The sequence below is a fragment of the Sphaeramia orbicularis genome, chromosome 16, assembly GCF_902148855.1.
Source record: "Sphaeramia orbicularis chromosome 16, fSphaOr1.1, whole genome shotgun sequence".
Taxonomy (NCBI): domain Eukaryota; kingdom Metazoa; phylum Chordata; class Actinopteri; order Kurtiformes; family Apogonidae; genus Sphaeramia; species Sphaeramia orbicularis.
Window position 1 is genome coordinate 11,738,176 of NC_043972.1, and position 123,765 is coordinate 11,861,940.

The window sequence follows — 123,765 nt, forward strand, 5'->3', positions numbered from 1 at the left end:
TTTTTTTTTTTTCATGCAGCTCTTTTTTTTGCACTAATTGTTTTTGCTGTTAAACAAATTTTCATTGTTCCTGTTACAGTGACAATAAAGATTTATTCTATTCTATTCTATTCTATTCTATATAATGTGAAATCATGATCGTTCACGTTCACATGCTATCAGGGAAACTGAATGTTTATTATGACTCTTTTTAATCCTGTCTGAGTAAAAGTATCATAGATGCAGAACAGCACCCTCTTCCTGTTTGGAAATGAAAAAAAAAAAACATGAAGTCTAAATGTGAGACACAAAACTGCATCATGAAGGCTGTTTGTGATTTATTTGTCTTTAATTATCATTTAATAAATCCTCTTTAAATGTATTTAATCCATTAACTGGTGAAACTATGAGGCTTATATTTCATAAACTTTAGCCAGAAGAGGTTTTTTTTTTTTTTTTTTTTTTTTTTTTTTTTTTTTTTTTTTTTTTTTTACAGTTTGACTCAGTCCTTTTTCTTTTTTTTTTTTTTTTTTAAACCAGGGGTTGTTTCTTGTAAGTGTTTCTATATTAAATCTGAGCCTCATGTCTCGGATCCTGGTCTTAGATAATAAATAAAGAAACAAAGAACGGAAGGAACAGTGAGAGGCTTTAAAGGCTCAGGAAGTCGTTGTGCTTTAATGGAAGCTGCTGATATGACAGAAAACACACATTAATGCTGTTAGGGCTGCACCACTGCCGCCGCCACCATGCATCTGAATCTCTGTGTGTTTGTGATGGATGTGTTTTCATGTTTCGTGCATCTGGATCCAACTGTAGCCTTTGAACAGGAACAGAATCTGCCAAAGAAATGACAGGAATGGAACCGAACTGTCAGAGAATTAGAGTCAGGTTCATTAAAACATGAAGGAGGAAGATGAAAGGCTGTAGGAGGAGCGTTGGTGGAGTTCCGCAGGGGTCGGTGCCAGTGTCAGGTGTGTTCTACTCAGGTCTATGTGGGAAAATCTAAGCCCAGTTTAACTTTCCCACAGTCGGACTGAAGCCGTTTCTAAAGACTGAACAGCAGTAAAACTAGAGAAGATCAGACAGGAAGTGAGTCATTTATCTGAGTTTATTTATTTCAGCGTCTTTATCAGAAAGATTTCAAAAGTCAACAAATGAGTCAGGATTTGATAACTGGAATATTTAACTGCATTTAAATGAGACCACACAGGGACGCCTTAGTCACTTCAGCAACTGTCAGTTAGTTTCAAATGTTAGCGATTTATTTGACATGATTTAATCACATTTCGGCTGTATTCACACCTACTACGTATGGTTCATTTAAAACAGACCAGAGTTTGTTTCCCTGGAGAGTCTGGACTTTTTTTAGGTGTAAATACAAACATCACTGGTTTGAATCAAACTAGTGGCCCCAGACCACCTCTTCTAGGTGGTCTGGGTCCACTTCCACTTGGGTTCCGGTACTAGTGTGAATATAACCATCCTCAAGCCCAAACAAACCAAAGAACCATGAGCCTTTTTGTGCTTGACGAGCCACCGTAGCTTCTGGAAGTAGTCGAGCCTCATGGGTGGTCAGAGCTAACAGCAGCAGCCATGAGCCGAGGACAGACGTGGACCAATGAGGACACTGAATGTCTCGTGGACATTTGGTCAGACGTCCATTTTACCAAACTTACTCTGAATGAGCTGTTCTGGACAGTTAATATTATTTAACATTATTTCATAAATTTGTGTCTGTAAAGATAGAATACATATTCCGAAAAACAATAACTGCACATAGGACCTCCACGTTTGTTTTTATCAACACACGCTGTCTGTGACTGACTCCACCCCCGATTTTTCTGTCCAATGCCAGTGCAGTTCGTCACATATGTGCTTCTGTTTACAAAGTTTTGTATTTTTTCAAATGTTCAATATATATGAATAAGATATGGAAAAACTATTTAAAACTAATTATTGAATTCACTGATCATGTAGATCACGACTCTCAAACTCATGTTCTTTCAGGTTCCACATTCAGCCTGATTTGATCTCCAGTGGGTCAGACCAATCAAATAATAACATAATAACCTATAAATAATGACAACTGCAAATTTTTGTCTGTGTTTTAGTACAAAAAAACCCCATTAAATTATGAAAATACTTACTTTTATAAACTATCCAAATAAAAAAAATGTGAATGACCTGAAAAAAACAATTTCTTAAGAAAAATAAGTGCAGTTCTAACAATATTATTCCTCAACTTATCATTTCTACATGTGCATTATGGATCAGATCTGCACTAAAGACACTAAACACTGAGGAACAGGCAGAAAATAGTTCAAATTGTGCTTAGTTTTCTTTAGACATTTCAGGTTGTTCATATTTGTTCAGGTTATTCATGTTTTATTGTAACAGGATAGTTTGTAAATGTAAATATTTTCATAATTTAATGTTATTTTTTGCATTAAAACAAAAATTTGAAGTTGTCATTATTTATAGGCATAATGTAATATTATTTTTTTCACATCAAACCGAGAAGAAAATCTGGAGTCATTCTTTTTTGTCGGTTATTCTGCTGTTATTATTTGACTGTTAATCATATTGGTCTGTACATGGAACCTGAACTAAAATGAGTTCCACAGCCTTGACTGTGGAATTTTTGGACTTTGTAAATTCATCCCACAGGCCAGATTGGAACCTTTGGTGGCCTGCATTTGGCCCCTGGGACACATGTTTGAGACCCCTGATGTAGATATTTATATAAGTTTAGAGTAAATTCAAAAGTTATTATATCAGAAACAGAGAAACTGAAGAAAAAGTGACTTTTTTTTTTTTAGCAAAATATACTGTACATAAACCAAGTGTGTCCATTCACTGTCATTGATCAGATTAATGAAGCAGTGTGGTCATGAACCTTCAGTAGGAATGGGAGGACAGCATTATTATTATTTTGATGATGATTGTGATGGTCATGTGGCCTCTGTGTGGTCTGGTATGTGTGGTTTATTTGAGGAGAAGTCATGATAATGGATCATGTGACTCCTTTTAGCTCCTCCGTCTTTTCCTGTGTTTTTGTTGGATCTGAATTCCACCAAATTCCTTCAGTGGTTCTTCTTGTTACAACAATCCTCCCTCACTAATTCTGTAAATAAACCTCATATTCCTCAGTTTTTATAATTAGTGAAAGTCACAGATTGGCTCTTTTCCTTTTAAGGTCGTTCTTCCCATCATACGTCTTAGCGTCTGGTTTCACATTCACAATCCCTCCAGCGATCTGTGTACAATTCAGGACATTCCTGTAACATCGTTAACCCTGTATCCCTGTGAGGAAATGCATCATGGGTAGTTTCCCCTTACTGTTGTTGAGCTATTTTGGTAGCAGAGAGGCCCGAGGGGAAGACCTCAGAGTGGACGGGGATTATCTGTCCACAGCTGGGACGTGAGGAAGGGTCTCCCTCATGGGAAATGTGAACGGACCAGTCGGGGGCGGGGGGGGTGTACTGGGAAGACTCTGGTGATACGATCTTAATCACAATACTAGGATCATGATACGATATATTGCGATATATCACGATATTGGTCACAAGGCGATATTTTTATTTGTAATTCAGCATCCACCGTCATTCAGATTAATAGGGGTGTGTATTGGCAAGAATCTGGCAATATGATATAGATCACAATACGATATATCGTGATATATCACAATACTGGTAATGAGGCGATATGTTTTGTTTGTAATTTAGCATCCACCGTCATTCAGATTAATAGGGGTGTGTATTAGCAAGGATCTGGGAATATGATATAAATCACAATACGATATATCGCAATATATCACAATAACAGTAACAAGGCAATATGTTTTGTTTGTAATTTAGCATACACTATCATTAAAATTAATAGGGGTGTGTATTAGCACGAACCTGGCAATACGATATAAATCACAATAGTATGATACTAGGATGTAATAAAATTTAGCACATCACATTAAATCAAAGTCAGTGGTTTGTTTTTTTTTTTGTTTTTGTTTTTTGCAGTGGCACTGAGAATTCAGCGGTGCCAATGTATGTAGGCAGAACCCTGGTAAGGACCAATGTGTCTGAAAACGAGTCAGATATTTATAATACAAGCATTTATTATATGTCACTTATTTTATGTACAGAATATTACTTATAGAATAGGATAAGAGAAGTTTAGAAGGTTCTCTTTTTTTTTTTTTTACTTTATTTTTATTGTTTATTTTCTGTACATTATAAAACAAGACAAACGGGACATTTGGGATACACTGACTACAATGAACCTTGTGACTAACAATTTTTTTTCGTAGTGTGACGTTGAAATAAAAATAGTCCATTTCTTATCATTAATCATGACTCTGTTCTTCTTCAGTCCTCAGTCTATGCGTCAGAATCTCCATCTCAAATATTCCAATCACAGGTTGTATCCAGTCGTTAGTTACGTCCGCCAAGGAGGTTATGTTTTTGCCAGGGTTTGTTTGTATGTTTGTCTGTTTGTCTGTCCATTAGTGTGCAACATAACTCAAAAAGTTATGGACAGATTTGGATGAAATTTTCAGGGTTTGTTGGAAATGGGATAAGGAAGAAATGATTAAATTTTGGTGGTGATCAGGGGTGGGGGGGCCCACGGGGGGGGTGCAGACCACAAAATTTCATCAAAATCTGTCCATAACTTTTTGAGTTATGTTGCACACTAACGGACAGACAAACAGACAGACAAACAAACAAACAAACCCTGGCAAAAACATAACCTCCTTGGCGTGGGGGGGCCCACGGGGGGGAGGCACTGATCAGCCTTGGCGGAGGTCTGCGCTCTCCGAGTGCTTCTAGTTGTAGATGGTTCTAATCTGCACCATTTTTTTGGTACTAGCCTTTTTACAGGCTGCTAATAGTATTTTAAACAAATATCTATCATTTTTTCTTACATTATTACCAATAATACATCCAAAATACATCACCATACATGTTTTAGGAATTGCATAACCCAATATCTGAACAATTGTTGAATATACATTATGTTTAAATGTTTCTCATAGATGTGTGTGTTACCTTGACCGGACCCAAATATAAACATTTTATTATTTTGTTTGACTTTTTTTTTTACACTAAAACAGAAAAGTGTTTGTATTTGTCAGTATTTCTAGGTTACTCTGTTCGTATTGTACTGGTTCTGATCCACTTTAGCTCATACTGGTGTGAATGTGGAACCTGAACTGAACTGACTTTGACCTTCATATTCTCATATAAATCCTTAAACTGAGCCTTGGTTCCTGCTGTTCTTTATCTGCAGGTTGAGTTAATGTGTGCGCTGCTGTTCTGCCTTTAAGAATCAGTGTTAATCATTAACTCTTTACACACACACACACCTTCAGTTTAACACCTGCATGGATACAGGATCTGATCCGTGGAACTGGTCGCACCTTTAATGCTCCGTAACATGAGCAGCTTTAACATTAAGGCTGTTCGTTCATACTTTTAATCCTTTTATTTTAACTCAGTCTCATATTTAATAAATAACTGAGTCTTAACCTCGTTCTTTACAGCGTTATCTAATGTTTCTGTCTGAATGTGGAGGTGTTGGCTCCAAGCCGAGACTCTGAGGCTTCAGTAATGTGGCTCTGGTCCAGTGTGTGTGAACACGGTAGGACCCCCCACCCCCCAAGGCCTCAGTAACCCTGTACTGTTGTGGTTTCTTTGATCACAGACGACCTCATACTGATTATCACCAAACAGCTACAGGGCATAGAACAGAACAGAACAGAACAGAACAGAACAGAACAGAACAGAACAGAACAGAACAGAATAGAATAGAATAGAATAGAATAGAATAGAATAGAATAGAATAGAATAGCCTGTTGTCATTGTGTGTATAATGAAATTAGGAGTGCTACAGTTTTTTGTTTGTTTTGTTTATTTATTTATTTATCCAGGGAAAAAAGACATCCACACCAAAAACATACATAAAAGTACTGCAGTTGGTGCAAACAATATTAATAAAAAATAAATTTTAGAAAATAAGAATAGAGTGAATATAAAATTACAAAAACGAAAAGTAACACAAGCAAATTGATTATAAAATTTTAAAGTAAGAAGTAAGAATAGAGCTAAAAGTAAAATACAAATTTAAAAAATAGACATAAAATATGAATAAACACAACATTAACAATATTAACAGTATGTATGTCTACGAACTCAGGTCTTTAAAAAAAATAGCACATTTATATTTGGATAAATATTGAATAAATTACAAAAAAATAAAATTAGAAAATAGAAAATTTAAAATTTAATATAAAATTTGACCAAAGTAAAATAAAAATAGAGCTAAAAGTACAATAAAAATAGTCATAAAACATGAATAGACACAATAATTATAACAGTATATTTATCTATGAAGTCAAGTCTATATAAAAATAGTGCATTTATATTTGGATAAATATTGAATAAATTACAAAAAAACAATGAGATTAGAAAATAGGATATTAAATGTTACCAAAGAAAATTAAGAATAGAGCTAAAAATAGAATAAAAATAAAAAATAGACATAACATATGAATATTTACAATATTAACAGTATGCACATCTATGTCTATATAAAAATATTGCATTTATATTTGGATAAATATTAAATAAATTCCAAAAAAAAATAATAAGATTATAAAAAAGGATATTAAATGTTACCAAAGTAAAATAAGAACAGAGCTAAAAGTAGAATAAAAATAAAAAATAGACACAACATATGAATATTTACAGTATTAACAGTATGTATATCAATGAACACAAGTCTATATAAAAATAGCAATATTTGGATAAATATTGCATAAGTATTACATTACAATATTGCATAAGTATTACATTATTATTGCAGAACAAAAGATTATTGAATAGAGTTTTAGTTCCGAATGTTATGGTGATACGTCAGATCATAAAAACATCTTCATGCTTCATTGTTTCAGTCAAACCCATGATAGTTTGAGTCGTATTGATATGAAAACTAACTCCTGACTGTAATTACTGATGTATATAAATATAAATATAAATCTGTGCAGGAACGCTGAGTGTTCCTCTGAGGGTGAATGTGATCCTTTCACTTGTGTTCTTTGGTCCTTTTAGACTTTACACCTTTGTTTCTTTGTTGCCGCTGTGAAATTTTAGCCCTTTTTCAAACACTTCAGCACTATACACACACACACACACACACACACACACACACACACACACACACACACACACACACACAGAGGTATTATTATGGAGGGAGGGCGGCTCTGACCTGTGGAGGGGGGGCAAGGCTCCATTCTGTGGATCTACCCACTGTGACGTGTTGGAGCAGCGACAGGACAGAGGTAGTGAAAGGAAGTCAAAGGTTCTGCAGGACCCAGTAGGACCAGAGCGGAGCGGTGGACGGGGTTCTGTGGAGCAGAGGGTGTAAAGGTTTAAACATGGAGTCGTTTTACAGGAGCAAAGGTAAGAACGGAGCAGGAACGCAGGTGACAGGACGGAACAGAGGACGAGAACCCGGCCAGGGGGAGGAGGGAGGAGGGTTTGGGTTCTGTGGGCGGGGCCAGAACCACAACACAACAGCATGATGGCCTGGGTCTGGGTCTGGGTCTGGGTCTGGGTCTGGGTCTGTGGACCGGGTTAACCTGGACCAAAGTGCACCAGATGAATGAGTCAGTGTGTGTTTGTTCATAAACTACAGCAGCGGTGTCAAAGTCAGGTGAGTTCAGGTTCTGCATTCAGACCAGTATGAGCTAAAGTGGATCAGAACCAGTACAATAAGAACACAATAAACTATAAATGATGACAAATACAAATGTTTCTCTGTGTTTCTGAGTGAAAAAAGTTAAATTACATTTAGGACAATGTTTACGTCTCAAACTTTACTTTAGAAAATGTGAATAACATGAACAACCATGAACCTGAAATTGGAATTTTAGTGTAATTTTAATAATATTCTACCTCAGTTTACGATTTACAATTTATAATGTACATGTGGAAATGATAAACTGAGACAGAGTATTATTAAAATTGCACTTATTTTTCTTAAGAAATTGTTGTTGTTCATGTTATTCACTTTTTTTTGATAGTTTGTACATTTTCCTTAATTTCCTTAATGCAATTAAATTTTTGTCACTCTTAAACATGAAAACAGTTTGTATTTGTCATTATTTATAGGTTATTTAAAACCGAACTGTTCAGTTTGTTCACATTATTCACATTTTTTTGGACAGTTTGTATATTTTCCTTATTTTCCTTAATATAATTTAATTTTTTTCACTCTTAAGCATGACAAAAGTTTGTATTTGTCATTATTTATAGGTTATTTAAAACCAAACCGTTCAGTTTGTTCATGTTGTTCACATTTTTAATAGATGTAAAACAAAAATCATAATATAATTTTCCATTTTCACTATTATTTTTGTCCTGGTTCGTCCTGGTGGGGCTGAATGTGGAACCTGAATGGAACAGTGAGTGTTTATATCCTGAGGGGATGCATTGGAACGTTCTGCTTTTCTATGTAGAACAACTGAAAACTACAGGGACTCCAGAAATAACTGCTCTTGAAGCTACTGAATTCAGTGGGCATTTGCAGACGTATGTGTGAGTGTTGGTCAGATCAGGTCTGAGCTCAAACATGTGGAATCTCAGCTTCTTCTGTTTGCTGTGATGATGTTTACATCCTGTTTGTCTGTCTGAAGGAACGTGGGGAGAACATGCCTGAAACCTGGTAATGACCATGTGCCGGGTTTATCGTCCTCATACCGTGAAACATCCAAAACATGTCATTATCTGACAGTTGGTCCATTTTTACCTCCTGTTTCCAAAAGTAATAACAGTGAATATGGAGCAACCTTCGACCATAAGAAAATAAAACATACAGAACTAGGGGTGTAACGATATCAAAATTTCCTATCACGGTTATTGTGACCAAAATTATCACGGTTATCATTATTATCGTGGTATTGTTGAAATTTTGCTCAAAATGTTCAAAAAGTACTAATACACACAGTGAAAGTATTTAACCAAATTGTATTTAAAAAAACAACAACAACAAAAAACAAATAAAATAAATGGCACAATGTACCTTCTGTTGCAGAAACATTCAAATATTAACCCTTAGTGGTCTGAGCCTATTTTGTCCGTTTTTCAGTCCTTTTGATTTTGCCTTTATATACTATATAAACAAATGTTTACTATACCCATGTTTGGGGTATGTTTTTTTTCCAGCATAACTTCATCTATCTCATCTGCCTATTATTTTTTTCACTTTAACCTACTATAAAAACATAAAAGGACAGAAAACACAAAAAATACAAAATCCGATTTGAAAAATGTATATAATTTCTTGCATAAATAACACACAGATGCTTAACGAACCTTTTCAAAGACTTTAAAAGTGAATATTGGTTCCAAATATTAGGTATATGAAATTAAAATGGTAATAAATTAAAACTACACTCAAATATTTGAAATAAAATCAGATCTCTACATAAACGTTTTCTCTGGAAAAGTGCGGTAATCAAACACGGTTATCATGATAATTAGAATTTAAACGGTATTACTAACCGTCTGCAATTTTACTGTGGTTTATCATTATACCGGTAATCGTTACATCCCTTTACAGAACATACAGTCGTGGTAAAAATTCTTCACCCACCCTTTGTTTTCTTCAATTTCTTGTTCATTTTAATGCCTGGTCCAACTAAAGGTCCATTTGTTTGCATATGTATATTTTTAGTGTGGATGTAATGTGTATTCTAAAATACATGTTCCTTTCAAGGTTATAATAGTTTTGGATTTTTCATTATAGTTTAGTTTTATTTAGTGTTGACTTTTTTTTTCTCTAATTCAGTTATTTTAAATTAGTTTTTAGAGCAGGTTTGGTCGTTTTTATTAGTTTTCATTATTTTCTAAATGCTTAGTTTTAGTTTAGTTTCAGTTTTTTTATATCTTTTATCTTCTTCTCGAATTCAAATAAATCCCAGACAGGACTCTTCTCTTTTCTCCATGTTTCCAGGTAGAGTGGAGATGAAAAGCTGACTCTAAACAACAAGTGACGAGAAGTGACGGACCGTTAAATATTGTATGGTGCCGGTAGCTAAAATTGCTTGAGTGAAATAAATCCCTGTCGTATCAGTCCGACATGGACAAAGATGAAAACGAAGGGAATTTTATCCTTAATTTTTATACGTTTTAGTTAGTTTTGTAAACACACAATACAGTTTCAGTTAGTTATTGATTTTAAAATCTTCTGTGTCTTTTAAAACTTCTGTGTAATTTTTGCATTTCACAAATTCATCCCACCAGCTGGACTGGATACTCTGATGGGCTGGTTTTTGCCCCCGGGCCGTATGTTTGACACCTGTGGCCTAAAGCGTCCCTGTGTGGTCTCATTTAAATGCAGTTAAATATTCCAGTTATCAAATCCTTACTCATTTGTTGACTGACATGATCCACACAGGAGTCTGTACTTGATTATATAACCATTGTTTTTGATGACTTTTGATGGTCTGATCATTTTTTTCACGACTGTATATCATAATACTGGATGGTTTCACAGCGTCTGTCTGTCTGTGTATCTGTGGTTCTGACAAATTGAGACATTTTTAAGTGGCCAATTTGGTACCTGCAGTTGAAGAATAGTCAAGAATTTGACGATATGATACAAATCACAATACTAGGATCATGATGCAATATGTCACGATATATCATGATACTGTTAAAAAGGCAATTTTTTTGTTTGTCTCTTTTTTTAAATGATTATTTCTTTGAAGAATTGAATTACACCAGAAATATGCACAAATACTAAACACATTTTTATTTGATCACAACAGGATCTAATGCTATATCGCAAAATGTTTCTGTGTTAAAACTGAAATTAAATTTTACAGACATTACAGTTTAAGATCCTGTTCAAGTGTTCATATTGTATTAGTTCAGAACTAACATCAGAAAACTATTTTTGTGCAATCCCAACAAAGGAACTAACATTATTTAATAAAAGAGTGTTAAATAATAATAAATAAAACATAAACAAAAAATAAAAATGAACCTCCACAATATCTGCATTTGAATAAATACTTAAAAATACTACAATTCTATACTTTTTAATATCAGTACACTATTGTGAAATAAAACATCACAATATTTTGCAGAACCGATATTTTCTTACACCCGCAGAGCTGATGGACAGCCTTACTGGGAACTGGATCCGAGGTCCGGTTAAGGGTGTTTTCACACTGGGTATCTGGATCCGTACCGTACCTGGATGCGCTCACACCTTTCCCACAGATGTTGCATTCACAAGCACGCTCTGCGACCGGTGCCTGAGTATGAGTGGGTGTTACAGGGCTGAAACAGTAGGTGGCAGTGTGGAAGGAATTCTGTCACTATCCAACAAACGCAGGAGTCAGAAGAAGACAAACCCTTATGTCATCAACCGAGCGACTGTTCTGTTCATTTGTCTGCAATGATGACAGGACTAAATATAACATGAAAAACACTAGGGCAGGGCTGACTGCAGTTAGAAAAGAAACACCTGAATTCAACGTGTCCACATACTTTTGGACAAATAATGTGTGTGTGTGTGTGTGTGTGTTATGTAATGATGCAAGGAGGCTAACACTGTGTTCATTTACGGTACCTCCACTGGACAGTCAGAGTTTAAAGCAGGGGTGTCAAACTCATTTTAGTTCAGTTCCACATTCAGCCCAGTTGGATCTCCAGTGGGCCGAACCAGTAAAATAATAACAGCGAAAAAAGTAAAATTATATTATGATCAGGTTTACATCAACATAGCTTCCTTAAAAATCTGAATAACATGAACAACTTGAATTGTCTTGAGAAAAACAAGTGCAATTTTAACAATATTCTGCCTCGGTTTATCAGTTTATCATGTACACATGTGTGTTACAATTGCACAAAACATTTAGTAACAGGCAGAATATTGGTAAAATTGCATTTACTTTTCTTAAGACATTTCTGTTTGTTCATATTTGTTCAGGTTATTCACGTTTTTTGTAAAAGTATAGTTTGGTAATGTAAACATTTTCATGTAATTTTACTTTTTTTACACCAAAAAGCACAAAGAGAATTTGGGGTTGTCATTATTTATAGGTTATTATGATAATATTTTACTGGTTCTGACCCACTTGAAATCTAATTGGACTGTATGTGTCTGTATGCGGAACCTGAATTAAAATGATTTTGACACCATTGATTGATATCTTCAGTGTAATTTTTGCATTTCACAAATTCATCCTGCGGGTCGGATTGGACCCTTTGGCGGGCTGAATTTGGCCCCCAGGCCACATGTTTGACACCTGTGGTTTAAAGGGTTAACTCTATACTAAACTGACGCTGATAGGGTCGTGTGTCCTTTACAGATTTACCGTCTTTTCATCAGTAGATCCTTCGTTTTCCAGTTTATGTCCCTGTTTCAGCAGCCGGTGCAGTTTATTACCCCCCTGAACTCTGCTGAGTCCACGGGGGGGGGGGGGTCAGAGGGAGTGTGGGGGGGTGTGGGTGTATGTGTGCTGTCCCGTTGTGTGGGATTACTGAGGGAATGGTTCCCGCTGAGCTCCCATCAGGCCTTGCTGTGATCCTCAGACCTCCCACAGTGTCTGATGAACGGCTCTACTGTTGGTTCTGAGTGTTTGGACGTGAGCGGAGTTTCCAACGCAGCCTTGGTCTGGACCAAGGTTATTATCGTTAACGAAAACTAACAAAATGATTAAAACTAGATCTGTAAAAGCATTTTCGTTAACTGACATAAATAAAAACTAGAAGTAAAAGAATAAAACCATAACTAACTGAAACTGTATTGTGTGCTTACAAAACTAACTAAAACGGATAAAAAATTATGGATAAAATTCCCTTCGTTTTAGTTTTTGTCAATGTTGGACTGATACGACAGCGATTTCTTTCTCTCAAACAATTTTATCTGCTGTCACCATGCGACACTTCACGGTCCGTCACTTCTCGTCATTTGTGGTTTCCAGTCGTCTTCTGGTCCCCACTCTACCTGGAAACATGGAGACTAAAGTTGGGAGAAAGCAGCAGAGTCCTGTCTGGGATTTATTTGAATACGACGGAGAAGAAGAGAAAAGATATAAAGAAACTGAAACTAAACTTAAACTAAGCATGTAGAAAATAATGAAAACTAATAACAACTAGCAAACCTGCTCTAAAAACAAATTAAAACTAACTGAATTAGAGAAAAAAAGTCCAAATTAAATAAAACTAAACTAAAATTAAAAATCCCAAACTATTAGAACCTTGGTCTGGACGTCGGTCTGGACGCAGGGTCAGCCTGGGTCTGTCTGACGGTCAGAGCATCAGTGTCCGTATTCATCTCCATCAGATCAGTTTGTGGTCTGAGAACAGGCCCCAGTTATGATCACATGTCAGTTAGTGTCAGAGCCCGTTAAGGACCGTTGGACTGTGGGAAAAAAACAGTGGAAATGACCAGAAAACCAGTATAAGACAGTACATGACAGAGGACTTCTGTGTAAGTGAGTCCATTCTGTTTGACTGTTTAGGAAAGATTATTACCTTCGCCAAGGAGCGTATGTTTTTGTCGGCGTTGGTTTGTTTATTTGTCTCTGTCTGTCTGTCTGTCTGTGTGTCTGTTTGTCTGTCTGTCTGTCTGTTTGTCTGTCTGTGTGTCTGTTTGTCTGTCTGTCTGTCTGTTTGTCTGTCTGTCTGTGTCTGTCTGTCTGTGTGTCTGTCTGTCTGTCTGTGTGTCTGTTTGTCTGTCTGTCTGTCTGTCTGTCTGTCTGTCTGTGTGTCTGTGTCTGTCTGTCTGTCTGTCTGTGTGTCTGTCTGTCTGTTTGTCTGTCTGTGTCTGTCTGTCTGTTTGTCTGTCTGTCTGTGTCTGTCTGTCTGTCTGTCTGTCTGTGTGTCTGTCTGTCTGTTTGTCTGTCTGTGTCTGTCTGTCTGTTTGTCTGTGTGTCTGTTTGTCTGTCTGTCTGTCTGTTTGTCTGTCTGTCTGTGTCTGTCTGTTTGTACGTCTGTCTGTCTGTGTGTCTGTCTGTCTGTCTGTCTGTGTGTCTGTCTGTCTGTCTGTCTGTCTGTCTGTCTGTCTGTGTGCAAAATAACTCAAAAAGTTATGAACGGATTTGGATGAAATTTTCAGGAAATGTTGATACTGGCACAAGGAACAAATGATTAAATTTTTGTGGTGATCGGGGTGGGGAGGTGGGGGGGGCTCTCCGAGTTCTTTTCTAGTTACTGGTATAAACCTCACTAACCTAATGCCATAAATCTCATATTAAAGACATGTTCTAAATACAAATGGAGGTCCCATAAATACAACCACTGTGCTTTATAGAAGCTGTTTAGAACCTGGAACTGTAGTTTGTGCTGCTGTTCATCCTTCACGTATATCAGATTGGATCTAAATACAAACACAAATACATATGTGTGGACATTAGAACTAGAGTAAACTGACCCAGGACGTTCACACAGAACTGGACATGGATGTGATTTACACCTGGAGGCAGATTTTGACTCTGTTTTTGACTCGTACTTGTCATAAATCTGAAGAGATGGGTCAAAACCCACCCAACCAGGTCACGGTTTTCCTCTGAGGGGCTTCTGGGATATTTAAAACTGAATGATAAACCCATGGATCAGCTGGATCTGGGTCAATGGGGGGGTGGGGGGGGCTCTGTATATTTTCTGATTTCATTTATATTGATCATATGTCTGAAATCAAGAGGCACAAAGGTAGATTATTATTCATAAGTAAGAGTCAAGCTCTAAAAAACATCACATAGATATACAGTATTTTTAATAGAATAGAATAGAATAGAATAGAATAGAATAATATAGAATAGAATAAAATAAAATAATATAGAATAGAATGATATAGAACAGAATTGAGTAGAATCATATAGAATAGAATAGAATAGAATAGAATAGAATAGAATAGAATAGAATGTGTACATTGTGTGTACAGTGACATTAGTCGTGCGACTCCAGTCGGTGCAACAATTTTAACTAGTGGTACCCGGCTCAACAAGCCCCGCCCCTCGCACATATTTGGCCCATTATAGGTAAATGTGAAGATTTTTTTAAAAATTCATTAAAAATTTGAACTTTGACCTACTGTTCCCAAAATGTAATTAGATCCATTCTGGGTCACTGGCAATATATGAAGTTAATTTAGTATGAGTTCAACCAATAGTTTTGCTGCTGAAGTGTTAACAAACAAACCGAACCAAAAATAATTCCTCTTGCCTCTCCTTTGGGGGGTGGGGTAATTAAAAAAAAACAATATGTTAGAAAATAAGAATATTAATCTAAAATTATGGAATATTATATATACATGAGATTACATAAACTAAGAATAAGAAAATGGAATATAAAATTTGACCAAAGTAAATAAAAATAGACATAAAATATGAATAGACACAATATTAACAGTATGTATATCTATGAATGCAAGTCTATATAAAAAGAGTGCATTTATGTTTGGATAAATATTGATTAAATATTGTTATTGCAAGAACTTTGAGCCAGGACATAATTTTCTGTCGATATGATTGAAGTGTGGATTTTCAGCTTTAATTCAAGGGGTTTAATAATAATAATAATAATAATAATAATAATAATAATAATAATAATAATAATAATAATAATAATAATATTGCATCAACCATTTATGAATGAATGAATATTTTTATTTCTATTATTTCTTTATTTTATTTTTATTTTATTTTTTTTATTTTATTTATTTGTTTGTTTGTTATATTTGAATTTTATGTACAAAACACATACATATAAAGAACATACAGTTGACATATTTAGTAACAGAAAAAGGCAGAGTCCAGAGGTGTTTGTCTTTCTGCTTCTTCTGCTCCATCCTTTGAATGACCTGAAATTACAGCAAATAAAACATTAACACAAATTAATCCACATTCAGTTTCTTAAATCACTTAGACAATATTTGACCTTTAAAGCCCTGGAGAATTTGACAAATTAAAACTATTTTGAAACTCAACAACGAGCTAAACAATTTTCTTTCATCATTCAGCTGATTCCATAATTTGACCCCAATAACAGAAAAACAGTCATATTTAACATTTATTCTGATTTTACGTGTTTCAAACATAAACAACCCTTTTAAATTATAATTCCCTTCTCTTAAATAAAAAAAAAAAAAAATAATAATAATACAAACAGGAAGACTTCTGTTCTTAACAGTAAAACTAGTTATAATTTAGGTAGGAATTCTAATGGTTTTTCCTCTGATTTCCTTTTAGACGTGTAAATTTAACAACCAGACCAATAAACAGGTTGTTTTCGTAACATAATTATTAATTTCCTGCCAACTCTTGCCCGTAAATATTGTCCGTAAACAGCTGCTGAAGTCGCATCTATTCTGGGAGGGACATTCCACAGGTCACTGATGTCAGAAGGTGATGATTTAACACGATGTCGGTGACACATGAGAGATCAGAGCCAGGCCGATACTTTATACGAAACCAGGAAAGAGGCGGAGCTAACGTCGGCCACAGTGCGACGTGGGTGGTACGAGTCATAGGTCGGAGGTCGGAGGTCAGAGGGCGTCGACCTCCATAGAAAGAGCAGCTGCAAAACCTCAGTCATGGAACGAATAGAGTTAATAACGTCTGTTCATGTAAAGACACTTTCACTGGATTTATTAGTACGTTTTAGTTCAAAGTCATTTATGTTTAGGTTCCACATTCAGACCAGTATGATCTAAAATGGATCAGAACCAGTAAAATAATAGCAGAATAACCTGTAAATAATGACAAATACAAACTTTTATCATGTTTAAGAGTGAAAAAAGTTAAATTACATTAAGGAAATGTGCAAACTATCCTAAAAAAATGTGAATAACGTGAACAACCATGAACCTGAAATTGGAACTGAAGTGTAATTTTAATAATATTCTGCCTCAGTTTATCATTTGCACATGTACATTATAACTTACAACAACATTAATCAGACCAATATGATCTAAAGTGGATCACAACCAGTAAAATAACAACATAATAATCTATAAATAATGACAAATACAAATTGTTATCATGTTTAACGGTGAAAATTTTTTAATTACATTAATGAAATGTAAGAAAATGTGCAAACTATCTTAAAAAAAAATAGTGAATAACATGAACAACTTGCAGTTTCTTAAGATAAATAAGTGCAATTTAAATAATATTCTGCTTCAGTTTATTATTTACACAAGTTTAGGTTCCACATACAAACTAATATGAGCTAAAGTGGATCAGAACCAGTAAAATAATAACAGAACAACCTATAATTAATGACAACTACTAACTGTTATCATGTTTAAGAGTGAAAAATATTAAAATTACATTAAAGAATAAAGGAAAATATACAAACTATCCTACAAAAAGAGTGAATAACATAAATAATATGAAATTTCTTAGGACAAATCAGTGCAATTTTGATAATATTCTGCTTCAGTTTATTATTTACACAAGTTCAGGTTCTACATTCAGACCAATATGATCTAAAGTGGATCAGAACTAGTAAAATAATAAAATAATAACCTATAAATAATGACAACTACGAACTGTTATCATGTTTAAGAGTGAAACAAATTAAATTACATTAAGGAAATTTAAGAAAATGTACAAACTATCTTAAAAAAATGTGAAAAACATAAATAACCTGAAATTTCATAAGACAAATCAGTGTAGTTTTAATAATATTCTGCCTTAGTTTCTTATTTACACAAGTCTAGGTTCCACATATAGACCAATATGATCTAAAATGGATCAGAACCAGTAAAACAATAACAGAATAACCAGTACATAATGACAAATACAAACTGTTATCATGTTTAAGAGAAACAAAAATTTAACTTACATTAAGAAAATTTAAGAAAATGTGCAAACTATCTTTAAAAAGAAAAAAAAAAAGAAAAAAAAAAGTGAATAACATGAACAACCCGAAACAAATAGGTACAATTTTAACAATATTCTGTCTCAGTTTATTATTTACACATTTACAGATCACTGTGGATCTACAAATACACAAAACATTTAATAATAGGCAGAATATTGATAAAGAATACACTGATTTATATTAAGACATTTCATTTTTGTTCATATTTTTTCAGGTTATTCACATTTTTTTATTAAAGGATAGTTTGTAAATGTAAACATTGTCATATAATTTAACATTTTTACACTAAAACAAAAACAAATATTTGCATTTGTCTGTATTTATAGGTTATTCTGTAATTATTTAACCAGTTTGATCCACTTTAGATCATATTGTTTTGAATGTGGAACCTGAACTAAAATATCTACAGTGCAATTTTTGCTTTTTCCACATTCAGCCCACTGGACCGGACCGGACTGGATCGGACCGGACCCTTTGGTGGCCAGTTTTGGTCCATGGGCCATATGTTTAACACCCCTGTTTATGTTGATGGTCTAGAAGTGAGCACAGACCATTTAATGGGATTGTTTAATAGTTTACATCATAGAAACTGAACCTGACACTGAGATCACGCGACTGTGGTTTGAAACCCAAACCTGCTGTTCCGTCTTTTGTCCAGTAGATGGTGGTATTTATCCTTTAGTCCAGTAGGTGGTGGCATTTACCCAGTTAGTCCTGAAGATAAGGCTCATTCTCGGTGAATTCTCCTCCATAACCCTCTGTGTGTCAGGGATTAGAAGATGATTCATGTCCAAATAAAAGGCAGATCCTTAAATGTGTGTGTGTGTAGATTGAACTCAGCTGACTTTTACAGTTTAACGATAAACATTTACTGGTTTATTGAACTCATGTGTTTGTCCTTCGTGCTCTGCAGTTGCATCATAAATGGACTCATGTTTCTTTTCTGATCAGAGGTTTTTAGATTCTGATTCTTTTAGACCAGTGGTGTCAAACATACAGAATATTATTAAAATGACACCTTTTTTTTCTTTTGAAATTTCAGGTTGTTCAGATTATTCCCATTTTTTGTATAAGGATAGTTAAAATTAAGTAAAATTACATGAAAATATTGACATTAATAAACTGTACTTTGACAAAAATGGGACTAAACCTGAACAAATATGAACATGAATATATACATATAGTGTAAAATGATCTAAAGTGGGTCAGACTAGTAAAATACCAAATATAATAGCCTATAAATAATGAAAATCCAAACTTTTGTCTTTGTTTTAGTATTAATAAATAAATAAATGAATGAATGAATGAATGAATGAATGAATGAATGAATGAGTGAATAAATAAAAGTTACCTTAAAAATGTTTACATTTGCAAAATGTGCTTTTACAAAAAATGTGAATAACCTGAACAAATACGAGCACTATGAAATGTCCTAAGAAAAATAAGTGTTTTTGTTTTTTTTTTTACCAACATTCTACCTGTTGTTAAAAGGTTTGTGAATTTGTACATGTGTAAATGATAAACTGAAACAGAATACTGTTAAAATTTCACTTATTTTTCTTAAAAAATATCAGGTTGTTCTTATTTGTTCAGTTTATTCCCATTTTTTTAAGGATATTTTGTAAATGTAAACATTTTCATACAGTAATTGGACTTTTTTCACTAAAAGAGAAACATTTGTTGTTATCATTAGTAGTAGTAGTAGTGAGTTATTATACCATTATTTTACAGTTCAGATCATTTTGGGCTGAATGTTGAACTTGAACTAAAATGACTTCCACATGTTTTTTACACACACACACACACACACACACACACACACACACACACACACATATGTATATATATATATATATATATATATATATATATATGTTTGTAATGTTACAGATGTATTTGTTCCTGTTTTAATTCCTCCAGTGTATTTTCCTGCTCTGAATGTGCTACTTTACATATATTTTTATTTGCAAATGTTGGTCTTATTGTACTAATACTTCCTCTGTCTGTGTGTTTCAGGTGAGTTCTTCATTTTCCTTCTGGTCGTTGGATCCTAAACATCTGAACCAATAAGTATTAATGTCATTTATCTGATTTAAACCAGACACACAGGAGGGTGTGAAGGTACGACAGCACATTAGGGCCACGGAAGAAAATAAAAAATACTGTCACTGTGAGAATAAAGGAGAAAATATCAAGATAAAACCTTTAATTTTATGAGTATAAAGTCAAATACAAAAAGAGTCTGAATTTTCCTACAATAAAGTCAAAATATTTTGAGAATAAAGTCATAGATTAAAAAAATCCTAAATTTAACGAAAATAATTTCGTAGTTTTATGAGATTAAAGTTGTAATATTTTAAAACTAAATTTGCAATAGAAATAGTGCGATAAAAAGCCCTCATTTATAAGTCCTAAACTTTAATCCTGGTCGATGACAGAGTTTCCAGTTACAGCAAACACAACAAGTGAAGCAACAACTTTCACTTCTGTTGGAGCGGACGACTAATGCTAATGTGTTGATGGTGGGCGGGGCTAATAGGCTCAGTATTTGGTGGGCGGGGCTAATAGGCTTAGTATTTGGCCTTTGTCCGTAAACCTCAAATGAAAGAACCTCACAGAATGTTCCCAGTTCTGCATTACGAGACGAGTGGGTACGGCTGTATTCTGTAAATTATGATGTTTTTCTGCCTGTTTTTAAATTAGACATTATTCTCGTAATGTTATGGCTTTAATCTCATAAAAATACATTATTTTTGTTAAATAAGGAGTTTTTTTTAAATCTACAACTTTATTCTCTTAATATTACGACTTTATTCTCATAAAATTAGTTGATTTATCTTGATATTTTACAACATTATTCTTGTAAATTATGATATTTTTCCCACCTGTTTTAAATTTTGACATTATTCTCGTAATATTATGGCTTTATACTTGAAATACAATAACATTATTCACATGAAAGTTCGACTTTATTCTCGCAAAATTCTGACTCTTTTTGTATTCGAGTTTATTCTGATAAAATTACGGGTTTTATCTGGATATTTTAAGCCTTTATTCTGGTAGTAGCAGTGTGTTTATTTCCTTACGTGGCCCTAATACTCTGTCGTATGTAGGAGGCGGGTGTTTGTCATAACTCTGTTGATTGATTGACAGATTGAACCCACCTTATCGTTTACATGTGTGTTAATGACATGCTTTGGTCTGATTTACACCATGGGGCTGGTTTTACTCCGGCTGGAGTTGCAGTTGTCATAAATCTGAAGGGTTGGGTCAGTATCTGCAGGACCAGGTCATGGGGGGTATTTGACACCCACCTGGGTCTGGGTCTGGGGGGGGTCAACCTGTGGCTCTGGGACTAGATGAGGCCCGTCTGGTGGATCCATGTGGTTTTGTCTGAGTACATGTGTGCAAATCAGATGGTTTGAATTCACTGTAATGATGAAGATGAAACAGAAGTGAACGTGACCCGAACAAATCAGATTCAGCTTAAACTTAGACTTGAAGAAAATTTTTAACCCTTTTTAGTCGATCGTGTCACCGGTGCGACATTTCTGCATACGCCATCATTGAAAAGTTTGGGTTCTTTCTATTGGTCTATAACACATTAGGGTTGAGGTCTGCATAGGCTGAGGGGGAGGGGTGCAAGTGGGCGGAGCTTAGAGCAACAGAGTGCAGTCGGTGAGAGAGAGATGGAAGATTTTTATTACTTATAGCAGCGTTTTAGTGAAGTTTTAGCAGTGTTTTTGCTTGGATTTTTGTAAATGATTGTATATAACAGTGATAGTGCTGTTTTGGAGTGTTCTACTAGTGTGTTTTAGTGTGATTTTGTTAAGTTTTGCTGTTTTTTCACTGTTTTTATCTGTATTTTTGCACTTTGTATAGTTCATTGATGGTTGTATTTGATCTGTAAATATTCTACAAATGTCTGTATATTTGTATATATATATGTGTAAATCTCTATGCAGATCTATTCAGGGTATACACAGATGCAGTGTGTGTATTTGAATCAGATGATGGATGTTTTTGTCAGTGAAATGAGGGGCTCTGAAATGAGTTGGAGACCCCTGATCTAGACGGTCTGTTATAATGGGAGTCCTTAAAGGGTTAATGAGACCAGAGTCCACAAACACTGACATGTTCAGTCTGTTCAGTACCGACAGGTTGAACCGTTCACCCATGAAATGATGCATCATTTATCATCTGTTTCCAACATTTAACGGGTTCAAATATTTCTGAGGCTCCAGACTCATGTTCTTGTCTTTTTCTGAGCTGACGGTAAAGGCTGACGACCTCTGACCTTTGGGAACTGGGTTAGTTTTGTGCTTTACTTTAGTCACAGTTTTGTTTTTTTTATATTTTCTGCAGTAAATCAGACGAGTTGATAAGAGGACAGGTATGGAAGCAAATATGTCTCATCAGATTTTGAATTTTTTGCATCTGGAAGACAAAAATTCAGATACATACTTTCAGTGCAAAAAATCAGATACTTAATTTCAGCGCAAAATAAAAAAAAATAAAAAATTTCAGATACTTAATTTCAGTGCAAAAAAAAAAAAAAAATCAGATGCTTAATTTCAGTGCAAAAAATTTTCTTTAAACAGTTCAGATACTTAATTTCAGTGCAAAAAATTTTTTAAAAATTCAGATACTTACTTTCAGTGCAAAAAAACAAAATTCGGATACTTAATTTCAGTGCAAAATTTAAAAAAAAAAATCAGATACTTACTTTCAGTGCAAAAAAAATTCAGATCCTTAATTTCAGTGCAAAAATTAAAAAAAAAAAAAATTCAGATGCTTAATTTCAGTGCCAAAAAATCCAAATACTTAATTTCAATGCAAAAAAAAAAAAAAAAAAATCCAGATACTTAATTTCAGTGCAAAAAGAAGTCCGTGGTAGAAATTCAGTGGCTTTTATAATTCAAAATCTGATGAGACAGTTTTGCTTCCATAGACGAGCGTATGTTGACATGAGGGCGTGTGATTATAGGAAGGGCGGGGCCAAACAATGCTCGTACAGTTTCTCTGAACTTTACGCACAAAGTAAAAATGTCAAGAATGTTTGTGTGTGTGTGTGTGTGTGTGTGTGTGTGTGTGGGGTTAGTGTCAGTGCACTTGTACTGACTTTTATGGGCCCTAACAGTGCACAGATCTGCACCGTGCCTGTTTCTGACGAACACCGGCTCACATTTCTAAACCTGAAGGCGAGTAATGGAACACACCTGCCATCAGTTTTACAAAGACAATTAGATCATTGGAGCGACTGTACAACGATATGACATGAACCTGATCCTCTATTATATCAAAGTCCCCTGAGGTCCATGGAGTTTATACAACATTTAAAGGACACATACAGATTTACCACAGGAATGCATACGTTTATGACGTTTATGTAGGATAGATAGAGAGACGAATGAAAGGACGGACGGACAAAAAAAATGGCAGATCGATCAAAAAAGTTAAGATAAAGGGGGAAAATTACAAATATAAGCATCAAAATGAGTAAAAACAAAAAATAAGATGCAAGATTAGTGAATAAAATTAGACAAAATGAATAAAAAACAATTTAAAAATAGGCAAGAAAATAGACATAAGCTGCACAATGAACAAAAAATAGATAAGTAATGGTAGATGAATAAAAAGAGTTGACAAAATAAGGGGGAAAAATGGACAAATATAAGCATCAAAATGAGTAAAAACAAAAAATAAGATGCAAGATTAGTGAATAAAATGAAACATAATGAATAAAAAACAAGAAAAATAGGCAAGAAAAGTTGACATAAGCAAGCACAATGAACAAAAAATAGATAAATAATGGTTAGATGGATTAAAAAAGTTAACAAAATAAAGGGGAAAAATTGAAAAAAAAAGGACAAACGTAAGCATCAAAATGAGTAAAATAAGCTGCAACATTAGTGAATAAGATGGCACAAAATTAATTAAAAAAAACGATTAAAAAAAAGGCAGAAAATGGACATAAGTAGCACAATGGACCAAAAATAGATAAATAATGGCAAATGGATTAAAAAAGTGAACAAAATAAGGGGGAAAATGGATAAAAATTGACAAACATAAGCATCAAAATGAGTAAAAACAAAAAATAAGATGCAAGATTAGTGAATAAAATGTGATAAAATTAATAGTGGCACAATGAAAATAAATAAATAAATAATACATGGTAGGTTAAAAAAGTAAGCATCAAAATGAGTAAAGATAAAAAAAAAGGTACAAATTCAGTGAAAAAATGAACAAAATGAATAAAAACTGAACAAAATAGCTGAGAAAATTGCCAAAAATAAACATAAATAAGCAACACAATGAGCAAAAAGAATAGAAAACCTGGATGATTAACTTTCATTTGGCAAAATTAACTGTAATGTTCAGTATGAGAAGGTGCAAAATGATATTTAAGTGCAAATAGGTTTATATTTATGTGAAGGTGAAACTCTCCTTAAGTTTCTCTGGTTGTGGTTTGGTCTAATTCCTGGGCTGCAGAGGCTTGTTTTCAGAGGTTCGGTCTAATTCCTGGGCTGCAGAGGAATGTTTTCAGAGGTTCGGTCTAATTCCTGGGCTGCAGAGGCTTGTTTTCAGAGGTTCGGTCTAATTCCTGGACTGCAGAGGCATGTTTTCAGAGAAGTGGAGGGTGAAACCTGAGAATCTGTAGAAACTGAATTCTGAGAACTGAGAACATGTTCCTCTTACAATCCCCTTGGACCCCCTCAGATCCCCTCAGACCCCTTCGGACTCCCTCAGACCCCCTTGGACCCCCTAGGACCTCCTACGACCCCCTCGGACCCTCCTATAGTAGCTCCACGTGTCCAGATGAACCCACGGTTCCTTTCAGGAGCTGCTCCACGCTGGTTTTTCTTAGGTTGAGGGAAGGGAAGCTGCCCATTGTTTGTTCTGTTATTCTGTCTTTGAGGCAGGACTCTGTATCATAGTGGAAAACAGGATATGGACACGAGTTTACAGCACTGATAAGAACAAGTAAAGAGGGAAGTAAATGCCATCCTGCAGCAGCTGGAGGTGGGGTTCGGACCCGGCCAGGGGAAAGCCCACAGGGGGGTTTTAAACTGTTTATTTATTTATTTATTTAACCTTTATTTAACCTGGTTGGTCCCATTGAGATGGAGGGTGGCAGCGATACGGTCCCATCATTAATTAGAGTTTTACAATAATAAAAGCATTTGCAAACACAGAAAATATGTATAAAAGCAGTGGAAACATTTCCAAACCAAGGTTATCATAGTTTTGGATTTTTCATTATAGTTTAGTTTTATTTAGTTTTGACTTTTTTTTCTCTAATTCAGTTAGCTTTAATTCGTTTTTAGAGGAGGTTTGCTAGTTTTTATTAGTTTTCATTCTAAATGCTTAGTTTTAGTTTAGTTCTGGTATTAATTTTAGTTTTTTCGTATTTTTTCTCTTCTCTGTCGTATTCAAATAAATCCCAGACAGGACTCTGCTGTTTTCTCCCAACTTTATTCTCCATGTTTCCAAGTAGAGTGAGGACGAAAAGACGACTGTAAACCACAAGTGATGGACCGTGAAGTACCGTATGGTGCTGCTAGCTAAAATTGCTAGAGCGAAATAAATCGATTTCGTATCAATCCGATGTTGACAAAGACAAAAACAAAGGGAATTTTATCCATAGTTTTTATACGTTTTAGTTAGTTTTGTAAACACACAATATAGTTTCAGTTAGTTATTGTTTTTTTATCTTAATTGTAGTTTTTATTTATTTCAATTAACGAAAATGTTTTTTCAATTCTAGTTTTCGTCATTTCGTTAGTTTTTGTTAACGATAATAACCTTGTTCCAGACAAACAGCTTTGATTCCACAGTTTTAACACTGTCTTTAAAACCATAATGATCCAATGCTACTTTAAATAGTTTTTAGCTTTTCTCACCATTATCACCATTTATTGTTTGTTTGTTTGTTTGTTTGTTTGTTTATTTTGAATTTTGAATAAAAGGGGGCACTATTTAGCATTTAGCATGAGCCACATTAGCTGAAGGCCTTAAAATTTTTCAGCCTATGCTTTTATTTTTTTCTGGTGGACTTAATTTTAAAACAAGAGATCATTCGGGTAAATTGAACTTAATTGAAAAGGTGGATGATGTTTTTTTTTTCTTTCTTTCTTTGTTTTTTTTTGGGGGGGGGGGTGAGCCTTATTTAATGACATGAAGGGTTTTTTTTTAGGCTTATAAAGTTTTATATTTTCAAACACTTTTTTTGATAAATGTCTAATTTTTGATGTTGCTCAATTTTATTTTGAGACACTTTTTTGTGGAAGTGTATTTTATTTGAGGAGATTATTTTATATAAAAAAAACATACAAGTTTATTTTATTTATTTGTACAAATTTATTTTTTAATAAAATTTTTTTTTTAGGAGATACTTTTTTTCATGCAAGTGTATTTTTTTTATTTAAGGGGTACATTTATTTTTTCAGATACTTCTTTTTAAATAAATCACAATCTCCTTTTTTTGTCTTATAGTGGATAATTTTTTAGGCTGTTGCATCTGTGGGCCACCGTACTTGTCTGATAAAGGGTTAAAAGATGACTCCAGCTCTATTTGACATCCAGTTTTTGTTTGTTTCATACACACATATGACCAGACCTGATGTTCTGTGGCTCTGGGTGTGGTTTCATTTCTCAGTGTAAATTACATCTTGGATTCTTTCCAGAACCACAGATAATGTACTGAAAAATACCATCTACAGGCATAATTGGAATGAGGTACTTTTCCAAAATACTAACCTGTGACATGTTGATGCCCAGTGGGTGAAACTCTGCACTAAAGTCATAAATCACCTGCTGTTTCTCAGACATCAGAAACATCTTCCAGTTAAATGGACATTCTTTTCTCATGTAAGGATCTGATTTATCTTTTTCTCACTCATATTTGTGCATGAAAGGACACGTTAGGTACGTTTCAGTGCCGTCATTACACAACCAGAGTGTCCCTGAAGGTCGTTAAATACTGGAAAATGTGTCTGAAAAAAACCCATAAATGACTGATGGGTTTTGACTGGTATTTCTGCAGATTAGTTTTATGTTCTGTTAGTTTGTCTGTGCAGAGGCTGAAGTCTTTAACATTCAAATTAAAATATATGTGTGTGAGAGCTTTTGGGCGGTGCCCCCCCACCCCCCCACCCCAGTGCTGGAATGACAGGATTTAAGGAAGTAAAGCAGATTCCTTCATGTCACATTCAGAACCACAGACTGACTTTGTCTCTAAAAGGTGATGATACAGGGTGGGGAAGCAAAATTTACAATATTTTGAGGCAGGGATTGAAAGACAGTGTATGACCAATTAGTTTATTGAAAGTCATGAGAATTTATTTGCCACAAGAAAATTTACATAATAGAAAATGTTTTTATTCTATGTGTCCTCCTTCTTTCTCAATAACTGCCTTCACACGCCTCCTGAAACTTGCGCAGGTGTTCCTCAAATATTCGGGTGACAACTTCTCCCATTCTTCTTTAATAGTATCTTCCAGACTTTCTCGTAATAGTTTTGCTCATAGTCATTCTCTTCTTTCCATTATAAATAGTCTTTATGGACACTCCAACTATTTTTGAAATCTCCTTTGGTGTGACGAGTGCATTCAGCAAATCACACACTCTTTGACGTTTGCTTTCCTGATTACTCATATGGGCAAAAGTTTCTGAAAAGGTATGGATAATAGTGTTAGGTATGATTATGACATCAATATATGTTTGGTTTCAAAACAATTGACGTAGTGCCTGCTGAGAAAAAACAACTAAATTTTCATTGTAAATTTTGCTTCCCCACCCTGTACACCACGAAATGTACTGTTATTTTACAACAGGTTCCACATTCAGACCAGTTCAGGCTCAGAAAAATAAAATACTATCAGAATAATCTATAACCAATGTCAAATCCAAACTTTTATCTGTGTTTTAGCAGATTGATCTTATGCAATCGTGTTGTATGTGACGCCAGTTTATTGCATTTGGCATGATACGTACACATTTTCATCCTTTCACGTGTTATTTAATGCCATTTGATGGAGTGTCAACGCGCTAGCTGCTAATCGCTAACACCAAAACCTAAAGCTAACGCTAATTGTGCTAGCCGCTAATGCCACTAATTGGTAATCACGCTAATTGCTAACTGCTAACCCTAACCCCTAACCGCTAATCAAAATAATGGTGTGTTATTATACGCAGCATAAATATACACGCCTAGCCCTAACCCTAATCCTAACCCTATTCCTAAACCTAACCGTAACCACTGATCGTGCTAGCTGCTAATGGCACAATTCGGTAATCGCACTAATTGCTTACCGCTAACCCTAAACCTATCCTTACCCCTAACTGCTAATCGAAATAATGGTGTGTTATTTTACACGGTGTAAATATACACGCCTATCCCTAACCCTAATCCAAACCCTAAACCTTACCCCAAACCTAACCCTAACCACTAATCGTGCTAGCCGCTAATGGCACTAATCGGTAATTGCGCTAATTGCTAACCGCTAACCCTAAAACTAACCCTAACCACTAATCGCACTAATGGCGTGTTATTTCACACGGCGTTAATATAAACGCCTAACCCTAAACCTAACTCTAAACGCTAATTGCGCTAACCGCTAATGAAACTAATCGGTAATTGTGCTAATTGCTAACCGCTAACCCTAAACCTAACCCTTAACTGCTTATCACGCTAATGGTGTATTATTTTATGCAGCATTAATATACACACCTAACCCTAAACCTAACCCTAAACCTAAGCCTAACCCTAACCCTAACCGCTAATCGCGTTAATGGCGTGTTATTTTTTAAATATACACGCTGAAAACTTATAATGCGTACAGATAACACGCCACTTAAAAGTGCGTGTTATCTGTACGCAATTCATGATATCACATTGGTTTTAGAGTGACAAAAAAAGTTAAATTACACAATGAAAACGCTTACATCGACAAACTACCCTTTAAAAATGTGAATGTGCTCAACCATGAACAACCTGAAATGTCTTAAGAAAATAATAAAAATAACAATAATAGTAATAATATTAAAAAATAATAATAATTTTACTATTATACCTCAACTTCATTTATATATGTGCATTACACAAACACTTGGTAAAGGGCAGAATATTGTTAAGGCTTTTCTATTATGTCACATCTCAGCTTATTATTAACACAACACACAGATCACAGTGGATCTACAAATACACAAAATATTTAATAACAGGCAGAATGCTGGTACAATTACACTGATTCATATGAAGACATTTCATGCTCATATTTGTTCAGGTTTTTCACATTTTTTGTGAAAGGATAGGCTATAAATGTAAACAAGTTCATATAATTTTACTTTTTTTAACTAAAATAAAGAGGAAAATTGTATATTTATCATTATTTCTAGGTTATTATGGTAGTATTGAACTGGTCTGATCCACTTTAGATCATATTTAGTTGAATGTGGAACCTGAACTAAACCAGTTTTTACACCTGGACTGTTATTATCTAATACTAAATCATCCCAGAGGCTGGATGGGACCTGTTGGTGGCAGAGGTTGGGTTAGACAGTTTTATTGTCTGTCCTTTTGACAGACAGGGTTGTAAAAATTCCATCATAACACATTATTATTATCTGTCATTCCAAATTCATTCAAGACAGTGTATGTGTATGTGACAGTGTATCATTATTTAATGATAATGAGACATATTTAGTAGTATTTAATGTCCAAAAACATCTCAATGATGCAGCAGCTGTAGTTGCTGTTGGCTGATAAACCAACGTGACATCATGACTCACATAAATACAACACTTTTAATTAGTGTGCTATCTGTATCTGTGACTGAAGTTGACTAAAGTTGATTGAAATTGATTGAAGCCGATTGGAGTTGACTGAAGTTGATTGAAGTTGACTAAAGTTAACTGAAGTTGATTGAAGTTGACTGAAGTTGATTGAAGTTGACTGAAGTTGACTGAAGTTGACTGAAGTTGATTGAAGTTGACTGAAGTTGATTGAAGTTGATTGAATTTACTGAAGTTGATAGGAGTTGATTGAAGTTGACTGAAGTGACTGAAGTTGACTGAAGTGACTGAAGTTGACTGAAGTTACTGAAGTTGATTGAATTTACTGAAGTTGATGGGAGTTGATTGAAGTTGACTGAAGTTGACTAAAGTTAACTGAAGTTACTGAAGTTGACTGAAGTTGACTGTCCTGAACAAAATTGCTCATACATTCATTTTTTTCTTTCCACTCTGAGTAAAGAATGTGACTGATTCACTGTGTCCAGATGGGGGGTGTTGTTGTGTGTGTGTGTGTGTGTGTGTGTGTGTGTGTGTGTGGGGGGGGGGGGGGTTATGGCGCTCATAAATCTCCTGGTTGTGCGTGTGTGCGTGTGGGCGGAGCCACCTGCATTGTGTTGCTGTGTGTGTGCTTCAGCAGATGTTGATTATCTATAAATAAAACTCTTCAGGTTTCAGTTCAGATCGAAGGCTGCCATCCGGATCCTGTGTCAGGTTTTGTTGTTTGGTGGCCGGTTGCCATGGCAACGGCGAGGCCACGTCGGAGCGCGTGGACCGTGGACGGCGCATGGTATTTGCCTAACCTGTGGGCGGTGTTGCTATGGCAACCAGAGCCCAGCCTGGCCACACCCCTGCATGGATTTGTAGGCGCTGACTCATGTTGGAAATATTCAGTCTTCTGTGTGTCCTTGGAAATGAAACTAAGAGTTTTTGGGACATTTTAGCTCATACATCCTTCCTGTTCTTTAGTGTCATTTCAGTATTTGTTTTTTTTTAACTTCTGTGTAGATAATAACCCCCACCCCCACCCCCCGTCCTGGCAGATGAACAGGCTGGCACACCCTCCTGCCATTTCATCCGTCCACAGCACCAGACACCAGCTCCATTTCATGAGTTCACTTTCATTTTACAGTATTTTACAGCATTGTGTAAAAAAAGAAACTAAGAAAAAACCCTTTGCTCTTGTGGTTTAACAGGCATTTAAAATGTTTAGACCAGATTTAATGCTGCACATGAAGTAAGTCAAGTAAAATAAACTTTGTTGTCCCCTGGGGGCACAGTGCTACATATCATTGCTTCACAAGATAAAAAACATCATCACATGAACACATTCTTTTAGTCCACAGGTGTCAAACATGTGGCCCGGGGGCCAAAACCGGCCCGCCAAAGGGTCCACTCCGGCCCCTGGAATGAATTTGTGAAATGCAAAAATTACACTGAAGACATTAAAAATCAAGGATATTAAAATAATTTTAGGTAAATTCAATCTAAAATGGGTCAGACCTGTAAAATACTATCATAATAACCTATAAACTGCAAATTTTCCTCTGCTTCAGTTTTAAAAAAGTTAAAATTACACAAAAATGTTTACATTTACAGACTAGCCTTTTACATAAAATGGGAACAACCTTAAATGTCTTAACAGTACTCTAATTTTCCCAATATTCTGCCTGTTACTAGATCCACTGTGATCTGTAAATTATAATGCACATGTATAAATTATAAACTAAGGTGTAATATTGTTAAAATGGCACTTTTTTTTTTTTTTTTTTTTTAAGAATTTGCAGGTTGTTCATATTTGATGATGTTATGTTCCAGTACTGTTTGTAGATGTGAACATTTTCATAATGGAATTTGACTTTTTTTTCACTCAAAAACATAGAAAAAACTTTGGAGTTGACATTATTCATAAGTTGTTATCCTATTATTTATATTATTTTACTGGTCCAGCCCACTTTATAAAATATTAGGCTGTATGTGGCCCCTGAACTGAAATGAGTTTGACCCCCCTGTTTTGGTCTGTCATATAAAACAGACATGGACTACATTTGACAATCACAACACAGAACATATAGAGACACCTAAAGTGCAGGGGGAAAAAAAAATAGAGTGCTAAGTGCTAAAGTGCTGTGTGTTTTAGGGTGACCAGGTGCTTATGAGCCACATATGGGACAAGGAGTGTGTTTGTGTGGGACAATGTGGGACAAGTAACTGTAATGCTGGAACAAAGTCTAGATTTTTAAACAATGTACATCTTATTGTCGAGCTTAAAATTAAGAATAACAACAGTGTGATTTGGTTGCACACAGTATGCATGTTTCTGCACTGGGCATTTATTTTTTGCTTTTTTTGCACAGATTTCAGCAACTTTTTTTGCTTGTACAAACAAAACAAAAAAAAAATCTACTTTCAAAAACTCAAAAAAGAAACCTCAAGTTTCAAATATTGTAATTAAATACTTTTAGAAAATCAGCTTTTTTTTTTTTTTTTTTTTTTTTTTTGAGTACATGTTCTCAACCCTCAAAGGTAATCTATGTGCAATAAAACAAAAAGGCAGAACTGACAACATTAGAACAGCTGTTTCCACCTCCAGTCAAACTGAAATTACCTGGACCTACAACCTTTGTGCATCCATAAACAGAACAGTCAAACATTTAGCATTCTAACACAGTAACAAAAACAGAATAAGATAAAGTAAATATCCTGTGGAATTTTGTCAGAAAATAAATATCCAAATACTTAAGAAAAGCGTATTTTGTCGCCTCAAGTCTCTCAGTTCAAACTCCAAACTTAAAAAATAGTTAAAGGGAATCTGGATCAAATCTGACCAAACATCACATACATACAGTGTCATACTCGCCTCTATGCATGATGGAGAAATAAGTTGGACATAGTTCGCAGAATACCCTCTGTCAATCATCCCCCCCCCCGCTTTCACCCATAAACATTTTCCCATTCTTTTCTGTAGTTGCATTTTCTTTTTTTGCGCGAAGTTTCAATGATTTCCGCCAATATTTGCATGTCGGTGTCTGAGGCTTTTTTCTGTTTTCTGTGTCAGTGGGCGGAGCTCAGGAGGACACAGGTGACAGGCTGATGGACTCCTGACCCCACATGTATGTTAGTTGATTGACAGCAGACACAGCCAATGGCGATTGCACTGTCTCCATTATAAAATGAAAGTCATGTTTGGAGAAAGACGACTGTCCTGCACTTTGGAGAGCCAGTCAATCAAATGTGGGACATCATCTAAATTTGCGGGACGTGTAAAAAATGGTCATAATGCTGTGCAGTCCCACACAAAGCAGAACACCTGGTCACCCTAGTGTGTTTGTTGCACGTTGCTCTATTACTCTAGTTTTTAACATCATTGTTCAGCAGCTTAATGGACGTTGGGACAAATGCTAGTTTGAGGCTAGTTTTGCGCTTTGGTATACGAAATCTTCTTCCTGATGGAAGAAGTTCGTATTTGGATAACAGTGGATGAGTCGGGTCTGAAGAGAGTTTTGTTGCTTGTTTCATGACTGACTGGTTATACAGATTAGTTGTAAACCGTTTTCTCTTTATCCCCTTGTCATTTCATCAGTCTCAGACCAGTCTGAATCTGTTTTATGCCTCAGGGGTTCATTATTTTCAACTGGTGCTCGTCTGAAACCTGTTGAGTCTCTTAAACCATGGCATCATAACGTGGCCTGTGGCACATGAAAAGAAGATTTGCATAGGTTTTTCTCTTTGAGCTGTTTTTCTGCTGATTTTCTTATAACCGTCTGACTGGGAGGTTAACTCGCTGCTTTTTAACTTCGTACAAAAGCTTTAATTACTGCCAATAAACTGAGGAACAGGACACAGTTGTTCAGTTCAGTGTGTTCGGTGCCTTCTGCAGACTCTTTTAGTCTGGACGTCTTTGTTTTCTGCCTTTCACCATCAGTTTTTTTGTCCTCCCTCCTTTGTGTTCACCCTTCTCTCTAATCGTTGGGTCTGTAATTTGCGAGTTTTCCCGAACAAGGCGTCCTGTGTGCATTCCCTCATTGGTCGAGGCAGGAATAAAGCGTGGGTTTTTGTAGATGTTGTTCCTTAACCCTTAGATGTAGAAGTGGATTAAAATGACCCACTGTTTTCTTCCAATATCTGTGTAATGAAAAGTTATTATTATTTCATATTCCAGGTATTCCTCAAAAAGATGTTATTGACATCATGACATTTAAAATTTTTAATTGTCTTTTATAGATTTTCTATAATTGTAGTTTTTGTATAACTATCCCAAACTTCCACAGGTGGGTCAGAATGACCCATATTCATTTTCAGTGGAATTTCTCCCACCCTTATTGTTGTTTACAGTCATAATGTATGTTTATAGGTATATTCTAGTTTCTATTTTTACATTTTCTACTCTGTTCCTTGTTGCACCGTGGGCCTTAGGGGTTCTGTCATTTCAGTTTTCTGAAATGAAGCCGACGTCAACTTTACCAAATTTCATCTGAATCTTTGATTCATTTGACATTGTTCTCTTTAGAACACCATCACTTCTTCTGTCCTTCCTCCTTTGTGTTCACCCTTCTTTCTAATCTTTGTGCCTATAATTTGTGAGTTTTTCCTAACAAGGTGTCCTGTGTGCGTCCCCTCATTGGTCGAGGCAGGAATAAAGCATGGACTCTTGTAGATGTTGTTCCTTAACCCTTAGATATAGAAGTGGATCAAAATGACCCACTGTTTTCTTCCAATATTTTTGTAATGAAAAGTTATTATAACATATTTCAGGTGTTCCTCAAAAATCATGTTATTGACATCATGACATTTACATTTTTTAATTACCATAGGCAGATCAAAATGACCCATATTCTATTTTCTTTTTTTCTTTTTCTTTTTTTTTCTTTTTCTACTCTGTTCCTTGTAGCACTGTGTGCCTTAGAGGTTTCATCACTTCAGTTTTCTGAAATAAAACCGACTTTGACTTTGTCAAATTTCATCTGAACCTTTGATTCGTTCTACTTTCATGGACGTGGACAGTGTTCTCTTCAGAACACCATAACTTTTTCTGTCCTTCCTCCTCTGTGTTCGCCCTTCTTAATTGTTGAATCTGTAATTTGCAAGTTTTTCTTAACAAGGCGTCCTGTGTGCATCCCCTCATTGGTCGAAGCAGGAGTAAAGCGTGGACTCTTGTAGATGTTGCTTCTTAACCCTTAGATGTAGAAGTGGATCAAAATGACCCACTGTTTTCTTCCAATATCTTTGTAATGAAAAGTTATTTCATTTCCTAGGTGTTCCTCAAAAAACATGTTTTTGAAATCATGACATTTACATTTTTTAGTTACCTTTTATAGATTTTATATAATTGTAGTTTTGGGATTACTACCCCATGCCTCCATAGGTGGGTCAAAATGACCCACATTCATTTTCAGTGGAATTTCTCACACACCTTTGTTGTTGTTTACAGTTATAATGTATGTTTACAGGTATTTTCTAGTTTCTATTTTTATGTTTTCTGTTCCTTGTTGCACCGTGGGCCTTTGAGGTTTCGTCATATCACTTTTCTGAAATAAAACTTTGACTTTGCCAAATTTCATCTGAACCTTTGATTCATCGACATTGTTCTCTTTAGAACACCATCACTTCTTCTGTCCTTCCTCCTTTGTGTTCACTCTTCTCTCTAATCGTTGAGTCTGTAATTTGCGAGTTTTCCCGAACAAGGCGTCCTGTGTGCGTCCCCTCGTCGGCCGAGGCAGGAATAAAGCCTGGGTTCTTGTGGACATATGGGGACATGGGCCGTGGTATCCGGGGCAGCACAGAGGATGTGTCCACTTTGGCAAGGCCTCAGATTTATGGTGTAGATGTTCTGCATTTATGGGACACAGATGAAAAGATTCCCTTGTTCTTTTCCTCACAAACACCCTCCCTACCCAGACAGGACCCCCCACCCCCCCGTCCAGTCCTGCCAGTCCTGGTCCTTTTAGCTCTTTTAGCCCCATCCTGTGTGGCATGTTGCTCAGCTGGACGGGCAGCGGCGGTCCGGTTCTAAACGTCTGTTGTGTTCGGTCGGTGGGTCCGAGGTCGTAGAATGTCAGATCGCAGCAGCGTGGATGCCGGAGACCCCCTCGGAGATCGGTTCTGGCTCAGCCCACGGAAAGGTAAGTGGGGGGTGGTCTGGGTATTGGTCGGAGTCTGTCATGGAGAGGTGTGGTCAGCCGCCGTTTGTCATCCTCCGTTCATGTTTTGGAGTCTGGAATAGAAAAGGCGGTGGGTTGAACAACAGTATCTGAGCCTGTGCAGTGCCTGATCACATCTCCTGCATGCTGATGCTTGGCTCCGGCTGCTGCTGAACGGAGCCGGAGAACAACTTTCACAAGGGAAAGAACAAGAGAAGCAGAGACTGGCTTAGATTTTCTGTCCAGATTTGACTTCTGGAAGTAGTTTACAACACAAAACCGTTTCTGTGGTGGTTTGTAGAGTCTGCACAAGAGCCAGGGCTGACTTCTGTTACCTCCATGTCAAACAGCAGGAAATATGTTCTGCTTTGTGTGTTACATTTTGCAGGAGGGAAGTAATAAGTATGTCCCAAAGTACTGCTTTAACAAATGTGAGATGGTGAGAGATGAAAACATTGGCGTCCTGTGTTCTAAACGTGTTCTAAACTAAACATGATCCACCGCTGATGCTTTAGGTGGTGTTAGAAATCAGAATGAGACCCCAGAGCAAACATTACACCAAACTGTGCAATAACCAAACACATGCAATAATCAATAATCTATATTATAATACTGGAAAATCTCTGAGCGTCTGTCTGTGTATCTGTCTGTCTGTCTGTCTGTCTGTCTTTCTGTCTGTGTGTCTGCACGGTTCTGAGAAATGTAGACATTTTGAACTGGCCAATTTGGTTCGTACAGTTGAGGAATAGTCCCATCTCTTCATTAAATATCTCTTTTATTTAAAATTCCCTTTTTTAAAGGCAGGAGGGACTGATTTAATATCACGTCGCTAAGCAGTTGCTAGGGGGAGGGACAGGAAGTACCCTTGCACATCAGGAGAAAGTTGCGCAGTACCACACTGCATGATGGGAAATGAAGTTAAAAACAGGAATGACACGTTTACTAACTTCAGTCCCTAGATATTAGTATTAATATATTAACTGTCATTTAAATTTTAAAGAATGACTTGCCACACAATTTGTATGTCAGTACTTATAAAAGGCTTATTCAAAAAGAATGAACCGATTTCATGACACATTCCGTCATTTCTCAAGCATCATCATAGAATGAGGTCGAATAACAACAGCAATCAACTCAGTGGATCATGATATACTGATATGCGTCTGGGAGGAATCCTCTTATCGCACTGATGTTGTCCGTGCTGCAGATGATGGACACATTGAACACTTGTAAGACAGGAAATAAAAGTTGATTGTGAGTAGAATACTTGTGACTTGGCTGGAGTTTTCATTTGCTTTTCCTCAATAAAATATTGTGTATTGAATCAGTCTGTTCTTTTTGAATAACCCTGTATAGACAAACATATTTTCCCAAAAGTCAGCTCTTTCCCCAGCGTAAAAAACTACCACATCTAGAACCAGTGGTTCCCCATGGGTCAATGCACTAGTGCAGTGGGTTCCAACCTTTTTTGGCTCCTGACCCCATTTTAACGTCACAAATTTCTGGCGACCCAAGACATTTTAAATGGAGACTGTTTTTATGCTAAAATTAATTAGTTTTTGATCATGTAATAGTCTGCTATACTATGCTGTAAATAAATGTTAATTTTAGACAACATTTAGTCTATATAATGTATATTATTGTGGACGGAGGCAGTAAAGCCAGGTGTAGATTACTGCACAAAGGGAGATTTGGATTTTCCTTGGTCAGGATATGTACAGTCAGTCCAGCTTGGATTTACAAGGCTGACAATTAATACTGAACAAACAAGAACTCAAACTATGAATTATGAAAAGCTGCAGCATCTGAAACCGACCACAATGAACATTTGACAGATAAACAGAACCACAGTTCTGCAGTTTCAGACTCACAGTTTGTCTTTTATGGATTGGGATTGGCCCTGTCAGCTCATCATATATTTTTTTATTATTAGTAAGTTGTTGTTGTTGTTTTTTTAAATCAATTACTAGAAATTTCAGGCAACCCCACATGGGGTCCTGACTCCAAGGTTGAAAAACACTGTGCTAGTATGTAATAATCTACAATAATCAAACCTGTGCAGTAACTACTGTACTTACCTGCCACTGTCCTCTGACCTGAACTGGGTATGAATGTGTGACTGGACTGAAGGGGGGAGGGGCAGACAGTGTGTGTTTTTACCCTCGCCGCAGCGTATTGTCATCAGTTCGTCATCCGTCTGTCCTTTTTTTTAAAACAGTATATATTTATTGATGTCTTTTTTTTATATACACACATACACTTGTAAATATACACACAATTATATCGAGTATGTAGACCTGTGCCTCACTAACAAAGGCACCTGCAGTGTTACAAGTGTTGTAAGCAAAAGCAAAACAACAACAACAACAACAAAATTACAAATGAACAGCACACATACACATCACAAACTTCTCAGCCATAAACATTTGTGGACAATTTAATGCCCTGTTACAATTATGGGTATTTGAACTCATTAACTCCATTGTAAGGTTTACACAACTGAATGTTTATTCCTCCTCGTTGTCATTTGCTAAACCAACATTTTTAAGTCTGTCCTTTTTTTACTCAAGAACTACCGTATCTATAAAATGTTTCAGAAGTCCATATTGTATAGGATATATATGTGTATATGGAAACATATATATATAACTCTGAATATATATAAATACCAAATATATATATTAAAACACTCTATTATGAATGCAATTAGAACAGTAATTTGTAAAATATGTACTAGACCATATAATATCAATGAGATAATTAAAGAAATGAGTGTAAAAATATTGTTGTCTTATTAAACCTTATGTGGTTCTAATAAGGAAGTGCAGCTTTTTCATATTCCTGCCCACATTTGCCCCCTCATGGGTAGGCTGGGATCCAGGTCTGAGGGTCTAAAGGGAGACTCCGTCCCCAGAACATGACGGACAGTCTGTTAGAGACACAGTGAAGTGAGAATGAAAGGGGCCTGGCATGGGTTCCTGGTGCTCCTGCTTATTTTCGGTTGGTAAGGAGTGTGAAGGGAGGCAGAATCTGTGACTTCATTTTTTTCCACTCTGGAAAAGGAGAAGTCTGTGAATCGTGGAGCTGAGAACACAAGCAGGACCTGTCATTTTTACCTCAAGCCCACATCGGTTTATAGGATTTCCATGCACATTTGTACGTAAATAAGGCTGACAAAACTCTCCTTTAACAGTAGACTATTCTACTGGTGATGCCGGGGGCGGGGGGGGTTCCCAACTTTTTTTTTTTGTTTTTTTGTTTGTTTTTTTTATTTATATCAAAATGGAAATGATACAAGCTTCCTGATTGCTACTAACTGATTTCTTTACACAACATAATATAGAAATGAAAAAAAAATGAAGAAAAAGAAAAAAGTCATATTCGAAAAGGAGTGAGAAGAAGCATAGTTTATTAGCTCACACCCCTTTGTCTAAACCAACAATATGTACTTATACACATACATACACACATATACATACATACATATATACACCCATATACATACGCATCTATCGATCGATCGATCGACCGACTGACCGACCTACCTACCTACCTGTACACATGCATACATATACACATCCACATATACCATCATATACATACACATATATACATGCACATACACCTACATATACATACATAGACATATATGCATATACGCACATATACATACCCATGTTCATACACTTACATACACATGTACAAATTTATATACATATACTTTCCCATCAATAAGTATCTGTGCAAACTTACTTTCAGACCAAGAATTCCTTGGTGGACTGTAAATACTTTGCACGTTCAAGAACCAAATTCTGCACAGATGTCTTACATAACTACTACAGATTTACAAGGCAGGCAGAGTTTAGGTTGGCAGAGCGACCACAGCAGTTTCCATAGTGTCCTGACTGATTTCACAAACTCACTCTGTCTATTGTTCTCCCCCTCAGCAACAATATCCCTCCCTCTAACATAATTTGCCACTTTTTGCGCCGGTTTGTCCAAAAGCAGTTGATTATTTATTTTTGCAGCAGAGTAAGGAATGCCAAAGACATGCCTCACACATCTTTCCTTCCCCGTTATAGCTCAGCAGTGGCTTTAAACACACAGAGCGTCTTTGTCTGGAGCAATTCTGTGGTTTAACACACTTCTGTGGGTTTGTGTTTGGTGATACAGTCTGCTACCCCACCACCACCACCACCACCACCACCCCGAGGCCTCCATGCTTCTTTTTACATCCCTTCAAACTATCTGTGTCCAGTCTGGGTATGTACGGACACACACACATCAATTACCTTCCATTCACCACTCGATCAGTGCCGTTAAAGGTGGACCGTGCCAAGGACTAGTCAGTGCCAAAGGGTTAATCCTTCGCCGCTTCGTCCTTCTTGCATTTCAAAGGTGGCGCCGTCTGTTGATAGAGATCTAATTCTCACCATTGATGTGCTGAGATGTACAAATGGAAGTCAAGGTTGTCTACAGGGTTGAATTAGATGGGATTCAGACCGCACAGACTCTGAACAGTTGTACAGTTTTATGCCATTTGAAGCATTTGTAGTGTTAATTTTGCTTTGCTTCACCCCCTTGAACCCCCACCATTCTTCTGCATGCCCCCCCCCCCCCCCCCATTTTTTCTGGATCTGCCACTGTATATGTAACACTAACTTTAACCTGCACCGCATTTTCATGTCAATAAACAAGACAAAGTCTATAGTCATGCCAGCATTTCTGCAGCACTGTTACATAATACTTCACAGAACACAAAGCTTCCACTGTATTTACACACACTGCATTTTCCAAAGCCATAAATGCAATATATTATTACAGTCGAACTACATATTTAACCCATAAAGACCCAGTGCTGCTTTAGTGGCAGTTCCCACGTGCATTTCTCTCTGTTTTAACCTGATTTATCACCATTTACTCTAATATTATTATCTGTATTTTGCATTTTTAAGTGAAAATCTGTTTTTTTTTCCCCTATATTTAATTCATTGACTATGTAGATGTTCATTAACCCATAAGGATCCAGTGTTACTTTTGTGTCAGTTACCAAATCATTTTTTTCTCCATTTTTAACCATTTTTTGTAATATTGTTTTTGTATTTTTTCCAGTGAAAATCAGGTATTTTCCTTTATTGAATTCACTGATCATGTAGATGTTCACAAAAGTTCAGAGTACAGTTGATGGTTATTATAGCATAAACAGAGAAAATTGAAGAAAAAGTGACTTTTTCCTGCAAATCTGTCATTAACTGAACATAAACCCAGTGTATCCATCCACTGTCATTGATCCAACTCTAGGGGTTTTACTGGTGAATCAATGTTGTAGAAGATGACAGTGTTTCCATGGTAACTACGGAGCCTCTGAACATCCAAATGGGTCATATCTGATGACCATGAAAAGATGAATAACTGTATTTTACGCCAATTATTTCCATGTATTGATAGGATTAGTGGATCAACAGGTATTAAACAGTTTAAATCAGTGACTGATTTTGGGCACTGTTGGATCTTTGGGTCTTTATGGATTTAAGAGGTAAACAGATTTTGTACAGTTGCATTAAAGTACTTCATAGAAACAGTGCTGACACTTGGAAAAACCTGCACATTTGTGAAAATATGTAATAACAGCCATAGTTGGATCCTTTGGCTTTTGTTCTCCAGCCTCCATTGCAGCCTTGCAGTCTGCACAAGAACAGTTTTAATCATGGGGGGTATTTTTTATTGCGCTACTTTAATATAATTCACTGCTGCTTATTGAGCCATCCCTTCGTAATCGTCTCACCACAAAGCCAAAATGGTCTATAAATTACTGTGACAAACATTGCCACCATATAAAGCCGCTTATAAATCTCTAAGTTTAGCAGATTCCTGGCTCTGAGGTGTTTGTGTTCTGACGTGTCCTGTCTGTCAGAGGGCACAGCTGTTCCCAAACCAGGGGTCGTTCTCCTAAATATACAAAGCCAGGAGACAAGCCCCCCCTCATAAAACAGGCTTATCAACCAGATAAAAAAAGTTATTCATCACAACTGCAGAAATGCAAGTCATCATTTGGATCACAGCAACAGCCTCGTTCTGAAGTCCAGGTCTCAAACTGATCCACTTTATATTCTTTACTCCTAGTCATCCTCTTCTGGACCATTTATCAAAATAATTGCGAACATTATTTTTGTGCAATTCCAACAAAGGAAAACAACATTATTTAATAAAAGAGTGTTAAATAATAATAAATAAAATATAAACAAAAAACAAAAATGAACCTCCACAATATCTGCATTTGAATAAATACCTAAAAATATCGATACAGTACTTTTTAATATTGATACAGTATCGTGAAATGAAATATCGCAATATATTGCAGAACCGATATTTTCTTACACCCCCAGTGATAACACTGTTAAATATTGAAATGACGATGACTTGCAATAAATAAACTCGGCCCCTGTTGTGACTAAATTTATACCAGTTAATCTGGGAGGGGGGGTGCAGCTAGATGGACCTTAATCCTTGAAGACCCAAACGTCCACCACTGACCAGAACCATCTACTGATCTAAACTGTTTAATACCTGTTCAACCACTAATCCTATCAATACATGGAAATAATTGGTGTAAAATATAGTTACCATACTTTCTGGTCTATAAGCCTCTACTTTTTTCCACACATTGTGAACCCACGGCTCTAAAATTATGCGGCTAATTTATGTTTACTGAGCTAATGATCGATCCGGCTGATGAAGAAGGAAAAAGGAAATAGAGCTGCTGTACGTAAGCTTGGCATAAATGAATCGATTGTGAGGTGTTGGAGACAGGGTGGGTGTGGCTTATAGTCTGGAAAATACAGTTCTTCGTCTTTTCATGGTCATCAGATATGACCCATTTGGACATTCAGAGGCTCCATAGTTACCATGGAAACATTGTCATCTTCTACAACATTGATTCACCAGTAAAACCCATTGAGTTGGATGGAGTTGGATCAATGACAGTGGATGGAGACACTTGCTTTTACGTTCAGTTATTTATATATTTGCTGAAAAAGTCCCTTTTTCTTCAGTTTTCTCTGTCTTGATGTAATAATCTTTGAGATTATTTTGAGTTTTTATGTGCATCTAAATGCAGTATAGGAAATTAAATACTGGAAAATACATAATTCATGGTGAAAATTGCAAAATACAGAGGATAATATAATAATAAATTGTGATAAATCTCTTAAGAAAGGTTAAATGGAGAGAAAAATATATTTGGGAACTGACACAAAATTGACACTGGGTCTTTATGGGTTCATCTGTTTTATCTAATGTTCAAATGCTGAGTGTGAATGCATGGAAATGAAATGATTGTTGTCATTCAGTTTGTGATGCAAATACTGCACAAATGCACGAACAATGGTGCAGGGGAAAATAAATATAAACCTATGGCTCAAGTTGTATTTATTTAACAAGTAGATGCTTTACTTTTCCACATGACTGCATTTATTCCTTAGACATTTGGGTTGGAGTTGGTGCAGACTTTGGGAACTGCATGCACCCGTGACCTTTACCTTCCCTGGAAGTGGCTGAAGTGGCCTGGATCTGATATCAGAATAGAGGGCACGTGTGCGCGACCCGTAGACCAGACTTTTACGCCGGGCCCATCGCCAGCCACCACCAGTTGCTGGTGACAAGTCTATTCTGGGAAATGTAGAGGTCTGAAACATCAGAGCACAAGTCATCTATCCAGGAAACTACTCAGACCGGCTGTGAGAAAGTCCAACCCCTCCTTTACCTTCAGTCCATCCCATCAGATCCCATTAGTGGCTCTGTGTGTTCAGTAGAGCTGTAAGAAAATATCGGTTCTGCAATATTTGCGATATTTTGTCTCACGATACTGCATCGATATTAAAAAGTACTATATTGTGAAATGGCGGAGGTAATGTTTTCAACAGGGTTTGTCTGTCTGTTTGTTTGTTTGTCTCTCTGTCTATTAGGAAGATAACTCAAAAAGTTATGGATGGATTTTCAGGAAATTTTCAGGAAATGTTGATACTGGCACAAGGAAGAAATGATTAAATTTTATTGGTGATTCGGGGGGGGGGGGGGTGCTGATCTGCCTTGGCGGAGGTCTGTGCTCTCAGAGTGCTTTTCTAGTTTTAGGTATTTATTCAAATGTAGATATGGCAGAGGTTAATTTTTGTTTTTTGTTTTCTTTATTGTTTATATCTTATTTATTATTATTTAACACTGTTTTATTAAATAATGGTTATTTGAAGCATCCTAAAAGCACTTTTTACTGTCTGAGAGGCAGATGGTAGTTCCTTTGTTGGGACTGAACTAAAATAATGTTCTGATGTTAGTTCTGAACTAGTAGAATATGAACATTTGAACAGGATCTTAAACTGTAATGTCTGTAAAACAGAATTTCAGTTTGAACACAGGAACATTTTGTGTTATAGCATTAGATCCTGTTGTGATCAAATACGAATGTGTTTAGTATTTGTGCATATTTCTCGTGTAACTCAATTCTTCCAGGAAATAATCATTTCTGTCCTCAGGTGGATTTCTATGTTTTTATGCTTTTATGTTTTTATGCTTTCATGCTTTTATGTTTTTATGTTTTTATGTGATAGGCAGAAAACACATCTTGTCTTTTAAGTCTACTTCTTTTTAATCTAAGTTTTTCACAGCTACTTATACTCTGCATGTATTTATTGATTGATTGTTGATGTGGTATGACTGTGTTTGTGGAGCAGTGACCGCATTTTGTATTCTGAATTTCCCCTAGGGGATTAATAAAGTAAATCAATCTATCTATCTATCTATCTATCTATCTATCTATCTATCTATCTATCTATCTATCTATCTATCTATCTATCTATCTATCTATCTATCTATCTATCTATCTATCTATCTATCTATCTATCTATCTATCTATCTATCTATCTATCTATCTAAAAAAAAGAAACAAAACCCATAAAAAAAACTGCCTTTTTAACAGTATCATGATATATCGTGATCCTAGTATTGTGATTTGTATCATATCTCCAGATTCTTGCCAATACTCACCCCTAGTGTTCATAGACTTAGTTCCATAGTTTTCTTTTTGACACTTTTTCTCATCATCTGGTCAGTTTTCCCTCCTGCATCATGCTTCGGCGCTCTGAAACTCGCTCATGTTTCAGGATGTGAAAGCAGCAGAGCAGGGTAATAACTTCATGATGCGATATTTGGATGGAAGTGACGGGGCGAGGGGCCGGAGCAGGGGTCGCTGGGGATGTTTGAAGTTCATTAAGCACTTTGTGCATAAACAGGGCATGAAATCATTCTGATTTAGCGCCCACAGACTGAAGCACCGTCCACACTGATGCAAATGACTGCAAATGAGACGCCTCCTGTGATAGTTTAAAACAGACCCATGGACTGATGCATGTGTCACTTTAACTCAGTTACTCGTCTCTTACCAAAACCTTATCTGTTTAATTTTCTTTATTATTTTATTGTCTCTTCAACCCCCTGCTTTTTATGGTTATTTTGTTTATAGTTGTATTCTATTCTGTTTTTTTGAATTATTCTTTTTTTCCCCATAACCTTTATTGAAGCAACACCAAGTGACAAGGAAACTTATGTACAACTAGAAAAGCACTCAGAGAGCGCAGACCTCTGCCAAGGCTGATCAGTGCCCCGATCACCACCAAAATTTAATCGATTGTTCCTTGTGCCAGTATCAACATTTCCTGAAATTTTCATCCAAATCCGTCCATAACTTTTTGAGTTATCTTGCACACGGCAGACAAACAGACAGACAAACAAACCAGCCCCGGCAAAAACATAACCTCCTTGGCGGAGGTAATAATAAACAATATTTACTTTTGCATTAAGTCATCATAATGTGTGTATGTGGGGGGGTTAAGATATATGTTATGTAATGTACAAAAGAAATAGTGTATAAGATGTGTATGTGGTGTGACTGTTGTGATGTGGGCTTCTCAAAACAAAAAAAAAAAAAAAAGAATCATGGATATGACCAAAGATAATCATTCTGTAACTGAAACTAAATGAGAAGAAGAGAAAAGAAAAGGAGAGAGACAGAAAAAGGAGGAAAATGGGGGTAATACAAATAAATAAGTAAATAAATAAATGAAAATAACCAATTTTTTCTCTGTTCATTTTGCACTGTGGGGCCTTAGAGTTCTGTCATTTCAGTTTTCTGTATGTGATGTACATTTGGTAAAACTGACAATAAAGCCGACACTGACTTTGACATAATCTGTGTTCAGACTGCAGGTAAATGTGTCCTAAATCGGATTTTTTCACCCATATGTGATCTGTATCTGATCTGTTAAAGAGTTTGAACAGCACTAATCTGACCCAGACCACTTTCATACGTGGTCCTAAATCTGATACATATCTGATATTTTACAATGTGACTTCAGTCTGAACGGCCAGGTCGCATTTATCCGACCTTTACGTCATTAAAATGCGACAAACGTCACAATTCTGTATCCCAGGAGGAGGAGCAGAGGGAAAAACATATTTCCTTCCGTAAACACAGTGTGTGTCTGCGAGGTGTCGTATTCCATCAGGACCTCTTTTGCGCATGTGGGTCACTTCAGGGTCACATTCAGTTCAGACTCAAAACTGATAGAAGTCGCATTTAATGTGGAATATGAACACACACACAAAAAATATTGGATTTCACCAAAAAATTTGAATTGTGCAGTAAGATCTGCTGTCTGAACGGAGCCTTAACACAGTGTTTTTCAACCTTCAACCACATGAGGTCACCTGGAATTCAAATGGGGTCACGAGAAATGTCTAGCACTTGATAAAAGTAAAAATAAAATTACTAATAAAAAATATATGGTGAGTTGACAGAAACAATCCCAATCCATAGCAGACAAACTGGTTGTGAAACTGCAGCACTGTGGTTCTGTTTATCTGTCAAATGTTCATTGTGGTCGGTTTCAGATGCTGTAGCTCTTTCATAATTCACAGTTTGAGTTCTTGTTTGTTCAGTATTAATTGTCAGCCTTGTAAATCCAAGATGGACTGACTGTACATATCCTGACAAAGGAAAATCCAATTCCTCCTTTGTGCAGTAATCTACACCTGGCTTTACTGCCTCCGTCCACAATAATATACATTATATAGACTACCATACTTTCCAGACTATAAGCTGCACCCACACTGTCTCCAACGTCTCACCATCAATTCGCTGATGCTAAGCTTACGTGCAGCTGCTCTATTTCCTTCTTCATCAGCCAGATTGATCGTTAGCCCAGAGAACATAAATTAGCCGCATCATTTTAGAGCTGCGGGTTCACAGTGTGTGGAAAAAAGTAGCGGCTTATAGACCAGAAAGTACAGTAAATATTGTCTAAAATTAACATTTATTTGCAACCAGACTGATCTCATGAAATTGCATTGCCAGTTTATTGCATTTGGTGTCCTATACATATGCATTTTCATCCTTTTGCATGTTATTTAAAGCCATCAGATGGCACGTCAATGCGCTAGCCGCTAATCACTAACCATAAACCTTACCCTAAACTTAACTACTAATCATGGTAGCTGCTAATTGTGCTAATGGCTTGCTATTTTATGTAAGTATACACGCTGAAAGCTTATAATGATAATAATATTAACGATAATGATATTGATGATATTAATGATAATAATAATAACATGTTAATTAAAAGTGGTGTGTTATCTGTACGCAACTGAAGATATCACATTGTTGTAACATAGTATAGTAAACTATTACATGATCAAAAACAAATTATTTTTAGCAAAAAAAAAAAAAAGGCTCCATTTTGAATGTCTGGGGTCGCCAGAATTGTGTGTGATGTTAAACTGGGGTCAGGAGACAAAAAAGGTTGGAACCACTGCTTTAACGTCCAACTGAAGAGTGTATAAGATAAGAAAGACAAGAGTTTCATGACTTCGTCCAGGCTGATACATGCTGAACCAGTTTATGTCACCTTCTCCTCAGGAATGTCTTTTCTGCACAGCTTAAGAATCCCTTTCTTCCTTGACTGAAAGCTGAGTTGCTGCAGGCTGAGTCATTACCTTTACAAGCCCTCAAAGAGATAATGAGAGATGCCTCCGAGCATTTCATCTATAGGAGTTGGAACCGACACGGCTGAGGCATCTGCTCTGTTCACATGTCACTTCTTTTACAACCATCCAGTCTGACTAGAATAGTTTAAGGGTGCTCGCGTTAGATTGTTAATTAAAGCTTGACAATGTATAATAGCTTGTTTTAGACCAGGGGTGTCAAACTCATTTTCTTCCGGGGGGGGCCACATTCAGCTAAATTTAATCTGAAGTGGGCTGGACCAGTAAAATAATAGCATGATAGCCAATAAATAATGACAACTCCAAATTGTTTTAAAGCAAAAAATACCATTCAATTATGCCAATATTTACATTTACAAACTATCCAAACAAAAAGGATGTGAATAACCTGAAAAAAATGGAATTTGTTAAGAAATATAAGTAGAATTTTATCAATACTAGCGGTATTGTACCCATGGTGCCATTGTACGATAGCGCCCTCCCATGGTGCAACAGTGACATTGTGCCCATATGCCCTCCCGTGCTGCAACATCCGGACACGTGTCGGACACAGAACATCCATTATAGTAGGATTATGCCTCGATTTATCATTTATACATATGCACAAAACATTTAGTAACAGGCAGAAAATTGTTAAAATTGCACTTAATTTTCTTCATTTCTTCATTTTGTTCAGGTTATTCACATGTTATTGTTAATGTAAACATTTCCATAATTTAATGTTTTTAGCACTAAATCAAAGAGAAAAAGCTGATGTTGTCATTATTAATAGGTTATTATGATATTATTTTTGAGTTTGATGCCCTAACTTGCACTTTGGAAATTCATCCCAGGGGGCCGGACTGGACCCTGTGGTGGGCCGGATTTGGCCCCCGGGCTGCATGTTTGACACCTGTGTTTTAGACCATGGTGTGCTTGCGAACAGAGCTCTGAAAGTGAAGTCCAGCTGTCCTGTTGGACAGATTTACAGCCTGTTGCTCCACTTCAGTCCTGAAAGAGGATATGAGGTACGGTCCGATGAGGCTTACTTCATTTGACTGTTGCCATGGCAAAAACAACGTAAACTGTTTTTCCTCCAGTGTTTTGGATGTGTGTGTAATGGTGTGGTTTAAAACAGCAGGGAGAGTTCGTCATTTCAACAGCGGCTGTTCACCACCGCTGTAATTTAACAACTGGATGTGTGTGTGTTCCAGTCCAACACCGTCTACTTTACTCACAGTCCATACCCCTCCTATGGCGGGGATGGCGGAACATGTGTGTTTGACAATAGCCGTTTTCTGTAAAGTCGTGACTTTTACTGGACACCGGCCATGAGGAGACACTGTCAGAGAGACGAACAGGGGACAGATGCACAGAAGAGGGAAGCGATCTAGGGAAAGAAATCTGATATCATGTTCCTGGGAGTGCTGAAAAGGTTAGCTATAATGCACAGTTCTTTATATAGTTGTGCAGGACAGATTCTTAGTTCTGGGCTAAATGGAGGAGTCTGAAGCAGCAGCACAACTTTAGTTTGTCTTACACCCTGTTCACTTTTATTTGCATAGTGACCCTCAAAACAAACAAAGACACGAATAGAACTGAGCTTAATATCAGTTGCATCATAATTGATTTATAGTATAGAGTCAGACGATCGGTGTGTGAATGAACCTTCTGTTAGCTTCACCTTTAAGATGCATGTATGTAGATTCATGTAGGGCAGGGGTGTCAAACTTATTTTAGTTCAGGGGCCACATTCAGCTAAATTTGATCTGAAATAGGCTGAACCAGTGAAATAATAAAATGATAATATATAAATAATGTCAACTTCAAATTTTTCTCTATGTTTTAGAGCAAAAAAAAGTAAATTTACATTATGAACAGGTTTACAACTATAAACTATCCTTTCAAAAGATGTGAATAACATGAACAAACTGAAAAAAATAATCCAATCCAACTTTATTTGTAAAGCACTTTAAAACAACTGCAGTGGACCAAAGTGCTGCACAGAAGAATAAATAAAACCAAAACAGAAGAATAAAATACAGAATAGATTTAAAGACATAGGAACTGTACAAAAAAGAAAAAGCGCTATAAAGAAGAATAAAAAAATAAATCAAATACAAGAATAGATTAAAAAACATAAAAAGCCACACAATTAAAAACAACAAAATGAATAAATAAATAAAATAAATAGATAAATAAGAACAATAAACCACCACCAAATAAAAACAATAGAATAAAGATAGTACCTTCAAACATCTCACATGGTTTCAAAAGCCAAGGAGAAAAGACGGGTTTAAGAAGGGATTTAAAAACCGACAGAGAGGAGGACTGAATATAAAAAATAAGTGTAATTTCAACAATATTCTGCCTCAGTTTATCATTTCCACATGTACATTATAACGTACAGATCACAGTGGATCTACAAATACACTAAACATTGAGTAACAGGCAGAATATTGTTACAATTGTACTTCTCTTAAAACATTTCAGGTTATTCACATTTTTTGCAAAATTATACTTTGTTTTAGTGTAAATACATGAAAATATTTACATTTACAAAGAGAAACATTCAGAGTTGTCATTATTTCTATGTTATTATGATAGTATTTTACTGGTCTGACCCACTTGAGATTGAACTGGTCTGAATGTGGAACTTGAATTAAAAGGATTGTTAATATCTTAGTGTAATTTTTGCATTTCACAAATTCATCCCAAGGGCCGGATCTGGCCCCCGTGCCGCATGTTTGACACCTGTGATGTACGGTCTTTTTAAAGGTCACGTGGATTTATTAAACACATTCAATATACGACAGTGTCATCGGATCTGAAACCGCACCCTATGTGTAGAGTAAAAGCCTCCCAGTGATATCTGATCAGGAAATGTGTAAAACTAGACACCTCCGACTCGGTGACCATTTGAATGTAGGTTATCCCCGAGAACTTATCTGTGCTCAGTTCATTCATTGGTGTGCAGAGTGGGACTTGTCAAAGGGTGTGTGTTTAATGGTGTGTGTACATTATATAGGAGGCGTGTGCTTGTAGTGGGCGTCTCCTTAAAAGTCAGTGAGCAGCAGAACATGTGCTCAAACACACTTCGTAGGTGTGTTATGTTACGCCATTCATTCGACTTTGCTCTTTATATCATTCGTATAATTCCAGACGCTCTCTTTTTGCTTCCTACTTCCTACTGCTGGACTATTTACTTTAGTGAGGAGTTTTTTCCGACATAGTTTTTTCTAAGAAATAGAGAGAAGGTGGGAGGAGTCAGGCTGAAGTGTGCCTCTCTCTCTCTCTCTCTCTCTCGCTCTCTCCCTCTCTCTCTCTTCCATTCTGTCATTGCCATCTCGGCAGAACACAGTCTGTTCATTCCCAGCCACGCTGAATGTGGGGGGACAGCACTCTTTTGACTTTGTTTGGGACACAATTTACAGAGGAATATATTCTTTTTCTTCAAACAAGCAGCAAGAAGACAAAAGAAGAAAGACAGTGCAACAAGGATTTTTTTTCTTCGCTTTTTTCTAATTGAATTGAGGAACACGTGACAGCCGGTTTTGCCACTGGATTCTTTCACACAATACGTGAGGTTGTCTGTTTACTCTTCTTTTGATGCTGTGCATTTTAGTCGTAGTTTAAGAGTAAATTGTCATAAATCAGAATGGTTGCTGGGATGTTGATGCCCCTACGGGACCTGAGGGCCATTTATGAAGTCCTGTTTCGAGATGGCGTCATGGTGGCCAAGAAAGACAAGAGGCCTCAGATCAAACACCCTGAGGTGGAAGCTGTAACCAACCTACAGGTGATCCGTGCTATGGGTTCTCTCAAGTCTAGAGGCTACGTGAAGGAGACATTCGCCTGGCGTCATTTCTACTGGTACCTAACGAATGAAGGCATTGTTTACCTGCGTGACTACCTCCGCCTGCCCCCTGAGATCGTCCCTTCATCCCTGCAGAGGATTCGGAAACCAGCCGCCACTTTAGCCATTGCACACCGTGCTGCACGGGTCCAATCTGTGGACGGTCCCACGTCTTATGTCCCCAAACCAGGACGCCGGGTCGATGCCGAAAGTCAGGATGCACTGGCCGAACGTCAAGGCTACCGCCGTAGGATGATGGGTCCAGGAGATAAAGAGAGCTACTCTGATAGGACCCCCAGATTTAGGGGCCGTCCACCGGCTGCAGAACCAGCCAGACCAAAAGCATCATGGGATATGAGGGAGCAGCCTGAGCCTCTGTACAAGGAAAAAGAAAGGTTTGGCAATGAAACGGTGAATATTGAGGAGAGTAGAATGAGGAGAGTGTACCGCCAACAGCCTGATGTCAGCAGCGAAAGGCCAGTAATAACACAGGAGAAAAGAGCTGCTGAGGTTTACAAGGAGAAGGCCACAGGTTCTGCCCGGGTTCAGAAAACAGCGACGAAACAGGATGTATCCGAAACCAGTCAGGTGTCGTCGTATTCCAAAACAGCCCTACCATTAACTGCTGCAGCCAGTACAGGTGCTGCAAAATTAAAGGTTCAAGCTGAACCCTCTACCCTGAAAACAAATAAAGATGAGCCCAAGATCAACGAAGAAGAGGCTTTGATGAAGTCTTCTGTAATGAGTACTCCAGTTAACTCACTTCCTGATACAGAGGTCAAAGGGCAGAAAACCAAGACAGAGGTGATTGTGGATGCAGAGGTCAAAGCTCCTGCTGTTCCTATAACAGATGAAGTCAATCCTCAGGTACCTGCTCAGGAAGTTACTACGATCCTCAACGACGTCACTACTTCAACAAAACCTGCCATGAAAGACGCTGACAAAGGCAAAATCCAGGAAGTAAAGGTGATCCACAAGTTGACCAAACCTGCAGAAGTGAAGACACCAGTTGAACCTCAGATAGTTGCAGTGACAGCCAAGAAAACTGTAAAACAGGATACCGCAAAAATAAGAGATCAGCTTAAGGATGATGCAACAAGTAAGACAGTTTTGTCCACTGACGAGGTTAAAGTAGAGGGAAAAGTGACTGAGAAATTGACAAAACCTGCAGAAGTTAAAAAATCAGTTGAACCTGAAATAGTTGAAGTGATGACCAAGAAAACTGTAAAACAGGACACCGCAAAAGTAAGAGACCAGCTTCCTGATGATGATATAATTAAGCCAGTTTTGTCCACTAATGAGGTTAAAGTACCTAAAGAGGGAAAGGAGACTGAGAAATTGACAAAACCTGCAGAAGTGAAGACACCGATTGAACCTGAAATAATTGAAATGACCGCCAAGAAAACTGTAAAACAGGATACCACAAAAATAAGAGACCAGCTTCCTGATGATGACATAATTAAGTCAGTTTTGTCCACTGATGAGGTTAAAGTAGAGGGGAAGGTGACTGAGAAATTGACAAAACCTGCAGAAGTTAAAAAATCAGTTGAACCTGAAATAGTTGAAGTAACAGCCAAGAAAACTGTAAAACAGGACACCACAAAAATAAAAGACCAGCTTCCTGATGATGCTACAAGTAAGCCAGTCTTGTCCACTAATGACGTTCAAATACCTCAAGAGGGAAAGGTGACTGAGAAATTGACAAAACCTGCAGAAGTCAAAACACAGGTTGAACCTCAAATAGCTGAAGTGACAGCCAAGAAAACTGTAAAACAGGACACTGCAAAAATAAAAGATCAGCTTCCTGATGATGATATAATTAAGCCAGTTTTGTCCACTGATGAGGTTAAAGTAGAGGGAAAGGTGACTGAGAAATTGACAAAACCTGCAGAAGTGAAGACACCGGTTGAACCTGAAATAGTTGAAGTGACAGCCAAGAAAACTGTAAAACAGGATACCAAAAAAACAAGAGACCAGCTTCCTGATGATGCTACAATTAAGCCAGTTGCATCCACTAATGACGTTAAAATACCTCAAGAGGGAAAAGTGACTAAGAAATTGACAAAACTTGCAGAAGTTAAAACACAGGTTGAACCTCAAATAGCTGAAGTGACAGCCAAGAAAACTGTAAAACAGGACGCCGCAAAAATAAGAGACCTCCCTGATGATGACATAGTTAAGCCAGTTTTATCCACTGATGAAATTAAAGTACCTCAAGAGCCCAGTGTTGCTAAAGTAACCTCAGCAAAGCCTAAAATTATTGAAACAACCACAACAACCGAGTCGACAATACTTGATGTTAAAACTACAGTCGGTACAACAGTCATCCCAGTGACTGCTATTATTGCTGAAAAAACTAAATCCGTTCAGGGAAAGTCTGCTGTAGAAGAGAGAATCACAGAAGCAGCTAAAACTGAAGTGATTCCTCCTGTCACAAAAGCTGAAAAGGTGGAGAAACAGGAGATTCTGACGGTACAGGAACCAATGGTAGCTGAAAAGGATTCTTCTTCCAAACAAGTGGCTGAAGCAAGCTCTAAATCTAAAAGAAAGAAAAAGAAATCTCCAGGTGAGATATCCAAGAATGTCACTGCTGAGAATACATCAGTTACAAAGGTGGAGAAGGAACAAACTATAAAAGAGAAACTTCATGAGGAGGAAAAAGTTGTCCAACCACCAGCTGCTACTATAAGGCCAGTGTCTGCAGAGAAAAACAAGGCTGAGGATAAAGATGATATTAATGGGGAGCAAATTTCTACAGAAAGTGAGAAGCCAATAAAGGAAATCCCTGAACAATCTATCTCCCAGAGCGCTGCAGTGCCCCCGGTGGAGATTCAGGATAATACAAAACAAATGGAGAAGACTGAAGAACACAAAGTCAGCAAAATCAGCCTGCAGGAAATCTGCCCAGAGGACCAGTCAGTTTCAACTCTGACGAAAGAAACCACTGTCACTAAGGTGGAAACTGTGACTGTGCAGAAAATAACTAAGGTTGAGATCACAAATGTAAGTTTACAACCTGAAGACAAAACTCCTGCAGCTCTGACAGAAACAGTGGAGTCTAAATCCTCTGTGAACACAGGCAAAGCTGCAGAGGAATTCCCCAAGTCTAAGAAGAAAGGGAAAGGCAAAAAGCAAAGCCAGGCCTCAGTATCAGAGCCTGTCAACGTAAAGACTAAAGCAGATGCCCTGTCATCTACCGAGGTCACAAAACTGCCCAAGGATGCACCCAAAGACAGTCCTGTCGTGACCTGTGAGCCGACAGACACCAGTGTTTCTCCAAAGATGAATTCTGAAAGAATGTGCAGTGAGGAAATCATGCAGGCAGCAGCTGTGCTCTGTGAGGCCCCAGCAGACAAAAGAGAGGTGGAGCCAGCGCTGGGCTTTGCAGAAAAAATCAAGCGGGAGGTTCCGAAAGCAAAAACATCCTCCAGTGTGAGGGAAGCACTCGCAGCCGGAGAATTAGCGTCAGCAGCAGCGTCAGCGTCAGCAGCAGCAGCAGTCAGAGCAGAGGCAGCTGCAGCTCAGGCTCAGGCTCAGGCCAACCCCCTCCAGCAGCCGGAGCCTCCCAGCGTTGCACAACAACACTCGGCCACTCGGGCGGCAGAGACACAGGAAAGGCTTTCAGTTTCTGAGGCCTCCAAGAAGAAGAAGAAGGACTCTGAGGAGGACACACCCTCTGGCGCTGACACACCCGCCACCGGCCGGCTTCACCTTGTGGACACCTGCAAGTCCAGCTCTGAAACAGACGAGGCCAACATGAGGAAGAAAATAGTAGTTGTGGAGGAGATAATTGAGGTGAAGCAGATTATTAGTCCTGATGGAACTCAGGGACAGTCCCCGCCTCCACCTGTGCCCGCTGAGGCTGAAGGAGAGGAGCTGGACCTGGATGTTTTGGAGGCCATTGCCATTGAGCGTGCGCTTTTATCAGGGGCGGCGGCGGTGCCCGGGGGGGTGTACGGGGCCTCACCTGAAGCCGACTGGGACCACTCACTGGAGGAGCCTGAGGAGAAGACCTGGCCCAACTTTGTGGAAGGTTGGTCTGAAGGCTTGCCACTTCACCTGCTTCATGCTCTGCTTTGCCTGTGCATGTGATGTCATTGCGTCACCTTTTCTTTGAGGTGTGGGAGGTCTTTGGGTGTTTGATGATGGCTTTATCGTTGCTTCATACTTTGGTGTACTAAATGTATTTCTACTGTAATTCTCTGATGACTTCTCTCCAAACTATTATTTTGGGGGTGTTTGATTACAGTTTAGATCTTACAGATTTCAGAGCCCAGGCTTTAGGATATGTGGACTACACGGTCTTTCTTTAGGATTAGTTTCAGTGGGATGGTGAGAAGAGTCCGTTGGGATCTTACTGTGATCTAATTATGTGTGTGTTAAAATAGATGGTATCAGTAACACTACAGCACACACCCTGTAGTGTGTTCCAGTCAGTTTTCACACAGGCATTATGACACAGATTCCTCTTTTTTTCACAAGTGAAAGTCATGTTAAAGTTAAACTGTTTATTTATTTAACCTTTATTTAACCAGGGAAAAAAATCCCATTGAGATGAAGAACCTCTTTTCCAAGGGAGTCCTGGCCAAGAGGCAGCACAACACATATTTACAACATACAGTTACATCATACAATAATTTACAAGACCAGTCAACCTATGTAAAACATGTGTAAGTCATTGAGTTATTCTCTAGCACTCTGAGTTTGGATTTAAAAGCATTCAGGGAGATCAATTCAGTCAGGTTCCAGTATTTTAGCAACAAATTCCATGAGCAAGGAGCAGAGTAGACAATAAGAATCAATACTTCTTCTTGTTCTTAAACTACAGATATGGGAAGGCAGTAGCCCAATTATGGCCTTTTTAAATAAAGGTGTACCAGTGTAAAATATATAAGAACACGCCCCTGCGTTACAGAGCACTAACAAACCTTGACCTGTAATTTTACAAGATGCTAACTGCAGCGGTGGCAAATTGCATCAAAAAAATCCACATTGTTTGAGTGGGGATTTCCAGATGTATTTGCCAATAAACTGAACCGTGCACAGTGTTTCAGTCGAATAGAATAGAATAGAATAGAATAGAATAGAATAGAATTTATAGACTTTATTTGCCATTTGCACAGATACATAGCAGTATAGGTACATTGGAATTCTTGTGCATAGATAAAGATATGAATAAAAAACAGAAACAAAACCTAATCACAGCTAAAACATATAAAAACAGTTATTGCACAGACAAACACAAATACACATTTGTAAAACAGAGTATTGATCAGGAAAAAAAAGTAATAATAATAAGTGTACTGAGAGGTAAAAACAAGTTATTGCACATTTGAATTAAAAAAAAAACAGTATCTGCTGTGGATCCATCTCTGTTTCCCATGTGAGAGTATGCAGACCTGTAGTCTTTCCAATAAGGTGGGGCTGTTAGCTGACATTGGGCCTCGCCTGTTCCCTCAGAGACAGTCGAATATGAGTTGAAGCCAGATTAAGTCAGAGGAGGTGTGGTGCTTTTGGGAGTCTCTCTCTCCTCTTTGCTCCAGTTCCATTTTGCTCTTGGCACCGTTCTCTTTATCTCATCTGTCTCGCATGTTGAGAGAAAACATAGCCTTTGCATGCCGTTATGTCACGGTATGTATGGGATGTAGATGTTGTGCAGTCGAGGTGATAACGGATGTGGAAGCTGCATTCTTCAGTGTGAGAAAAGTGGAAAACAGTTACAGATAATCCTAAAAAATGTGTTTTCTGTTGTGGTGGTGAAGTGAAACTCATATAAAACCATCACGGTGACACATCTCCATGTGACTCTTCATGTGAATTCCCGCTCACGCCTAATATTTCACAACTTTCAAACCTAAAACAGAGTGTGATTTTTTTGGTCGTCATGTACCTTTGTGTCGGTTGTGTAGAAGGATTTGACATGGGCGTTGTCTGCTGTGGGTGTGAGCCACGGACAAAGACTCAGGAAGTTGGAATGGTTTGCTCACAGTTCTATGGGTGTGTTTGTTTGGTTCCACACGTGACGGCAGATCTGGATTCAATTAGCAGACTGTGATTCTCTGTCCAATCTGCGGTGCTCATCAGGACACTAAATCTTTTACAGTCGCTTAAAATCCTTATTTATGATCCGAATGTACAGTCAACATGTGCAAGTAATCAGAAACAGAGAGGAATTCATATCCATTCAGCATCTATAAAGCCTTCAGATGTTATGACTGGAATTAATTTCATTCCCTTTGGATTAATTGTTGGTTTTTAAAGTGAGGCTGATGCCTAATGAGTGATGTTATCACACATGGATGTCAGATGACCAGTGTTTACTGACCCACTGCTGACATCTACTGTCCACTGACTTCCATTGTTCTGCTGCTGACAGTAACAGTCAGAGGGTCTTACTGAAGTATTTTATGTGTTTGAATGGAAAAACAGGACCGACAGTGAAACAGTACATGATGAAATGCATGGATTTTCTTTTGTGTTTGTTACAGATACGGTGCATGATGTTCTAGACCACGGGTGTCAAACTCATGTTCTTTCAGGTTCCACATTCAGCTCAATTTGATCTCCAGTGGGCCGGACCAATAAAATAATAACATAATAACCTATAAATAATGACAACTGCAAATTTTTGTCTGTGTTTTAGTGAAAAAAAAACCATTAAATTCTGAAAATACTTACTTTTATAAACTATCCAAACAAAAAAGAATGTAAAAAACCTGAAAAACTGAAATTTCTTAAGAAAAATAAGTGCAATTCTAACAATATGCCTCAGTTTATCATTTCTACATGTGCATTATGGATCAGATCTACAAAGACACTAAACACTTAGTAATAGGCAGAAAATAGTTAAAATTGTGCTTAATGTTCTTTTGACATTTCAGGTTGTTCATATTTGTTCAGGTTATTCACATTTTATTGTTACAGGATAGTTTGTAAATGTAAATATTTTCATAATTTAATGTTATTTTTTGCACTAAAACAAAGTTGAAAATTTGAAGTTGTCATTATTTAACTATAGGCATAATGTAATGTTATTTTTTTCACATCAAACCGAGAAGAAAATATGGAATCATTATTTTTTGTAGTTATTATGCTGTTATTATCCTTCATATTGGTCTGTATGTGGAACTGGAACTAAAATGAGTTCCACAGCCTTGACTGTGGAATTTTTGCACTTTGTAAATTCATCCCACGGGCCGGATTGGAACCTTTGGTGGGCTGCATTTGGCCCCTGGGCTGCATGTCTGAGACCCCTGTTCTAGACCAATGTTTACTATTTAAAGAACAATTGTAGGATAGAAATTAAAAATAAAACTGTCCTGAGCCAAAAGATGCCCTTATACCTCAAAGTGGTGACTGTTTAAGATGCTCTTCAGAATGAATTTGTTTGGAATATTTTTAGAATAAATCAAAGTTTTTGTACGTTTACAAAACTACACCAAAGAAAAAAGTTACAGTTGTCATTATTGTGTTGTGAAGCGAATATTAGCTGGTATATGAGAGCGTTCTTTGCAAAGGAGAATACAGATGAACACCTTTAGGGCCTTAAAATAAGATAGGATATACTTTATTCATCCCCCAAGGGAGGAAATTCAAAATGTAAAGCCGCACAAGATAGTATATATTAAATACAGTACAAATGTATAATACAAAAATGTGAAAAAAAAAAAAAAAAAAATGTTAAAGTGACTAAAAATGACAAAAAATAGTAATAACAAGAATAATAAGAATAATAGTAAATAAAGTAACAAATCTGCAGCAGAATTAAAAGTACTCTCCTTTTACTACCACTACTACTTCTATTTCTATTCGTGTAGAAAATAATAAAGTGTTATTCCTTGCCATATCGTTAGCCTCACAGTATAATTGCCTAAGTCATATTTGGCCAAAAATATGACAAATGTGGCCCAGGAGCCACAGTTTGCCCAACCCTGTTTTTCACAGATATGCAGTGGGTTTATGAAGAAACTTTTATGTTATCACATCGATAGGTGTGGCATTGTATTTGTGTGTTCTCTAATTTTACCTCCAGCAGAACCACATACATGGTAGATCAAACATAGCTGAGAAAATGACAAATGCATGTTTAACATCAATCAAATCCTTTTCAATGGAACACATCTTGTATTGATGCTCGTTGGGCCCTCATTGCTCCGACCAAGACCTTCAGGAAGCAAATAGCACTGCCCAGGAATGGATTCAGCATTGGCTCGATAAGATATGATGATGAATTCACCAAATTTACACCAAATATAAATTAATTTATATAACGCCACATAATAACAAAAGTTTTCTCCTGACACTTTCTATTCAGAGTTGGTCTAAACCAGACTCTTAATCCTGTAAAACCTCACCCATAAAAAAACTAGCCACAAAATTCAAATTTTTTGAATTGAGATGTTTATTAGACCTTTTAACAAAATTCAAGCAAACTTTTTTCCTTATCATTTTGTTTATGATATATTTTTGTATCACATTTGATACATTGGGCATTTTATAAAGTACCTTATATGCGTGCTGTATCAAATTAGAACACATTTGAACACAATTTAACTCTACTGTAAAGAATCAATTATCAAGTAACTATGCATTATTTCAGTACATGAAGTACTTTAAAAAAAAAAAAAAAAAAAAACAACAACAATATAAATGTTCTTCTTAACGTAACTCTTTGAAACTTTCCAAAGATTTTCCTGAGTAGGATGATTTAATGATAGAAAAAGACTAAAAAATAGCCCTTCCACTGGCCCTTGTGGGATGATAATCCACCAGGGGACAGAAAACACCTTTCAGGTCACATACAACAGGTTTTTAGGGAAAGTATTGATCTTGTTGATTAGATAGAGGTCTCAGAACCTGGCGAAGCAAGTATGATACAAATGGTTTTAAAGGGTTAAGGCAGTTCACAGACACCAACTGAATCCTCCAGGATCAAACACAAATGATCTGTTTTACATTAAATTTCCATTGAATGGGACGTTCTGTACCAACGCTGTAACAAACACTTTGCCGGACATGTTTGGGAAAGGCTTAAACACTGCCCACACACGGCACCACAAGCAATTAGATTAAATCACATCCCAGACATGCCACTGAGCTCCTCTGTGTTTTCATCTGCCATCCGATGCCCGTCGCATATTTGTGTGATGGCTTCAATGAACAGCTTCAGCGTTCTGCAGCTCACCGCCTTTCATTACAGTTGGACATAATTTTGATGTAGTGACTCACACAGGCCGTCCTCAAATGCCTGAATCACAATGTCTGACCTTTTTTTGAGCTGAAAAAATGGAGAACAAATACAGGCTAAATGCTGAAAGTCACGCCATCTATCAGTAGTCTGCATCAAGGTTATTATCGTTAACGAAAACTAAGGAAACAACGAAAACAAGAATTGAAAAAACATTTTCATTAATTGAAATAGATAAAAAGTATAATTAAAAGAAAAAATGATAACTAACTGAAACTGTATTGTGTGCTTATAAAACTAACTAAAATGGTTAAAAAATTATAGATTAAATTCCCTTCGTTTTCGTCTTTGTCGATTTCGGATTGACACGAAATCGATGTATTTCACTCAAGTAATTTTAGCTTGGCAACACCGTACTGCACTTCACAGTCTGTCACTTCTCGTCACTTGTCGTTTAGAGTCACAGACTAAAGTTGGGGGAAATCAGCAGAGTCCTGTATGGGATTACTGTAAGCCCAGACTTTGTATTTACTAAAATGCTTTAATTACAATGTACTTAAATGATTTCAGTTTTATTCCATTACTATAAAATGTTCAGTATATTCTACTAATTTGTAGACATAGTCGAAAGTACGAAAAAGTGTAAGTTGAATGGATTTAAATCACTCAGATTTAGTCATGACCACACCTTTTTATCTGTGCATTGCATTGTGGGTATTGGGCATGTTGTTGTAAATGTGTTTTTTTCTGTGCAGGGGTTCAGCGGGGTTGTGGTGTTAGTGTTCATTTGGACTGAATGTACGTATGTCAGTGCTTTTTGTGTTTGTTTTTGTATTTTTGTAGAGCTGCACCATGAGTCAGAGCCACAGGCCCAACAATGGATTTACTGTTCAGCTAGGATTGTTCTTAAACAATATAAATCTTTATGCATTGCTAAATTAATAGCACTTCCTGTGTTGGCAAATTACTCTGAGCTAACTTCCTGCCTAACTACCATCCATGCTACAATATATAAAGTTGAATAAATATACAAAACAATTTTTATCGCAAAAGATTTTAATTTAAATCAACTTGGATTTGAGTCCAATGAACTGATGATATTAAGTCTAATGTTTCTGCAAAGCAACTGACATTGCATTAAGTTAAATTAACTTGGCATTTAGTGTGTTGTTCTCAAAATAGCAATTCCATTCAAATCAAGCATTTAAGTTTAATACACTCATGTTTTCATTAGAGTCTGGTTTCGACCGACTCGATATGTAAAGTGTCATGAGATAACTTTTGTTATGATTTGGCACTATATGAATAAAATTTGATTGAATTTGATTGATTACTCATTACTTAAATTTTGTAAGGCAACGGGTTACCTCAGATTTTTTAAGTAAACTCAACTTATCCAGTCTTACAGTGATTGATTTGAATATGACAACATGGAAGATAAAAGATTAAAAAAAACCTCAAACTAATACTAAAACTAAGCATTTAGAAAAAAACTAAAACTAATAAAAACTAGCAAATCCGCTCTAAAAACTAATTAAAACCAACTGAATTACAGAAAAAAAGTTGAAACTAAATCAAACTAAACTATAGTAAAAAACATCCAAAACTATTTTAACCTTGGTCTGTGTTGTGGATGTGTTTTCTGTTTCAGTTCCTGGACGCCTCTGATGTTTTGCTCAAAACAAAGTAAATGACCTTAGCTGCCATGCACCTATCTTTTACTGCTGACTCCACGTGTGAAATCACTTCTAATACTTTTAATGGACCATCATAAGTGCAAGAACGTAACAGTCTGCGCTTTATAAATTGAGATGTCGGCGCATTCAGCAAAGGTTTTGCCAAGAAATACATGTTGATACAAAAGACTAAACCAGGGCTATAAATATGATGGTAACCAGTCAGACGGGAATAGAAGACGAAAACACAAACCAAAGTAAACAAAATCAGCTTTTTACTTCTACAATATTGAACTCTAACACTTAAAAATAAAATCGATCCAGATGCAATGTCCATGAAGCAAATAATGCACAGTTTTCTGGAGTGCAACCAGCGACTGAAACATAATCCTGTCCCTTGAGTCGGTCATGTGTGATCTTCCAACACTAGAGTTTTAGATGCTGGTATGAACTACCGAGTTGGCAAGTGCAGTTGAATCCTATCAGGTTTAATGGGAGGCTGTAGCAGCGTAATGAGAAGAGGCTGGACCGTGATGCAGATTCAGGATAATGGTTGACTTTAGGCTAAAGTCGGTCTCTGGAACACAGATCAATAGCATGTGGAAGATATTGAGGGTTTGGCCAAGATGGTTCTGATGTGAGTCATTTCCCAGGGTACACGTTGGGCCCGATTACAGCGGCTGAGTAACACCACTGTAGTTCTATGAAAAACATGATGACGAGGGATGAGTGGCTGGTTTGTGAGTTTTTTGGCTAATAATGTGTAGAGTATGGACGGATGATCCGGCCAAAGGACCATGTGATGAGTTTTTGACGTAGATTCTTGATCCATAAAGTGAATCATAGTTCGTCTCACCTCTTACAACCAAAGTTTCCCAAAAAGTCCAATCCAGCCCCTGGAATGAATTAATAGAGCAGTCTGTGTTGACCTTTTCTTTTATCAGCTGGTATGGGCCACTTACCCTTAAAAATAGGAACAGGTTGCAGGGCATCACTAAAGTGTGCAGCAGAATTACTGGCACCACACTAACTGATCTGATTGTGTTGTACCAGAGGCAGACTCTGAAGAAGGCTCAGTCAGTCCTTGATGATCCCAGTCATCCCCTGTATGATGAGTTCAGGTTGCTTCCATCTGGTCGCAGGTACAGTGTTCCTAAATGTAGGACCAATAGGATGAGGAATTCTTTGGTTCCGGCATCCATTGTTCTGCTGAATAATTCTTTGTAATGTTGGTGCTATTGTCTTTAATGGACTATTTATTGTATTTATTGTTGGTTTGTTGTCCGTGTGATACTGCTGGCTGTAGAACAAATGGCCCCTCGGGGATAATAAAGTTTACCTTGAACCTTGAACGTTGCATAATAACAGTCAGTGGTGTCAAAGTCATTTTAGTTCAGGTTCCACATTCAGCCCAATTCAATCTAAAATGGATCAGACCAGTAAAATACTATCATAATAACCTATAGAGAATGACAACTTATATGTTGTTTTAATGTTAAAAAAAAAGGAAAATTACATGAACATGTTTACATTTATGAAATATCCTTTCATGAAAAGTGAATAATATCAACAAATATGAACAACCTGAAATGTTTTGTGTATTTGTCGATCCACTGTGATCTGTTAGTTGTAATCCACATGTGTAAATGATAAACTGAGGCATAAATTTGTTAAAATTGCACTTTTTTTTTCTCTATTTAACTTTCCTCAAGTGATTTATCATCATTTTTTTGTAATCTTATTTTGCTTTTTTTATATATACTGAAAATCAGGTATTTTTGTACACTGAATTCACTGATCATGTAGATGTACATAAAAGATGTTCATAAAACCTCAGAGTAAAGTTGAGGATTATTATATCAAACAGAGAAAACTGAAGAAAAAAGGACTTTCTCAGCATAAATATCAATAACTGAACGCAAGAAGAAGTGTCTCCATCCACTGTCATTTATCAAACTCCATGGGTTTGGAATCAATGTTGTAGAAGATGACAGATGACATCCTGCACATAGTCCAATAGAACCTGCACAGAGGCTTTAATATTTACTTTAACCTCCTCAGACCCAGCTATGGGTTTTCTGTCCACATTTGTGGACAAGAGTTTCACAACTTTATACAAAAAAAAAAAAAAAAAAGGAAAAAAGAAAAGAAAACTGTCCACCACAAAGGACATTCCATAAACATTTTAAAAACTGCATCTGAAAAAACTGTTGCATCATGATGTTTCCAATATATGCACATATTTAATAAAAAAAACAACAAAAATCTTGTACTTTGCTGACATTTCCTGGGTCTTAGGAGGTTAAGGGAGAAGTAGATTAGCACATCATCTGCAGAACAATGAAAATGGATGTTATGATTTCTAAAAAAAATGGAACCCAGGGGCAGCATATACAAAGAAAACAGGATCCAGAATAGAACCCTGAGGCACCCCAAAGCCTTCAAATTCAACTGGTATTATATCAGAACAGAGAAAACTGAAGAAAAAGTGACTTTTTCAGCAAAAATATATCAATAACTGAATGTAAAAACAAGCATTTACATCCACTGTCATTGATCCAACTCCATGGGTTTTACTGGTGAATCAGTGTTGTAGAAGATGACAGTGTTTCCACTGTAACTACGGAGCCTCTGAATGTCCAAATGGGTCATATCTGATGACCATGAAAAGATGAAGAACTGTATTTTACACCAATTATTGACATGTATTGATAGGATTAATGGATCGACAGGTGTTAAACAGTTTAGATCAGTAGATGGTTTTGGTGTTCGGTGGATGTTTGGGTCTTTATGGGTTAAACTTAATCATGAACAAAATCTTTAGGTTAGGGTTATCCACACGCACTTAAGTTCCAGTGATTTTCCTCAAAGGATGTCTCCACACCTGCTTTTTGGAGATAAGTCAGAGATAGTAGAGGTTGGAAGGCGGCCTCTCCACATTCTACAACTGTAGACTGAGATGAGGAATGTCCCCCTGGACGCATGTTTAGAATAGTTTCTAATGTAATCTAACATGAATGATAAGAGCATGAGGTACCGTTTAGGTCAAGAGTTCATGAAGGCACATGAGGATGTCAGTGGAGGAATTCCCGGCGATCCTCAGTAAAGCCCCCACATGGTTTCTCAGTATAGCTGCCCCCATTCTGCCCATCCATCTATAGGGTTCGTGGTCCATCTGAGAAGAACATCCCAGCTCCGCTCTCGAGACACTGAGTAGAGACGGTTTCCACTTGTCAGCGCCACAATTCACAATGACATATGCATATATTAAAACGTACTATGTTTAGAAGATGTTATGCGAAGTTGTGATCCCAAACGCACTGGTGGATGAGTGCCGAGAGTCTAAAGCTCCAGACTTACTGACTGTCAATCATTAAAGTATGTCTGAGGCAATTTGGTTCAGTAAATATTCCATCACTATTGGCTCTCAGTTTTCATCTCTCTTAGCTTTGTTGCTATTTTTGTCCATTTAATGCTACTGCCGGTGCTTTTTCCCATATGGTCGTCTCATTTACATTGTAAATGCCACTGAAAAGAGACTCTTAAACAGGATTGATGCTCTACAGAGAGTCTGGGGTCATTATACAGTGTTAGTAAATGGTGTTCTTTTATGTCATAGTCGACTTAGAAAGACCCAGAGCTACTTTTATGGCAGTTCCTAAATTATTTTTCCTCTGTGTTTAATCTTTGTTAAGTGATTTTTGAACATTTATTGTAATATTATCCTCTTTATGTTGATTTTTTTCAGTGTAAAGCATGAATTTCCCTATATTTAATTCACTGATAAGAACAGGTCAGAACATCAAAACAGAGAAAACAGAGTAAACTGGGACCCAGGGGCAGCATATACAAAGAAAAAAAGGATCCAGAATAGAACCCTGAGGCACTCCAAAGCCTTCAAATTCAACTTATTATATCAGAAGAGAGAAAACTGAAGAAAAAGTGACTTTTTCAGCAAAATACACTACCAGTCAAAAGTTTTAGAACACCCCAATTTTTCCAATTTTGTATTGAAATTCAAGCAGTTCCAGTCCAATGCACAGCTTAAAATGGTACAAAGGTAAGTGGTGAACTGCCAGAGGTAAAAAAAAAAATAAATAAAAAAAATTAAAAAGATACAGTTAAACAAGACTGAAAAATAATGTACATTTCAGAATTATACAAGAAGGCCTTTTTCAGCGAACAAGAAATGGGTTAACAACTTAAAGCAGTTCTGCAGCAATGGAGGTTGATCAAGCCTCGAAAGTTGGTGTTACCAATTCCTACAGGTATCCCAGCATTTGTGTATTCCTTCCAACCCCCTCTGTCTACATAAAAGTAGTGTTGGCACACTTTGGTACCATACCGCTGGGAGCGTTATTTGAACAGTATTGTACTGGAAAACTGGAAGAATTGGGGTGTTCTAAAGCTTTTGACTTGTAGTGTATATCATTAACTGAACATAAAAAAAATTGTCCTCATTCGTGCTTTTCCACTGGACATATGCACAAAACTTTACTGATATTTACTAAATGTAAAAAAATTAAAAAAATTAAAAAAAAAAAAAACAGAAGTGCGTAATGTTGGTTTATCCATTACATCACAAATGCGATGATTTGTTTATTATCATGACATGACTCGAGAGGTCATTCCATAAACATGGCGACGAACGTAAATATCATGTTGATTTACAGATATATTCATTATTATTATATATTACCCCTCTGAGGGAAAAGTTACTTTTTCAGCAAAGATAACAATAACTGAATGTAATAAAAACAAGTGTCAGTGATCCAACTCCATGGTTTTTACAGGTGAATCAAAGTTGTAGAAGATGATGGTGTTTCCATGGTAACTATGGAGCCTCTGAACGTCCAAATGGGTCATATCTGATGACCGTGAAAAGATGAGGAACTGTATTTTACACCAGTTCTTTCCATGTATTGATAGTATTAGTGGATCAACAGATAAACAGTTTAGATCAGTAGATGGTTTTAGTTTTTGATGGTTTTCAGACTAAATACAGGGTTCCAGATGTTATGAAATTATAAATTCATCCTCATTTTTCAAGTGTTTTTGCTAATTTTCTTCTCAATTTAGAAGTTTTGTTCACTTTTATGCCATATTTCAAGGTTTTTTTAGCTCATTTTTCCTTTTTTTTTTTTTTTTTTACATTTTGCTCATTTTATTCTCTTTTTGCTACTTTTTCTATATTTTATTCTATGAATAATTGAGATAAAACTGTATTTTACACCACTTATTTCCATGTATAGATAGAATTAGTGGATCAACAGGTATTAAACAGTTCCATTATGGGTTACACATGTTGACAATATTAAATACAAGCTTATGTTAATTTATACTCAGGACACTTGGAGATCTGTTATCAGGTTGAGAGCCGTGACTTAATGCTGCTGATTAAACCTGCCTCCATCATCATCATCAAAGCGGCGGTGGCTAATGGAGGTGATGGAGGCAAAGGGGGCGGAGTCTGCCGGTGTTTGTGTGTCTCTAGGGGGCGAGTGTAGCCAAGTGTCCAGCCAGAGCGCTTCCATCAGTTTCTAACTGTGACACTGTGTGATCATCTGGCTCTGGTGGATATTTATAACCCCCAGTCAGCCCCCCTCCCCATGACCACCCACCCCTCGCCCCTTGCCTTTCGCCCCTACCCCCCCTCAGGCTTGGTGTGCTGTCCCTCCCTCCTCCCCTGGCCACTGTTGAACAGGCTGACGGATCCCAGCAGCAGGCACAGCCCGTCAAAAGTCAACACAAGAGAGAAACAAGACAGTTAGAGCGAACAAACGGGAGCGTCTCCTGTCCATGCCCCGTCTCCATTTAGTCAGCTCTGCTTGTCATCGCCCTCGTCCTCCTCTTCCTCCTGTACACTCTGTTAGATGAAGATCATACCTGGTAGGTTGACTGTGGTGTGGCTCTGTCCGTCCGTCTGTCCGTCCATCTGTCCGTCTGTCTGCTCACTGTCTGTTTGGCGAATACATGGTGTGAAGTCTTGTTGTGTTTTCGACACAAATGTCACTCGTGTCCACATGTTCACATTTCAGGAGCGTCTGTTGTAACATAGATTCTATTCCATATTTAAACCCATCCACGATTTGACTGACCTGAATTATGAGAACGTTGGCTGCTCTTGATATTTTCCATTATTTGTTGGTATGTGGATGGCAAAGGGGGAAGCGAATGTGCCCCCCCCACCCCCCTTCCTAAACTTTTAGGAAGTGTCTGTCCCATTAGTATGATGGACGCTAACAAGATGAGTGTCGCATTTAAAACCAGCCTTGTCTTAGACGTTGTGTATTTTTGGAATTTTTACCACAACCACCTGTTGTCATCTGTGACGACAATCCCATTGTTGTTATTTTTCAGTGACAGATTTCTTCTATAATACTTCAAAAACCTTCTGGACTTGTAGTAAAAAAATGTCTCTAAAATGTGGAGACATAAGTGAAAATGCATTTTATTCAGTTGGAATCAAGGTTATAATGGCTTTGGATTTTTCATTATAGTTTAGTTTTATTTAGTTTTGACTTTTTTTCTCTAATTCAGTTTGTTTTAATTCCTTTTTAGAGCAGGTTTGCTAGTTTTTTATTAGTTTTCGTTATTTTCTAAAGGCTTAGTTTTAGTTTAGTTATGTTTTTTTTTATATCTTTTCTCTCCTTCTCTGTCGTCGTATTCAAATAAATCCCAGACAGGACTCTGCTGCTTTCTCCCAACTTTAGTCTCCATGTTTCCAGGTAGAGTGGGGACCAGAAGATGACTGGAAACCACAAGTGATGAGAAGTTACGGGCCGTGAAGTGTTGTATGGTGCCGCTAGCTAAAATTGCTTGAGGGAAATAAATCGATTTCATATCAATCCGACGTTGACAAAAGACGAAAACAAAGGGAATTTAATCCATAATTTTTTATACATTTTAGTTAGTTTTGTAAGCACACAATACAGTTTCAGTTAGTTATCATTTTTTTCTTGTAATTATAGTTGTTATTTATTTCATTTAACGAAAATGTTTTTACAATTCTAATTTTCGTCATTTCGTTAGTTTTCCTTAATGAAAATAACCTCGGTTGGAATATTAACGACCATCCTTCACGTCCACTGAGAAGCACCAGTTCAGTTTTTTTCTTCTTTCAACAAAACCATTCTCAATCTGAGGTAAAATTATATATATATATATATATATATATATATATATATATATATATATATATACATACATATATATATATATATATACATACATATATATATATATATATATATATATATATATATATATATATATATATGCAGGTAATGTGATTTCCTGTGTGCCCAGACTTTATTGACACCCATGTTTGTTCGCTGATACCACAAACTTCCTGCACAGTTCATAGAAGTGATTAAAATGATGATAGACCTTATAAACATGTCTTAGTAATGCGTAACATTGCTTCACCTTCCTCCAGAATCAGTGGGATGAAGCCAAAGCTCCACTCAACAGCCCATCCCAGGTGGTAACACACCGCTGTGGTTGTTCCAAGATGCATGAGTCACAGCATCAGAGACACCACAAAAACAAGATCTATTTATTGATGAAGCGCTTTTTTTGTTGGGTGTGTCTTATAGAACCATGAGTAGATTCATCAGGGTTCCAGCAGGGTCTTAAAAAGTCTTGAATTGACAAATCTGCATTTAATACCTTAAAAAAAATCTTTAAAAGGTATTAAATGTGATATGGTAGGACCTAAGTTGTGTTGCCATAAATTAATTTGCTGTATTGTGTTTAAATGTGCCCAAGCTGTAAAGTAGATAGATAGATAGATAGATAGATAGATAGATAGATAGATAGATAGATAGATAGATAGATAGATAGATAGATAGATAGATAGATAGATAGATAGATAGATAGATAGATAGATAGATAGATAGATAGATAGATAAAAAAAAACATTTAAAAACGGGAAAAAAAACCCACAGCAAACACAGAGCTACTGGAAGGGCTGCCACTCGCAACGGTGCTGGAGGAAAAAAAAAAACATTAGTAACGTTAGTCGACAATTTATACTGAAATTCGGAAGTGGTTATCGCTAAATTTGCTGCCCCCTGGTGAGAAAAGTCGTAATGGTAGGAATCAAGGCTTTGAAATAAATAAATAAATTTTCCGAAATTCTAGGAGTTTACGAATTTTTGCCTGTGTGGCTGTGAAATGGGCATTAAATTCTGTTCTACATAGTCTTAAAAAGTCCTAAATTTAACTTGTATAAACCTGTAGGAACCCTAACCTTAGAAAACCTTTTTTTTTTTGTCCTTCCTCCTTTGCGTTCACCCTTCTTTCTAATCTTTGTGTCTATAATTTGCAAGTTTTTCCAAACAAGGCATCCTGTGTGCATCCCCTCATTGGCCGAGGCAAAGATAAATCGTGGACTCTTGTAGATGTTGGTCCTTAGCCCTTAAATGTAGAAGTGGATCAAAATGACCCACTGTTTTCTTCCAATATCTATGTAATGAAAAGTTATTATTTCATATTCCAGTTATTCCTAAAAAAAAAAAACATTTTATTGACATCATGACATTTAAATCTTTTTATTATCTTTTATAGATTTTATATAATTGTAGTTTTTGTATTACTATCCCAAACTTCCGGTGGGTCAAAATGAAATAAATATTTGTCTTATCTTTCATACTGATACGGTAGGACTTCAGTTGTGTTGCCATAAACTAATTCACTGTATTGTGTTTAAATGTGTCCAAGCTTCAAAGTAACATTAGTCGACAATTTATACTAAAATTAGGAGGCAGTTATCGCTAACTTTGCAGCCCCCGTTGAGAAAATTCGGAACAGTGGGAATCAAGGCGTTGGAGTAAATAGGGTTCCAATGCAAGTGTAAGGTAATTTATGTGGAAGAAATGTCAGGTTTAACTTTAGTCGCTTTTCCATTGGACATCTGTGCAAAACTGTTCTTAGAAAACTCCCATCCATGTCCGTCCCCGCTTGTAAAAACAGCTGAACCATCCTTGGGGGGGGGGGGGCAGACTAGAAGGACTCTGACTGCAGTAATAGCTTCAGGGAAAACAGCAGGAATTCCAGCTCGGGGCGTCCTGTTTTAAAGCAGCCACACCCACCCTGGCCCCCTCCCCTCCCCACCCTCTCCCCACCCCCTCCCCCCAGGCCCACCTGTCACCACTGCCCAGGCTTGTCCCCTCATCCCTCCACCTTAGTCCTCCGTCCTAACAAATGCCTCTAAGTCCCCCAGCTCCCACTCTGCCTGCCCTAGTGCTTTTGGGCCATTTAGTCACTCTGATTCTGTTCTGGAACCTGAGGAAAAAAAAGAGGCAAGGTAAGAGCTGCAGGATGCGCCGTATTAAAGGGGTCTGGGTAGAGAAGGGGGGGATTACGATGCTAGAACTGTGGAGGGAGTTAAATTTGAGGTGGTGTTAAACTTTTAAGGACGATTGTGTCGCCGGTGACACAATTTTGCATGCACCGTCAATCAAATTAGCATGACTCCTGAACTGTTAGCGCTATCAACAAAATAAAACATCTTTTATCTGAGGTTGGGTTCTTTCTGTTGGTCTAGAACACATTAGGGTAGGGGTCTGCATTGGCTGAAGAGGAGGGGTGGAAGTGGGCGGAGCTTAGAGCAGGAGGTGGTAGAGAGATGGAAGTTTTTTTATTACTTTTAGCGAAGTTTTAGCTGTGAATTCTTGGAAATAATTGCATTGCATGATATATCGTATTGTGATCCTAGTATTGTGATTTGTATCGGAATTTCAGATTCTTGCCGATACGCACCCCTGCACTGTAAGCCCGGGTTTTGTATTTACTAAAATGCTTTAATTACAATGTACTTCAATGATTTCAGTTTTATTCCATTCCTATAAAATGTTCAGTATATTCTACTAATTTATAGATATAGTCGAAAGCATGAAAAAGTTGAAGTTGAATGGATTTAAATCATTCAGTTTTAGTCATGACCACACCTTTTTATCTGTGCATTGCATTGTGGGTATTTGGCATGTTGTTGCAAATGTGTTCTTTTTCTGTGCAGGGGTTCAGCGGGGTTGTGGTGTTAGTGTTAATTTGGACTGAATGTGTGTATGGTAATGTTTATTGGCCTTTTTTTGTTTGTTTTTGTATTTTTATGGAGTTGCACCATGAGTCAGAGCCATAGGAAGAACTATGGGTTTCTTATTCATCTAGGATCATAATTATTTAATGTAAATCTAATGCCTTGCCAAATTAAAAGCACTTCCTGTACTGACAAATTACTCTGAGCTAACCTCCTGCCCAACTACCATCCACGCAGCAATATATTAAGTTGAATAATTATACAAAGCAATTTATATTGCAAAGTATTTTAATTTAAATCAACTTGGAATTGAGTCCAATGACCTGATGATATTAAGTCTAATGATTATACAAAGCAACGGACATTGCAGCTAGTTTTCAGTTAAATTAACTTGGCATTTAGTGTGTTATACTCAAAATAGCAACTCCAGTCAAATCAAGCATTTAAGTTTAATCCACTCAAGTTTTCATTACTTAAATTTTTTAAGGCAACCGGTTTACTCACATTTTTTAAGTAAATTCAACTTATCCGCTCTTACAGTGTCGTTCTAATGTTAGTCCTTATAGAGTTAAAGCCTGTTTTAATGTTATTATTATTACTCAGTTATTTTTGATGCGTTGGTGCTCACAGGTGGTGTTCCTGGCGCTAACGCCTCATAGCAGCATTAGTTCCATTCCTGCGTAACCTTGAATCCTGTCAGACCTGGTCCACTGGGATGAGACCAGGACCAGATCCTCTGCCTGGTCTGTGTCGGATCCACTGTTCTGTTAAATCCTGCTGATGGAAGAGTCTGTTCTGAACTGGATTAACAGTGTCAGAGTCTGATACATGTCACAGAGGACAGACACATTAGACTCCACCCGTCCCTGACGTCCAGTGAATGGGTTTTATTCCAGAGGCAGATGGTGGCTGTCATTAATACAGTCCAGAGTGGTAGAGAAAACAGAGTCGCGACACTTCCATAGACTCCCATTGTAAAATATGAGAATCAGAATCGGTTTATTTTCCATTTGCAGAAAACCTGCATTGGAAAACGAGTTGCAAGAGCTCAGCATAAACATACATAAAAGACAGTAGAAGGTAAAAAAAAAAAAATGAAAAATTATATGAATAAGAGGAATAAAAAGACAGGTGCCCCCCCCCCCCCCCCCGCCCATCATCTATTATTATTATTATTATTTGTACATACTGTATATGTTATATTTTCTGAGCAGATGGAAATATAAAACACAGTTAATGCGAACACACCCGTTTGTATTCTTTTATTTCCTCCCCCAATGAGAATCGACAACAGAATCGATGAGGAATCGCATTGATAAGCACAATCGACAATGGAATCGGAATCGTTAAATTCTTACCAATTCCCATCCCTATCAGCGTGAGGTTTGTTTGGAACTATTAAGGCTTACATGAACCACGTGATCACTGTAGCAATGATATCAAAGCATGCTGCAACTCAGTCTTTCTATGGTTTGGTGTCGCCCCTGTGCGTGTTGGGTCCCGCCCCTGTGCGTGTCGGGTCCCGCCCCTGTGGCTGTTGGGTCCTGCCCCTGTGCGTGTCGGATCCCGCCCCTGTGCGTGTCGGATCCCGCCCCTGTGCATGTTGGGTCCCGCCCCTGTGCGTGTCAGATCCCGCCCGTGTGTGTGTCAGGTCCCACCCCTGTGGCTGTTGGGTCCCGCCCCTGTGCATGTCGAGTCCCACCCCTGTGGCTGTTGGGTCCCGCCCCTGTGCATGTCGAGTCCCACCCCTGTGGCTGTTGGGTCCCGCCCCTGTGCATGTCGAGTCCCACCCCTGTGGCTGTTGGGTCCTGCCCCTGTTCGTGTTGGGTCCCACCCCTGTGGCTGTTGTGCCATCCTGGTGTTTACTAAAGTGCTCTTTTACCAGCTGTACTTGAACACCTGCCAGGTTGGAGACGCTCCCAAACCCTTCGTCAGCCTTTGAACTAACACACGTCCACTTTCATGTCTTTATTTACGTCCACCTTCATGTGATTATTTACGTTCAACAAGAGCCGTTTATGAGTCGATTAAAGCGCAGAAGCACAGAACACACAGCTGAGTACACTGACCAAAAGAAAAGAAACAATAGGCAGGTCAGTAAGACAGGGAATTAAGGACGTTTGGACTAAATATGAGCGGTGATCATAAAGGAATTAGTCTGTTAAAGTTATTTTATCAGCTGTTCATGTGACATGATCTAAAGGGAAGAAAATGTCACTGAGTTGTAGATTTAACAAACTGAGCCTCGTATCTGTGTGTGTTTCATCTGTAGAAAAGAATGGAAACCAGTACATACATGTGTGTTTGATGGGAAAAAGGATTTTCATTGGTTCAACACTTCTTCCTCTTCTTCTTCTTTTTCTTCTTCTTCTTCTTCCACTTCTTCTTCTCCTTCTTCGTCCTCCTCCTCCTCCTCCTCCTTCTTTTATTGTTATTTATTCTTTTTTCTTTTTCCTATTTTTTCCCCCTTTCTTTTTATTCTTTTTCTTATTTATTTTTTAGTTTTTTCTTTTTTCTTTTTCTTCTAATTTCTTCTTCCTTTTCCTCTTATTTCTTCTTTTTTTCCCCTATTTTTTTCTTATTTTTCTTTGCTTCTTTCTCTTTTTCTTCTTTTTTCTTTTTCCTATTTTTCTTTTAATACATTTCTTCTTATTTCTTTTTTCCTTTTTTCTTCTTTCTTCTTCTTCCTCTTTTCTTTTCTTTTTATTCTTATTTACTCTTTTTTCTTTTTACTATTTTTCTTATAATTTCTTCTTTTTATTTTTCGTATTTCTTTTTCTTCCTTACCTTCTTTTTCCTCTTATTTCTTCTTTTTCTTTGTTTTTTCTTTTTCTTCTCATTTTTTTATTTATTATTTTTCTTTTAGTTTCTTCTTTTAATTTCTTCTTCTTCTTCTTCTTCTTTTTCCTTATAACACTTACTGATCAGTCACGTGTAATATTTTGCACTAACATTTTTCTTCAAACATTTAATTTAAGTTTCATAGACGTCTCCTGTTCATGGACGTCCTGTTCCTTCATGGACATCCTCCTCTTCATGGACGTCCTGTTCCTTCATGGACATCCTCCTCTTCATGGATGCCCTGCTGTCTTTCCCTCCCTGTGGTCTCCCTTTCTCAGGTCGTGACCTTTGGTCCAGAATGTTCTATCAGTTAATTCTTTATTATCTGATACAGGGTTAAATGCGTCTGTCGTCCTTACTCATCTGTCCAGTCCAGTCCAGTCCAGGCCCCTCATGGGGTCTTTCTGGTCTTAACTGTCCCCCATTCGCTGGCATCTGTCCTCCGTCCACTCACTTTCTCCGCCACCGTGGGGGTTCGGCGTCTGACGGTCCGGTTCGTGCAGAGAACAGAGCACGTTTCCTCCGACCGGTTTGGAATCCGATCAGCTGAAAGGTTATGAGTTAGAGAGCGTGGCCCGGTCGCCTCTAAATACCCCGTCAGTCACACAAGGTGCATCACTCGGCATTCTCCCCCCGAACTTTGACCTTTCATCTGTGTTTGTTTTCTCTTGCTCAAGCTGCCAAAATTGGCGTGTCGGCCCCCGGGGGCAGAGCAGGATATAATGTTGCAGACGTTTCTCAACTTAAATTCACACTTTGTAATTCAGGTGTAATAGAGGCTTCACGCATGTTGACATTACACGGATGTTGAGTGAAAGGTGTTTTAGATAAATGGGGTTTTTCCCAACGTGACAATCAGACGGTGGAATCCTTCCTCAACCCTTAGACGCATAAATGAGTCAAAATAACCCTGGGGATTGTTTTCTTTGTCATGAAATGTTGTGATTATTTCATATTCCAGGTATTCCTCAAAAACATGTCTTTGACATCATGCTATTTGAATTTTTATCTTACCTTTTAGAGATTTTATGTAATTATAGTTTATGTTTTACTACCCAAACCCTCCATATTTAGGTCAAAATGACCCACATTAATTTACAATAGAATTACATCTGAACCTTTGATTCATTCAACAGTAAAACCAAAGGACTCATATTAATGTTATATACTATAGATTATATGCTTTGCTTTTTAAATGAAAAATAAAAAAGATTTCATCCGTTAAATCATTGTGTTTTCAGACTAAAACATAACACAAATGACTCTTTTTGACAAAAGTATCCTAAAAACACACTGATTTGAACATATTTTTGACCCCTTTCTGGACGTGTGCAGGTCCAGACACTCATGCTTTTAAGGGTTAATCTTAATTAAATGTTCAGAATTTTCACAGCAGGTATTCTTAGGTGTAATTGGTTGAACAGGTGTGTGTGTTGTCGGCTGAAGGAAGTTTCCTCGACTTAATGTGATGGAAGCTGAAAGTAGAGAATGTGTCGACTCATTTTTTCACTTTGCCTTGTAAACTATTCCGGTTTGACACGTCAAAGCCACGGGTGGCGTTTAATGACATGCACAGCCAAACAAACGCTGCTGTAGAGGCCAAAGCAGGACCCCGGTGTAGGTTCTGTGGGTTCTGTGGTTCTGGACTGGCCCATGGAAAAGCCAACGTTCTTCCTGGAAACGTCCACATCTCCACTCACTGTGTATCCGACTGTGTTTTTCCATGTGATTTTATAAGAAACCGCCTGGATCTGCTGGAACCAGTAGGCATGAGTCACTTCATAAACGGTGGACTCAGGGGAACCCAATGGGGGTTTGGATTCTGCTCCACAGTCCTCTGGGAACGCTCAACAAACCGGCTGAAAAAGCCACTCAGGGAACATTTAGGACGATGGTTTAGGGTCGGTTTTATTTATGAGCAGCTTCGGGGCCATGGAAACACATCCGGTCCTGTACTGGGTGTTTATTTATACCCCTGGTGACCCCCATTTAGGATTTCACAGCCCCCCTTTAACATATATAATGACATCAGCAGTTTACTTTATAAATATACAACATGCATACATCTGTGGAGGCTGTAGAAGTTATATCATAACCTGTCAAAACATATAAATCTACAAAACTATTGGTTTTTCTTTAACCCTGTAAAGTTTGAACCGTTAAACCATTGACAGAAAATTCCAGTTCTTTGAAACTGGACCCTTTATTGGTCCTTCTAAACAACCCTTCATTTTTTTTCATGCATCTAATTGTATACATCAGGTTTTTAAAGACAAAAAATTCACACTGATCATGTAGAGGGCTTCAAAACTCATGTATCAAATATGATACGTTTGTTGTTGTAGGGTAAAGCTGCAGGTATCTGGGTGAGCATATTATGCACACTTTACACTTCATGTTATAAATGGTCATAATCGTTAGCCTCATAGTATAGTTACTTAAGTCATATTTTTTCAGATCAAAGCAAATGATGCAAAATGTAGCAGCTGTGTTAGTATAATGCATTTATACAGATATCGCAATTTGGCCAAAAAATATAACTTCCCTCATCTCAATGGGAACTTTGTGACTAAATAAATGCTAATTAAAAATGTGTTTTATTCACATTGTTGATTTCCACATTTAAAAAATACCCGTAAAACATCAAATTATGTTATTTCATCAACATAAAATGATTGAAAATGAAGAAAAAACTCCAAATATCACTTGCTTTTAGAAGAAATGGGAAAAGTTAGAGTTTTGGACTTCATGTTATAAAAGGTTATATTATTTTTTACAATTTATTTTAGGTCAGAATTTCAAAGTTGTTAATTTTTGCCTGATTTTTCAAATTCTGACCCAGCCAATGGAAAATTCCTACTTTAACACTGTAGTAAAAAACACACATTGAAACATTTAAGTATTTAACATTTAACCTAGCATACAAAATAATAATGTATATTAACTAATGTTGCTTTTATTCACTGGCATATGACAGGATGTAAAAAATCTAAAAATAATAATAAATAATCCAATTTTTATGTGGAATATTGGGGGCAAAAGGTTTTTTGTTATTTTTTCGCATCAAAAAATATAGTTTGTTTCCGTTAATAATATGGTATTTAAAGGGTTAAAAATATGACAGTTATTGAGTATTTGTTATTTTTGTTTATGGTCAAGTTGATGAAATCCAAAGAAATGTAAAAATGTTAAAAACAAACAGTATGAAAAACACAACAGTGCAGGTTATTAAAGTGTTGTGGATCTAATCGATTGGAAAAGTGTTTCCTGTAAAAAGAATCTGAGCGACTATGTCACTGCTCACTGTCCGTGCACCATGTGAGCAGATCAGAGGGGCTCCTGGGGTCAAAGGTCAGCATCCTGTAAGAAGAGAACACTGCACATGTAGGTGGCTTTACCTTTTGCGTTTGACCTGAGATCAGCTGTGGCCGTCGTAAATCTCCACATCCTGGGGTTGAGTGGCGGCGGTGGGTGTGCGTCGCTCCGTTGGCCTTTACAGTCACTCGTCATCGTTGTCGTCGGGGGATTGAGACACATTTGTTGTCTTTGTTGTGTAGCTGATGCGACAACTTCCAAGTCTTTCAGGGATACAGTAACCCTTAGGAGTCCCTGAACGCACCATCACTTTCAAATCACAGAACTGACATAAAATGACATATGCTGTGACACCTGATTGTTGTTATAAGTAGTTGTATATAGTTATAGTAGTTGTATATAGTTATGATAGTTGTATATAGTTGTGATAGTTGTATATAGTTATAGTAGTTGTATGTAGTTGTGATAGTTGTATATAGTTGTAATAGTTGTGATTGTTATATATAGTTATAGTAGTTGTATAATAGTTGTATATAGTTGTAATAGTTGTATATAGTTTTATGAGTTGTAGAAATGGTTCATTGAACATGTTTGTTCATGTTGTGAAACCAGATTGTTGTTATAAATATTTGTATATAGTTGTAGTAGTTGTATATAGTTGTAATAGTTGTATATAGTTTTGTGAGTTGTATAAATGCTTCATTGAACATGTTTGTTTGTATTGTGAAACCAGATTGTTGTTATAAATAGTTGTACATAATAGTAAATAGTTATATATAGTATAAATCCCTGAGGCATTGCCTGCATTTACATGTAAATAGTTGTAAATAACTTTATTATCTGCTAAATTTGTAATTTTTTTTTTTTTTTTTTTTTACATTTTCAATTTATATGTTCCTTCTAAGTTATAAAAATCCTTCATTCAACATGTTTTTGGTGAAAAACAGTAAAAAATCTGACTTTTTCTTACCCGGATTTCCTATTTTTGTGTGATTTTAGGTTCAGTGTGTTCATACAACATGTCAAATATAATAAATATCTGTTCAGTCAGAGGTGAAGTTGGACTGATGAAAATGAAACCAAACAAGGAAACAGTTTAATAATGACAAACCTCAAGGCTAAATGAAAAGGACTGATGAAGGGCCAGAATGTCCACGTCCCCTGTGTACATGTGAAACAGTAGAAACATGTCGTATCCGCTGATGCTCAGATGAGTTGAACTGTACTTTTATAATAAACCACCATCTGTGACTTCAGTTCTAATGAACAGAACCGTGTATTAGCACAGAGCTGTCAATAAAAGAGTGGAAAAAACAAAAGTAATGAAGCATCGACGTCCCAGTTTAATGACGAGTTCAAAGTGCATCGACTATAAATGAATCAACACGAGGACAAAATGCAAAACCTGTTGAACTACCGCTGTTATGGTTGTTGTGTCCGGTCATGTGGGGGCAGGAGGGGGGTGGGGGGTTAGGGAGGGGCAGCTTTCACCTGTCAGACAGTAGTGGTGTCCTTTTTAAGCCTCCATTCACCCCCTGGTGCATGCTGGGAGTCACACCGTCAAATCTACCAGACTCCCACTAGTGTCAGGATCCCAATGGCCTCCAGAGGGGATGTGGACCCGGGGGATTCTGGGTATTACCTGGGCTCGTATGGACACAGGAGCAGGTTTCTGGTCGGTAGGATGTGTTGTATAGGTGAGTGCAGACACCTGACCAGTGGACAGGGGGGCGGAGTCAGTTTAATGTGGAGTTTTGTCCCAGGGCGGAGAAACCACACGGTTGTTTCCATCAGAGCTGAGGTCAGTGGGATGGGAGACTATATTTAACCCTGATTTACATGATTAATGTTTAACTTACACAAAAGTTAAATGGATGCATGTTGTTCCCACCTGAATATTTAACATGACTTTTATAAAATATTCTTATATTTGAGACATAATTAAGGAGTGACAGCGACATAGTTTGTATCTTTGATGAATGAATGTGATGACTACGACATTCCTGTACCTACTATTGATGAGCACACTGCACTAAAACTGCAACAAATACTTTTATTTCTAAGAAATGCTGTCCTATTTATGTATTATTATATTATCCACTGTAGTTATTAGATTTTCAAAGTATTTTTTTAATGTTTGTTAAATAACATAAAAACTCATTACATTACTAGCAAATTTGTTACAAAACTAGCTCAAAAACATTACTATATTATTGGAAAGTTATTACATTATTGGCTTTATTAGATTTAAAATGAACACAAATATTACATTATTAGCTCAAAAATGTTACTATGGTATTGGAAAGTTATTTCGTTAAAGGGTTTATTACATTTAAAATCCCAAAATCATTATGTTTTTGGCTTTATTAGATTAAACAATTGTCTTGATTGGAAACTGCATAATGCAAGAGCTTTTTCAGATACATTTTTAAATTAATTTATTTATTTATTAATTTAATGGAATGTCCTTTGCAATGGACAACATTTTTTAAGTAAAACTGTCAAACTTTTGTCCCCTACAGAGGACAAAAATGCATTGCTGGGTCTCAGGAGGATATTAATTATAGGAAATCTGCTTCGACTGTTGTATTCTTCTATTTTACCTCTTGAATTTTATTGTAATTTATAGTTGGATAATAGTAGAATGTGTGTGTTTATGTGTGAACTGCTGTAATAGATTTGACAGTTTCTTCGAATATTCAGCTGAATTCTGTTTAATTAGTGACTCAGTGGGACATTTCGTAGCTGAACTCATAGATATTTGCCTCTGGCTGCTGTAAAATGAAGGGTTTCATTCCAGACTCTGATGTAAACACTGATAGGGCGGGTCTACAGACCATGAGAACCTACAGCTGAGAGATAATAATGTAACAGAAGATAATAATGTAATAGAGGATAATAATGTAAAGCTGTGGAGTGACTGATGGGTGCGGTCGATAAGTCTGGATGGTTTAAAACAACAGCTTATGGCGTCGACCTGTTGTAAATGAGTAACACCTGCAGATATGAAGTGGGTTTATCGTCTCCTCAGTATCTGAACTGTTTTAAACGCTCTTATTGTCTGTTGTTATCTTAGACCTGGTTGAGAGAAATAAAGTCAAAACCATCTCTGAAGCATTTTGGGAAAAAAGATAATAATTTAAAACAAACTACAACAAAAATCAGTGAAATGAACAAAACAAGCAACAAAATTCATTAAAAAAATGAGCAATACAAGCAAAAAAAAGAACAAAAACCCTCAAAATGAACAAGAATGAACAATACAAGCATAAAAAATGAACAAAAAAAGCATCAAAATGAACGAAAATGAACAATACAAGCATAAAAAAGAACAACAAAGCCTCAAAATGAACAAGAATGAACAATAGAAGCGTAAAAAAAATTAACAAAAAAGCATCAAAATGAACAAAAATGAAGAAAAGAGCATCATAATGAGCAAAATACACACAAAAAAATAAAATTGATGGTTAGTTGTGGAAGAAAATTATTATTTACAGTCAGAGCAGGAAAAATATTTTAGAAATGTAGAGGTAGAACATTTAAAATCGTAGTCATGGATAAAAAAAAATAATAATTCAAAAAAATGTTGATATAAATGAAGTCCAAACCATCTCTGAGTTATTTTAGAAACAAAGATAAATATTTAACCTAAACCAACCAATGCACTGATATCTATCCCATAATATAAAACTATGTTCTGACATTAGTCATTATTGTTTTGGATCCCAGACCCCTGTTAGAAAACAAATACCTGCATGTCCACATACTTTTGTCCACATACTGTTCATTCTAACTGCTGCAGGTGTTTGTGCTCTGTCGCCCTCTAGTGTCTGTTTTCTCTGTTCTGTCAGAGTCAGACTTGTGGCGGTTGGAGGACGTCGGAGGCGTTTTCCTTTTCACATCTCCATGTCTAAAAATAAAACAAATGACTCAGTCACGACTCACAACTGCACACGGGTCTGTATGTTTACAGCGGTCGCCATGGAAACGTGGCTCAGGTTCCCCTTTTTTTCCACATTATGCGGGTGTTGGGTGTTTGGGGAAATCCCACATGAACGGGGAAACGTCCATAGTTAAACCCTGGAGTTTTCAAAGCACTTGGTGAACGTTCTGGTTCTAATTTCTATTTATTTTGTTGAGATGATGAGGATTCACCTTCTTAGACCCACTAATGCACGTTTATTTAACTCATAAAGACCCAAAGAGCCACCGGTGACACAAAGCATTTACTGATTTAAGCTGTTTAATACCTACTGATCCACTAATCCTATCAATACATGGAAATAATTGGTGTAAAATACAGTTTTACCTCAATTATTCACAGAATAAAATCTACGAAAGCATGTACAATGAGAATAAAATGGGCAAAATACTTGGAAAATAAGGAAAAGTTTAACGAAAAAACCTTAAAATATGGAATCAAAGTAAATAAATACATCTAAAGTGAGGAGAAAATGAGCAAAACGAGGATGAATTAACCATTTCATATCTTTTCGTGGTCATCAGATATGACCCATTTGGACGTTCAGAGGCTCCGTAGTTACCATGGAAACACCGTCATCTTCTACAACATTGATTCACCAGTAAAACCCATGGAGTTGGATCAATGACAGTGGATAAAATGAAGAAAAATGAATTTTAAAAAAACCCTTGAAAATAGTAAATAATGTGAAAAAATGAGCAAAAAGTACAGTTAAAAAAAATAAAATAAAATAAGCAACAAAATAAACAAAAACAGCCAACGTAATGAGTAAAATGAACAAACATGAGTAACAAATTCACAAAATAATAAGTAACATTAACAAAATAAGCCACAAACTGAACTAAATTGAAGAAGAAAAAACAACTGGTAAGAAAATGAACAAAAAACAAGTAAAATAATAAATAAAATTAACAAAATGAACAAAAGTGAATAACAAAATTTACTAAATAATAACACAAGCAATAAAATGAACAAAATTCCCTAGTAAAACCCATGGAGTTGGATCAATGACAGTGAATGGACACACTGGGATTATGTTCAGTTAATGATATGAGTTTTTAGGAACATCTTCATGATCTATGAAATAAATGTAGGAAAATATATGATTTACACCAAAAAATGCCAAATAAAGAGAAAAATATTATTTAAAAAATTAGGTGATGAATCAGTTAAGAAAGGTAGAAATAGAGAAAAATTCATTTGGGAACTGACACAAAAATAGAACTGGGTATTTATGGGTAAAAAAAAAAAAAACACTGCAAAAAGTAGCCAACCAAAAAAAATAGTTTATCTGAAAAAAAAACTGTTGCGTCGTTCTGTTTCCAATAAAGGCAATTATTACGATAATTTAATGTAAAAAAGTCAAACCCTTTCCTTTCGTGGATCTCTGAGGTTAAAGGGCACTTTAATTTAATCTAATGCAGCTCAGCATGTTTGTTGGAAAGCAGGCGGTGAAAATCTGCGGTCGTCATCACATCCAAACCTCAGTGTTTTCCATTTTCACTTTATAACTCTGCACAAATATGAATCAGATCAGTGTGATGAAGACTTTTATTTCATTCATGTCATAAACCACCAAAAATGCAACTTCGTTCCAGGAAAATCTTGATACTTAATAAACTTAAATAGAGTTTTTCTTTGTTTTTTTTTTCTTTGCAGTAAATCTGCACCAGAAAGCCCCAGTGTTATAAATGAATGTTTGAACCTTTAAGGGATTTAATTCTAATATTGCACTGCAAAAAAGGTCTGTACAAAAATAAGACAATTAAACTCATTATTGGGTTAAAATGTCTTATTTCAAGTCAAATTATCAGCCAGTGTGGATAGAAAATTACACTTATCAAGTTTTCTTCAAATAAGAAAATATTATCTAAGGATTATGAATACTAAAATTCTTATTTTAAGCAGAATTTACTGGTTTCAAGTCTGCATAGTAAGATTTATTTATTTATTTATTTATTTTCTACCTATGGTACATGTATATAAATATATCATTTTGTTGCTTATCTAAACCTTTTTTACTGTATTTTAGTTTGGGTTTTTGTGTTTATTTTTTCTACATTATTTATTATTTTTTAGGATCTTTTGTGTAATTTTTGTTCATTTTATTTATTAATATGTATATATAAACCCAGTGTGTCCATCCACTGTCGTTGATCCAATTTCATGTTTTGTTTTGTTTTTTTTTCTTTCATTCAGTTTGTGGCTTATTTTGTTGTTATTGCACATTATTTTTGCCATTCTTTTATTTATTTTGCTCATTTTATTGTTTATTTTGTTCTTTTTTTAAAATTAATTTCAGACACTCTTTTATTTTTCCATTTTACTTATTTTTATATATATATATATATATATATATATATATATATATATATATTTATTTATTTATTTATTTATTTATTTATTTATTTATTTTAATTTATTTTTTTTCCCACTTCATTTTCTATTTACCATATATATAATCATCAAACTAAGTGTATCTATCCACTGTTTCTAATGTTGAATCAATGTTTGGCTCTTTGGGTTAAACTGTCGTCTTTTCCTTGTGTTTTTCGTCCTCCAGGGGGAGACACACTCTGGTTTTCCTCTTCTTCTGCTTCTCTTTGACAGTACCAGTTGAATTCATCAGATTCAATATAGGCGTCTACCTCAGCGGTTGAAGGGCTTTTCCACAGACTATTTTTAGACTCAGCTGCTGTCGCTGATCCGGGGGTTTATTCAGTCTGGGTTAAACTGGGTTTGCAGCCTCATCTGTAGATCTAATTCGACAACATCATCTATAGTCTGCTGTCAGAGCAGGGGTGGGGGCTGGGGGGTGGGGTGGGGGGGTGTTATAAATGGACGCTGAGTCAGGACACAGTTATGGTTGACATCCCAGAGTAAAATAAAGGTCTGGGGGTTTAATGTGTGACCCAGATTAGGTGGGTGGTTTTAGGGTTCATGAATGAGTTTACATAAGTGGATTAAATCAAGTTTAATAGAATAGAAGTTTAATCACATGTGTGCTTTATAAATGTTGGTCTGACTTTAGAACATCGAACCCTGAATAATGTCAAATATGTTCAATAAGTTCATGCAACAATCCTCTGTTCTGCAATAACTATTCAATATTTATGCAATATTTATGCACACATAAATGCACTATTTTATAAACTCATTTACAGATATTTTTAATATTCATATTTTATGTAGATTTTTTTTGTTCTACTTTTTGTTTTATTCTTATTTTACTTTTTAGTTCTATTCTGTTCTATTGTATTACCATTTATTCTATTCTATTCTATTCTATTCTATTCTATTCTATTCTATTCTATCCTAGTTCTATGGTGTGTGGCTCTTGTAGTTCCAGCAGCTCAGCAGAAACATGACCCCCTCCTCCCCTTTCTCCTCCTCTTTTCTCTTTTCTTTTTTTCTTTTTTTTTCCCATATAAATGGAGGTGATAATCCAGGGTGTGTTTTAGCTGCTCCTACTTTTATCTGCATTCCTTGGGCTGTGGGTGTGGTTTCACATACTGCAGTAAAAACACTCCACTTTCACCTGAATTGACCAACACAGAACACAGGGTCAAAGGTCACCATTCTCCAGGCTTCACAGAGGAGCCTGGGTAGAACATTATCCTTTTAGATCCGAACCAGGAGGAGGAGAGCTACAGGGGTTTATGGGAAATGTGGTTTTTTAGACCAACATTCAGTGGTGATAAACCAACCCATGACGTCTGTGGTCCCGTTTGTTTATGGTAATTATAGGAAACAGTTTTCAGAACGATGCAGCGGATTGTGTTGACGTGACGAGTATTAGGCTCCGTTCAGACTAACGGTAAATGTGGCACAAATCTGATTTTTTCACCCATATGTGACCTGTATTTGATCTGTTAAAGACAGTCTGAACAGCACTAATCTGACCTAGACCACTTTCATATGTGGTCCTAAATCCAACCCAGACCACTTTCATACGTGGTCCTAAATCCGACCCAGACCACTTTCATACGTGGTCCTAAATGTGACCCAGACCACTTTCATATGTGGTCCTAAATCCGACCCAGACCACTTTCATATGTGGTCCTAAATGTGACCCAGACCACTTTCATATGTGGTCCTAAATCCGACCCAGACCACTTTCATATGTGGTCCGAAATCCAACTCAGACCATTTTATTATGTGGTCCTAAATCTGACCCAGACCACTTTCATATGTGTTCCTAAATCTGATACGGATCTGATATTTTCCAATGTGACTTCAGTCTGAACGGCCAGGTTGCATTTATCCAACCTTTATGTCATTGAAATGCGACAAACGTTACAATTCTGCGTCCCTCCATATTTACTTCCATAAACACAGTGCATGTCTGCGTGGTCATGTATTACGTCAGGACTTCTTTTGCCTACGTGATATCATGAATTGCATTATAAGTTTTCGGCGTGTATATTTAGGATAAAATAACAAGCCATTAGTGCGATTAGTGCAATTAACGGCAAGCGCGTTTAGCGCGTTTAGCGCGTTTAGCGCGTTTAGCGCGTTTAGCGCGTTTAGCGCGTAGGGTTAGCGATTAGTGGCTAGCGCATTGACACACCATCAAATGGCGCTAAATAACATGCTAAAGGATGAAAATGCGCACAAACAGCACACCAAGTGCAGTAAACGGGCGTCACATACAACGCGATTTCATGAGATCAGTCTGGTTTTGCGCATGTGGGTCACTTCAGGGTCACATTCAGTTCATACTCAAAACTGATAGAAGTCGCATTTAATGTGTAATATGAACAAGCACACAAAAAATCCGAATTGTGCACTAAGGCTCCGTTCAGATGCAGGTAAATGTGGCCCAAATCCGATTTTTTTGTCCATATGTGACCTGAATCTGGTCTGTTACAGACAGTTTGAACAGCACTAATCTGACCCAGACCACTTTCATATGTGGTCCTAAATCTGATACGGATCTGATATTTTGCAATGCGACTTCAATTTGGACAGCCAGGTCGCATTTATCTGACCTTTACGTCACTGAAATGTGACAAACGTCATCATTCAAAGACATATTTCCTTCTGTAAACACAGTGTGTGTCTGCGTGGTCTCGTATTCCATCAGGACGTCTTTAGTGCATGTGGGTCACTTCAGGGTCACATTCAGTTCAGACTCAAAACTGATAGAAGTCGCATTTATGTGGAATATGGACGAGCACACAAAAAAATCGGATTTCACCCCAGAATCTGACTTGTGCATTAACACCTGCTGTGTGAACGTAGCCTTAGTTCTGATCCAAGTCCAATCCATGCAACCTCTGCAGGTAGCAGCAGTGGCTTCTGGGTAATGCAGGATGGGTGCTGAACAGCTCCTTTATGTGAAACCCCAGACCTCAGTCATGTCATTACGAAAAGAAAACCCTCTCTCACATTTTCTCCCAGCTCAGTCTTTTATAAAAAGCTCCAGTGTTCCATCTGGTTTTGATGAAGCGGCGCCGTAATGAGCACGTTCAGACCCTAATCATACGTGTGCGCTGTGGAGGAAACGTCTCATGACTCACATGTTCCACTTCGGTCCGTTCCCGTGCGGGTTCCCCCATCGCTGCAGAAGGTGTCGGCACATGTTCCACCGCCAGAATGTCACCGGGTTCTCAGTTACGGCTTCTGTTTCCTCTGCAGCTCACATAACCTGCAGAACCCACAGTGTTCATTTCAGTGCGTTCTGTTCACCACACATTTAACCCATAAAGACCCAAACATCCACCTTTAACCTAAACCATCTACTGATCTAAACTGTTTAATACCTGTTGATCCACTAATCCATCAATACACGGAAATAATTGGTGTAAAATACAGTTCTTCATCTTTTCATGGTCATCAGATATGACCCATTTGGACATTCAGAGGCTCCGTAGTTACCGTGGAAACACCATCATCTTCTACAACATTGATTCACCAGTAAAACCCATGGAGTTGGATCAATGACAGTGGATGGCGACGCTTGTTTTTACATTCAATTATTCATATATTTGTTGAAAAAGTCACTTTTTCTTCAGTTTTCTCTGTTTTTGATATAATAACCCTCAACTTTAACTTGAGCTTTAATGAACATCTACATGATCAGTGAATTAAATATTGGAAAATACATGAATTATACTGAAAAAATGCAAAATACAGAGGATAATATAATAAAGGGTGATAAATTACTCAAAAAGGATTAAATGTAGAGAACGTTCATTTGGAAGTCTTTAAGGGTTAATCGGACTGTATCCATTATTTGTCGGATATTTTTATTTTGTCATCCATGGAGTTGGATCAATGAGATATTGGGTTTATGTTCAGTCAATGATAGATTTGGCTGAAAAAGTCCCTTTTTCTTCAGTTTTCACTGTTCTGATATAATACCAGTTGAATTTGAAGGCTTTGGGGTGCCTCAGGGTTCTATTCTGGATCCTGTTTTCTTTGTATATGCTGCCCCTGGGTTCCATTTTTTACAAATCACAACATCCAGTTTTATTATTTTGTGGATAATGTGCAAATGTAAGTTCAGGTGTTGATAGATTTTGCTGAAAAAGTCACTTTTTCTGCAGTTTTTTTCTGTTTTGATATAATAGCCATTTAATTTAATCTGAGTTTTAAGAAACATTGACATGATCAGTGAATCAAATACAGGAAAATACATGGTTTACCCTGGGAAAAAAAAGCAAAATACAGAGGATAATATTACAATAAATGGTGATAAATCCCTTAACCCATATTGACCCAGTACTACTTTTATGGCAGTTCCCAAATGTATTTTCTCTATGTCTAACCTTTCTCAAGTGATTTATCACCATTTATTATAATATTATCTTCTGTACTTCGTATTTTATCAATAAAAATCAGGTATTTTCCTGTATTTAATTTACTGATCATGAAGATGTTCATAAAATATCAGATTAAAGTTGGGGGCATTATATTAAAAACAAAGAAAACTGGAGAAAACGTGTCTTTTTCAGTCAAATCTGCCATTAACTGAACATAAACCCAGTGTGTCCATCCACTGTCATTGGTCCAACTCCATGGGTTTTACTGGTGAATCAATGTTGTAGAAGATGACGGTGTTTCCATGGTAACTACGGAGCCTCTGAATGTCCAAATGGGTCATATCTGATGACCATGAAAAGATGAAGAACTGTATTTTACACCAATTATTTCCATGTATTGATAGAATTAATGGATCAACATGGATTGAACAGTTTAGATCAGGAGATGGTTTTGGATCTTTGAGGGTTAAGGACGTTCTTTTCTTCTCATTCATAATAACATTCAGCTACATTTCATTCATTTAACTCAACCTATCTCATTGTATCTGTATTTTTTTTCTTTTTTACATTTTTTTTATGCTTTCCATTGGAGAATCTAATTGCCTGCTCATAAACCACACCTTAATTCCTTTACTTGCCTCAACATTGTATGGAACCACCAAGGTGTGTCTCCAAATGTGCTAACGTGGCTCCAAATGAGTCAATACCTCGACACACAAACACACACACACACACACATACACACACACACATACACACATTTACACACATGCGGGCAGACACACACCGACACATTAAGTACCTTCATGTTCGTGCAAGTCGCACTCAATACCACCATCCCTGCAAAAAAAGCGTGGTCTTAGCGGCTTGATAAAGTGATGTCAGTCAGGGTGGGGATGATGGGATTCACATCCACCTCAGGGTGGAGTGGGCGGGGCTTAGCGGAGGTACGACACACCCTGCCCTCAGGCTTAGCTCTGTACATACTCAACATAAAGACCACCATTAGCGAGGGGATTTGGAGGAGAATTATCAGATTTTCACGGACTTTGCAGTTGCAGGAGGAAAAGTTTGAACCAGCGTTTGGAAGAAGGAGCATCAAACGTAGACGTAGACGCATGTTATCAAAACAATCAGACAAAAGAGCAGAAAGCTTTAAGGTAGTGAAAGCAGAGGAGGATGTGCAGTATGTCGTTTGCATCACAGCATAATAATGGACAAAAGTATGTGGACACATACTTCAGGTGGATTCAGGTGTTGCTTTTCTAACAGGGGTCTGGTATAGAAAACAATAATGACTAATGTCAGAATATAGTTTTATGTTATGGGATAAATATCATTGTATTGGTTAAATTTTTTATCTTTGTTTCCAGAATGCCTCAGGACTTCATTTCTCTCAGCATTTTTTTTTCTTTTTTATCCATGTATATGATTTTAAATGTTCTACCTCTAAATTTCTAAAATATTTTTCATACTTTGACTATAAATAATAATTTTCTAACACAACTAACCATCTGCTTTCTTTTTTTGTTCCTATTTTGCTCATTATGATGCTTTTTTCTCCATTTTTGTTCATTTTGAAGCTGATTTTGTTCATTTTTATGCTTGTATTGCTCATTTTTGGATCCAGAATAGAACCCTGAGGCACCCCAAAGCCTTCAAATTCAACTGTTATTATATCAGAACAGAGAAAACTGAAGAAAAAGTGACTTTTTCAGCACTTTTTTATTCGTTTATTAGTTATTATTAGTTAATATTTATTAGTCTTTGGGGGAGGGGGGGTGCTTATTTTTTCACAATATTTGTTGTTTTATAAGGTTTTTTATTCATTTTTGTTCATCTTCTCCACTGTCACTGATCCAACTCCATGGGTTTTACTGGTGAATCATTGTTGTAGAAGATGACGGTGTTTCCATGGTAACTACGGAGCCTCTGAACGTCCAAATGGGTCATATCTGATGACCATGAAAAGATGAAGAACTGTATTTTACACCAATTATTTCCATGCATTGATAGGATTATTGGATCAGTAGGTGGTTTTGGTCGCCGGTGGTTGTTTGGGTGTTTGAGTGTTAATATATTCAGTCTAAAATGTCGACTGGGTTGATCTGGTGAATGAATGGAAGGCTTGAATTTCTCTGTGTGTCAGTGATGTTCAGGGTGTGGTGATACATCACCGTCTGGAATCTTATCTCATCCCCCGTCGCTTCCCTTTTTCAGTCCCAGTGAGTAACTCTGAAGTGTGTGAGGAATGGAATGTCATGGAGGAGTAATGATTAACCATGAGGGGTGCAGCTCAACTTTACATAAATGAACACACTATTATGTGGGTTTTATTAAATTTAGACTCAATGCTGCCTTTTGTTCATTTAGGTAATAAAGCATATCAAGCATCTGCTCTGGTTGTTTTTTATGGTTTTATTGTCCCTGGCAAGGTTATTATCGTTATCGTTAAAAGATGGAGTTATAAATATGCTTTGTTTTTGTTTTTTTACTGTTTTTTAATGTTTTAGTGTTAGTGTTTCATGTTTTAATGTTTTAGTTTTTATTAATGTCTGTTTTTTTAATGATACACAGATAGAGTTATAAATATGCATTTTTTACTGTTTTATAATGTTTTAGATTTTATTAATGTCAGCCTGCCCAGGGACTACAGGTGGAAATTAGCACTAGTGCTACAACCTGGCACACTACATTTATCCTTTTTAAGGTTAGTGTATGATGTGCATTGTCCCTGTCTAAATAAATAAATAAAATGAAAATGAAATAACGAAAACTAATGAAATGACGAAAACTAGAATTGAAAAACCATTTTCGTTAACTGAAATACATAAAAACTATAATTCATACTAAAACTAAACTAAAAAAAACTAAGCATTTAGCAAAAAAAAAAGGAAAACTAATAAAAACTAGCAAACCTGCTCTAAAAATCTATTAAAACTAACTGAATTAGAGAAAAAAAAAGTCAAAACTAAATAAAACTAAACTATAATGAAAAATCCAAAACTATTATAACCTTGGTTTGGAGTTGACATTATTTCTATATTATAATGTTATTATTTTACAGCTTCAGTGTTCTGCAGCTTACCACCTTTCATTACAGTTGGACTTAATTTTGATGTAGTGACTCACACAGGCCGTCCTCAAATGCCTGAACTGAATCACAATGTCACAAAGAAGATAAAAGATATGACAAAACTACAATTAATACTAAAACTAAGCATTTACAAAAAAAATTAAAAAGCAAACCTGCTCTAAAAACGTATTAAAACTAACTGAATTAGAGAATAAAAAAGTCAAAACTAAATAAAACTAAACTATAATGAAAAATCCAAAACTATTATAACCTTGGTGCCTGGTGACTCAGGTTGTGTGTGTATTAACTTGCAGAAAATGAAGTGATTAAGCGTCGGGTGCAGGTTACAGAACCACACCTCGTTCCACGCCCCCCCCCTCCTCAGCAAAACATGGCACAGTGTGAGAGGAAGGGGTGTGTTTCAGAGCCCTACCCACAACCGTGTCCACTAAATACACACTCACACATCACGCACTAGGACAGGCCCAGACTTCGTAGCCCACAGGCACCGTTTAGTATGAAAGGAATAGAGTGAAAGGAAAAGGAAAAAAAAAGGAAGAAAGGAAGGGCAGAGGCAACCCAATCACAGAGAGAGAGAGAGGAGGCTGAGAAGCAGCAAAGGAGAGAGAAATCATAGGTTTAGTGAAGCGCTGAGTGGATTGTGACCACAGGACTGCAGACTTTTGGACCAAACTGAGGCCGGGGGACACAGAAAAGCACCAGAACCTACAAAGACGAACCCGTTAAGGATATTTTTCTGATTGACAAAGCAGTGACAATGACCTCACAACAGCAGAGGTTCAGGAATATGTCCAATGACAGCATGGGTCGAGACAGGATGCCCTCAGAGGACGTGTTTTACCAGGGGATGCTAAAGGCCACAGACGGCAGGAAAGGTAAAAATCTACAAAAATCAGCTTTAAATGAGAGCTCTGATGTTAATGTATTGGTTCCCATGTGTGGAAAAGCACAGAGGAGTGTGTTCTGTAAAGTCAGAGCTGGTTAAAGTTCAGGGTTTTGGACTTTATGTTGGACTGCGGTGAAGCTCCTGTGTCAGATCTCCAGGTGAATTATGGGTTTTTAACAGATGCTTCTATTGTTGGAATAAGTGACTGTGAATGTGGACTGGACTGGATCGTCCTGTCCAGGGTTTCTCTTAACCTCCTCAGACCCACTGTCCACATTTATGGACAAGAGTTTCACAACTTTATACAAAAAAAAGAAAAGAAAAGAAAACTGTCCACCACAAAGGACACTCTATAAAAATTTTAAAAACTGCATCTGAAAAAACTGTTGCATCATGATGTTTCCAATAGAGGTGCTTATTTAATAAAAAACAAACAAAGCTGGTACTTTGCTGACAAGTCCTGGGTCTGAGGAGGGTAAAGGAGGGAACTCCCCTTTTCGAACGCATCAGCAGCTTCCTCTTTCTGTATTGGTCAGCAAAGCCCATTCACATTTTCTTTTTTTTTTTCTGTCTTGTAGCGTGGATGTGTTATGGGATGAGTGACTCATGGTGGTTAAAGTCTTGTCTTGTCTTGGACTTTGGAGGATGATGTGTTTCATTGCATGGCGTCTTATATTTCTTCATAAATCTGTGCTCAGTTAATGTATTTTTTTTATGATTCTTCTTATTAACCCTTAGACCCGGTCAGGTTGTTTTCTTCCAATTCCAGGTATTCCTCAAAAAGCATATTATTGACATCATGCCTTTTAAAGTTTAGCTTTTCTTTTTTTCTTTTTTTTTTTTTCTTTTTTTTTAAGTCTACTGTTTATTGGGGTTTTTCACATATAAAAACAAAGAACATAGTTTCGTTGTTAGTCCGAAAGTCAAACAAACAGACAAACAACATGCGGAACAAAAATAAACAAATAAACACAAAGTTGAAGTACAAAATTCCCACTTTAAATGTTACCAGAAAGACAAAAAAACAAACAAAAATAAAAAATTATAATGGTAATGATAAATCAGACCTGCTAAGGCACACCAATACTGTATAATACAATAGTCAGTCAACACAAACATGACAGGTTGTATTATTAACGCAGATCAGAAAAGGAGTCCATGTCTGTTTAAATGTGTTCGAGGCTCCAGCGAAAGTCAATCAAATTTTTTCCAGTTTGAGAAAATAGAGCACCTCCTTGATCCATTTTGAGATGCCTTATGTTTTATAGAGTTCATAAAATTGTAGTTTTCGTATTACTACCCCAAACTTCCATATTTGGGTCCAGATGACCCACATTCATTTACAGTAGAATTACATCTAAACCTTTGAGTCATTCAACAGTAAAGCCAAAGGACTGACTCACTAATTGGATGTTTTCGTTGTTCTATTACTGTTATATGCTATATATTATATATTAGATATACTTTCATTTGTAGATATAGATATAAATAGACTTTATTTTGAACATAAGTGGGCAAAAGAAATTCAGGGCACTCCAAAATATGGAAGTAAATCAACCAAAAAAGAAAATAAATATCATACAAATGTATAATCATTTCATTGTGGCTTTTTAACAAAACTCAATGTCTGAAAAGGAGAAGGAAGAAGCTGAGCTTATATCATCTTACCCTAATTTTACATGACTTGGCTAATCGGCTAATATAATGTATACTGTTGATAACAAAGAATCACATCAAATCAATTTCAAATCAATTAAAAACGATTTTAAAATTACTCACTTTTCCATTGGACATCTGCGCAAAACTTTGCCCATATTTACTAAATGTTGAAAAAACAGAAGTGTGTTATGTCTGTTTTTCCATTAAACCACAAATGCGATGATTTGTTTATTAATTATTGGGAGATGACACGAGAAGTCATTCCATAAACACTGAGACAAATGTAAATATGGTGTTGATTTACAGATACATTTATTATTATTATATATTACCCCTCTATCTTGTACTAAATTAAAAAATGATTAGGTTTCCTGGTGTGTCCACATATACCGCTACACGTTTCTTTTAAAACTCTTCTTCTCTTGTTGTAATGTCCGTCAACATCCGTTTTTTTTTTTTTTTTTTTATCGTGTGACTCTAGTTGCAGAAAAGGGTCTTTCCATTGGAGTTTTGCGTGATTATACCATTTGCGTTACGCCCGAAAAACCACCTCTTGCCAAAAACTTTTAATTGAAAAACGAGGGTTTGACAAAATTGTAATTTTTCCATTAGGTACATTTTTAGTTAAGTTATATTCTTAGAGTAAAATTTTACTCTGTTATTTTGGTTTTTATTTATTTTTCTGTACATCACTTTGGTCCTCTGTGGTTCTATCAAAGTGCATTACTAATAAAATTGGATTGGATTGGACTGGACTGGACTGGATTGGATTAGACTATATTGGATTGGATTGGATTGGATTGGATTGGATTTGACTGGACTTGACTGGACTTGACTGGACTAGATTGGATTGGATTGGATTGGATTGGATTGGATTGGATTGGATTTGACTGGACTTGACTGGACTTGACTGGACTAGATTGGATTGGATTGGATTGGATTATAGTCACACAATTTGAGGGTCAATGGAAAAGAGACTTTTTAAAAAGGTTTTTTAAAAACAAAAATCATATTTCAAACAAGAAATCATTCTTTTGTAGACTGAAATATAACAGAAATTATTATTTTTAACATGAAAAATAACAAAAATTGCATAAAAACACAATGATTTGAACATGAGTCAATTTTAACCCATTTTTTGCAGAGTGTTTTGGTCCAGACACTCGTGTATCGAAGGGTTAATCATCTTAGTTCCATTCTGAATCCATACCAGCATTAACAACAACCCATTTCCGCTCCAGTTACAGATGTAAATTCCGCATTTCTCTGGAACCGGTTTGCGTCTGGTGACATTTCAGTCGACCGGTCGGCCGGCGTTGGTGGCGTTTCACACCAGGTTCAGTTAAAAGTAAGAACGCTCTGAAAACCATGTGATGGACGTTTGTCAACCTGTCAACACGCTTCTTCTCCTTTGCGACACTTGACAGGAAGTAGAGCCTCGAAGGTGGCATGTTGATGGACGGCTCCAGTGTTATATGATGTATGGAGGGGGGTCAAAGGTCTGTCAGTGTCTATGGGGGTTTCCATGGCAATGCACTTCCACAACACAATTTGCAGAAGTCACTGGAGACATGCTCTTGAGAAAACAGATGTCGCCTTTGGGCTGGTTTTTTTTTTTTTTTTTCCAGGCGTTGAATCACTGCTCGTCATTAGTGGGTGTGTAACTATGCCGATGGTTAGATCAACAACATCAACTCTGATAAGATAGACAGAGGACTTTGTGTCCACGTCTACTTTTGTAGAAGGGACAGGGAGGACAGGAAGTGGTGTGGAGTAAAAATAAAAAAACCTCACATGTCGGCTCTAGTTCTGTGTGAAATGAACATTAAAACACAACCTTTAGCTCCTTAAATAACTCTATCAACACATTTTACAAAATATGGAGCCTCTTTTACACTGTGTGAATGTGTTACCCGCGGAACTGGAACTTTAAATCCATTTTAGGTGTTTATATTGTTATTGAGCTGTTTTGTTTATTTATTTATTTTCTTTGTTTCTTTTTTTAACGGTACCAGAATGCACTGTCTTGACTGTCTTTTTATGCGTGTTTTGTTTGTATTGCCTTGTTTTTTGTTTTGGTTTTTTTTTGTTTCTTTATCATGTCCGATGTCAATCTCTGTCTCATGAATACATTACTTGAAATTCTAAATGTTATACTTGTTAAATGAAAAGTTCTATAAATGTTAAAAAGTTCTATAAATAAAGTAAAAAAAAACAAACAAACAAACACAACCTTTAGATCAGGGATGAATTTGCGAAATGTTAAAATTATACTAAGATATTAACACTCATTTTAGTTCAGGGGTGACATGCAGACCAGTTTAATTTTCAAGTGGGTCAAATCGGTAAAATACTACCATGATATCCAATAAACTCCAATGTTTTCACCTTGTAAATGGGTGTTTCCATGAAACTAGGTTTATTTTAGTATCTGTCACTTTTCCATCTTTTTAGACCCAATAATTAAAGGTAAATGTAGACGTATTTCCCCCCAGGATAATAATAATAATAATAATAATAATAATAATAATAATAATAATAAATAAATAAATAAAATAAATAAAAAATAATATAATAATAATCTAAAAAAATACTTTCTCTTTTATCTCAGTAAATATTTATTTTAAAATAGACCCGAAGTGCTTCCAAACCTGCTTCATAACATTCGTCTACATCTAGTTTGAATTTTTATTTTTATTTTATTTATACTTGTCGTTCATCTGATGAAGGGCTGTGGCTCGAAACGTCACTACTTGTGGTAAATAAATTTTTTTTTTGAGCTCACAGGTTGTTCAGACCTTATCTGATTCTTTCATCCACTGTTTGTTTGGGGTTTTTTTTGGATCCTGCACACCTTTCAGTAACTGGATATGCTTATCATCACCTGTTTGTTTTTTTTGTTTTGTTTTTTTTAGCTCCTCTGTCCTGTTTTTAGGGACCAGTTTCAAAGAAGCACCCACATGTAAACATTTTCATGTATTTACACCAAAACAAAGTATAATGTGAATAACCTGAACAAATATGAACAACCTGAAATGTCTTAAGAGAAGTGCAATTTTACTAATATTCTGCCTGTTATTAAATATTTTATGTATTGGTAGATCCACTGTGATCTGTACGTTATAATAAACATGTGTAAATGATAAACTTAGACAGAATATTAATAAAATTACACTTATTTTTTCAGTTTGTTCATGTTATTCACAGTTTTAAAGGATAGGCTGTAGATGTAAACATTTTCATAATGTAAATTTACTTTTTTTACATTTATTTTATTTATTTCTTTAATAATTCATTTATTTATTTATTTCGAACATGCAAAGGAACAAAATAAAACAAAACAAAGCAAAATAAGACAAAAACAAAATAACATTTAAATGAACAGAATCTATCTTCATGTATGTGCAAATCTTAATTTTGCAAGAAAAGGAGTAGGAAGAAGTATAAACTTAACTTAAACTTACTTTTCTGCTCTAAAACATAGAGAAAAGTTTGGAGTTGTCATTATTTGTATATTATTATGTTATTATTTTACTGGTCTGGTCCACTTCAGATTAAATTTGGCTGAATGGGACTCCTGAAAATGAGAAAAATGACTTTGGCATCCCTACTTTAGATCAAACAGATTGCGATCAGAAAACACGACCGACCTTGTAAAGTTGCACCGACACACCTTGTGGTTTTTTTCAGTACCTATTAACTCCGACAGGAACGCTGCAGCAGGCGGCCGACGGAGGGTTTGTTGTGTTAGAGGGTGTGTTTCATCCCAAGATCTTGTTGTTTCTTGTTGGATAATTGCACTCACAATACTTTAACCATGTCTTCACACTTGACAACATTTGGTTTTTTACGATGCGATGGAGCAGGTCTTGTCGTGAGTCGTTGTGTTCAGGTGTCGTAGACGGAGACGTGACCTTCCAGACAGTAGTTGAACATCTGCTGATGCTGAATGGATCTGATGTGGGCTGACTCACATGCAGGTCTGCACAGTCAGGACCAATGTTTCCACCTACTGAGGCTTCTGTTCAACTCAGACCACACCATGCTGGTGTCTGTGGGGGGGTGGGGGGGGTTTACTTTCATAGTGTATAAGTTTACATCAGCTTTCAGTCATCTAAGGCTACGTTCACACAGCAGGTCTTAATGCACAAATTGGATTTTTTGGTGAAATCCGATTTTTTGTGTGTTGGTTCATATTCCACATTAAATGTGACTTCTATCAGTTTTGAGTCTGAACTGAATGTGACCCTGAAGTGACCCACATGTTTCTGCCTTTATATTATTACAAGCACATATAATATAATATAATTTACATAAACACATAATACAATAACACGTGTGCACATGCAAATATGTACACACACACACACATTTAAATATATATATATATATATATATATATATATATATATATATGTATGTATATACACACACACACACACACACCTACACACACAGCATATACTTGTACATCTTTTTAACACCAGGTGATACCCAACGCCTTCCTTTATCTGTTTGAATCCCACAAACAAGGTCAGAACTGTCACAGTTTAGTCTGAACTGTGGATCAACAAACTGCAACTAAGCAACGATAAGAACATCCCATAATAACTTTAGACAAAACAACAGCTTCTATTTTTGTCACTTTTCTAGACTTGTTTTGACAGTTGTTTCTTAATGGTTCTCACCCTCAGCTTGTCCTTGAAAACATCGTCATGTTTGTCAGAACTTCTACGATGATCATTTTATAAATAAGGGCGTATGTTCTCTAACTGTGTCTGATGTTCTCTTTTCTGATTTTGCAGATGAACGGGATCGAGTTCAGAAAAAGACCTTCACAAAATGGGTGAACAAGCATTTGATGAAGGTACGAGCTTTTCCTTTATGTTGAAACAACGCAACAACAACAAAACCCCTCTGAACACACGCTCTCACACAGAACAACCACAGTAGGAATCAAAGGTTAAATGTTCTCCTCTTTGTCATCTGGACATCAGAATGAAAGTGCACATGTTTACTCAGTGAATCATGGCTCACATGGTTTAAAGCTGCAGCTCGGATATGAACAGGTTGAGATCAGAATAAAAGCACATAAACTGATTAGAACATGGGGGTTATGGTTTTATGGTTTTATGAGGATAGTGTTTGGGTTTACAGTGGATTTAGGAGATTACAGCAGTGGTTCTCAAACCCTCAGGGGGGCGCCAGAGATCCCGGGGGGGCACGAGGCTTTGTCCTGTTCGAGGTTGTGAAAATTCTATTTGTGGATGTTAAGGAAAAAAAACTCAGACACCTAATAAGAGAATTATTTAGTGGTAAGTTGTCTGGTTTTTTGTTTAACTTGTGCTGTTTCTCCCAATTTAAATAAAGGGATCGAACATCTCCTGGAGGTTTGGAAACTGGAATTCACTCAAAAGACTTCCCAGGAGGATTTTTTCCTCTTTTTCTTTTTTTTTTTTTTTTTTTTTTCTAATTTTAAATTACTAGCGGCATTGTACCCGTGGTGCCATTGTACGATAGCGCCCTCCCGTGGTGCAACAGCGTGACATCGATCGGACAAATACGCCTTGGGCACAGAAACGTCCATTATAGTAGGATACATTTACATAAACATGTACTTAAACATAAGGGACCACACAAACACAATACAAAAAAATATATAATTATACCAGAGACCTATAGACCTATTAAACACAAAAAAGAGAAGACAAAAAAAACACACAAGGAAAAAAAGTTTAAAAAGTTTAGGAACCACTGGATTAGAATACAGATGGGTGCTTCGATGGAACTGGTCCTAAAAACAGGACATGGAGACACTGAAAATTCAAACCAGATGTAGATAAATGTTATGAAGCAGGTTTGGAAGAACTTTAGGTCTATTTTAAAAATAAATATTTACTGAGATAAAAGAGAAACTATTTTTCAGATAAAATACATTTTTATATTATTTTTATACCAGAATCTGCATGTAACACGGTCAAAAGGACATGAAAATTGCTAGTATTTTTTTGAATATCTTTTTATTGTCTCACAGGTGCATTTTGGGAATCGAAGTAAATATTCAAGGCAGTGTTTCACAAAAATGGCTGCTGTTGTAAAATCACTTGCGATTTATTAGTGTTAAAATGTTCAAGTTCCGCATGTAATGCCAGTGGACACAATGGGTTCCACACCAAACCTAGAATGAGACTGAGATTGATGAAAAACCCACATGTGTGGATTAGAAAAACCACTAGGATCCACACATTGAACACAGTGTCTTTATTTAGAGTCTATAGAAGACCATTTACACACATGTTTTCACATCTAATGCACTGACAGCTAGGGAGATTTAATGTCCATATTTGGGTCCTCTTTTTGGACCCAATATTTGATTATAAATTCATTAATTATGGGATGGCTTAGAGGAAGAGTATAATTTTTTTTGCATTTATCTGAGGTCATCATTAGGTCCATCCTGGGTGACAATATGTCTACATTTACCTTTTATTATTGGGTCTAAAAAGATGGAAAAGTGACAGATACTAAAATAAACCCAGTTTCATGGAAACACCCATTTACAAGGTGAAAATTTGGAGTTTATTGGATATTATGGTAGTATTTTACTGATCTGACCCACTGGAAATTGAATTGGTCTGCATGTGACCCCTGAACTAAAGTGATTAATATCTTAGTGTAATTTTAACATTTCCCAAATTCATCCTTGATCTAAAGGTTGTGTTTTTTTGTTTTTTTGTTTTTTTACTTGGTTTATAGAACTTTTCAACATTTGTAGAACTTTTCATTTAACAAGTAAAACGTTTAGAATTTCAAGTAATGTATTCATGATACAGAGATTGACACCAGACACGATCAACAAACAAAAAAAACAAAAAAACAAGGTAATACAAACAAGACATGTATAAAAAGACAGTCAAGACAGTGCATTCTGGTACCGTTAAAGAAAGATAGAAAATAAATAAGTAAATAAACAGGTCATTAACAATATAAACACCTAAAATGGATTTAAAGTTCCAGTTCCGCGGGTAACATATTCACGCAGTGTGAAAAAGGCTCCATATTTTGTTTCATAGACAGACCCAGCTGTGAATAAACAGTCGACTGCAGCAGGAGAATGCAGGTTTATTCTCCTAAATGACACCTTTACCTCTGCGGTCATCCATCCTTCAGCTGTGTGTTGTTTGACACAGCTGTAATAAACACACTAATTAGCTCCTGCATCACTGCTCTGGGATGGTGAGGTTTGTCCGTCATCAGCTCCGACTGTGTAAAGCCTCCATCAGCGTCCGTCCATTCTCACTGACCTCAGACTAAAGCCCTGAAAGACCTTCAGTACATCACACATTCATGGAGGTAAACAGGTCATGACGGGCTGAAGCCAAACAAACCCACCTCCTCACTCTGGACTTTCTCATTAACCCTTCGGTATCCGCCCACAGAAGCCCTTTAACCAGCAGAAGCGCCTAATATGAACAGTACTGGAGTAATGTCAAAATGTTTTAACAGTTTGTTTTTTAATGTTTTTACTTTTTTTTTTTTTTTTTTTGTATTTCATCACCTTGAGCCATAAACAAAAATACCAAATACTCAATAATTGACATATTTTTTAACCCTTTAAATGCCATGTTTGTTATGGAAATTAACCATAATTTTGATGCAAAAAGAACTAAAACCCCCTTTTCCCAATATTCTACATAAAAATTTGTGTTTTGTTGTTTTTTTTTTTTCATCCTGGCATAAGGCAAGACAAGTTTATTTGTATAGCACATTTCATGCACAGGACAATTCAAAGTACTTTACATAAAAGCATCACAGGAGAGGCATAAAAATACATTTAAGATGAGAGAAAGTTAAAAATTAAAATAGAAATTCAAATCATCAGCGATAAAATGTGATTTTAAAGCTCATTTAAAAGACATTATTTAAGCGTTTAAGGGAAAGCTGCAGTAAACAATAATGTTTTCAGGCCTGATTTAATGATCAACACCAACATAGGTTAATATACATTGCTATTTTTTGTGTTACATTAAACGCTAACATATGTCAATGGGCATTTTTTACTCACTTGGTACAAGGGTGTTAGTGTAGGAATTAAAAAAATTTTCTAATGTACTTATTTTAGTGGATGGGTGACATTTTAAAAAATCATGCAAAAATGAACAACTTTTGAATTCTGACCTAAAAGAAATTGTGAAAAAATAATATGACCTTTTGTAAGATGAAGTGCAAAGTGTGCGTAATATGCTCACCCAGATACCGGAAGGTTAAATTGTACTTGTTTTTATCAGTACTCTAACTGTACCCAGAAACATTTTTGAGTTTTTTCTTGATTTTTGGTGTTTTTTAATCAATCAATCAATCAATCAATTTTATTACAAAATTATTACAAACAGTTAAGATCAACAATTCATTTACAAGATACATTAATATGTAAATATGTAATATTTAATTTTGTTGATGAAATATAACAAAATGGGATTTTATATGTGTAAATCAAGAATGTGAAGAAAACACATTTGTAATTTGCATTTATTTAATCAGAAAGCTCCCACTGAGATCAGAGAAGTTACATTTTTGGCCAAATTGCGTAAATGTATTAAACTAACACAGCTGCCTCATTTTGCATCATTGGCTACAACCTGAAAAAATATGACTTAAGCAATTATACTATGAGGCTAACGATGATGACTATTTATAACATGAAGTGCAAAGTGTGCGTAATGTGCTCACCCAGATACTGGAAGGTTAAATTTTACTTTGTTTTATCAATACTCCAACATTTTTGTGATATTTTGAGTTTTTTTCTTAATTTTTGATGATTTTTTTGTTGATGAAATAACATAATGTGATGGGTTTTTTTTTTTTTTTTGTGGAAATCGACAATGTGAATAAAACGCATTTTTAATTCACATTTATTTAATCAGAAAACTCCCACTGAGATCATAGAAGTTATATTTTCAGCTGAATTGCGTAAATGTATTATACTAACACTACCGCTACATTTTGCATCATTGGCTACGACCTGAAACAATATGACTTAGACAATTATACTATGAGGCTAACGATTATGACTGTTTATAACATGAAGTGCAAAGTGTGCGTAATATGCTCACCTGGGTACTGGAAGGTTAAGGGTGAAAAATTAGCCGTTCTATCGTAAACCCCCATCTACAGGGCAGTTAAAACCCTCCTCTTCCAGGAAACTCCCACGGGCAGTGAAACATTTACAACCTCACGACATTAAGTGATTCCACATTATTGTTCGTTCACGCCAACAGACATTGGCCCATTCATTTTTTTTGTTTTCTAAAATGGAACAAGAGGGAAAACGTTAGCCCACAGAGTGTTTTCCTTTCCATGAATATGCAGCATATTCTGCTACCGATGGATGAGAACATAGTAGTGGCTCTTAAATGTTCTCCGTCAGTTTGGGGGGTGAGTCATGGGCATCTGGACTCACTTAGCTCCTTCTCAAAAGCCAAATTCTGGTCTGGATCCAGGACCCTCGGTGGTTGAGGCCAACGGTAGCACATGTGCAACACAGACGCAGATGTGGGTGGAGCCCCAAGACTGGCATTCATGTGTGGAGAAGAAGCATTTAGAGTAATATGGTAGACAGAGGGAGAAATGAATGTTCTGGAAAGTGTCTGATTCTCATATTAAAACCACCATAAACTAATAACTCTGGTGTCAAACTAACAACTTTGGTGTTTCTTCCCGTTCAGTCATTTCCAATAATGTGCAATAACCCCGTAAAATGTGAATTATGTGCAATAAGTCGTGCAATAATCTTCTATTCAGCAACAACAATCCAATATTTATTCAAATATAAATGCATTGTTTTATATAGACTTGACTTCATAGATGTACATACTGTTAATATTGTTCATATTTATCATACTGTTAATATTATAAATACTGTGTCTATTCATATTTTATGTGTTTTTTTTTATGTAGTTCGAGTCTTATTTTACTTTTGTGAAATTTTATATTCTTTTTTCTTACCATATTTTTCAGTTTTTCTAATTGTATTGTTTATTTGTTTTTATATTATTGCACTGACTGGAAAAGCACTGCTAATGTCATTGTACAAACAATGACAGGAAAGCCTTTTCTATTCTATTGTGTTCTATTGTGTTCTGTTCTATTCTATATTAGTCTGTTCTATTCTATTCTATTCTATTCTGTTCTCTTCTATATTATTTTCTTCTATTCTATTATATTTGATTCTATATTATTCTTTTCTATTTTATTCTATTCTATATTATTCTCTTCTCTTCTATTCAATATTATTTTATTTTATTCTATTCTATTCTATTCTATTCTATTCTATTCTATTCTATTCTATTCTATAACTCAGTTCTAACCCTCCTGTCTTCCTCTCTGGCTGTGATACTATCAGCTGTTGGAACCTGATGTTAAACTGATTTAATGTCTTCATGCTCGGTTTGGTGGAGGCGGACCGTAAGGGGGCAGACCAATGGGGGGGCGGGTTCAGCGGTGCGGAGCCGTAAAAGGACGCTGAGCCGTTTCCTGTTCTCTGTAAATCATTTTATATTGTGTCGAAGACAGAACAGGACGTCAGAACATATAGCTGTTCTTTTGGAGCCTTGTTTCTCCATCGTCCAAACACTTCAGGTCTGTCAGTGAAAGGATCAGTTTCAGACGAATGCAGGTGAAGTCAACATGAAGTCACACCTGTGGCATGTTCCGGGTGGGGGTTTCCAAAGGGGGGGTGGGGGTGGGGGGGTCACAGAGGAGGGGAGGGCCACGGAACACAGAGGAGGGGAGGGCCACAGATAAGAGGCTGTCAGATACATGCACTAATGGTTTACACACTGAAAAGGAAAGGAAAAGAAAAGCAAAGCAGTGCTTTATGACCCTCAGAAGCATCTGTAGTTTATCATCCACCTTTGAGCAGCAACCAAGGCCTCAGAGAGGTGATGGACGACCATGAGATTAGATTAGATTAGATTAGATTAGATTAGATTAGATTAGATTAGATTAGATTAGATTAGATTAGACAAGACTAGATTAGATTAGATTAGATCAGATTACATTAGACTAGACTAGACTAGATATTCAGTTTTAATAATAGGATAATAATTATAATAAAGTGATAATGGTAATAGTCATAACAACAATATACAAGTAAGAATTTATGTAAGTAGTAATAATGAGAAGAAGAAGAAGAAGAAGAAGAAGAAGAAGAAGAAGAAGAAGAAGAAGAAGAAGAAGAAGAAGAAGAAGAAGAAGAAGAAGAAGAAGAGCTTTTTAACCAGTAAAAATACTAATTCCTTTTTACCCTGAAAACGTGTTAGATTGTTGAAAACATTAAGGTCATGTCTGATGAAATAAGTGTTCAAATGCAGCATCTGTCAGTCCAGAAGAAGAAAGACATAAGGAAAGTGCAAACAGACATTTCCCATCATGCCCTGCTCAGTCCTTCTTCAGTGTAAACTAAGACACAGACATGGATCATCAGTTTAAACCTGTGTCTGCAGGATGGGTTCAACAGTTCTCAGGTGGCTCCATGGTGCTGCTCATGCATGTGTAGACAGTGAACCCTGGTGGTCGCCGTGGTAACTGTCAGTGCATCCATCTGATCTGCAGTCAGTGGATCTGATCTGCAGTCAGTGGGTCATAACTGTGTTGAAGTCAGTGCCAACATAAACCAGACGCTGTTGGAACTTGTACCATAAATGTACTGTCATTCCATTAGAGGGCAGAGGCAGCGCTCACCTGGGTTTAACCTGGATTAAATACATGCTGATACACTGGTTCTGATCCATTTGGACCAGAACACTGAGCCCGTTTACATCCACACCAATACTGACACCATTATGATCCCATTATTTAAGTGATCATTTAAACAGGATCATCTGATCTGTTTAATTAGAAAACAGCAGCAATCTACCTGTCTTATCTTATCTTAAATTATCTTATCATATCATATCTTAAATGATCTTATCTTGTCCTGTCTTATCTTAAATTTTCTTATCTTATCTTATCCAATCTTATCCTAAATGACCTTATCTTATCTTAAATTATCTTAAGTTATCCTGTCTTATCTTACCTTATCTTTTCTTATATTATCTGTCTTATCTTATTTTACCTTATCTTTCTTATCTTAAATGATACCATCTTTCCTTACCTTTTCTTATCTTGTCGTATCTTAAATTATGTTATCCTGTCTTATTTTACCTTATCTTGTCTTGTCTTATCTTATCTTAAATTATCTTATCTTATCCTAAATTATCTTAAATTATCTTATCTTCCTGCATGTATACAAATTAATCTGATGTATTTCATTGTTACATCTGCACATGTGTAAAAAAAAAACAATTAAAATCATAGAAAATGAAAGTTACGTAACTAACTATTGTCGTAAAGACAATAACAGGAAGTTTAATTCTATCATCACTATTAGAAACTTTACAGATTGAAGGTCCTACAGCGGGGAAATTCAACGGTCGAAGCAGCAACAGAATAACGTCAAAGAAAATATGTGCAGCATACAGATCGTATATGTTCGTATGTACTCTGAAATAAAACCGATAATGGACCAAAACATCTAAACCAGGGTTTATGATTATCGCTTTTTTTTTAAGATCTGCTTATTATTTGGATTTTTCTGGTCATGTAAACAGACTCATTCTAATCACTATGTTTATTTGAGGTAAAATTAATTCCTCTGGTCTTCTCCTTTTCCATCCATTACTGTTTTCATCCCTCTCTCCTTCATCTTCCATCCTCTTCCTCTCCTCAGCATTGGTGGGTAAAGGTAGGTACCGGTCCATTCAGCAGAACCGGTCATGATTCCTCCTGCATGGAGACTCCACCCCCCCATGTCTGTTTTATAGCCCCTCCCACCGTCACCTGAATGCACCTCCTTTACAAAAAAAACACGCTGTTGGGAGTTTTGATGCCACCTTTTGGACTTCTGTTCACAGTTTGTGTTCACCAGGGCACGTTTCACCGCACAGATGCTGTTTTTTTTTTTTGTTTTGTTTTGTTTTTTCTGATGGTTTCATCCATCATTTGTCAGAGATGACAGCCTCCATTTAGCATCTTTACTCAGTGTCAGGCTTGGCTGCTTACGGCGATGAATTCCTGACCTGTGTCGAGTTGTACTCCTGCAGAAAAAAAAAAGCTCAGAAGAAAGTAAAGAATGCAAATCCGATGCCCAACCCTTTAGAAAAGTTCACTATGTGGACAAAAGTAATGGGACACGTTGGATTCAGGTGTTTCTCTCCTAACAGGGGTCTGGGATCCAAAACACTAATGACGAATGTCAGAATATAGTTTTATATTATGGGGTACATATCAGTGCATTGGTTAGTTTGGGTTAAATTATTATCTTTGTTTATAAAATGACTCAGAGATGGTGATAGATTTCTCTCAACATTGATTTTCTCTTTTTTTTTAATCTATGACTATGGTTTTAAATGTTCTTCCTCTAAATTTATAAAATATTTTTCCTGCTCTGACTGTAAATAATAATTTTCTACCACAACTAACCACCTACTTTCTTTTTTGTGTGTATTTTGCTCATTATGATGCTGTTTTCTTCATTTTTGTTCATTTTAAGGCTGGTTTTGTTCATTTTTTAGGTTTGTGTTGCTCTTCTTTTTTTTTTTATTTTGTTGTTTATTCTGTTCATTTTACAGTGTGGGTTGTTTTTTTTTTTTGCTAACCATCTACTTTCTTCAAACTCCCATTTAAATTTAAGGAAATATTGATGTTTTTATCTTAGATCCTCATGAACAGGACATCTTACAGCTGTAGACATGATGTGTCCCAATATCTATGTCCGTATAGTTTATAAACATCAATATATCCTCAAAGTTTAATATTAGATTTTTCTTCCTCAGTGAGATGTGAAGAAAGTAGATTTTTATTTAAAAAAAACAAACAAACAGTTAAAAGAACAGAACAGAATAAGCAACAACATTTATTATTATTATTATTATTATTATTATTATTATTATTATTATTATTATTATTATTACCTTTCTATAAACCAGGAAAACCTCACTGAGATGAAAACTCTGTTTTTCAATAGTGTCCTAGTACATTAGTTACAGACACAAACTTTCAAACACAAAAACGAAAACAAAATTAATACAAATGAGCAACACAAGCATAAAAAGTGAACAAAAAAGTCTCAAAATGAATAAAAATGGAGAAAAGAGCATCACACTGAGCAAAATACACATAAAAAAAGAAAGAAGCGGGTTAGTTGTGATAGAAAAAGTTATTATTTACAGTCAGAGCATGAAAAATATTTTAGAAATTGAGAGGAAGTCTTTGTTTAGAAACAAAGACAATAACTGAACCCAAACTAACCAATGCACTGATTTGTATCCCATAATATAAAACTATATTCTGACATTGGTCATTATTGTGTTGGATCCCAGACCCCTGTTAGAAAAGAAACACCTGAACTCAACGTGTCCAATTACTTTTGTCCATATAATGTACCTTTTTCTCCTCACTGACTTAAATCCTGGTTCTTGTGGTTCCTTCTGACCTGTCATGTGGGAAATATCACCAGGGTTGGAGGTTCAGTCACATCATTTATCGTGAAAACAAGTAAACAACGGCTACGTTGTGCAAAAACCTGTGAAATGATTGGATGAAATAATGAGCGTGTTCAGCTTCGTTTTAACGCCGTAAACACCTCTTCCTGTTTCGTGTTTCCCATCAGGCCCAGCGCCACGTCACAGACTTGTACGAAGACCTTCGAGATGGACACAACCTCATCTCCCTGCTGGAGGTCCTGTCTGGGGAGACACTGGTGAGCCTTTGACCTTTGACCTCTGACCTTTGTTATGGATGGGCCTGAGCTTCAACTCTGTCTTATGTTATTTTTTTTTGCCTCAGTCATTTTCCACCCTTTAAATCAAATTAATTACACCAGGAGTTCTTACCTTCAATCGACCGTGAATATTGTCCCCGTGGCAACAACCTGTAACCATCTGCATCCAAGCTGTCAATCAAAGCCTTAACCTGAGCTGAACCTGTAACTGTACATGGATGCCCTCAGTTTTTAACTTCTACACATTATATACTCTTTATTCTTCTGTTGCATCCCCTGTAACTCCTTAACCCTTTGGAGTCCCTGAACACACCGTCACGTCCAAATAATGTAACTGATTTAAGATCAGTCTTTACTTACACTGGTGTTTAAGTGGAAATGTTAAAATAAAACTGAAGTCAAAAGTGTTAAAAGGACGAGTAAAACCAGACCCATTATACACAATAAAAACAGAATTTACACTAATATTATCATCAGGTTTAGTTCAGGAACAGACAGAAAAAACAGGATTAAAAGGAGGAAAAATGGAACTACATCAACCAATCAGATGGATGGGATCATAGGACAGCTGAATGGTGTTATATATAGATGTATATAGTTGTAATAGTTGTATATAGTTGTAATAGTTGTATATAGGTGGAATAGTTATATATAGTTGGAATACTAGTATATAGTTGTATATAATGGTATATAGTTGTAATAGTTGTATATAATTGTATATACCGATAGTTATGTATAGTTGAAATAGCTGTATATAGTTATATATAGCTGTATACAGTTGAAATAGTTTTATATAATTGTATAACGTTGTAATACTTGTATATAGTTGGAATAGTTATATATAGTTGTAATACTTGTATATAGTTGGAATAAATGTATATAGTTGTATATAATTGTATGTCACTCTAATAGTTGTATATAGTTATAATAGTTGTACATAGTTGTATATAGTTATATATAGTTTTCCTAAAACTCCTGAGGCGTTACCTGCATTTTCATGTGAACAATTATGTATAACTTCATTATTTGATAAATATGTTTGGTTTTTTTTACGTTTTCAATTTATATATTCATTCTAAGTTATAAAAATGGTTCATTCAACATGTTTTTGGTGACAAATAGTAAAGAATTTAACCTTTTCCTTCCGGGATTTCCGTTTTTTTTGTGTGAGTTTAGCTTCAGTGTGTCCATACAGCATGTCAAATGTAAAAATAAATACATAAGTAAATTAATAATAATAATAATAATAATAATAATAATAATAATAATAATAATAATAAATAAAATAATGATACAAATAAAATCACACAGGTGATGATGTACTGATGAAAATGATACCAGACACAACAAAGTAAACAATTTAATAATGAGAAATAAAAAGGCTAAATCTAAAGTATTACAGAAAATCCAGTCTGACTCCTGAGGGTTAAACATTCATTTCCTCTCTTTCCTCATTTCCTCGGTTCTGTCCTTTTTTTTTCTTTATTCTTTGTATATTTTTGTGCCTGGAGTTGAGCTTCATGGCTGCTGTCGTTTATGGCTTCAGCTCCGTCATCTGAAAACCTCCACAGTCTGAACACGTCTGTGGACCCTGAGGTGGAATGATCTCAAACACTGTTCTGCTTCTCATTCTCCTTCCTTCCTTCCTCCTTCCTTCCTTCCTTCCTTCCTTCCTTCCTTCCTTCCTTCCTTCCTTCCTTCCTTCCTTTCCCTTCCCTCCTTCCTTCCTTCCTTCCTTCTTCCTTTTCCTACCTTCCCTACCCTTCCCTCCTCCTTCCTTCCTTCTTCCCTTCACTCCTCCCTTCCCCCTCCCTCTCCTCTCTCCCTCCCTTCCCTCCTCCCTCTCCTTCCTTCCTTCCTTCCTCCCTCCCTCCCTTTCTTCCCTCCTTCCTTCCTTCCTTCTCTCCCTTCCCTCCTTCCTTCCTTCTTTCCTACCTTCCTTCCTTCCCCTCCTTCCTTCCTTTTCTCTCTCTCCTTCTCTTCCCTCCTTCATTGCTAAAGTGAGGACAGGAGCGTTCGGTTGGTGAGTGGCTTTAATTTACTGTCAGCCTTTTAATTATTATAATTATCCTTATTATTCTTTTTTTTCTTTTCTTTTTTTTCATGCTTTGCTGCTGGTTGGCTCTGCTCCGTTGTTACAGACATCCATTGACTCTGTTGTTTCTCATCTGCAGACACTGTCTCTGCTGTTGAATGACCAGCCTTTATTTTTGCAAAACGGGCATGAAGTTTCCTGTAATATTTGTTCACTTTCTGCACATTTGACTTTTTTTGCATTCCTTTCAGATAATAAAATACATATAAGACTGTACATTATTATCATGAGGTTAAATTAGTTTGTTTTTCTAAAGCTAAAACTAATTAATTCAGTTTTCTTAGTCATATTTCTGGTTCTAATGCTGTAATATTTTCCATCAGACCGTCAGTCGTCAGTCCAGTCTTCCTAAAGCCTTTAAATGTGTTTTATATTGTCCATGTTTGACTCATTAACCCTGAATATCATCATTTTTGTTCAATTCTTTCTTTTTACTTCTTAATTTTGGATGCCTCCTGTACATGGATCATCTCTGACTGATCTTTATGTTCTAACTCACAGGTGTCAAACATGCGTCCCGGGGGCCAAATCCGGGCCCGCCAAAAGGTTCAGTCTGGCCCGTGGATGAATTTACAAAGTGCAAAATGCAAAAATTACCCTGAAGATATTAACAGTCAAGGGCATCAAAGTCAAAATAACAGCATAATAACCTAGAAATAATGACTCCAAATGTTCCTCTTGGTTTAATGTGAGAAATAATATGATATTATGCCTCTAAATAATGGCAACACCCATTTTTTCCTCTTTGATTTATTGCAAAGATCATTAAATTCTGATATCCTTTAACAATAAAATGTCAATAACCTGAACAAATATGAACAACTTGAAATGTCTAAAGAAAAATAAGTGCAATTTAAACAATATTCTGCCTGTTTGGTGTCTTGGTAGATCTGATCTGTAATGCATATGTATGAATCATAAGTTGAGGCATAATATTGATAACATGGTACTTATTTTTCTTCAGAAATTTCAGTTTTTTCCAATTATTCACATCATTTTTTGTATTGGATAGAAGTAGTTTCATCATTTAATGTTATTTTTTGCCCTAAAAAAATCTGAGTTGTCATTACTTATAGGTTATTATGTTATTATTTGACTGGTCCGGCCTGCTGGAGATCAAATTGGGCTGAATGTGGCCCCTGAAAGAACATGAGTTTGAGACCTGTGTTCTAACTGATCACATGTGTGTTTCCTCTGTTTCATCCACAGCCCAGAGAGAAAGGACGCATGCGATTCCACAAACTGCAGAACGTACAGATCGCTCTTGACTTTCTCAGACACCGGCAGGTAAACGTCCAGCCTCTAACTTCAGCTTTTCCATCAGAGGTGGATGGAGGTCAAAGTTCAGCCCATGCATGTGTGGTTTATTACATTAAAAGTCAGTGTGAAGTCATTGAACTGTGCCCAGGTAGTTCCATAAGCCCACATGCTCCTTCTGCACATGCTCAGTTCCATCGAGGTCAAAAGTGGATGTTTCAGCAAAATAATGAAACACATCCAGGACCCTGACGTGGGGAAACTGTCAATGATTTAGTTAGTTGTGCAATAATGCTGTAAAATGTGAAATATGTTCCATAAGTTGAACAATAAACCTCTGTTCTTACAATAATAATAATAATAATCAGCCCTGGCGGAGGTCTGCGCTCTCTGAGTGCTTTTCTAGAAAAGACAGCACAGACCTCCGCCAGGGCCGATCAGTGGGGCCCCCCGTGGGTCCCCCCCTCCCCCCGATGACCACCAAAATTTAATCATTTTTTCCTTGTGTCAGTATCAACATTTCATGAAATTTCATGAAAATCCGTCCAAAACTTTTTGAATTATCTTGCTAACAAACAAACACGCACACAAAGCCAAAGCGATCACAATACCTCCTGGCAGAGGTAATAAAGGACATTCTATTCTATTCTATTCTATTCTATTCTATTCTGTTCTGTTCTGTTCTGTTCTATTGTATGCTGATCTATTGTCTTCTGTTCTAATTGTTTTTTCTTGTTAAAAACACACCATATAAAATCACTTGTATGTGGTGTTCATCTGACTCAGCCTCTGCTGTTAAAAGGTCATGGTGTTTTCACACAGTGTACTCCAGTCCGTATCTGAGTCAGTTTGACCCCAAACTCCACTTCATTTATCCATGTGAATGCAACCGTTCTGTGCTCGAGGTTCCGTACCCGGGTCCATTTGAAAGTAGTCCTTGGTCTGGACTGCCCGTATTCCAGCACGGTACGTTGCCGCATGAATGCGATCCATCCCCGAGTTCAGAACTGACTTAATCACCACTCCGACAAGGGAAGGGGCTTAATCCCCACCAGACCATAGAGAGTCCTCCTGTTGTCTCCTGATAAAAGCTTCGGGTCGGCGCAGCACGGGCTCACCTAATGGACCGAACCATTCAGTGATATATCAGGGACAACAGAGGTGGCTCTGCTTCTCTCTGCCTTAAACAGGATAACAGATAGGTAAGGGCAGGGGCGTAGAATTGCATAGGGACGCTTGGGACATGTCCCTACCAATATCCTGCCACTGCTGTGTTGTCCCTACCAATCCAACCGCTGTCCGTAGTGTTTAGTCAATGATTATGGCACACAAAGGGTTATAGTCTGTCTCTGCTAGAAGTCCCGCCTCTAACCTAATTATCACTCTCTGATTGGCTCTGCGGTTTTGCTATCTTACATGTGATTGGCTGTCCTTGCTGTTACTCCATCTATTTGTAAAAGCTGCAGTTATCGCTAGTCGGACAGGACGAAAAAAAAAAAGTTGGACCAGACAGGAGGCAGTTCGTATCTCCCACCGCTTAGTGTATGTGGTCAACATGTCTGTGTTTGTTCTGCCTGGGTCACGTCAGCTAGACGGATTTGAACATCAGAGGTGTCATTACATTTACATTTGTACATGTGTCTGTTTGCCTGCATGTGCGTATGCGTGTCTGTGCTGCTGGGCCGGTTCATGGCATAGGCTGATAACTGATAACATGATAATTTCTCATTAATTGTCTTAAAATAAAGAAATGAGAGAAAAAAAAAACAACAACAACAACCCCCCCTGTAATGTCTCAGGTGAGCTCTCCCAGACCCGGTGCTCACTGTGTGTGTGAGTGACAGACAGAGTGGAGCTGAATGACAGTCAGACAGGTGTAGAACTAAACATCCAGGTAAAGGATGGAGAGTTTATCACCATGAAAAGGCCTTCCAAGGCCTTAGCTGCACAGTTTTAGAAGAGGAGAGAAGAGGAGGCAGAAAAATAATCCAATTATAGATGGATGGAACCTTTTATAATGTTAAAAAAGTTTGATGTTACTAGCAACAGCTAGCTGAACTGAAATGAAGCAAGTGGCTAATAATGGAACTGAAGATGATTAAGAATGAGATATCTGCTAAGCTGTGTGGTTTACTGCTGCTGAACTGGTTTATATATGTTTATATATGGTTTATAATGTTTCTATATGGTTTACTGCTAGTTGGCTGTTTGATACATGTTTCTATGTGGTTTACTGCTGGCTGCTTTGTGCATCTCCTCTCATGCTTCATGTACCTCCTCTTCATGCCCCCCCTCCCTCCAATATGTACTGTGTGTGTTTGTGTGCATGTGTGTGTTTTTTAAGGGGGGGGGCAAATTCATATCTTGCTAGGGTGCAAAATGGCTAGAACCAACTGACTATGATTGTTTGCTGGTTAGATCAGCTCTACATGACGTGAAATTATGATCGCAAATGCAAAAAAACATCAACTTTCAGGAGTGCTGCCTTGCAGCACTTTTGTGTCCGCACCAATGTCAGAATCAAACATACTCCCTTGGGTAAGGGTTGTCTTCTTCTGATTTCTGCGTTTGTTGGATAGCGACAGAATTCCTTCCACACTGCCACCTACTGTTTCAGCCCTGGAACACCCACTCGTACTCGGGCGCAGGCCGCAGTGCATGTGTGTGTTGAATGCAACCTCTGCAGGAAAGGTGTGAACGTATCCAAGTACAGTACGGACTCGAGTACACTGTGTGAAAACACCCTTATTCTACACATATTTGATGTTAATCTTTGACATGGTTTCTGTGCATGTGTATTAATATTTATTTTCTGTACATGTGTTTATTAATGTTGTTGTCTGTTTGGGCTGTCTTTCCGTTTCATCTAGGTGAAGCTGGTCAACATCAGGAACGATGACATCGCCGACGGAAACCCCAAACTGACCCTGGGTTTGATCTGGACCATCATCCTCCACTTCCAGGTCTCCTCCTCAGTCAGTGTGATGTTTCCGTTTATTTTTACCGCTCTCCACCTCTGTCTCTGGGATCTGCACCTATCAGCTGACCTTTCCATCTGCTCCGGTCCAATCACAGCCCAGTCTGCTCTGGGAAAATCCTCCTCATTACAAATTCTAATCATCTAAGAAGTTAATGTAACACACTAACATGGGTTAAGGATTAGCAAGTACTGTCCAGTTTAAGAGCAAGTTAAGAGAAAGTAAATGGTTACTTGTGGTAGAAAATTATTATTTACAGTCAGAGCAGGAAAAATATTTTATATATTTTTTTTTTTATTCATATTTTGTTTTTTAGAGGAAGAACATTTAAAATCAGTCATGGATAAAAAAACAAAATTAATGTTGAGAGAAATGAAATCTAAACCATCTGTGAGTCATTTTGGAAACAAAGATAACAATTTAACCCAAACTAACCAATGCACTGATATCCATCCCATAATATAAAACTATATTCTGACATTAGTCATTATTGTTTTGTATTATCCCAGACCCCTGTTAGAAAACAAACACCTGAATCAACGTGTCCACATACTTTTGTCCACTTCATTTATGTCTCAGTCCTCTGTGGAGGGTGTGTTGATGCTCAGCTCCCGTTCGTTTCCCATCCACCCCTGCTTTTCCTGCACATGCCCAGAGCTGCCAGGGCTGAACAGGACCGCACCCTCAAGTATCAAATTGTTAAAGTTACAAAGACAGGGCTGAACAAGGGAACTAAAGACGGCAGAGGTGTGGTCGGGTCGTATTAGGTGTTATTGTGCCCCGCAGACATGAAGTTCCCAGACTCCGAAAACAGACACAGTTTGGTCCGAGTGAGTCATGGAGCATCAAAGACGACGCAAAACTCCGCCTCTTATCGTCTAATCAAGCATCCAATCCCACAGTATGATTATCCTGGATGGATTTACAGGAGAAATGCACTTCAATTAAATACAAACACATGGGAGTTTGACTGTGGGTTTAAATAGTGACTTTAAATATAGTTTATTATAACAGGGCTGTCACAGTCATTTTAGATCAGGATCCACATTCAGACCAATTTAATCTGAAGCGGATCAGAATTAGTAAAATAATAACATAATAACCTGTAAATAATGACAAATACAAATGTTTCTTTTCTTTTTGTGCAAAAAAAAAAAAAAAGTTAAATGAGGAAATATTGACACTGACAAACAATCGAAACAAAAAAGACTTGAATAACCTGAAAAAACTGATATTTCTTAAGAGAAATAAGTGCATCATTCAGTGCATATATTATTTTTTTATTAAATTTTCTTCAGTTTGTGGCTTATTTTCTTCATCCTACTTATTATTTTGTTGAATTTGTAATTTTTGTTAATTTTGTTTCCAATTTTAGCAACAAAATGAGCAAAAATTAATAGTTTTTCTCCATTTTCTTGCTTACTTCATCATTTTTTGTTAAATTTTGTTCAGTTTGTGGCTTATTTTCTTCCTATTATTTATTATTTTATTGAATTATTCATTTTGTTAATTTTGTTGTTAATTTTAGCAACAAAATGAGCAAAAATTAATAGTTTTTCTCCATTTTCTTACGTATTTTATTATTTTTATTGATAAATTTTGTTCAGTTTGTGGCTTATTTTCTTCATATTTCTTATTATTTTTGTTGAATTATTAATTTTTGTAAATTTTGTTGCTAATTTTTTTCTTTTTTGTTTACATTTTAGTTAATTTTTAACTTATTTTTTCCAAGTAATTTATTATTTTGTAATTTTTTCATTCTTTTTTGGTTCCTTTTATGTATTATTTAACATATATAAACCCAGTGAGTCCATCCACTGTTACTGATCAAACTTCTTGGGTTTTACTGGTGAATCAATATTGGAGAAGAAAAAGAAATGACAAAAAAAGCAGATAAATTAACATGTCTAAAACTATTTTACCCAGGTAGCAAAATAAATTTTGAGTGAGCCATTTTTAATTTCCCAACAGCAACAACAGGACTTGAACACAACACAAATGGAAAGGTTAATTTTCCCGACAGCACCTGAAGGCAGCATTAGTCAGACAATATCCCATAATACTGGAAAACAGTACAAGTTGAGTACAGATGTAGATTTTATTTGACCTGAGACAAACATTTCTTTGGAACATTAACTCTGGGTGTCGAATCAAACCATCCTTTGGTTTCCACTAATGACTCATTTCTTCCCCGTTCCCTCAGTATCATTCGTTAACCCATCGCTGACCTTTGTTCCTTTAACATGGCGTCTGTCTCCGCCGTCTCAGATCTCAGACATCCAGGTCAACGGTCAGTCCGAGGACATGACGGCCAAGGAGAAGCTGCTGCTGTGGTCTCAGAGGATGACAGATGGATACCAGGGCATCCGCTGTGACAACTTCACCACCAGCTGGAGGGACGGAAAGCTCTTCAACGCCGTCATTCACAAGCACTAGTGAGTTGAATGCTCATTGATTCATGTGTGGAAGGAAGTTTTTGGTTATTTCTGTCAAGTAGTAACTTTCCTTTTTGTTATTATAAAGAGAAAACGAAAATCAAATCTGTTTTTTAAATCAGGTTTATGTTTTGACACTGAAAAAGAAAAACGTCTTGAAATTCAATTTTAATTCTTCTATTTTAAAACGAAAATCAATTAACCACTAGTTTTTCTTTTGTTTCTGAAAAGAAAATACAATTACCAACACATGATAGGCACATGTAGGCTAAAGAACGTGTGAAATTTGAAAAAAAATTTTGATGAATCATGTCTGAGAAATTGGTTGGACAAATTGTTGAAGCTGAAATTTAAAAAAAAAAAATTTGTTTCAAAAAAACAAAAAAAGTAAAATTTATGAGAAAAAATCCCAAAATTTAAATTCCGGTATCAAACTGTGCACTGCACCTCTCATAGTGGTAAAGGGTGTGTGAAATTCGAAAAGACTCGGGTGAATAGTGTCTGAGAAATCAGTTGGACAAATTTCAAAGTTGAAATTCTCAAAAAAAAATTGTAAAAAAAATAAAAATCCCAAAATTTTAATTTGTCCATCAAACTGTGCACTGAAGCTCTCCTACTAGTGAAGAAGATGTTTCAACTTTGAAAAGAATCGAGTGTGTTTTAACCCCCATTCCACAGATGGTGGGGGTGAACTGAGCATGCTCAGATGTCTATGGAAAGAACAAGCTCTATTCTATCAGCACGATTTGAATTTTTTCTTATTGAGCAAACCCTTGAATTTATACAATATTTAAATAAATCCTATATATAGAACGCTCAGCAGACACATCAGGGGTTAAAGAGTTAATGTGACATTTTTGCCACATTCAGTCCATAAATCTCCTCCTTTGACCTGTTTTCACGTTCCGCTCTCACGCTGTTTTCATTAAATCGCTGTTAAAACCTTTGGCTGAGGACCCGACTGTGACTAATACTGAACATTTCAGATCATAATTCCTCCATTAAACATGATGACAGCGTATTAAAGTGATGGGAACAGCTCTGAAAAATGGAACTCATGTCTTTACTGGTGAACTTTAAATATGATAATAACACACGTCTTTAGAAAAGAGTGAGTGGTTAAAGGATCTGATCCTGAGAGAGAATGTGGCCCAATCCCAATTCACCCTTTGGCCCCTCCCCTTTAGCCCTACCCTTCCATTTTGTGCATTTACGTGAAGGGGTAAGGGTGTCCAGATTCTTGATGAGTTGGAGGGGAGGGGCTGGGGGGGGGCTGTTTGACCCTCCAAACGGAGATTTTTCAGGACCACACTACAAACGGAGGGGTACAAGAAATCTCCCATAATTCAGTTCAAATCATCGGAAAAATGGAGTAACGCAGCTAAGGGGGAGGGGCCAAGGGGGAGGGGCCCAGGGGTGAATAGGGATTGGGCCTGTGTGTTTATTTTCTCTTTAACACAAACTCATTTTAGTTCAGGTTCCACATTCAGCCCAATTTGATCTGAAATGGGTCGAAACTTTAAAATAATAACATAATAACTTATAAATAATGACAACTACAAATGTTATTATTGTTTTAATGCAAAAAAAAAAATTATAATGAATGAAAACATTTACATTTGCAAACTATCCAAACAAATAAGATGAGAATAACCTGAAAAAACTGAAATTTCTTAAGAAAATAATTGAAATTTTAACAATATTCTGCCTCAACTCATCATTTATACATTAGATTTAGTAACAAGCATAAAATTGTTAAAACTGCATTTGATTTTCTTTAGACATTTCAGGTTTTTCTTGTAATTGTTCAGGTTATTCACATTTTATTTTTAGTTTGTTCATGTAAATATTTTCATGATTTAATATCTTTTTCATAATAAACCAAGAACATTAGGGGTCATTATTTATAGATTATTATGTTATTATTTTACATTGTTCTGTATGTTGGGGTCATATTGGACCCTTTGGTGGGACAGTTTTGGGACAGTTTTGGGCAGTATGTTGGACCCCCCCCCCCCCCGCCTTTAACAGTCATAACAAAGGGAAGCGTGGATGGGACACAGGGGGTTAAAGGATGCAGCTGTGGAGACACCGGTGCCTGTAGGGACAGGTTTTTGGTCTTTTTTATGCAGACACACTCGAGGCTGGATTAAAGCTGCTTTCATAAAGGTCAGGGTGTGGCCAGTGGGCGTGTCCTTGGCGCTGAATGGCTGATATATGAACATATAGCGTTACTTCGTGCCTGGGCATAAACGGGGGTTTGAGCGTACGGTGTCGGTTTATCCACATCTGTGAGGACGTGGAGACGCAGAGTTTGGATTAGACTGAAACCCCAGCTGCGTTTGGACACGAGACGGGTGTTTTTAAAACGTCTCCACGGTGAAAAAGGATTAGGAGGATCTTCACCTGTTGATGGAGGTGCGTTTGATTTCCCCACCTGGATCAAACACAGTCAGTGAAAGCAGACGATGCACCTGTAAGTCCAACCGCCGAAGGGTTTAGTCCGACGTCTGTCCAACAGGACGATGCTGGGAGGACAGAAGAAGTCCAAGTGGAGGAAGAGGAGTCTGGGTCTGGTCGGTTCTGGATCCATGGGTCACGTGGGGGACCGGGTGGTCATGGTCTGTGATGACATCCCATCTGAGGAGTCCTCCTGGGACTCGGGGCGGGGCTCCCACAGCTCCGGGACGGGGACCAGGTCCAGCGGAGACGAACTGGGACATGGGTGGAGGTCCCACAGCTTTAACGGAACCTCCAGACCCGCACGGCAGTACCCGGTCCAACGGGTCCAGTCCAAAGCGGTCCACGGGTCAACCTCAGTTCTACACGTCAGACAGATGTAGGAACTAAACAGACACACAGACCATGGGTTTGGACGCACAGAGGGATTATTTATTTAAATTAGATTGTACAGAGAAGAAACAAACACAACAACAACATAGTTTATCTTTTATTTTCCTCCTGAGACCCAGAAATGCATTTGTCCTCTGAAGGGGACAAAAGTTTCACAGTTTTACTTAAAAAATGCTGTTCACTGCAAAGGACATCCCATTAAAAAATAAATGAATAAATAAAAATAATTTTAAAAATGTATCTGAAAAAACTGTGCATTATTCAGTTTCCAATCAAGATAACTGTTTAACTTAAAAAAGCTAAAACATTCACTTTCCTGGGTCTAAGGAGGATATTAAAAAAAAAAAAAAAATAGGTGATTTATTATAACACGTGCACTGTGTGAAATTATGTTGACAGAATGCAAAGAAAGAAAGAAAGATAGAAAAATAAATAAATTAGAAAGAAAAATGAAAATTTGCATGAAAAATTAGGTAAATAAATAAATAAATTTAAATAAGATTGAAAAAAATATAAATTAGGAATAATAATAATCAAAGTTAAAATGTACTGTACATAAAAATACAAATTATTGAATAAATAAAGAAATAAAACTAAATGAAATTGAAATAAAATAAATAAGGAGAATTAAAAATGAAAATTTACACAAAAATCAGTGAAAATATTAAAGTATGTTTTTTTCCATGGTTCGTAAACATCCATCTTCTTTAAAGGTTATATTTCAGTTTTAATCTATGACAGGTTTCCATATATTTTCAAACTTTAGTTGTATTTTTGTTTTGTTTTTTTTCTTTTCGGTATATATTATATTGTACGTTATTCTTTTGAGTAGAAGGTTTCTTAACATCTGTTTCATCCACTGAGTCACATCTGCTGTTTGAGTCTTTTTCCACAATTGTTTTATACTTTTTTTGGGTTAAAAATAGTGATTTTACCGTTACTGATACCTGTGTTTAACCCTTTCATTCCCAGTGTTCAGTCCAGGGTTCATCTGTTCTCCAGCTGTTCTCCTGTTTATTCATGGTTTTGGGTTTTTTAGTTCATATCAGCCAAAACAGTGCATTGTCATGTACACTGACACCTAGTGGACAGTCAGGGGAAGTGCTTTTTTTTTTTTTTTCTCATAACCAAGATGCTGAACATCCCAGGAATTTGTTGTAAATCCTTCTATATCAGGAATCACCCCTGAAGTTAGAAAAATATTAAAGCATCAAGTAGCACCTAAGGGTTAATATCATTGGTCAAAATTACACAGATTTTTTTAATATTAAAAGAAATTTGCAGTTAACCTCATGTCGACTACATATGAGTCCATGCATCAGTGTCTGCATTTCATCCCATTACTGTAACTTTACTGTTCTGGATAAACTATGGAAGGAAATGTGTGCCTTCAGATACTGAATAGTTGTGTTTTGCAAGATTTTTTTTTTTTAATAGTTGTATCTTGTATTTTGTACAAAATACAACTATTCCATATGTGATGGTACACATTTCCTTCCATAATAAACCTGATCTGAACTAACATGTTTAGTTTAAATCATTGGATAATTGGTATTAAAGTGGAATTAACATCATTTTTTAAGCAAAAAGTTATTATTTTGCATATTATCTCCATAAAGTGAGTAACAACTAGTATTCGAATATGTTAAAATGTGAGAAAATATCAGATTAACAGCATTACTAATGTTTTTATTTTATAGTTTTCATCCTTTTCTGATAATGGCTTGTTAAATACATATTTATTTGCTTCCAGCTGAGTGGATATTTATAGGACTACATGAAAATAGGTTCATAACTTCCGAACCATTAATCTTATCAATCCATGTCAATAATTAATGCAAAATACAATTATTCATCGTTTCATGATCATCAGATATGACCCATTTGGACATTCAGAGGCTCTGTAGTTCCCGTGGAAACACCGTCATCTTCTACAACATTGATTCATAAGTAAAACCCATGGAGCTGGATCAATGACAGTGAAGAAAATGAACAAAAATGAATTAAAAACCTACAAAATAATAAATAATGTGGAAAAAATAAATAACAAATATATATTACTAAAATAAAATAAAATAAAATAAGCAACAAAATGAACAAAAAGAGGCAAAGTAATGAATAAAATAAACAAAAATTTCAGTTGGATCAATGACAGTGGATAAAATGAACAAAA

At 36.6% G+C, this 123,765-nt stretch overlaps 1 protein-coding gene across 5 annotated transcripts; it reads left to right on the plus strand.

The window, feature by feature from the left end:
- The first annotated feature begins 50,507 nt into the window (after window positions 1–50,507).
- On the plus strand, window positions 50,508–119,088 carry LOC115436144 (nuclear anchorage protein 1-like). 5 transcript variants are annotated; one of them, XM_030158906.1, is made up of 8 exons: window positions 50,508–53,387; window positions 53,565–55,734; window positions 99,959–100,020; window positions 107,923–107,937; window positions 109,864–109,953; window positions 113,279–113,356; window positions 116,197–116,301; window positions 118,573–119,088. In XM_030158906.1, the coding sequence occupies exons 1-8, from the start codon at window positions 51,504–51,506 to the stop codon at window positions 118,738–118,740; spliced, it is 4,572 nt and encodes a 1,523-aa protein (XP_030014766.1). In that variant the 5' UTR covers window positions 50,508–51,503; the 3' UTR covers window positions 118,741–119,088. The 5 variants fall into 5 exon arrangements, with proteins under 5 accessions (XP_030014766.1, XP_030014767.1, XP_030014763.1 ...); XM_030158907.1 differs by having other exon boundaries at window positions 50,508–52,826; window positions 53,199–55,734; XM_030158903.1 differs by having other exon boundaries at window positions 50,508–55,734.
- Window positions 119,089–123,765: the final 4,677 nt, after the last annotated feature.

Excerpts from the sequence above, each read along its gene's own strand:
- LOC115436144 (XM_030158903.1), top strand. The coding sequence starts at position 51,504 with ATGGTTGCTGGGATGTTGATGCCCCTACGGGACCTGAGGGCCATTTAT. Across the intron at positions 113,357-116,196 it reads ACTTTCTCAGACACCGGCAG|GTGAAGCTGGTCAACATCAG; the intron begins GTAAACGTCCAG and ends CGTTTCATCTAG. Across the intron at positions 116,302-118,572 it reads ACTTCCAGGTCTCCTCCTCA|ATCTCAGACATCCAGGTCAA; the intron begins GTCAGTGTGATG and ends CCGCCGTCTCAG.